This window comes from Anarhichas minor, unplaced genomic scaffold, assembly GCF_050575085.1.
Source record: "Anarhichas minor isolate MPS153535 unplaced genomic scaffold, ASM5057508v1 ptg000023l, whole genome shotgun sequence".
Classification (NCBI taxonomy): Eukaryota; Metazoa; Chordata; class Actinopteri; order Perciformes; family Anarhichadidae; genus Anarhichas; species Anarhichas minor.
In genome coordinates, this window is record NW_027466469.1 from 2519311 (window position 1) to 2663489 (window position 144179).

The window sequence follows — 144179 nt, forward strand, 5'->3', positions numbered from 1 at the left end:
ACTACCACAATGGGGTATTTTGAATGGTATAATTTTTCTTTTTTTTACTGCATTCGTGTACATAGGTCTACCTGTATTTATCAGGCAGCTGCCGAAGGTTACTTTGTAGTCTGTATCCAAAATGTTACATCCCGTCTATGTGCATTCATCGATTATAATGTGTAGGTGCATGTAAATGAATGGATATAGACTAGCTGTGTATGGGTATGTGTGTGGGAGTGGTTTGGCCTTGGAGAGCTTTTGTCTGTGTATGTGTGAGTGTACTAGTGCTGTTTTATTTCATGTACTTTATTTTCTGTATATTTGTGTTGAGGACCCAGCTGAAAAGGACATGGTTCATCCATCTCAACAGCTTTATCCTGTTAATAAATGTCGATAAACCGTTAATGCAGACTTTAACTTTCATCCTTCATCAGGTTTATGGGTAAAAGGCAGAACTCCACCATGTAAAAAGCTTTCGGGCAGAAAGGAAGACAAATCAAATACTCTGACAGAACATAGGAGGAGATGGGTCTTAAAAAATCAATCCTGTTGGATCTTAAAATGATGAGACTACTGTGGGTAAAATATTCCATGACAGGCTGCTACATGCTATGCTAAGGCCCATTTGTCTTGGTGCTTGGTTGAAGAATTCTATGCTAACTTGCCCGTTATGGAGTTATGTACAGTAAGAAGAGGAAATAAATCAATCAAATAAAGGAAGATTGTAGATGTTTAACCACATTTTAGGATTGCTTCTCATATAAGCCTGTTCAGCTGCCACAGTGACCTCCACAGGAAACCACAAGAAACCACAGGAAACAGCAAGGAGCCTATAATGAACAGAATAATCAGCCTGACCATAATTTGAAGCCATATGACTGTTTAATAGGATTTAATGAATAAAAATTATTATAATTTTTACCAGCAATTATATTAGGTCTACTAAAACAAACGACCATTGTTTATATATTTGGAGGCAATCAATCAGTTTTGTTTTAGTTCCTTAGTTTGTTAGAAGTGGTGCAAAGTAACTGTACATTTACTATTAACTACTACCACCAATACAAGCACTGAGTAAGTGTATTGAACATATATATTATATACATACATGTAGCCGAGGGTTTATGTAGCGCCTATACTTTAGGATAATAATAAAATAATAAACAGGGGGCTCCGTATTCTGCGCCTAGATGGCAGCATTATTCACTTCTCACACACTTCGCCAGAAGCTCTCTCCTCTTCCACTCTTTCGGTCTCATCCTCCACAATAAAAGCACCAGAAACATACACAGGAACACTGCTTCCTAGAGAGCTCTTACCGTACGCAACATAATAGCTTACATATATACATTAATAATAAACTCCACCAACAAAAGCTGTAGATAGGCTACACCTTCGTACTTTAACTTCAGTTTTGAATGCAGTACTTTGACTTATGATGGAGTATTTTTATATTGTGGTATTTCCACTGTTGTGGTTATAGTAGTATAATGACGGTGATCTCTCCTGGAAGCACTGCATCGGTCGTCAGACAGGCGGAGCTCTCGGTCCATCTACTCCCACATCAGCAGCAGCAGCAGCAGCTCCCTCGTGGGATACAGACCGCTATTCTCAGACCCCCAGAGCCAGAGTCGAACAACTGTGGCCTTATAAAAAGGACTGAAAGCAGCGACGAGGACACACACTTCAAGGGGAAAGACCGAATGAACTGCACGCACATTTGGATGTAGCTTTCTGTCCCGGAGAAACGCCACTTGCAGTAAGTAAAACAACAATACAACTTTATTTTATTTTCTTTGCGTTGGTTTTACACAGATAACGTGTTGCTTTGGGAGAAACGCGCTGTCGGAGCGTCAGCTGACATTTTAATAACAGGTTGTTACATTATGTTTATGCATCTTTCCTCTCAGCATCTGCTCTGCATAATGCTGCCAGCCTATCCTTGTTCCGATGCAATGTTCAGTAATCCAGTCTAGGTTTGGAAAGGTTTTTTTTGGTTCTGTTTCACCGAGACCAGCTCTGTTTTTATACCCAGTTTTTCACCAGGATGAAGTGGTCGTCCTCAATGGGCTTTAGAAACACCGTTTTAATTCATGTTTTTATTTATTCATTCAAGTCATAGCCTAGAGCAGGGGTCTTCAACGTTTTTCAGGCCAAGGACCCCCAAACTAATAGAGAGATGGAGCAGGGACCCCCGACTATATATATTGTATAAAATTGTGTTTTATATTAAATGGGCCTAGTACCGTGTATACCTCTTTATTGTGCATTCAATACTAAGCTATTCAAATAATACACAGGTTCATATATTCATGTTTTTATTTTAAACATGTGCAAGGTACAGTGAGTAGGGTGGCGGTGCCACTGCCATTTATAAACATACCTTGTCAGTTGATACCAATGGCAATATCAACATTGTCTGTCAATTACATGATAATCATACAAGCTATTCAAATTGATGTTTTCATTTTAAACATCAATGTGGAAACGAAAAATGAGTGATGGCCTATTAGTGCCACTGCCATGCATAAAGATACCTGTTATCTTGCATACAATACTGAACTATTAAAATAATGGACAGATTCATGTTTAGAGAAAAGAAATTTTTTTAATTGTCTAATCAACCAAACATTTCGCGGACCCCCTGCAGTACCCCCTGTTGAAGACCTCTGGCCTAGAGGATGTCATGATTGATGATTTGAAAGCAACATGAAAGTGCTTTAGACATTGGGAGATTATAGAAGTGCTTGCAGTGGAGTCATGGGTTTCCCTGCACACACTAATTCCTCGCCCCTTTGATGTGTAGGAGGCTGCAGTAAAATACCATCATGTCCCTATTTATCTGATTTTGTTCTTTTTTTAATGACAGAATGTAGCGTGGACTTTTTACAGATAGGTTACATTTTGGGAAGCACGGACAACTTTGTGAGGCACTATACTTTAAACTGACACAACCCAGTATGTTTCTGACAAAGTGATACAAAAAAGAAAAATGTTTTTATTTGTTTAGTTGCAGTCAAACAGAGAGAATACGAGTAAGATGCCCCCCTCTCCCCAGTGTGAAATTCAGTTAGTTATTCTGTGTGCATACAAGAGGCGGGATGAGGCAGCCTGGTGTGAGAAGCAAACCAAGTTGCCTTTAAAAAAAACCAAAAAAAAAACAAAACAAAAAAAACTGGCAACTAACAGACAAAGAAAATTACACCATCTTGCCTGCCTGAGGAGCAGGCGCAGACTGATAAATGTGGAGTTTTGACAATATTTTTGGAGGCCATGCAGCCTCTCATCAATCAGCCCTCCACTCCTGAGCGTAACTAGCAGCCTAATCCTCACTTCAGCTGGAGCTGCTGCCTGCTGAAGTGACACATCCAAGTTGCCCAGGGGCTTCAACGCCAGCTCAGGAAGGAGCTCGGAATTTATTTGGCGCCGGGGTAAATTTCACCTCATTTGACACCAGCTGGATACGCCGGAGCAGCCAAGTGCCTGGTGACACCATGAATGAGGTGGGACTTCATGTGATCCTGACCACCGTCCTGTCTGGTGGCCTGCTGATGGCCGTGTTGGCACTGGTTTGCTTCTTTTGCTGCAGGTTGGCTGGTTCGCCACCCCTGGGCGGACCTGGCGGCTTTTAACTAGCCATCATGGAGAAAGGTAAAAGCAACTGGCTCCAGGCATGGCCTTTTTGGATTAATACTGTATCTCGAGATTATCTCCATTAATGCAATGGTTTTCTTTTGGTTCAGACCAACAGGAAGTTGCTCAAACCAGTAACTATGCCAGCTAGCAGTGAGAGTTAACTTTTGGATGTGTTGACGAGGGGATCGCTCAGAGTTTGGAATTTTAATATTTTTCAGATGGTATAGTTTATTATAGCATATAGAGTGTAGTAGGCTAGGCTACAAGAATAGAAGCTTGGTGGGACACACAATTAGTAAAATAGCGGGCGATTTAGATGTTTGCACCCATCTTTGTCAATACTAAATAAAATAACACTCAGAAGCCTTCTGTCGGAATCGCACCGTTGAAAGATTTGTTGTGATAAAAGTATCTTGAGTTTTTTTTCTCCTTACTGCCGGACGTGTCCAGTCAATCATCCGCTGTTAATCGGCTTTGTTATGGCCCTTAGACCTCTCGGTGCGATGGAGCTCAATCCCATTAAAGTGACCTTGACTATGAGCACAAGGAAGAAAGGAGGAGGGTGTGAATAATCACAAATGAAAGGCTGACTGGCCAGGACCCATAAGGGCCTCCTGTTGAGACTACTTACATTCGCAGCAAGGCCTCCAGCTTAACTTTACCAAGCTCTCCTTGTGCTTCTGCTGCAAAGCCTGATGGACCCGACACTTTTACAACACACACACACAAACATCTTCCCCCAACACGATGACACAAAAACAGACCGACCGCTGGCATTCTCCAGCCTTAATTTGCTGTTTCTTTATTTAGAAAGCCTATGAGAGAGAAGGTGAATAAGGCAATACTACTACTAATGTCTGTTAAGTTCCCACTAATACTGCAGTGGAGTTGCCAGTTCAATATCTACTGTATATTGGTCACATACAGAGAATTTGAAGCCATACAGCGTAACTGAGAGGTGTGTTTTTTGCTGAAAATGTACTCATCATCTGAGTAAGTAGCTACACATTAAACTGGTTTGTCAGAGTCAATGTGTCACAAGATGACACAGACTTAATAACCAGTGTGTGTTCTTCTTCTCTCTCCAGCTGTGAGGCGACGGCAGACAGGCATCCTCCGAGTCTCAAAGTGGCACATTTAACGCTGTCTGGAGCAACGCGTCAGCCGCACTGGGACGACAACATGAAGGTGACAGCGCTGCTCATCGTTTGCTCCTGTCTGATTTCGGGGAGTTTCGGGAAGCCGCAATTCCCTGGTAAGTTACTGCGTCGTTAGTCAGCAACAACAAGATAGCGGTCTGTCAGCTGTCTGTAATGCATCAGGAGATGTTCGGCACACATGGGAGGGTTTCAAGGTTGTGAGGAGGAATGTTTGGATCCGTTGAAGGAAGTTTATGTATCAAAATAGATTTCCTGTTTGTGTTGTTTTTTTTAAACACTGGATATTTTTACTGCTGAGGCGACGGCAAGAAAATAACAGGAATTTATTGTTTAAGAACATTTTTCTCAAAAAGGATCCCCCCTGCTGCTCTTTAGGAGATAGTTGTGTATGTGTCGTCACATTTTATAAGAAGAGGTGAACAAAGTCAAATGTGTAGAACACATTGTATGTCACTCTTAGATGATTTGACTGATCTTGTCACGATCAGGCTTTGCCCTGTGTGTTCTGTGTCTGTTTCTTTCTGTAGCTCCTCACTCACCTAATCAGTTCATTCAGTGCACCTGCCAGTCACACTCACCTCATCAGCTCATTACTCTCACCTGTTCACTCTGCCTAGTCACTATTTAAACCCCTGTCTTTCACTCACTCACTGCCAGATCATTGTGTTTGTTTCCTACCTACCCGCCCGTTTTGCTCATCCTGTTCCCGGTTTCCCAGTCTGTCTGCCCTGCCTTGTCCTGCCGGATTTTTCCCCCTCATCTTTTGTCTTGTCCTTGGATTACCTGTTTTTGTTTGTGAGCTATTAAAGACCTTTTTTTCCCCTACTCTGACTGTCTGCGCTTGAGTCCTCATCATGCCCCGTGACAGATCTGGTGAGAATTAGAGCTGCGATGATTACACAATAAGTCGATTGACAGAAAAGTAAGTTGATAGTCAAAATATCATTTGTCCTTTTTATGAAAAGATGCCTAAAAGTTTGCTGGTTTAAGCTTTCAATTGTGAGGATCTGATCATTTTCCTTGTCATACATGATAGTAAGCAGAATATTTGGGGTTTCTGGACTGTTAGTCCCATAAAACAAGATATATACGAAGACACAATAGAACAAAGGAAAGCCTTTGGGCTTATTTCAGGCACAAACGCCCCGAGCCCACAATGTAGTATAAATGCCTTTATTAGTTTACTGAGGACATATCAGTTAAAAAGTCACAAGAGGAGAACCCCGACTGGCTTCGACCCACACTGGGTGCTCCTCAGGGCGAGCCTGGAAGAGTCAGCATGAGTGTCATGATTCCTTTTAAAGCCAACAAATGACCAGGAGGCTAAATTACACCAGCAACAAAAATATGCCTTATGTAGGCTTGGAAAAGAAGTTTAAAGTCACAGTGATGATTACAGTCACAACAATGAAATAACTACAATAACATCAACAACAAGGGAGGGACTAAGCTTGTTTAAAATAAAAGATGATTAAGACCTGGATACACAATAGCATCAAGTTTAAAAATCCAGTATGTCCCTCTCTGAAGTAACTTATTAAGGCGGTCGCCACCTCTGATGGACTGCACTACAAACTTTCCACTTTAAAGATGAACAATTATGTAAATGGCGTGCCATTTGGTAATCTGCTTTGTTGGTTCTCACCTTGGGCTGGAGGAAATTATAACGTTTTTTCATCCTCTGACTTTCTATCCGAAGCCAACCAGACTTGTGTCTTTCTAATACACAGAACAAGAGAAGGATCCCAAGTTTTGGAATACGTGGGCCCAGCGGACTCTGAAGAGCGCTCTGACGCTGCAAAATCTCAACATAAACAAAGCGAAGAATCTCATCCTCTTCCTCGGAGATGGTAAGCCACAAAATCTGTATGTTTACGTCCTAATTAATGGAAAATTTCTCCAAATGTGTAAATCCACTTCTTTACGCAGAAAGATTTGAATTGCAGTAAGATCATTAGGAAAGACACAATTTTCCCGTTTGTTGTTTATAATGGATAATATAAATTATGGAGTTTTATTGAAGCTGAAATGGTGATACAGAGGATCTCGTAATCCATCAGCAAATGAAAGAGATTTTTCAAATTTCTTCTAACACGCAGGGTGAATGAATGGCAGCAAACAAACCAGATCACTGGGCTTCTGTTTGTGCTGGGCCGCTCATTGGTCACACAAAAACTTTTTATCCTCCATCTGCTCTCTGCTCTCTCTCTCTCTCTCTCTCTCTCTCTCTCTCTCTCTGTTCAGACTATAGGCACAACATGACATTCTTGCACACTGCTGCACGTCCGGTCGTGTCACATCCGAGTGGAGTGGTGGGGTTATGACAGAGTAGTTACAAAGTAACAGGCACCATCTTACAACGTAAAAAAAGAAAAAAGCAGGGAGTGATTGTATAACTGGAAAATGTTTCCCAGACATTGTCTGCCTTTAATCAGGAAAACCACAGGATTCACAGGAATCGTGACTCAAATGCACAAACTGTATCCTTTGTGTACCTCTGAGCCTCAGGCTTTTGTGGAACGGACCCGACTTCAACTTTATTTTCAGTGATCACACTAGACACGGGGCCAATGGCAACACAATTTGCTGTTTTTGTTGTTTTTTTCAGCTTATATACAATACAAGAAAGGAGTGGCTTATCACAAGATGAGATCAGGACTTACCAATGAGCATTTTAAACTGTTTCTTATATTTTCCTGTGATTATCTTTAATTTCAGGAAACAAAAGAAATCCTGGAACGTTAACATCCTGCATGTTACAGATTAACTACAGATGTTCCTTTCTATCTGTTTTGTTGATCTCTGTTTTTGTTTTTGAAGTAATTTGTATCCAATGAACTGTTTTTGCCTAACAGTAGAATGTCTTGTTCTAGAATGTCAAAGAAAGCAACAATCTTTCATGTGTTGCGTACTGAGCACATTGGTGGATGAAAAGTGTTTCTCATGTGCAGGTGCTCTGTTTCCCGCCCTGAGGGAAAACTAATGCAATCCTAATGGTGGACCTGCTTTTGGTGTTTTAGGGATGGGCGTTCCCACGGTGACAGCTGCTCGAATACTGAAGGGTCAGCTGAACGGACAGAGTGGAGAAGAGACGCAGCTGGAGATGGACAAGTTCCCCTTTGTGTCTTTGGCCAAGGTCTGCCTTGGTTAATATTATACAGTTGTGTGAAAAAGTGTTTGCCCCCTTCCTGATTTCTTATTTTTTTGCATGTTTGTCACACTTAAATGTTTCAGATCATCAAACTAATTTAAATATTAGACAAAGATAACACAAGTAAACACAAAATGCAGTTTTTAAATGAAGGTTTTTATTATTAAGGAGGAAAGAAATCCAAACCTACATGGCCCTGTGTGAAAAAGTGATTGCCCCCTAAACCTAATAACTGGTTGGGCCACCCTTAGCAGCAACAACTGTTATCAAGCGTTTGCGATAACTGGCAATGAGTCTTTTACAGCGCTGTAGAGGAATTTTGGCCCACTCATCTTTGCAGAATTGTTGTAATTCAGCCACATTGGAGGGTTTTCGAGCATGAACCGCCTTTTTAAGGTCATGCCACAGCATCTCAATCGGATTCAGGTCGGGACTTTGACTAGGCCACTCCAAAGTCTTCATTTTGTTTTTCTTAAGCCATTCAGAGGTGGACTTGCTGGTGTGTTTTGGATCATTGTCCTGCTGCAGAACCCAAGTGCGCTTCAGCTTGAGGTCACGAACAGATGGCCGGACATTCTCCTTCAGGATTTGTTGGTAGACAGCAGAATTCATGGTTCCATTTACCACAGCAAGTCTTCCAGGTCCTGAAGCAGCAAAACAGCCCCAGACCATCACACTACCACCACCATATTTTACTGTTGGTATGACGCCAGATGTAATGGGACATACACCTTCCAAAAAGTTCAACTTTTGTCTCGTCAGTCCACAGTATTTTCCCAAAAGTCGTGGGGATCATCAAGATGTTTTCTGGCAAAACTGAGACGAGCCTTTGTGTTCTTTTTGCTCAGCAGTGGTTTTCGTCTTGGAACTCTGCCATGCAGGCCATTTTTGCCCAGTCTCTTTCTTATGGTGGAGTCATGAACACTGACCTTAATTGAGGCAAGTGAGGCCTGCAGTTCTTTGGATGTTGTTCTGGGGTCTTTTGTGACCTCTTGGATGAGTCGTCGCTGCGCTCTTGGGGTAATTTTGGTCGGCCGGCCACTCCTGGGAAGGTTCACCACTGTTCCATGTTTTAGCCATTTGTGGATAATGGCTCTCACTGTGGTTCGCTGGAGTCCCAAAGCTTTAGAAATGGCTTTGTAACCTTTTCCAGACTGATAGATCTCAATTACTTTGTTTCTCATTTTATTTTTATTTTTTAAATTTCTTTGGATGATGTCTAGCTTTTGAGGATCTTTTGGTCTACCTCACTTTGTCAGGCAGGTCCTATTTAAGTGATTTCTTGATTGAGAACAGGTGTGGCAGTAATCAGGCCTGGGTGTGGCTAGAGAAATTGAACTCAGCTTTCCAAAGATGTGATAAACCACAGTTAATTTATGTTTTAACAGGGGGGGGGGGGGGGGCAATCACTTTTTCACACAGGGCCATGTAGGTTTGGATTTTTTTTTCCCCTTAATAATAAAAACCTTCATTTAAAAACTTAATTTTGTGTTTACTTGTGTTATCTTTGTCTAATATTTAAATTAGTTTGATGATCTGAAACATTTAAGTGTGACAAACATGCAAAAAAATAAGAAATCAGGAAGGGGGCAAACACTTTTTCACACAACTGTATATGTACAACATGGCCCAATGTATTGATCGTGCTGTGGCCATTAATGGCCTGTGACCGTAAACAAGGTCATCCAGTGTGTCACGTCACACTGGTCTGTGTATTATGTTATAGATTTGATAAAAGGACGATTAGACTAAATTGATTATTTACACCTCAGGAATCACTAGCAAATGCTGGCTTTAAATGACTGGTGAAGGTCTTTATTTCTCTTCTTTATTCGCATGAAAAGACAAAAAGCAACAATTAACTGGTCCGACTAACAAGTGTTGTCTGTGCAGCCAAAGCCAGAAATAATTTATAGACCTCCATTGTTGTCCAAAAACTATTCAAAACACACACATGCACCTAATGCCAGCTCTAGCATGAAGTGGAAATATAAAAATATGTGTCCTTAATACTATTTACTACTTCTATTTTAATTAGTTGATTAAAAAGGCAGCATCCAGTTAGTCCCATCGGGTTACAAATACAAGTGAAGAAAAAGGCCTCCTCTGTTAATAATCTGGGACAGCCAACCAGGCCTCTGACATGAACTGAGAGAACCTCCAGGAATAATAAGGGTGACAAACCAAATCTATTTGGATAATCCACAGGAAAACAGGGTTTGGAGATTTGCTTAAATTGGACACAATACAAATGATCTCAATGTATGAACAATGTGTGGGAGAATCATAGAAGAAAGATTTGAATAGGCCTAATTAATGAGGGTACCTGCTGTGCGTAACATGATGCGCTGTGCATCTAACGCTGTTCCTGCTGATATTCAACCGAAAGAGAACTTAACACATTCTACGAACAGCTGCAACATTGAGTTGTAATAAAAACTAATTAAAAAAAGTAAACAAAAGCTCTGCTCAAAAGCCCATACTGGCACACTATTTATACTAAATGTGACATAAAACATGCTTCTTTTATATGCACAGAAGGACACACTGTTGGTTTTGATCGTTTATTGGGATTTGTGGGAATGAGAATAATGAGATTTATCCTTTGACTCAGCATTTAAACATTCTGCCATTCTAGGAATTGCACTTAATGTCATGTCCCAACACATGACAACATACACACACACCCCATCACAAGCACTTCAGAAAGACTGTTAACGATCCTGTTTGATATTTGAATTCTGACAATTGTCAATGGCGTTTAACTCTGCAGACATACAACACTAACGCTCAGGTGCCAGACAGCGCCGGCACCGCCACAGCTTACCTCTGCGGGGTCAAGGCCAACGAGGGCACGGTGGGCGTGAGTGCAGCTGCTGTCCGATCCCAATGTAACACCACACAGGGCAACGAGGTCACCTCCATCCTCAGATGGGCTAAGGAAGCAGGTAGAGTGAGATTAAATAACACCTAACACAGACCGTTTCTCTATCTACAGGAACTGGGATGCTGAATTGTAATTTTTGTAATCAATTATCATACGTTTCATGTCCGAGGAAAACCTAAATGTTGTTGTAGTTGAATGCGGCGTTAATGGAAAGTGTGAATACTCCCCGGGGCGACTTGATTGCTCAAAGTAAAGACTTTGAAGTGCTCTTGAAAGTGATGCTCTTAATACATGTTTTCCACTCTGCTCAATCCCCTTTTCAGCCTTTGAACCAAACTTATCCTCAGAGTTGCATTCAACTTAACCCAAAAAGTTATCTATGGATGTATCCTCATTTAAAATTGCAAGAGATACTTTTTGAACCAAACATTTTTTTTGAAAATCTCTATCTGGCCACCCCTTGCTATGAAGTTTCGTCAGTTTCTTTTTTACTTCCCTGATGTGTCTGCATCCTTGATTAAAACCATTTGCACATGAGTCTACAAGTGGCTTCAATATCATGAATCAGTTCAGTGCTGAGTCCACAAAGTCAGAACACAACATAGAGCCAAATCTCATGAAAAAAGTTTTGATCAAAACACTGACAGATAACTCATCTTTGCAAAGTGTCCCAAAGAATGACATCTGGTTTTTACCCTTCAAGGATACATCACGGTGTTATGCAATCTGCTTCTTGTGTAACACAACACCAGACGAAATGCACCACAAAGAAGGAAAGGACTGAGTTCCGTGGGTTTTCTGAGGGAGGTGGTGGGGATAAGTTAGAAGTGGGAGAGGGTCAGGGTATGTGTGGGTTCACGGGTCACAGATAATAAAAAAATCCAATTATTCCTCGGACAAACAGGGCAGGCAGCAGCTGACCTCCTGCACAGAGCAAATGAAAAATGTGAAAAGTAATTTCCAAGACTTTCCTCTGCTGGTTCTGCCTTTAAAGTTGTACTTTTTACATCCAGAAGATTGATTAACTGAAAAAAAGTTTTGTTATGCCTTAAGTAAAGGTTCATTGATCATTGGTGGAAATGGTATGTGCAAAACCAACATTTTCTTGTGGGACTATGCAATAAAGTTACAATGTAAAATGCATATTTTTTGTTGGTATTTGGCGATATAATTTCTCTGAGTATGAAAATTTCTGAGATGTTTTTCATGCGATTTATAATTGCTTTTACGTGGACAAAGGATAGGTTTGAACTATTTTAATACAGTGTTCACATGCCCATAAGTCCATTTAAATAGTTATGGTTGCTACACCATGCTGGCTGTGGAGCGATCCTTTTGCTCAAGGAAGCACAAAAAGGGAATTCATGTAGATCTGAACATGTTCTTTGATAAATAAAACTCCTCAGCCCTCATTCAGACAGATGCCTGTGTGTGCATGTGTGTGTATCCACTTCAGGCAAGTCAGTGGGAATAGTGACGACGACCCGAGTCAACCATGCGACTCCCAGTGCTGCGTACGCCCACTCCGTGGACAGAGACTGGTACTCCGACAGTGACTTGCCAGCTGAAGCACTGAAGAACGGCTGCAAAGATATCGCCAGACAACTCTTTGAAAACATTCCCAACATTGATGTGAGTCAAAAGTATTATTCAATTTCTAATACACAACTTATTATCAAGTGTCACTAGACAAAAAACCCTCAGAGTTTCAAGTGATGACTTTTATTTATTTAAATGGCACTTTCTTATGTTTAGTCCCCTGAAAGAGTGCCAACATTGGAATAATCAAATAGTGTAACCAGTTTACGAGTTAAACATTATATAAAAATAAAAAAAGTTTATGCTCCAGCAACCTCAGACAAACTTAGATTTAATTATATGTTAATCCTAAAAGCCTTATCTCTAATTGAAATGTACTGTTTGACAATATGATAAATAAAGCATTAATCTAACCACATGTATCCTAGTAAACAAGCATTTCTACTTATCATACTTCAAATACTAGGACTGACTTTAGCTTCAGTCTTTAGCATGATATCATGTATTTATTTAGCCATAAAGTGCATATTTAAGACCCCTTTACAGGGTTCTTGTTTGAAAAGAATCTGCTTGAAACATTCATTCCGAAAAACCTTGTTTTCAAACTTGCATAATCAATTAGAATAATTAGCTAGCTACAGCTAATAAGAAAAGATTGCAACTTCTTATTCTGTTCTTGCGACTTTCCAGGTGATTCTGGGTGGTGGGAGGAAGTATATGTTCCCCAAAAACCAATCGGATGTAGAGTACCCCGGCGTTGCGAAGCACAGTGGCACACGAAAAGACGGAAGAAACCTGGTGCAGGAGTGGATTGACAAAATGAAGGATAAAGTACATTTCTCCTCTTTTCCTCTCTTTGCTCCTCCTTGTTTCTCGGCTAAATTTCCATATTTAGGAGTTCAACGTGTCTGCAGTGCTGCCACTCACATTGTTGCTGTGCTGTACATTTGTGTCTTTGTGCAGAAAGGTCATTATGTATGGAACAAGAAGCAGCTCTTATCACTGAACCCTAATAGCGTGGATTACTTATTGGGTGAGTTTCCAGTCTCAGTAATTATGAAACTCTCATTGAAGTGTAAATGAAGAGCCATATGTGTATGCATTTGCTGTAGGCTTATTTTCTGCGTTTCATATCCTATTTCTCCCTGAACCGTGCCTTCTGTTATTCCAGGTCTCTTTGAACCTGCCGATTTGCCGTACGACTTGGAGAGGAACAGTGATACTGATCCCTCGCTGACAGAGATGGTGGATGTGGCCATCAAGGTCCTGAGGAAGAACCCCAATGGATTTTACCTGCTTGTCGAAGGTAAGTTTGTGGTGAAATTGGAAGACGTATCTCCTGACTAAGTCAAATCTTAGTTTCTGTTGGTGACATTGCAGATTTCTATAGTAAATATCCCTCAAGGCCTTCTAATACAGTTGCAACCCAACATTATTTTTAGGATTATTAAAGAAATAGTCAAACACTTTGGGAAAAATACACTTGTTTGCTTTCTTTCTGAAACTGTGATGAAAAGAAGGAGATCAAGCTCATGTTTGTTGGTGATGAGAGTATTAGGAATCTTTACAGGCGTTAGAGGGTGTTTTTTTTCACTTTCACTGTTGTTCCACAAAAATAAAATAATTGAATCAATGACATCTGCTGACTTACATCAAAGAGGAAAACATGACTTAATTTGCGGTTTGCCAGCAAGGAAAAGCTGTTTTAAGAGACATCACAAAGCCCTAGGAAATGGTGGTTGTCTCCCATTTGTTCACTGATCTCAGATGAGATTCGCCCTGAGATGTTTAAGGCTCTGGACATTGTAGGGCTGTCTTGGCTGACAATCCTCTTCTGTGTCTGGTGGAGGTCGGGGACAGTGCCTGTGGAGTGGCAGACCTGGGTGGTGGTTCCCATTTTTAAATTGGAGGAGCGGATCCAGGGGGAGCAATGCATTAGGTGTGGGAGTTTGCCCATCCAGTCTACATGTATTTTGTTGACTTGGAGAACCTTGCAACCATGTCCCCCAGTGAGTCTTTTCGGGGCTACTGGGAGAATATGGGGTACCAAAATCTTTGCTACAAGCCATTCTGTGTGTGTATGACCAGTCAAACATGTCTCCAGTGGACGTTGGCCTCCGCCAGGGTTGTCCCTTGTCATCGATTCTGTTAGGGATTTTCATGAACAGGATCAAAATGTGTGTGGAAGGTGAGTGTCCAGTTTGGGGACTTCTCTTCTGCTCTTTGCAGATGACGTGGTTCTGTTGGCTCCATCAGGCGGTGACCTTCAGCACGCATTGGGGCAGTTTGCAGCAAAATGTGAAGCGGTCAGGATGTGAATAAGAAAACGGTGGATTGCGCCCAACGTTGAGCAGTGAGTCAACTAAGGGAGTTGAAGTGTCTTGTGTTGTTCACCAGTGAAGGTAAAATGGACCAAGAAGTAGACAGGCGGCACAGTGCGAAATAAGCTACCTTGGGGTGGTTGGGCTTAAGGATAGGGTGAGTAGCTCTTGCTACTTTGCGTCAGCTGAGGTGGCATCTGATCAGGATGCACTCATGGACGCCTCTCTTTAGAGGTTTTCTGGGCACATCCAACTGGTAAGAGGCCCAGGGGTAGACCCAGAACACTGCTGGAGAGATTGATATCTTGCCTGGGAACACTTTGGAGTCCCCCAGGAAGAGCTGGAAAACGTTTACAAGGAGCATGTTTACAACAGCTTGAATCCATTTTTTTCCGTTTTAAATAGTCTTAATTTACGCATAATATTGTACGTGAAAAGTTAAAAACAGTCAAGAAGTAAGCAGCTTTGTAAATATACTAGCAGAGTGGCCCCTCGTCCTTCAGCCAGAGAGTTATTGTTTGTTTAAAAGCAGCTATTTCCGAAGTCTTTTACTTTGCTGTCAACTTCCCTTCACTTAATTATCCCTTGACGGAAACACATTTTGCCGCAGATAACATAAAATGAATACATAAAAGCCACAACATATCAAAGGCAAAGCAGACAAGGACTCAGAGGAAGGGACAACACTGATATGTAAGACAGCAATTATCAACCATGAAAACTGAGAAACGTTATAGTTTGTTGTTTAAAGTATTTCTGTTGCTGGTTATTCTAGGCAGTTTGTGTAGGAGAAGAGAAAACATGAGCCATTCGCACAAAAGGTCTGTATTGGTCTTATCATTATCATTGACATTGGAACAAGTACTGAGAAATCTGTGAATGTTCAATGTCAGACCAATATGAGATACAGAAGGCACAGGAAGGTTGTGGTGTTGATAACTATGTGCATGAAGCTTGATTACAGTCAAACACTTGCAAGTGTGACAGTGACTGTTCAGCCAGACTGAGCGAGACAAAAAGGGGTCAGTATGTATCAAACAGAGCGCTTGTCCGATCGATGAATACCATCTGAAAGAAGGTGAAAGAAGGCCCTCAAACCTTTTAGACGACAAATTAGTGGGGCCATTAAACGACAATCTGACAAGCATGCCCCATTCACGCAGCGGCCCGTCAGGTTTACGGAGGGAAGACAGTAAGCACAGTTTGAACTTCCCTCTCAAGTTGTCTTGTTTTTAATTCTTCACACAAATACTTTGGCACCAGCTCCAGTATTGCCTTTTTAGAAAGACTTTCTGAGTGATCGAACAGCTTCAGCCGTGGTCGCGCGACATGTCATACAAACTACTTTATTTAAAGAATAGCCCAACATTAAAGACCCAGTGAAACAGGAGTTTGGGCATCTTTAGCGGCTGTAATGTGACATTTTAACAATACTATTCAAACCGAATATGTAGCCAGTAGTATAGTTATAAAACGGATTTAAATCAAATCCTCAATGTTGTTACGCGATATGGAGTTGTAGGACTGTTAACCTCCACCCAGCCCTCTTTACCTGTGTTGTTAAATCAAAAATAAGAGAATAAAGGTAAAATAATGAATTAGATTGCAGCCACATTCTTTGGACATGGGGCGACTGTGGCTAAGTGGGGAGCTGAAACCACTTACTATGATTTTTTCGTGCTCGCTAGACACCAGTTAACAGTCAAATGCGGTTTTATATGATAGGTGGGGTTAGCTAGTTGCCCCACATCAAATTTGACTGGATACATCAAAGTTACCTCAAGAGATAATTGAACAATTAACACAGAAACACTGGATTAGAAATTTCACTGTGTCTTTAACAGCTAACTGGAAATATTTGCCCCTCTGTCAGGAGGACGCATTGATCACGGACACCACGAGGGCAAGGCCAAGCAGGCTCTTCATGAAACTGTGGAAATGGACAGGGCCATCGGTCTGGCAGGCCTCCTGACCAACGTCCATGACACACTGACAATAGTTACTGCTGATCATTCTCATGTGTTCAACTTCGGGGGCTACACAGTCAGAGGAAACACAATATTTGGTACGTAAATGATGTGCATTCAGTACTGTGTGTATCGTTGTCGTACCACATGTTTAGTGCTGTAAGTTACATTTTCATGTCTGGTTCTGTTGTGATGATGGGGCTCAATGCGTCCACAGGTCTGGCCCCAATGCTGAGTGACGTTGACCAGAAGCCCTTCACCTCCATCATATACGGGAACGGACCAGGTTACAAACATGTTAACGGCGCCAGGGAGAATGTCTCCACTGTTGACTACCGTGAGTAATATCAATGAGGACAGATTACCATAATGATTCCCCAAAAATAACTTTATAATGGTAGATATTGCAATATCACAAGTTATTTTAGTCAGACAAGGATGAATCTATTGCAGAGGAGGAGACATTTCTAGTTTTAGTAAACATGACTTAGTGAGGGGATTGCTCTGTCTTGACACAAAATGACTTGTGACACAAATTACTCACAGATTAATGCTGCATAACTAAAATGAAAAGGTGCCCTGTGGAGTTTTCTTATGAATCAACAAAAGTTATATTTACGTTCAGTGTTACTCACCAAAATGTATTTTCGCCTGTGTTTTCTGGACTTCTAACAAATGTGTTGAATGCATTTCCTTCCCCATAAGACATTTGAAAAGCCAACTTTTTTTTTTACATCCATGTTTACTATTGGTCTTCTTCTTCCATGATTTGTTGCACAGCCATGTGCATTACTTGGCCAGTTACCGCCACCTGTAGATCAGTAAAATCGTGTGAAACCATTGGCAGGACTGTGTATCTCATCACCTCCACAGGGAACTGTTAATTAACTTTGTGGTGGACTTTTTCCCCTCCATGCTTCAGGAATTAAAAACAACAACCTTTTCTCTTTGCCCCCTGCCTCTCAGAGGAAAACAACTACCAGGCCCAGGCAGCTGTACCTCTGAACATGGAGACTCATGGAGGAGAAGACGTGGCTGTGTTTGCTAAAGGTCCCCTGGCTCACCTGCTGCATGGGGTCCACGAGCAGAACTACATCCCCCACGTGATGGCGTACGCAGCCTGTATCGGCCAGAACAGGGATCACTGTTTCTCACGCAGCGGGTCTGCCGGTTTACGCCCCGTCCTCTCCAGCATGGCAGCCCTTCTCACAGTCACCCGAATTCTGTGCTGACCTCCCCCTGATAGTCTATTAATAACACAACATACATTTTAAGATTTCAATTTGTTGTTGTTTTTTTGTATTTTCTAATTGTACTCTAAGCTATCTTGATCATAGGACCACTGTTTCTGTTTTTGTTATGAAAATGAATTGAGAAAAGCATAGGGATGTCGGTTTTAGGCAGTTCAGGCAAATATGTAAAAAGACACAAAATAATTGATCCCCCTTGATGCACTGAAATGAAAAGTGGTGTTGCAGATATCACCACAAAATCAGAGATCTCAGTTGTGATTTGTCTATTGAATAGTTTGTTTTTGTTCAGGGTTTTAGGACCCATTAAGTCTCCTTGTAAAATGTAAACTCTTTAGGTTAGATGGAATTTGCAAATATTGAATATGTTTAATATTTTAAATGTGCAGATAACATAATCTACCTCATAAACCTGCAAAAGATCTCTCATGTAATGATGGTGCGTTCAAAAAGGGCACATTTCGATGGACAAAATGTATGCCGGAACCAGAGGCAAGAGTAAAAAGGAATATATTTCTTGTCATACATCGTGTGCATACAGAGAAAGCCCACCTACCATTGTTGTGTCCAATAACAGAAATTGTAAAACCTCTTAACCAATAAAATAAATGTGTTCTGATCATCTTTTGTTGCAACATTATTGGTTTTAAACTTCTCCTAAACATTGTTAAACTCCTAAAGTCCAGTTTGTTTAAGATTAGTGTGAACACTCTACCTGGGTACGGTTCATCAATCTGTGCCCAGCTCTACTTAAGATAATCCTTTATTAGTCCCACAGCGGGGACATTTCAGACATCAGTAAAAAACAAAAACAAGAAAATATAAACAAATCTTGAAATGTTAAGTCCCTTTTTAAGTCGAGTATGGTAGAGTTGCAAAGTCATTTCTTAATGCCAGTCCCCGAAGGGTAGTTTTTAATCTCTTTCGACTATTTTTACAGACCAAAATGTAACAATAAGAATTGCGTTTAAGAAGGAATGATGCTTTCTGACACTAGACCAAAAATAGGCTGATCGCTGAAAAGAAGTGGTTTTGTACAGATATTACTTCAATGACACAGTTTTGTGGTTTTTCCCACATGTAAAACTTCACAGGGATTTACGATTCGTCACACGACAGAAATACCTCAGTGAACGTCCTTCTTTCAGAGTGTCACATATGTTGTATGCTGTACTTTTCCATCTGCTCTATTGTGTGGAATGTGAATGTACTGAAGCCACTCATTCCTTGGCTTCATGTGGTCACTGCGAAAACAGAGAAGGACTCATGTTGGTTGAAGCATGAAAAGGGGAGGTTCAGTGTAAACCGGGTATGAAATGAGGTCCTTATGCTGTCGGTTGTACACTCTCAATATCTCCATGGAATCTACTCAGCCCCTCGGCTGGCCACTTCATGCTTTTATTTTGCCTTGCTTTGCCGATTTGGATTTTTCTTCTATTCCTCTTGGCAGCTTAAAATTTTTGTCCCGTAATCCTGATTTATCTCTTGTATTCTAAATTTAGAGATAGACGACGATGGGTATCAGATTGTAGGGCATGCATATTCAATTGGGCTTTCAACCCCCAACTTCCTCTAGCTTTCAGATATATTTGTGCATGGCTCACAGTGCTTCTTATGTTTCCTGAATAATGAAACCTTTCATTTTCTAAAACGAAACCAGGCCAAAGACTGTATGTATGGTACTGTACTGTATGTATGGTACTTTAAAGTGGTCGCCTTGCCAAAAGCTTTGCCATTCAATCTATCCATCAACGACAAGACAAGGGGCTACGATGAACAATAGCTGAAGTCTCCCTCCTCTGTTCACGTCTACATAAATGCTCGAGGGGGCCTCACCAGACGTGCAATTTTCTGAGGCAAGCCATAGTGTCATATCACAAAGCCATGTGTAAGGCTGCATACTAGAAACACTGTAATCTTCTACGTCTCAACCGTCTCCCCATATGGGATCTTGTCCTTTTATCCTGCCAGCATGTACGATGTTTTGTGTTTTAACAGTTAGAGTGGACTTTTTCTACCATTCCACGCAATCATTAACCTGGTTACAGACGTCTGAATCACTGCCCATGTCTGATTCAAAAGGCCTGCTGTTGTGCCAAATGATGTCTGTTTATCTTAATTAGAGAGACAACTGCACCAATCAGCTACAGCCAACAAAAACTAGTCACAGCGTGGACGAGATTGAGGCAGCTGGACAAGCTTTTGTAAGTCGATTTGCAGGAATGACATCGCTTAAAGTCCCTGCACACACACAGTTGTTTTCATCCGTGTTGGCTGATTAGAAGCCTGCTGAGGTTGAAGGTGGGACGTCATCGACTCCATTTACCAATAAGGACAATAAAGGTGTAATTAGTCTCGCCTAGCAGGGCGAGGACAGAGAGAAAATAGAGGGAAAGTCCTGAGAAGATGTCGACTGATAATACGTTTTCAGGACGGAAACATCACCCTCTATGGTAGGGCAAAGCAAATAAAACAACGTCCACTCCCAACAAGTAATCAGTATTAATATTAAAGAGTAGGATTTTCCGAAAAAACTATGAATAGACTCATACAAAAATAATCCCTCTGAATCATCACTTGTGACCCACTAAGTGTGTTGTGCTCTCTGTATCTGCAGAGACCCCGCCCTCTGCCTATATTTTCCTATTTTGCAGTGTTCAGGATGTTTTCTGAGCGTCAACCTCTATAAAAACGTATAGCTGCCAGGTGCCAGATTGAAAGCAGGCATCCAAGAGGAAGCGACAAAAATGGCGGACACAGCAGTGAAAGAAATGCAAATTTGGTGCCATGATACACTGAATGTGAGGTTGACGTTCACCCAAGTCGCGAGCAGGGGGGGCGTGCGCTTCTGCTGTCGTTGAGCCCCGGAGGAGAGGACAACTTTGAAAGTTGTGTTCACAAACAACCAACAAATCCTACTCTTTCTGCCTTGATGTTGGGCCGAATGAATAAAGTGATAAGAAAATGACAATTTAGGCTGGGCAGTCAATGACAATGAATTGGTTGCAAAACCTGCCTGAGTTGTGTAATTCATCACAGTTAGCATGAAGTCTACATTAAACGTTCTACATTAAATATTGTAGCGAGATGATGAAACTGTATTATAAAGCAGGCGGAAGTTGTAATATGATACTGTAATGTAACACTGGAGAAAAGTAAGTTTCATACCGTACACACATACGATTTTTTAAGATGACTTTTTAGACAATTTGTGCTTTTCATTGATAGTGTAGAGAGACAGGAAGTGTGGGGACAAGGGGAATGAATGACCTGCAGCAAACGGTTGGAGTTTTCTAACCTTAAAGTTTAAGGGGAAAAATGGGGAAAGCTAATGTAATCTAAGTTATATTTTATCCAACAGATTATTTTTATGAACATGAAACTAATAAATAACCTTTTCAGAACTTGCTAGAGATGATAGTATATGTAAAAGTAGAAGTTCTTGTAGCGATAAGAGCTTTCACAGTCAGCCTGATGGAATGGAAAAAAAAACTTCAGCTGTCCTGCTGTGGCTATAGATCTTGATCGACCCTGAAAAGTTGCCATGAAAGCGTCATCGCCCTGACACCACAGACATCAAGTTGCTCATCAAACACACCACCTCAACCTTTCCCAGCAGCGTGCTGTGACAGCTCGATGCTTTCCATTTCACGTCCTCTTCTTCGCCATCTCTCTCTCTCCCACTTTGATTTGGTCACTTTTAGTGTCATGATGTCTCATATCAATCAATCTCTCTATTTATATCAAGGACCCTCGCTTCAATCTGTGTCATGATCTCCAGCTCTTTGATTCGCTGTGGGCATGGTTGAATAACGAGGGGGAGAAGCGTGTTGGAATTCAGAGCCTCAGACAGATCAAACTAAGAAAGCAAGGCAAGGCTGACAGCTACGGGGGCTGCTGTATAAAAGGAGCAGTGAGGCTGCAAGAAGATGCTAATTCTCCCCCTTTCAATGCAGAGATCCTTCTCTGGGGCAAAATGGAGTCGATGACCCTCGTCCTTTGGGTAATCTAGTTCAGCTGAGTGCATTAAATAAAACACACAATAATCCACAACCTGATTTGCTCTGCAAAATAATTAGAAATGCAAAAAAGAACGATTATTATTCATTAAATGACTGGGAATAAACCTGATTTTGATACATTTGGATCAAATATTTGGAATTTTAAAGGATTTGTACTACTAGCTATTGCATCTTTGAATGCTATATGCTGAATACTTGCTGCACATTTCTGGACCTGTTTATGATCTCATAGTCTCTTATCGTTTCCTACTGTGAAGAGGTGAACGTGTCTGTAATCACCTTTTGTCTACACACCCTCTCCAGCTCACATCACCGCTCTGTAGGCAGCCAGCATGAGGGCTAATCCCTCTGCGGCTAATGAAGGAAAAGAAAAGAAAAGAAAATCAGGCCCGAGCCCTGGCTTCTGCACATTTTCTGTTTAGTTTCGCCAATTCTCCTCCGCACAGCCTCGCAGTCATGAATGCAAGAACCTTAAATGTCCCTCAAAATGTGCTGAGACTGAGAACTGCTGGGGATGAATGAACTTGAGAGTGAGACCAGCCGTAGTGGACAATTTTATGGGTGGAAAATTTAGCAATAAAATCAGGGAGGGATGTGCAAGGCAAATCTGCATATTAACTAGACTCACATGAAACCTTTTAACCTTACACAATAGATCCCACACTATCCACAAAGGTTTGAATTGTTTCAAAGTAACGACATAACCCATAAAGACCATCATTAACAATTAGAGACACCAGTGTTTTAGGGTGACGGCTGGTCGATCTGATATTGGGGGCACTTAGTGAATCTCAATTCTTTGGTTTGTTGGCATGCTGGGAAATAAATAATCTAGCAGGTCGATGTGACTGTGCAATAGATTTCCCCTCTGAAAAATGTTGTAAGTGACTTCTCCGTGTTGTCTCTGTGTCAGCCAAACTCCTTTCACTCGCTGCGCTCACCAACTGTTGATAAGGTAACACTGTTATCTCTTATCGCAAGGTCACATACGCATAGTAAGTCTCCCATTCACTGTCAACGGAGCAGCTTCAGAGAGAGTTGATCAATGGCATCGCAGATTGCTGAGATGGACTTCTGCATGTAGGTAAACATCTGGAGTAAAGAAAAGCATGTCCTCTGCTTTTACATCTTCCTTGACACGCGAGAGCAGCAGTAGATTTCAGGTTGTTTAGGTTTTGGCTCTGAGTGGTTGTGCATATGGAGTTAACCTTGGTGAATATGGAGTTTCTTCTTCACCAGCAAATGTTATAGTGCGATAAAAATTCAGGCCTGCCAAATAATGTATCCCCTCTCTGCCCTACCATCAAGTATTTTATTTTGTACTTCAGATCGCACCATTATGACGGTAGGGCAGGGCAGCATATGTGCATTATAGATAAGGGATACAACTTTTGGTAAATAAAAAATTCAGTTTGAAATCCCACTATATCTACGCTGGGAAAGTAGAACATTCTTCGTATCCACCACATTTATTGCAAAGATGATATGCCCCACTACTTGATAGAAGGGCTGACGCTGTGCATGACTGAGGGGACACATGTTTTGGCAGGTCTGAAAGAATGTGTGTATAACTTTTGCTTGGGAAGAAGAAACTTCTACATATTCGCCAAGGTTATTAGGCACGTTCTGAAGTGTACACAATCTATAATACTTGATGGGGGGGGGGAACTGTGCATTATGGATGTTTACGTGGCCTTCGTCAGCTCCTTTGGTTTATCTGCAAGTTCTCCAGAAAGAAGTTTCCTATGCAGTTAGCTGCAATAGTAAATCCCATTTCACATCTCTGTTCGCTTTTGCTCATTCTGTTCTGTGTTTACTTTTTAGAATGAATTTGGAAAGTTTAGGAGGCTTGCGCTGCTTGCCCCAACATAAGTTATTTTAATTACCTTCAGCCTGCAGCAGTACCTGCTTTATTAGTATCAAAAGGTTGGTCGGCAGAGGGTTTAACATAATGTGTACTGACAAGATAGCAGTACATCCGTATTGGTTTGGCTGGTGTGACAAGGTGCTTCTCTATTGATAAGCGCCAATCCAATATGACATGAATGAACATGTTGCATTCTGGTCTACTGAGGCTGCTGCTGGTGTATAAACTGATACCTCTGCTCCTGAATTCTCTCAACTTTAAAGCAAAATGGTGAGTGTAAAAATTGGGCTCTTCGCTGTGTTACAGGAACTGCCGATTAAGCCGTAAACAATGAAAGGAATTGAGGTGTAAACTAAAGTTACAGTGCAGTCAGGGACAGACTTGTCTTCTATTTCAAAAAAAGTGAACGCCCTCCGGTCCTCGATATCTCTTGAGGAATGTGTGTCTTGGCAAAAAAAAACATTCCCACGCATAAGAAAGTAAGAACACGGTTGAAGGTTGGGCTGGCGGTTGGTGCCGTCATCGCCACAAAAATAATAGTCTTGGTGTTGTTGTTCAATTTACCTGATATGTATGAGTTGCGGAAATATATTTCCGCAACTCATACGTATCAGGTAATTATTATAATTATATTATATATAATATAATATATATATATACATTATATTATATATACATATATTATATATTATATATATATATAACATAATATATATTATATATATTATGTTTATATATATTATATATAAGTATTAAGGTACTTATCATGAGTTGATCCACATGAGTCCTGTTCCCCTAACTGTGCCTTGAAAAAACACAGTGGGAGAGAGGACACCAAGTTAACCTTTTAATGAGCTTTTTAAAGTGGTAACTGCAATAGTTGAACCAGGACGGATAGAAACGGGATGAGTCTTGTCAGAGTCCTGTATCAGGTTCACGTGTGCAGGAAGAAGGATTTTCTTGTAGGAAAGGGTTCACATCCCCACGCAAACCTGGAGATATCGACTAACATTCTTCAAGATTATTACCATTCTGTTGCGAAGAAAATATAAAATACCATGAGTACAGACTGTACCACAAGGCACAGTGCAATGAAGCAGTCTAATCTAATTAAATTGTTGTCAGATTTTGACAACAACGCACATACGACGGTTTGCTTCATCACTTCGCTAATCGACAGTCACTGTCTCCACTGTTTAGATGGGCCCACATGTATTTTCCACTACGTCTATCCTACATGATAGAACAGTCGGTGGATACGCAAATACCTGCTGGCAATACAACACTCTCACGTTTCTTCTTCAGCTCTTCTGTGGCTGGAAAACAATCGAGTGAACATATCGTATTGTGGCTTGGTGGTTTAATCCGGTGTAGATGAAGTGACCTTTAGGTCTCATCCAGCTTTACCGTAACAATCCTTTGGGGGGGTTCTAGAGAGGATAAACTAAAACAGGGCAGCATCTTTGTTATTTTGCTTTTTTAAAATCTTGCACACAACATTTTCTGTCAGACGGGACACGCTGGATCCGGCTTTAACCAGACAGCCAAAAGCAGCAAGGTTGGTCATAGAACGAAGTGTTGTTCATCAAGACTCAACATCGATCTGTCCCATGCACGGATAAAAAGATTCCCAAGAGACAGGCAGGGCTAGAAAAGCAATCATACAAGCCCTTCCTCAACATCTCTGTTTTCCTCTTGAGTAATCACACATGTCAGAATCCGGATCGCTAGCCTTTTAGATTTGTTGCAGAGCGTCATACTTTGGACTGCCGAATTCATCCGATGATCGCAGGAGAGAAGTACTTGCCGAGTACAGTTAATATCCAATTACCCTGATCGCTGAACCCAAATCCCTTCTCCCACAGGCTGCTACTGTTGATAATGCCCCCAATCACAAGACAATATTTTGGGTCTTTGCCTCGTTACAAGGCAATTAACTGACGGTCGTGTGACTCTTCGTTAGAGCAGATAACTTGTTTTCATGCTTGTTCACGGCTCCTTGAAATTCTGCTGAAACAGAGGAGTCTTTGATGTGTAATGAGTGACTGTTGCGATCCACTCATTCCTAAACAAACTTGGAGGGTTAATTATTACGCATGCTTCCCTGCGACTGACTGAATCCATCGAGGACAGCTTGTAGTTTTCTGCAGAGTGAAATCTGGCAGACATCTGCTTGCATTTGACCACTTTTTTTGGACACAGCCAGATTAAGGTTTTATAGACTTCATCAAGTCTGCGTCTCTCATCAACTCCAGTTCCTACAAACTATTGCGTCTTTGTCTTCATCGCATTCGGCTCGTCTAAGCAAGAGTGCGTTGGAAAGTAAAAGGCCATAATTAAAAGGTGCTTAACGTGAAATTGAGAGCATATCTGTTGCCTCCCAAAGGCTCTCAACATGGCGCCGGCCGTGCAGCTAACTGTGCTAACAGTGATTACCTGAGCGTTCATGCGCGCCTACCCAGCTATGTAAACAAAGCACAGAGAAGCTCGGATTACAACACAACACAGAGGGAGAGCAACTTCATTCTCTGCCCAGAGAGACATTACTCCACTACATTTTTACAAAGGAATTAGTTGATATATAGCAGTATATAGTATCGTATAAAGCTGTTAATAGTTGCTGCTACATTAATGCCGTAAATGTCGAATACAGAACATGTAGTAACTTAAGGAATCAGTTACAAAACGTGTTTCTAATCAGAAGATAAGCCCATGCTGCTTAAACCAAGACCTCCTATCTGTCCATCCGGCTATAAATTGGAATGAACTCTTCACTGCAGCAAAACATATGTGGAGGGAAACAGAAACAAAAACAATGAGATATAACAACAGCAAATATATAAAGAAGAAAAAGACACTTGTTTCTATTTTCATTTTCTAAAAGATAAGTGACATGGTCAGATTCTGGTGCTAAATTTGTAGTTTATAGCTAATTCAGCATACTTGTAATGATGCTAATTTACCAAAATAAAACCAATGTACTCCATACAGCTCAAAAGAGAAAACCAGTATCTAATGGCATTAAAACAGCCCATTTGATGAGCTTTTATGGGGTCTTGCTCCCCTGATGGCTTGAACTTTTTTCTGTCATCACATTGGTTCCCGAATAGGCATTTGTGTTGGTGACGTTCAAATATTTCTGTCACTTTTTTTTACTTGCTCCATTTTCACATAAAAGTTAAATTGCTGCGGACGTGATTTAAATGACAGTAGGATCAGTGAGGTGATTGTTACCCCATCTAGGAAATGTGGCTCAAAAAGAAAGAAAGAAATGCAACATATAAAGAGAGAGATGGAAAGACAGTGAGATACTGCTGCTTATTTTTCTTACTGGTTGGTTCAACTAAAGTTAAACACAAAACAGCTCTCTCTGTCTCACTTTGTGTTCTTCTGTCGTCTCAGATGTCCTTCTAGCCACATCCTGTTCTGGGAAGAAAATCTTTGCTTATTGTGAACCCTGCATGAGAGGAGAGCAACTGTTTGCAGTGGCATGGCTTCCAGTGTGCACGGATTGCTTTTGTTTCCTTTTTCTTGTGTTAAGGCTGTGAAAGCCATGTGCCGTAGCAGGACGCCTCAGCCGGCCAAACGCAACAAAGGTTCAAAGGTTGCTCATACCAATAATTGACAGGGGGAAGTGTGTTCGTCCGTCGTGCCGGTTGACCTGACACTTTGTTTGGATGACATGGGTTCAATTTCTAACTTTAAGACAATGTGTGTCCAAAGCAAGGAGGACCTAGTATGTGTACATATTCTTATTCAAACAGGGAACAAAAGGGCAAAGTGCTATGAGCCAGTTAGATTTTGTGTCATTCATATTTATTAATTCACAGATACACTCTCTCTCTCTCTCTCTCTCACACACACACACACACACACACACACACACACACACACACACACACACACACACACACACAGAATTTGGTTTAAAAAAAAAACGAACCTTATTTCCTATGATTTAATCATTTCTTTTTTTCATCTTTAGCTGTAACTGTCACTTTCTCACCTTTTACTGATGTTATTCATTACATGTCCCCGTACATCAAGGAGAGGTGTCTGCATTGTGTTTTGTTATAGCTGGGGAACAGTTGGGAGCAAAAGTCTTTCTGAAGATTTGCTGATGCTCTCGCAAATAAACAGCCTTCACGCCAGTTAACATTTCCAACACAGCCAGTCAGATGGATCCGATAGCAGACTTTGTCAGATGGCTGTGATTATTATTCAGGACACAAACGTCCTCCTCCAGACTGGGTCGGTGGTTCCGCTGCAAAACTTTCCTTTGGATGAATCTTTAAAGAGGGAGGTACGCTCCCAGAGAACAAAGGTGGCACTGATTTACTTTGTATTTGAGGTTTGGAATTTCAATGTTCGATGTGGATTCGATGATGTCTAACTGGTCGCTTCTAGAAACTATAAAGAAAGGAATCTGTCTGTCTGTACTGTTCTTCCGATCTACTTCACACTCGGCAGGAGTGCCTTGCAATTTGGACACGTGACGTGTTCAGTAATTATAACCTTTGAATAAACAAGCAAACGGCACACTGTGCAGGGCTTCAGGGCGCTGAACACTGAGCTATGCATGTCACCATGCAGCGGGATGTTCACTTTTGCCGCTGGATTCTGGATTTAGCCTATGCTACAACGGGACTCTTCGTCTCTTCCCTGGAGCCAACACGAGCGGATAACCAGCTGGAGAACCAATCATTACTATTATTATCATTATTGCAATCTTCAGTTTTTGGCAAAAAATAACATCACCACCTTCTGGCCCATGAGACGTACAAACAGGACTTTCACCCAGGAGACAGCTGTTCGTGTCCCATATGACAAGTCAACATTGAGTTTTTTTTTACCTTACTTTAGTGTTAAGGACTTAGCTAACGCCAGTTACCTAACAAATTTAGTTATTTTACGTAGTTATTTTTTTCATAAGCTTAACCAAGTACTTTGTTGCATAAGTAAGCCTCAATTCGTCAAGTAACTTGATTACTAACAATCATCAATGTAAAAATCGTAGGAATAAAGCTTTGTTCAATCCTCCCCGCGACCGGTGCTGGTGTGGACGGGGGCGGTGGCTTGCAGTGGCGCTGTCAACGGAGTGCAGGTTGATAGCTGTTGATAGCTGTTGATAGCGATCCCAAAACAGTTATTTGTTTGGATAAATGTAATTTGTGGATTGGATTTTGAATTCAAACACATCATCAGTTCGATCAGTTAAAGCTACAGTACCTTTACAGGAGTAGCCCATAAGACGTGTACCTCTGTTAAAGTCATTTTTTTTCTTTATTTGTATGAATTTTAGAAAATGTTTTATTTAAAACCCAGAATGTAATTAAATGCACTGAATGGGTTTAGTTTTGACAGACAATATTAATGAATGCAATTTGAGACCTGACTTTTTTTTCTTCTTTGTATATTTACTTTTGCTCTTTAATAATAAAGCCAAAGTATTTACTGTCCGATTAATCAATGGAAGTATCGGTAGAATAGTCGATTACCGTAATAATCAAAAACTGCAGCCCGAGCGGAAACTGTACGTTTCCTGTGGACACGACAAACTGAAATGCCGTCCCTGACACGTCCAAGACCGACGCTAGGGGAGCCTAGAGCGTCATATAGTTTGAGGCACGCGACTTTACATGTTCTCCCACATTAAGTGAGAGGGGAACTCTAAATCTTCGACGTGAATGTGGTTTTCCGTCTAAACGCTTGTTGGCCCGAACATGGACTGTCATCAAACTTCTCTCGAAGTGCACACTGGGATACTCCAGCAGCTTGGCCCTGAACAGTATAAGTAGTAGAACCAAAAAAGGGATGGGGGGGGGGGGATGGTTACCATTCATATTTAAGACAAGCTGTGAAAATAAAACACTCCTTTTACAGAGAAGATAAGGGAGTCTCACTACTTCTCACGACTCCTTGGAAAAGGGAGAAGAGCAGGGGTCATCATGAACTTTGCAGGTGTGAAGATGTACGCTTGTCATGAAAAAGGTGCCAGGACATCGTCAGGACATGTACAACGAGAAGCAAAATGGACACAGATAACTACAGTAATATTTGTAACCTGATTTATTGTTTACTCTAATATTGCATAAGGATAATAGATGTATGCAGAGGTTATACCCAACATGCTATGAAGTCTGCTGAATGTAGAAAAGAAAGTTTAGTAAATTGTGCCCTCTGGTGGGAATTGAGAGGAAGGAGAACAATGGACAGAAGTACATGAGTATTACCAGCAAAATGTACCAAGACATCATTAGTACTCATTGTTAAAGAGGGACAAGTGTCATAGTGTTATACAAGTTATACTGCATTATTGATATTCAGGGTTTAAGGGAGATTTTAATGCTGTAGCTATTTTGACTACTTTATCTCGTGCTAATTCATGCAATGCATCATATTTCAAAGGCAGAGCTTGTGATTTGTATTAGAAAATTTGAATTTGAATTTGAATTGGAAGAATATAACTGTCAAACAAATGTATAAAAATTATAATATTTTCCTCTAAAAGTACGACAATATACAGTTTTACCTAAAAACTGTAAGTACTTTACATGTACTTATTTGTTTTCCACCAAGTCATTTTAGGGCAGCAACAAATAATTACTTTCATTATGAACAGATCTGTTGAATGTTTTTTCGATCTACTGCTTAATGATCTCTTAGATAAAATGTCAGAAATGTGGAAATCCTCTCATTTGAGAGGCTGGAAGCAGCGAATGTTTTGCATTTTTGCTTGATAAAAGACTTCATTTACTATCATAATTGTTGTTGATTAAACAAACTATTAGCATTTCATATCAGAACCCGTGTCATTTGTTTATTGTTTATTGTATCTTTTTGGATGTACAGTATTTTCAAGGTTTAACTGTTGTTTCAATCTTTTTCTTTCATTTACAGTCTAAAGTCGCCTAATTTCAGCTGTATTTTGTGTATGAAAGGTACAATATAAATTAAAATCATTGCTATTATGTTACGTCATCAGGCAGTTGTAAAAGATAAATCAGTGAGGTCAGTCTGCACAAACCAATGTTGTGTAGCTAAACACTGATCCAACCGCCAGACGTTTATTTTCCGATCAAGATGACAAAGTTTCAGTGTTCATCTGTCAGGTTCAATTTTGGGGAAATATGTCTAAAATAATAGCAGGACATCCTCAATATTTTTCATTTGATGGAATAATGCATGTCTTTGGTCTGGGGTTTGAATGTTTAATTCAGGGTAATCATAATAGCTTCAATGAAGAGCAGGAACAAACTGTTAGATGTGTGTGTGTGTGTGTGTGTGTGTGTGTGTGAGTGTGTTTGTATTCCATTTACCGTCTTTTATTCTTTACATGTGTATGTTTTAGCAGAGCATTTGTAGCCTACCATGTATCTTTTTGCCAACCATGAACCAATAGCTTTCCCTTAGAAGAAAAAAGTTCTTGGTTTACTCAAAACTGAGGGCTCGTCCGGGATTTGAACCCGGGACCTCTCGCACCCTAAGCGAGAATCATACCCCTAGACCAACGAGCCAGATGGTGCAACGGAGCACATGTTGCAAATTTGTAGATAAAAAGAGGGACGGTCTCTTCTGCATGTTTTGTTTCTATTGCAAGTAACACCAGTAGCCTACCCTGCAGGTAGATCATGACGATCCACGAGACGTCCAAACTGTCTGTGAAGTACAGACCACATTGAAACAGCGACATTCCAATAGTTTGTTAACGTTTCAAAGAAATAAAGGATCGCTTCAAACGTAACATTTACCAACATAACGCGACATGTTTCAGCAGACTTACGCTTCGTGTTTTGTGTTTTGTTTTTCTCTTAAAAAACAGAAAAAAATTGACCTGGTAAATGTGTATGTGTTCCTCCTCGTGAGAAGAGGTGGAAGAGTCCATTATTTCTGGAGCGTTGACGTTGTTGTGACGTCGCTTAACAACCGCCAGAGGTCGACATATGCTGTGAGGAAGAGGCTGAGGCAAGAGGTGTCACTCCCAGCTACTTCCGCTTTCGTTTAACTTTCGTTGGCAGACGTGTCTCTCTCTCTTACGTTTCTCAGTTTAGAAAGTCACTACCACAGTAAATAAAAAGGCCCAGCATTATTTGTAATTATTTAAATGCACATCATGGAGGGGAACCAGTCAGCCACTAAGGATTAAGCCTTTGTTGAGGCTGATCCCTTTAGTGTATTGATTGATCCATTCATCTTTGGATATTTTTCTCATGGTGCAAAAAAAATTGATATTGAGCAACCAGCCATGTCGACATTAATTTCACCGTAGTTCAGTTTTTGAACTGTAATGAATTGCATTTTTTTTTATTACACTACATGTGCTGGTATTTATATGTGGATGCTTGTGGATTGGTCTACGGTTTTGCATATAAATGAATGTATTTAGTGTCTGCCAATTGTTCTGTGTGTATGCCCAGGGACTGCAGATGGAAATTAGCATATAAATCAGGCATGAATCATATCTTCTCATTTTGAGATTAATGTTGTTTTTGTGGATGGTCTTACTACTACTACTAGTACTAATACTAATAATGATAATAATAATAAACCCACATTTTAGGGTTTATAGATCAGTGGGACCAGAATGCAGGCAGCAGGGCAGCTTTAAATGGTTACAAATAGGAGTTCCTGTAATGAGTGTTGACCACGTCTGCCACCTGATGGCTGAGAAGCAGGGTTAGGAACTGATGCCATAGACATTGATTCCTGGTGTCAGTAGGGCACATTCCCGATTGCTGTTCCATAAATGAGCTGCTCTAGTTGGCTCTCCTGCTGCCAGATGACATTTTATTGGAACATGTGGGAGAAGATTTCCTACACGGGAAACCAGAGCCGCGTGATGGTGGTTACTGAGACAATCCATCGGACATTGTCTCAAATGTTTATTTTGCAATAGTAGTACTTTTTGGTAGAAAAAATAAAGAAGGATGTCTGAAACCACAGCAAGAGAGACTGTACACAGACAGTTATCAGTTTTGCAACCCAGTGTGTGAATTGAGTGATTCATCAGCTGAATAGTAAATCTTAGATTTTAAAAGTGGAATCAACAGTTTCCATTCTCACTCACTTTAGTGACTCAATTTAATGGCCTTTATTTTTTTTCTCCATTCAGTTTGAAACAGCATTGTCCCTGTGTGTGTGTGTGTGTGTGTGTGTGTGTGTGTGTGTGTGTGTGTGTGTGTGTGTGTGTGTGTGTGTGTGTGTGTGTGTGTGTGTGTAAAGGTAAGACGCTGAGTTTGTGAGCATCACTGTCTTGTTGAAACTACAAGTAAAAACTGCTTTCAAGGATGCACATTTTTTATTGTCAAGAAGCGGCATCAGACTCAATAAATTAAAAGTTCAACATGAAAGCAAGTTGAAGACAACAGAGTAATATCCAAACACCACAGAACTTCTGCTTTGACACTTTACTGACAAGGTACTATGTAGCCCAAAGAATTTACCAAAACATATTAAAAAAAAAGACGAACAGCATAGTTTTATGTATAGAAAAATGTATTACTTTGACCACCGAGCCTTGAGACCCGTCGGGCTTGGTTGCTAGGTGACAGGACTTGTTTTGCCAATCTTCTACACATGTAAATTTGCATGAACTCCGGCGGACGACGACCCCAGAGGCTCTCAATCGATGTGCTTGTGCGTCTAGCAGATGGCAGGCCTCAGTCCAGACACCCAAAGCAGGAGGGGTTGGCACATATTTCACAAGGATCCAAAGACGTGATGATTGACACTGGAAAGAAAAATATATCAACATCGATATTCATCTGACCTAAAATGTGCTTTTTGTACCACCCAAGGGCCAGCTTTTTAAGTCCAATGAAATGCTGCTAATATTGATAATGAGATCAGTGTGCAGTCTGTGTCTGATGAGCTCTAATGGCCCTCCAAGACTATTTGAACAGCCTGTCGTCGGCCTCTTGTCGGGCGTTATCATTCCAGAGCCACTTTATGATGCACCAGTTGCAGGATGTGCATAATACCATGTGTAAGCAGTGAAACCGAGGAATCCATGCAAGCGAGCTAGTGGAAGCCTGCGCCTGCCGTCAGTGTCTGTAGTCTGAAGTCTGAGAGCGAGCGTGTGTCTGAGTAACACAGCTGCTGATTAAACAGGGCTTCTGAGCACAAGTTTGAGATTGTTTACTGGATGATTTTTACTAACTCTATTGCGAACCCAACAGCCACATCATGAGAAGGTCAGAGCGACTGTCGTATTACAAAGATCCACATAGTCCACACCAGACAGAAGGTGGGGGGGGGTCAAACAAACACTGGACTGTCGTCAAGGAGACCGCTGTTAGTGTCCCATGCGAAACGAAAAGTAAATGTTGTCATTCTGTCACGTCGGTCGTTAGTCGTGTGACACGCTAGTCAAGTTAACATCAGCTACGCTCTTTCGCTGAACCTAACTAGTTTTGGTGCCTCAACCTAACTTCCTGTGAAGCGGAGGGGGACGTAGAGCGTCACGGTTTGAAGTTGGGAGTGACAGTGTGTTGACTGAGCAGGTAGCCCAGTGGAGCAGTTTGGTTAGTAAAGGAATATTTTGGGAAGTATGCTTATTTGCTTTCTTGATGACTTTTATGCTGCTTTTCAGGCAACTTGGAGGTCGAGGATTTTCTCAGTTGAAATTTCCAAGTTCCGACCTCCAAGTGTTCCCGGTGAAACACACCCAATGTAAACAGAAACCACCATGACAAACACATGCTTATTTATTAACTCTCAGCAGTGCAACCTCCATCGGCCTTTTTACCGTTTTCCTAAATAACTTTTAGAGGCTGTTTACCGTAACCAGCTAGTTATTAATTACGTTTGCGACAGATTCTGACATCGATCTACATGCAGAACAGGTTCACCATATGATAGTATGCATTATGTAATTAAATAGAAGCAAATGCTGCCTTTAAGTTGATGGTGTACCATTTACAATGTGAGCTTCAATTGTTATGTGACTTCTAGTTTAGGAACTCCAACTTTGAGGCTAACAGGCTCACAGTTTCCAGTCTAAATGCTAAGCTAAGCTAACCAGCTCCTACAGTCGATGCAGCCTCTTAGTTAGAGGAAATGTTTGGTGATATTATATTATTATTATTATTGTCAGCAAATCCCATTAAAAAACAAAACTGAAAAATAATTGACAAGTATTGTAAGTCAGATATAGCTGATTCCTCTCTGCCATAGAGCTCCAATGGTTTCCAAAATCTATTAAGAAAAACAAATCAATGACCTTGGTGATTTGTTCCTTCAATATAATGGCTGCTATTATTTAAAATCGATCACACACGTTGTCTTTGTGTCGTAAAAAGTCCGTATTGCACCAAATGTGTATTATGTCAAAGTGAACCTGATGTCCTACACACATCTTTCATTATGTTGTTTGTTTGTTTGGCTCAGCCTTACCTAGTTTGGAGAACACCACGCCTGCTCCTTTCCCTTGACACACTGGCCGAAAGACCTGCGGCAGGACGGGGTTAGTGCAAACGGCTACAAGGCTCGTCTCGGCGAGGTGAGGGCTAACGCTGCCGTCTAAATCCATCAGCTCCTCCAGCTGCTTCACTGCCTTCAAGGGGAAGCTCCTGTCTCCAACCTGGTGGGTGAGAAAGAGTGTGTGGAGGCTTGTCATGGGAATGTAGAGAGGACTGGACAGTAAAAGAACACATGACTAGACAGAATATCTGGTGCTAAGATGGAGTTCTATGAGGTAAAACACATCCTCAGATCAGCCCGGCAACATTTTTCCAACATTCAAAAAAGGTCCCCTTGGGGTCAACTACTGCTATTCCTAAGATGCATTTAGAAAATACTAAAAACAACAGAGTGAAAAGACAGAGAAACAGAAAAAAAATTGTCAACAGCATTTCAAAGAACAAGTGACACTCACTTTAACCTGCACACCCAGAGCTCCTCTGCAGACACACAGCAGCACAACAAGGACGACGCTGAGCACTCTCATTTTCAGATGATGCAAGGCGCCTCTCAGTGTAGAGGAGAGTTTCTTCTGTGGTCGCTGTGCATCGGCTCTGCCTCTTATAAAGGCGTCAGGACAGGTTAGTGAGTGATTTATTAACACAAACAACTGGCAGGGTGAGGGGAGTAAAGGTGGGGGGGGAACTTACCAGACAAAGATAAACCAAAGGTTTGCGCACTGCAAGCGCTTTGGATCCTCTTTTTTAGTTTATAACCACTATCCCCTAAATTTGTTTATAACCTCTATTTCTGGTGTTTACTCCGTCAGCGCAATATGTTGCTATTGACTTTGGGTGTCACACTAACGCATACGATGCCTCAGGGCCACCTAATAAATCTCACCCCTTGTCTCTCTCCCACAGATATTTGTCACAGAGCTGTCTGATAAGGAAGCAGCCATATATGTACAAAGCTGTCCCATCGAGGTCACTTGTTTGCATGGCTGTGATAGTTGCAAATTAGGACGCTTTCAAGAAACAAATGGCATTTTTATGTGTCGGGAAAAACACACCTTAATGCAAACATTTAATAAACCCGTGAAATGCTCAAACAGTCAGTATCACCAATTCAAATGATATCACACACTGACTCCCTTCTTCCAAATGTTTTAAATGAACGAATTAAGGAGTTAGATGTTTCGGTTAACTTTGGTGAGAAGGAGCTGCCCTTTACCTCAGTCGGACAACAGATAAGAGCCAAACGTGTGACCTCATTGTGAGTCACAGTCTGTATCCTCACTCTGTGAACTCAGAGACTCTGTTTTACTCTGCTGAGATAAAAGAGGAAGTCAAGGCTTCCGATTCCTTGTGTATTTATTGTTTTTATAGCTTTGAGACAGACTTTGCTTGTTTCGTATTTTGGGCCAAACTGTCTGCAACTAGCTCAAGAGACAGGAGATGAAATGAACCGTTACGGCAATGGATGACATGAAAGAAAAAAAGCATGCAAAGATCCACTAGACCACCAAAATATGAATAAATAACCTATATAATATCTGACCTTTAACTTTCAAGTATATTTTGGGACTTGTTGGATCACAATACTCTCTATATGATAAAGAAATGTCCCCCACTGTCACGCACACACACACAAACAATGGCTGTTAATGAAAACCTATGAAGTAACTAGTAAGTATTATTTTGAAAACCCATAAAGACAAAAATATTTCTATTGATTACACATTATATAACTCTTATGAAGGTTCAAGAGGACATTTAAATACATAATGAGAAGCTTTTAGTTCATATATATTTGTGTTGCTTCTGGGAAAAATCATGATAAGTATGTTCAAGTTTGAGTGGTAACATGTTGACGATACTGAGCTGGTGAAATACTGGAAATTGTTAAAATAGAGAATGGAGGCACTATCTGGACCATTACAACTCCCAAACTAGACAAGTCAAGGATGTGCAGGACATAAATTAAATTCTTAAATCGTTAATAATGGAAAGATCCAGTGTAGTTTGTGACACAATTTAGTGAAATAAAAGTAGATTTTTTGCTTCTGAAGTAACGAGGTGAAAGAAAATCTGCACAGTATGTCTTCATAAAGAATAATAAAATGATATCTTTTTTTGATGGGATGTGTATGGAATATTAGTTGAAGCTCACTGATGCTTTAAGAGAAACATTACTTAAGTATGAATCTCAATCTGAGATTATTTTTAAACCGCATGTGAGTGCTTCCCTACTTGTTTGTTATCTTTTATTCTATTTATTTATTTAACTGAGCATTCTTTCACAGCAACTCCCTTTACACAGTTCAGTCAGAAAAAAACCAAACTGATATAAACACAGAGTTGGAGTACAGGCTCACTGGTTACTGTGTGCATTAGTGTTCGGATGACAGATATGGTCAACAAGGGCTTTGTAGATAAATAGTACCAGCGGTTATTATGTTGTGTTGCTCAGGAGAGGCAAACCAACTGCACCATATGCGGTAATGTCTGGTGGATATTATTATTATCACCTGCAATGAGCGAGAGACTCAGAGGCAGCGGAATGTCGATACTGTGACATCACCATCATCCAGAACTGAGAGAAAACCAATCGTCTTTCAACAGCTCAGGGAAGCTGCTTCTGTTGTTATACGACCCCACAAAAATACATTTTCAAAACGCCTCTGGAAGGTCTATATTTGCTCTGTATTTAAATCAATTAATTTACTTGTTCATATATATATGTATGTATGTATGTGTGTGTGTGTGTGTGTGTGTATATAAATACAATTTCTATCTCCTCACATGTCTACATTATATTTTAAATCCTTATTTTTACTTCCAATAGGATATACTGGAGGAAAGATACTCACTCACTTTATTAAATGTCAATTTAATTGAATGTCATTTTTTTTCTATTGCCTTAAACTGGTCAAATACATTCTAATTGTTCACAGTCAGAGAAAGTATCAACGTTTTTTTTTTCATCCGGTCAGAGAAAGTGAGTAGTATATTGAGCTGCTGTTATTTTATAGTACGTGTTATTATCACACTATTGAAAGTTGTAATAATAACATAAGAAGCAAGAAAGTCCACTCACTGCTTTCAACCAGCAGACAGCTGTTTGTGTGTGAAACCAAAACACAAGATTTACGGTTGCAACGTAACGCTGTTATGCTTGTTGCATGAGAAAGTTGTGCATTCACACTATAGTTGTGTTGTTACATTATGATTTGAACAAAAGCCATGATATTTCTTATCATCTTAACCAAGTAGTTTTGTTGCATAGAATTGTTTCACAATGGTAATCCCGTTGCATTGTGTGTTTTGCAAGTGTTATGAGGCTGATATGAAATATATTTATGAAACGTATTTTTGATTCAGATACGTCAACATTCAACGCGTCCCCTTGTTCACACAAAGGTATAATTCCAACATTTCTTTATATTTCATTTCCCATTTAAATCAACAAAAAGTACCAGAATTGACCTTGTAGGCATTGCTGCACATACATACTGCACTATACAGCAAGTTCTGTAGCATATATCATCACGTACATTCGTATCCCTCAGATATGCACACTCAGAATTACATTGAGTATACCCTCATAAGGCTGAGTATATTGTAGGTGTCAGAGAATCCACTAGTGCCTAGTACACCTGTATAGTGAGCTAGTTTGGCTGAGTCAGATTAGATGCACAGAATAAATTATTCACCATATAGAACATGGACATAATATGAGGCTGACGTGAAGGCAAGAAGGCTTGAATGCAAATGAACACAGCACATTTACACAGCCATTTCTGGCAAACAAACTCTGATGTAACTGTCGACTGTAGCAACAAACCAAAGAGAGAAAAAACTAGCGACCGTGGAGCTTATCAGGAAAGTTGAGCATCTTATACGTTTAGGAGACCAAAACAGAGCTAAAAGGCCAGTAAATATTGACTTTACATTTGCCAGGCGTCCACAGACTTGACTCCAAATGAAGGCTAGTGTTGCTCTGTGTCTGCTGGATGTGTTAAAATGAACATTATAAGCTATAAAGGTCAGATGGTTGTGACTTTGTGTCTGTCAGCTTTGGTTGATTTCAGCCCCCAATTGGCCAAAATAGCAGCTTTAAGTATATTTTTGAAAACAAAACTTTTTTATTTTTTATTTTACAAATGGCAATAAAATGCAAATAGTAATAATGATAGTAATAGTGTGTTTGAATATGCAGGAAACAGCACAATGTACAGATTGATATATCAATGAAAGCTTTTTATTCAAAACAATGGTAATAAAAAAGAAGAAACATGAGGAAAAAAGAAACTTCTATTTTAAATATGTGTACGGTACAAAGCTTGGTAAGATAGAAATGTAACAAACAGTGTCCATTCCAAAAATATAATGTATGGTAACAAAGTAACAGTTTACAAAACAACATACCTCAGTTTGTCTGATTTGTTTTTGGAGTAGTTTTATGTCTAACGGCAACTTTAAAATGTATAAAGTACCCAATGGGCCAGAGTCAGAGCCTCTGTGTTCAGGGAACATAAAGTCATCATCTCAACATTGCAGGCAAACATTTGAGAAAGTCCCTGATATAGTTTTGAGGGGGGAGGAGAAGAATCACAAGTCTTAAGCTGGGCAAGATGTTTCTGGCTGCGTTTGTTTAGCAGCCAGTGCAGGCAGCAAAGGCGCAGATCTCACAGACGTCCATGGGAACCAAAGCTGAAATAAAGACACAAAGAGAAAGACTCTGTTGAATCACCTGTACTTCGATGAGCATGGATCGAAAACTGCATCACAAAGCCTCGCTGCTCCATATATAACGGTCTCACCTAGTCTGCCGAGGGACGCGGATGCTGCCCTCTGCCTACAGAGGGGCAGGAGCTCCTGCGGCAGCATGGGGTCGGCACAGACGGACGCAGAGCTCGCCCTGAGTCGTGGGCTTTGTTGTCCTGTCACGTCGCTGCTCTCCGTCAGCTCCTGGAGCCTCTTGACGGCTGCCAGAGAGAAAGTCAATCCGTTCTCCTTGGGAAAAAAAAAAGGCAGATGTTGCCATTAAAGTGCTGCAATCAAACCCAAAGGCCCAGTTTGCTAAATATACAAATAATGAAGTCAACAGTGTGGTTTGTAATCATCCACGAGAGTACAGAATGCAGTCTGCATGAACAATGCCATTGTCAAGGCCAGCCAGTCACACAGCAATGTCAACACTCACTTCAACCTGCACAGCCTCAGAGGTGCAGCCGAGAGCCAGGACGAGAACAGCGATGGTGGCGAGAGCGGCCTTCATGGTGACAGTCGACAGCGGTTTTGTCTTGCAGCGTCTTTGTTTGTCTCGTGATGTTGCTCAGCAGGTGCTCAGCTCAGTGTCTGCTCTCTCTCCGTCCACATGCTGCCTTTTAAACGGTTCTGGCCCCGCAGCCCGGCGGTCATGTGACCAAATGGGAGCAAAGGTTTTCTCACGGGTTAATGAGTAGTGATGGGGATTTACAGGGCTGTAAAAGAGGAACTCATAAATCAGTCTTTGGCCTCATCAGAATATTGTTATGAATGTTTTACTCTGCAGAATTGGTCACAACTCTGGTTGGTTAAACAGTTACCATTTGCTCCATTGATGACGATGAAGCCACACCAGCCCATTGTTAGACAGTCCTGTTACTCACATCCATGCAAATGATTGAACTTTGTGTCATGTCTGACAGACCTGTGGATCATTTTGGATTTTGTTTATTTGCACATATACATAAAATACTTTTAAACATTTTATATATTTTAACATTATACACAGCATTAGAGGTTAGAAGCCAATGATGGCTTATGAAGACATTCCCCATTAGATATCATTAGTCATACTTGACCGGAGGGTAAAAGGATGAAAAGATACACAAAACTTTTGCTGATTCAAGTCCTTTTCAGATGTTTTTTTAATAACGATAATGCAGATTGGGATTGCAGTGATGGAAGCAGGTTGTTCCAAAGAGACAGTCCTCTGTATTTCAATGCATATAGAAATATCATGTCATATTCAAAAGAAAGAATGTACAGTATACTACAGAAAATATATGCTGTTACATTTTATACTGTTTTGCCTAACTTACATTCTGAGTAAGGAAACTAGGCTGAAACTATTAAATATAAATGCAAATATCATTTTATCCCGTGTGAGTGGCCTGCAGAGCTCTCATTAGCTCGTAGTCTGCCATATTCAGATGGTATTTACTGAAAACTGGTGGATGAGTTGACAGCTATTTCTGCCTCTGCTGCAGAATACATAAAGTTCATCTTATTTATTTATTAAGCCCTCGAGTCTGTCCAGATCTGAATTAATAATCGGGGACACTTGCAAGACATTGGTATGCTACCTTTGTGCTTTAAGGCCACTGGCTGTGTAGAAAAAGCTGTCAGGAAACAGGGCTAGGAAAGAAGTTTGTCGATCACAAACAACACAAATGCTAATAGATACATTCCCCTCAATGCTAAAGAGTTGTCCTTTTAGCAAAAAAAGCTTCAGTTATGAGGTCGATAATGCTGCAGAAATCAAAACGATGTCCCTCCAGTAATGAAAGGACTAGCTAAACGCTTTGCCTCTCAAGGTCAGAGGGAGGCTGCGAAAATAATCAATTGAATATGCTTATTAGTGGACCCATGCACGCTCCCACATACACAAGGATGTGACAGCCCAATGAGGTTTTTAATGAGCTCCTTGAACACATTTCTGCTTCCAGGGTGGCACATTACAGCTCAACAGCAGTCATCACGCTTTCATTTCTGTCAGATATAACCGTAAAAAAGAAGATCTAATGATTTAGTTGTTAATGTGTGAAGCTGCGATTTTTCCGAGGTGATTTTTGCCAATAGAGGATAAGGTGTTAATATATCTGTTTTGAACTATCAACAGTTCCTCTGAAGAAACCTAAACTAACAATGACTTGATTCTGCCAACAAGTATTTAATTCATTGCTCATTGGTTTTGTTAACACTGTATCATACCTCTGTTATTAACTTCTCTTCTATCCCCGTCTTGTTGATGAGCGTAACATTTTCTATTTCAAGCCCTTTCTTGTGTCATTACATATTTGTTTGCAAAGCAGATTTTACTAAATAAAAGTGTGCAAATTGACTTCATTACTGATAACAAAAGTAACCACAAACAAATGAATAATTACCAGCAAATACATACACACTACACAATTGGCTGTATATAAGAAGTGAACGTAGTCGCCGTGACATCACCCATTGGTTTGCGGACTGCAGTTTTGAGGCCATGAGTTTGGCGTTTTTGGCCTGTCAATCACAAGGTAGCCACGCCCCAAAGCATACTCTGCTTTATGGTCTATTTTACTCTAAATGGACCATAATGTACTAAATGAACATCATGCTGTATTGAAGAAGACCAGTGATTGAGACCATAAACTCATGTTTACTATGTTTACTGAGGTAATAAATCAAGAGAGAAGTAGAGTCATTTTCTCATAGACGTCTATACTACCACTTTTCTTGCAACCAGAGGAGTCGCCCCCGATGGCCATTAGAAAAAGAATGTGAGTTTAAGCCAATCCTGCAATGGCTTCACTTTTCAGACCAGAAGGGTGCCTGGTAGCACAGAAAGCTGCAGGACGTTAACTGGGACCCACAGCTCATTTTCCTTCCCTAGTGGTTTAATCCAAGCAGTTCCCGCTCACAGTCACACATGCTGGGTGTGTGAATGGTATTCTGTCTACATTTTGCCCCTGTGACAGAGGCCTCTCGCCCTATGATGGGAAAGGCTGCCCTGCCCAAAATGTGTGGGTGGTGTGGTGTGACGTAAAAGAAATTAGGGGGAGGCGATCCACTTAAATAATTAAAGTTTGTTGAAATATTCATAATTTTCGTGCTTTTTATGTGATGTGAAGAAGAGTTTGTGTAAAGGTTACGGATAATGGATTTTGACATTTCCCTGCACTCAGTAACCCCTGTTCACATCAACCTAAACCTCCTCATAGAAGCTGTTCATTTGTGCTAATTGACTTCATAATTCAAGTGCGGTATTGATTTCAAGTGACCGTTCGTCTGCGCTTGTCAAAAAGGTCTCCAAGTCGTGGGGAGAAAGGCAGTTAGTCAGACAGCTAAGACAGATGACGCCCATGGGCTGGAGGGCGGTAAATCATCAGCCTGAGTGTGAATAGAGTATTTTGGAGTATTTATCTAACCTCCTCTCACCATAGACATCTTATAGTCAAGTGGGTCAGCAAGCAGTGTCTTTAGCTGAGCGTGAACCTGTGACCCCTCTGAGAATAAAATGATCTACATTCTTTATTAAACCGGCTTTAATTGATGATTTCGGCCACTTGGCAACGAAACAAGCTCTACACACAACATTGACACACTGGCACCTTTTAAACTTGTTAAAGTGTTGGCAAAAAACTTACACGAGGCAACATTTTGGCTTCATTTGAAATCATGTTTCTGGCCACCTGGTTAATGTAACTCCAGTGTTCACTCTCTTTTAGGTCGGTTTTGCTTTTCACAAACTCCTGGAGGAAATAGCTAGCAGCTAAATGCTCCACGTGAGCATAGAGTCAGAGCTTTCTTAGTGAAAATGTCCTCGAGAAAGAGCAGCTGAAAGACAATAAAAACCCTCAGTAGAGCTGAGGTGACCTAATTCTTTCCTGTCACGTTGCACCTAATCATCGGACCCATTGTTAATGGAGAGTTTTAAGTCATACAAATGTGTGTGACCTGGCTAATTCTGTGCTGCCTTATTCTTTATTAAATGTTAAGAAATAGTTGGAGTCCCTTCCCAATCAAAGGGGAAATCACTTCATCACTTGAAACATTAAGGCATTTGTCAGTAGAGAAATGAAAGTGAAAGTGTGCTGATTTATGTTCTGACACTTCAGCTGTAGATAATCTAAATAGATGTTCACTGAGAAAAAATATATTTAACCGAGAAACACCTCCACATGTTAAACTAAGTTTTTATCACGTGTCAAAGTCATTTATTTGAATTTTCTTATATGTGAAAAGCCGTCACATGTGATTAATCTCAATAAACAGATTCTGCATTCACATGTAGAATATGTAGGCAACAGGACAAGATTTTGGTATCATTTTGGTTGAAACGCTTCGATTTAATGCAGGCAAACAGTCCGTGTGGAGAGCAAAAGAGACACATTGGCCATAATGCAATCTGGGAACCCACCGGCTATCGGCTGACCATGATATTTGGTTTAATATTAGCTTGTGAAACAATCCGGTCGTACACGTCGTCACTAAACTCCAACTCCCTTCTAACATTTGAAGTTGCTGATTGGACAATTTGTCTTGGCCCGGATATCTGCTGGCTACACCAGAACCCTAAAAATATGCCTTCGCCTTCCTTAGTCAGACCTCCCACTGATGATTGATGTGAAAAGACATATTTATTTGTAAAAATGAAACCAAACTTAATACTATAAAACAGTGTCCAAACTTGATATCAAATGCAGCTCCTGATTTTTAGATACTTTTGGACCTCGCCATCCAATCCCTGCTGCCACTCTACAGGAAGTCAAAACATAGTGTGACTAACACAGCCGTTATGACAAATGCAGATATGAGCTGCCTTATTCCCAGCAGGATACAAGGAGACACACTGGGAGTGGCTGAAGCAGAGACATTACTCATTTTACATATAATGAACCTCTGTTCGTGAGCTTGGTTGGCTCATTGTTTTAATTTGACTCGAAACATTTATTCCAGTTTTGTTTATTACAATCATGTTGTAATGGATGGGTTAGGGTTAGGCTTTAAGGGATCAGTTTGACATTTTTGGAACTTTCTTTCTGAGTATTAGGTGAGACGATCAATACCACTGTAATGTCTGCAGGGTAAATATGAAGCTGCAGACAGCAGCTGGTTAGCTTAGCTTAGCATAAAGACTGGAAACTGGGGAATGTAAAAACACTTCACATATAACATTAATGAGTGTTTGAGGGGCTGGTAGCCATATTTTGCTACCTTTGGGCAGAGAGACTAGCTGCTTCACCTAGCCTTTATGCTAAGCTAACCAGCCGCTGGCTGTAGTTTTGTGTAAATCATACAGACATGAGAGTGGTAATTATTTTCTCACATAACCTTCGGGAAGATAGCAAACAAAGCATATATTCTAAAATATGGAACTATTCCTTTATAAACATATTGCCTTATGAAAATTGACATTTAGGAGGTACAAAATTAAATCTGAGTTATTGCATGAGCCTTTGAATCCCTAAACGTCAAGCACATAAAAGTGAGTTATATGAAATTACTCAGGTGCCACAACCTATTGTGACCTCTTCTTATCTGAGGTTTGTAAAACAGACACTTGACTGTCACGTCTAGAGCTGTAAACTGAGCAAATCATCCGTGTCAAACACGTTATGTAACAGCACGGCAAATAAAGAGATAATGAGCTGTTCTCAAACAGCAAATATACACTCAAATGTCAAAACGCCAGAAATGAAAATGAAGTTAACTTTTGGCTGGATTCTAGAAACAGAAATGTCAGAATAGTTTTGTGACTAGTTCGGCAAGACAAAAACTCCTCCTCATCCTTTTATCCTAACGATCTTTAAGTGGTGTTGATTCCACAGAATTCAGCTGATCGGGAAAAAGCACGAGGACCAGCTCCCGCACATTTAACACAGAAATACTTACATTGAGAGACAAATCTCACACCAGCGCTTTCTCAATGAAAGAAATACCCCTTCAATCATAATTGAATTGCCTCATCAATGATAAACAAATGCCTCTTCGATAATAAGGAAATGTGTACAAATATAACCTGCAGGTGGATATCGTTAGGCAAGGACAAACTCTCGCAGAAATTGTACTAAGATCTGCCCTGATGCAGGTAATCTTGTGGAAGGGTGTTCGTTAATATTCACTGCAGCTATAGGTTTCAGAGTGCTCAAAATAACCCTCAATCAGAAAAGCAAACGACGACAAAGAAATCTGAAAAGGGGCTAAAGACCTGTGCTTCTATCTGTTGAGATGAGGTCTGCTTAAGAACCAGAAGGCAATAAGCCCTAAAGCCCTAAAGAAAGGGTGTCTTCACACCCTGATTGGTCAAGAGGGGAAAAGCACAAAGCTGCTGTCAATTCTTAATTAGGAGCCAGACTCTAGACACCCTGCACAATGGGTGATCTGAATAACCCTCCAGTCAGCAGCTAAAATCAATGGGCCCTTTTGAATTGAATAAATTATATATTGTCTCATTCAATGTTGTGTGTCACAGCCATTCTAGTGCGCCAGCATGCACACCACCAATGTTAATGTTGTTAATTACAACTGTGTTTTCCCTGCAATGACACGTACATGTGACTGCTGTGAAAAGGGACACGACAGCAAGTACCAAAGGCTGCTACATATATCTGATGTTAATCACTAATGCATGTCTTGTAATTTTCCGTGTTATTGTTTACTGCTTATCACCTGTTATTTCTAACCGTTATCATTTTATTGGAGTACATTTGCCGACAGTGCAAGGAACACGACTGGGTGGGCTGCACACGTAGGTCACACAACACAACACTTACAGTACGCATTTTGGGATTCAAGGAATTAAAGGAAGACACAAACTGATTTCTCATATGAAAAGTCCAAAAACATCTTTGTTATTACTGCATAATTTGGATCAAGAATTTATAGATTTCCCCGACCCGTCGTTCATATCCACATTGCTTTACAGTCTGGTCACGGCGTAAAGAAATGTATGGTGTTATGGAGGGTCTCTTTAGGGATGATTAGTCTCACGCTGTAGTTTACACCCTAACAGTGGCGGCTTCACTACGAAGCCATAAATTAAAACAGATGACTCATCCAGCACCTGCAGACTAAAGCTGTGGGGATTTATCAAGATCGTCAGATTTACACACCCGGCCGATATTTACCTCGACAATAAATCAGCGTTGTTTATTTTCCCCACAGGCAGGACGTCATGCTGGTTAGTGTTGTATCTGCGACCCATGTTCCCAGCACCTTAAACTCAAATATACATGTGAGTGAAAACAATATCAATAGAACAGAGACTGAGGCTTTGCACTTTCTTCTTATAAAGAAAATATATGGAACTTACTGCATAATTTCAATGCCTTTCCAGCCAACTACTTAATAATAACAAAAGTTATTGTGACATCTTTGAAATATAATGAAAGTTACAATAAGACTGTATGCCCCGCCCACATTTCAATAACAAATAGTTTAAATTTAATGTTTGACGGTAGACGTAGTCCTGTGGTTTCTTATCTCAGTTGAGCGTGATGAACCTGAGAGGTCACAAAATGATTAATGAAACTCTAATTGTTAATGAAAATGACTTGATACTTGATTTAAAGTATTCCAATAAAACAGGCAAAATATTTACTCTTTGGTTGAACTGGTTACAAGCAGTTTTGGATTGCTTCATTTTAAATTAAAGTTAAAGAAGTTTGGGAACTTTAGAAATCACAAACATACAGGAAATATCCACAGTCAGATCACTTTGTTTCAAATGATACGTTATACACAAAGCTAATGACACAAGACTAAAACAAAACTCCCACACAAACACGGAAGTGACGGAATTGGACACCTTGCAGATCTGTTTACATTTAAAGTGGGCGTTGGTGTTATCTTATCTGTTGTGGGAATTTAAATAAAGAGTTGTGTATATGCTTTGCACAAAGCAATCAGAGCCGTGAAGTAGCTTATTATCTCGATCGAGTGTCCTGCTCAGCTGCAGCTGCACTTGCATCAAAGTGGGGTTGATCCTCAGACCGCACTGTGTTTTTGTTTATTTATTTATTTGTTGATGTGAGGATGACCCACATAGGCAGGATTTGGGGCTGATATGAGATAATATGAAAAGTATTGCTTGGGTCCCTGAGCAAGATGTGCTTTGGATACCCCACAATATCTTAAGAAGGTCATTTCTACAGTTGTTGTTGTTTTTTTTACAGAAAAGATGAATACATTTTTACTCATAACCACTCATACATGCCAATACATGTATTCAGATATTCCTCTGTTGTGGTGTGAGGCATACAGAAGATGAAAAACATACACAGGATGGAGGAGCTGGAGGAAACAGGAGAAATGTGTAGTCCTGGCTCGCATGACATTTACAATTTGATTATTTAAAAGTTATTACCCGTATTTATCAAGCGGTATAAAAGTAAATCTATTCGGCCCACAGCTGATTGATTTGAGCGACCCAAACAAGACCCAAAACAGTGGTCGATAAACACGCGATAATATATTGTAGCAAGATATCCGTAGCGATCCTGCCGGGTGAGACTTTGCCTGATACGTTCGGTGTGTTGACATCTGGACAGACTGCGATGGATCTGAAAGAAGTGGTGGAGTCTGATTGAGAGATAAGAGAGAGAGATTTGAAAAATCTGTGTTTTAAGAGGAACTGCTGCAACAGTATCTGAGGTACAGATTATATTAGGGATCAAAGTGAAGAAGAAGAAGAAGAAGAAGAAGAAGAAGGAGAAGGAGAAGAAGAAGGAGAAGAAGAAATAAAGTCTCATTCCTTTGTAATTAGATAGTTTCACGAGTTTAAAAAAGCTCTTTCAAATGGAGATTAAGTGAATTGTATGGATTTCAGATTTTAGGTGGTCACTATGTCAACCCATAAAAAGCCCCATCAGTTAATGTCCTGCGTTTCTCTGGAAAATACCAGGAAAACCTGCATAAACTGCATGGCCAAACATATGTGGATACCCGATCACTGTAGCCATATGGCATTGTTAAATATTAAGTTCTCATACTTTGGGCATTACTTTGCTGCAATAACAGTCTTGTGAGTTTGGCCACATGTGTACAGCGATAAAGCCTGGCTTCATTTCCTCCTAGAGGTGTCGGATGAGTTCGAGGTCTGCGCTCTGTGCAGGCCAAACGACTTCCTCCACACCAAACAAGCCTTTTCTTTGTGGATTTGTCTCTTGGTGTTGTCAGGTTGAAACAGGAACCGGCCGCCTCTAAACTGCTGCTGAAGTTGTTGTTGTTGGTTAGTTGGAAACACACTTTCATCCAAACAATCATTAACAACAGATTTGGAGCACAATCAGGATTCATTCGGAGTCATGTTTCTGTCCATTTAATGAAGGTAGGTGACATACTCGCTCTCCTCAAGCTCTGAGGGAAATGTCTGATTCGAATGCTCCACTATGTTCACTAGCTCGTTGTGTCTGCCCACTGTTTGATGCTGAGCAGGTAGCTCATCGTGAGTTTATCTGAGCTTTTACTGCTGCTGAAAACAGCTGGTGCTGCAGCTGGAAACGAGGCAGTGAGAGGGAGCCAGTAAAGATGACAGTGATGCTCCATAGAAGCCGGGACAAACAGCCTCAGACCAAAAGTGCACAACAGTGTGTTAACACTATAGTGTCCATAGACCTTTTGGATATATAGCACTTTTTTCAAATGTAAATAAGTAGGGCTGCATTTCAATTTATATGCCAGACTATCCACTGATATGTTTTATCTACAGTGTTCGATATGGAACCCTGTATTATGATTCATTTGAATACATTAATAAATCTGGTCATGAATGACACTGTCATGCACACACAAACACTCACACACACACACGTTACTTTGTCTTCACTCTGGATGTGTGCGCGGTCTGTTACAACCTGAGCGTACTGTGCCCTCTGTTGGCACACTTAGGTGTCGAGGGCAATAACTGTGTTTGTAAAGCTGAAAGAGCACCTGCTTATTCAACCGCTGCCGTCACCTGAACATAGACTCTTGCTGACATGAGATATTGTAGGACAATGCCGTCTGTGACCATTTATTTTCCAACGTGTTTCATGACAGAAAAATATCGATCCATTTGGTAAATAGCTTTTTGTTTTTTCAGGTCAACCGATCAATAGCATTGATGCAGTATTGTTCTCAAAGGCTACAAATGATTTATTCCGTCTCTTGTCCCGACATGACTGTTTCATGACATGATTGTTTATACATGTCAATTTAGCAAGTTGTGCTAGAGACAAATACAAGTTATTATGAAGGTATATTTGTGTCTTTATTACGCAAACAAAAAAAAATGTTTTAAAAGAAAATTTCTCGCACTGCAATCAAAAATCAAGTTTGTAAGTGAAGATATATAAACTGAGAATAATTTATTTGTTAGTTTTGCTTTTGAAACTAGAATTTTTTACTTGTAATGCTATTAGTACTTTTGAAAGGAAAGGATTGGTTTAAGTTATATTAAAGAATGTTAATACTTCACCACCTACTATACTTTATTTGCAACCCACACGTCTTTTTAAAATGTTGGCAGGAAACACACAAACAGCTACAAGCCACATTAATAACTGCCTTCAAGGACTGCAGACTGGCAGCAAACTGAGAACTATATCCTCTTTAGTGAGGCAGCTTTTATTTTACCTGAGTTGACATCAAACGAGAGTTCAACAGTAACAACATAACAACACAATTCATTCACTGCTCTGGTTTTCTCTCATTCAGGGTAAGCTAACAGCCAGCTTCACTGACACCCCTTCACCTCTGACCCCAACCAGGGTAAGACCACGGCTGGTCTCTGTACGTTTGGTCTGTCTTCACCTCTCACATCCACGTTTCAAACAAATACTTCACCCACAAGATGACCGTTTGTATATCAGCTACTCACCTCGTGTTACCTTGAACAAAAAAACTGAGGCTTCTTGATGAATTGACCAACGTTATCATGGAGCCCACACTGTCACTAACTGCACTCCCTGGAAAAAATGTCAACATTTTGGAAAAACAATAAATTGATTTCAGAGAGAAGCAGACAGAAGGTTCTACAATATGTGTTTGAAGGATTTATTGTGATTGATGGTGAAATACTTAGTTAGGTTTGGGAAAAGATCGGAAAATACTTAGTTATTAAGTTAAAAAACTCTCGCGACTCGTGCAGAATAATCCAAGACTCATTACGTATACGTATGTTCACTACTTCAAAAACACGTGCATCTTTGGTAAAACCTGAACATTTAAAACACGTAGTGATAAAGTTCTGATATAGTTCTGCTTTTGTTAAACGTGGCCTCCACTTACTTCAAATCATCAAGACTTTTCTCAGTGTTTTGAGTCTTTGTTCACCGTTGTGTGAGAGAAACACAGGGTGAGTTACTGATACACAAATAATAATCGTGTGAGTGAAATATTCCTTTAATCCCATGAGTTTACAAGAAAAGTAAAAATGAATGAAAGAACATATCAAAGTTTTATAATTTAACAGGTCTGGGTGTTACCAAGAAGAGTCTTGTTCTTCTTTTTAATAATACGATTGTGTAATATAATAAGATATTAAATGTGATACCCAGCACTTATTTTTACCTAAAGAATAATCCACACTAGCAAGATTCAAAATCTGTCCCCGAAATTACTTCCTTTGAATCCTCCGACTGTGTCGGATTAATATCTGAATGTGTTTGTTTTCATTCATCTTCTCATCTTCTCATCTTCTCTCTGTTGACATCCTTCACTCCGGCCACGCTTTTATTTACAGGTTGTGAGCGACCAGCTAACTATTATATCTCACCATTCTTTCCTTCGCTGCTATCCAGGATCCATCATCTTGCTTTTAATTGTTGTATTACTACGTGTCTGTACAGTGGCGGCTGGAGGAAAAGTTTCTAGGTCGGGCCATCCTATCAATTTCAGCAAACATCCCAGAATGATTTAATGCAAAAAAATGAAAGTATCAAACACGCATTACTACTTTGCAGTTAAATATTTAACGTTTATTCCAACACGAAAAAAAGCAGTAAATAACACTTATATAATATAACATGTTTATTTATTGAGATGCCCCTATGGACCTTGTTATAGGAGGTAAAGATCAGGAGAAGTAAACATGAAGTGTAATTATGAATACTGATGTTAAATTAAGCTATGATGAGTTTTCACTGTTAATTTACCATCTCAATTACATGTTGATGCCTCCATGACCAAGTTAAGCAGATGAGACTGAGGACAACTATGTAGAATCTGGACCTTTTGGAATTTTAGTTGAAGACCCCTGATCTACTGTATTAATAGCCTTTTGTTCTATATACAATATGTATCTATATAAACTTTTGTGCAGCATACGCTGAAGAATGTATTTTGGATAAGACCTTTTCAAACATCTGAAAACCAAAAAACTTCAGGAGAACTGAATGAGTGTTTCTTTGGCTAAATTTAATGTTGCATTTCGTGGATAACCGTAACTCTGCTAGTCAGGTCACATAGTCGTTAGAATGAAAAATGATCCTTCTGCTGTTGATAGAAATCTGTGAGATCCTACTTTGATTGCCTCCTCCAGTGTGCTGGATCTGTTTAAAAAGCACCGTGGCAACATTGCTCATGACAACGTGACCAACATTTCTCATCATCGTGCAGGGAAGAAGTCTACAGCCATTTGTCCAGACGGATGGGTTTATTAAGAATTGAATTACAAACATAAGGAGTTCCAGTTTAATCGTTGTTTGTTTAGCTTTGATTGCAGCTACGTTACAGATATAATGACTTTAGAAAACTAGATGCCAAATGGCATATATTTGCAGCCTCCATTAAATGGCTTTAATAATAATCAAAGGCCTTCTTCTGATCAAGCCCAACAACATAAAAACCTTTTTTATCAGGATCATGTAAGAGTTCTCTTAGTATGCACAAGTTGTCCCACATCAGTCGGCACACGTTTGTTCTTTATCTATAATTTTGTCCAATATTTCGTTTAGTCTATTCATAATTATTTTAGCAAGAATCTTATGGTCTGTATTCATAATAGTTAGATGTCTGTAGTTATCCAAATCAGCATCGTCACCTTTTTTAAACAATAAACATAAAACACCTTGATAAAAGGAGTCTCCCATACAGCCGCTGTTTATACCTTCATTGTACACAGCAGTGAGGAGGTTTAAAACATCTTCATTATATAATTGATAAAACTCAGTGGTCAGACCGTCAGGATCAGGACTTTTACTGATGTTAAGTTGTTGGATGGCCTCCATCACTTCCTCTCTTCTTATGTCTCCACTAAGATGAGTGAAGTCTAATTCGTTGTATGAGGGCATTGTTTCCAACAGAGTGTTGACACAGCCTACATCTATGTCTATTCTCTTATATGCATTGACACATAGATTTCTGATTACTTCCCCTTTTTCCTTTTCACAGTAAAAAGTATCACCGTCATGGTTTTTTATACATTTAATAAATCTATCTTGAATTTGTTTTTGACTTGATTTCAGAGCATGAATTAGACTCCCTCTGCTATCCGAGTCTGACTGTTTATAGACATTATATAATAACTCATGATTGAAGTTATTTATTTGTTCCTTAATACTTGTCATGGTTTCCTCGTCTACTTTTGTTTCTTCTGTTTCAGACTAATGTATTGCTTCATTAATTCATCATAATATATATTTTTTGCGTTATTTAATTCTCTGCATTTGAATTTGAAGAAATCTTTCACTCTATATTTTAATATTTCCCATAATTTAATATTTGATTTGGTTAAAACTTTTAATTGTTATTTTTTGCATTTCCTGTTTTAGCTCCTTTAATAAATCTGTATTTTTTAGGCATTGAGTATTTAGTTTCCAGAAGCCTCTACTAGCTGAGGTCCCAGAAGACACCGTTGTTTTTACTAAGAGGTGATCCGAGAAGTCATTTAATAAGGTTCTATAGTTTATTGCTTTGAAGTGTGATGATACATAAATTCTATCTATACGGGTTTTGGTTTTTGAGTCAAATCTGGTGAATTCATGCCCTGACGGGTTTACAAATCTACATACATCTATTAATTTAGTTTCTTCACATACTTGTTTTAAAAATTTGCCCTCTGGACTCAGTTTGAAGGGCTTTGTATTCCATCTGTCTTTGACTTCAGTAACTGTGTTAAAATCGCCACATAATATAATTTTATAACCTACTGACAATAATTCTCTAAGTTTTTTAAAAAGACCAATTTTTTGGGATTTGTCTGGAGAAGTATAGAGATTTATTATTCTGTGTTTTTCTCCTCTAAAAAGGCAATCTATCATTAAAAGCCTGCCTGGAATAATGTCCCTTCTTCTAATAACAACAACATCATGAGTCTTAGAGAAGATTGCTCTCACCTATAGATATTACACTTTTACCCTTAGGCCACATGGCGCAGACATTATCAACGTCGTTATTTGTGTTCAGTCTGAGTTCCTGAGTACATAGAATATCAAAGTCAGTGTCCAATAAATACTCAATTTTTTGTTGACGATAAACACTCGATTGAACACCACGAATGTTCCAGGTGGCGATTTTAAGAAGGCTCATGATGGAGTGGAGGAGACTGGTTATCATTCAAGCGCTTCTCGTTTTTTTCTCGTGATCTCTCCTCCCTCTCTCTCTCCCCCCCTCTCTCTACCTCTTTTCTGTACATCTCACCCTCTGGCACGTCCTCCTTCAGTCTCCTCTCCTCTGTAGCGACCGGAAGCGCGTCCAACAACTTTTGCATTCGTTGTTTTTTTAATATATTTTCTGCAGCGTTCTTCGTCTCATTTGCGGCGTTTTGCTTCCTCTTTTACAAACACAATAAGAGCGCGTTTTAAGGAGCGGGTCGCACACCAGCAGCGTCAAGGTGAGGTTTATTTATATTGTAAATATTTTCAACAACTATAGGATTTGATGAAGTTCATATATATGCCGTAAGCTGTATTAACATCTTTTTTTGTGTGCTTTTTGACGGATGCTGTTAAGTATTTGACAAACTGACATTAAATATATTCCTAAACGATAGTCCTCATATAATAATAATTGACACCTTGGATTTGCAGGGTGAGGCATGAAATGTGGAGGGCATAATCAACCTTCTAGAAGAAGTCATTAGCATCTGCCGTGTGTAATGCCAATTACACGCCAGTGTAACAATCAGTCTTTTGATGATAATGAGTTCCACCATATTAGTGTGGCAGTAAAAGCAATGATCCTCAACAGGCAGGGGGAACTACTATTTGCATATGAGGTTAATTTGTTTTCTTCACTTAATTTATTCTTCCTAATTCATGACCAACAGAAAATGTATTTTGTCATAAGGGGTAGCAATTACATAATTTAGACAAAATTAGGTCTGATGTTGCTTCAGTTCCTGTCTGCAGTGTCCTTGTTCACTTAATTGCATACTTTAGCTCACAGGAAATAGTTTCTCAAAATAGAAAAGTGAATTTGTAATGATAATACAATAATAATAATAAAGTAGTTGCTTACCAAAATAATATTGAAATAGATGTGTACAACATTTATTGACTGCTAAGTGTGTTTTGATAAATGAGTAATGCATTTCTACATCAGGTGATCCCCTCAAGTCGCTTAATCAATTAGAAGAGGGAAAGAAACTTTATCTGGGAATATCTCCACAATTGATTAATTGTTCCATTGATTTCTCAAACTTAAACTCCACACATTCTCTTCATTTAACTTCCCAGACATGAAGAGTACCTGTTCTTTGACTCATATCTTATTGCAAACTTAATGTATTCGAGTTTTTGGATTGATGTTTGGTTAAAACAAGGAATATGAAGATGCCATGCGTTATATAGACAACAAAATAATCAGGAAAGTAATGGAAAGATGAATTAAAACAATCAATAGTCGCTGCCTATATGTGTATGTATTTCTGGTTTAATTTAAAATATCCTTGATTTTAAGCTTGATAGGGTTCAAGATTAAAAACTTTTCAAGCCCGTAAGATATAATTAGGTTCGTGAGTTTATGTGAATCACTAAGTTTAAAAGTGTGATTTGTGAAACGAGAAAAAGAAGAAAAGTTTGACCCCAATAATGATCACACAGCTGTAACTCAAATGCAATCCTCTTCTGGTGGCACTTTTTGTTTAATCTTTCTATTATCTCCTTTTACAGCAGCCTTTTACCCGGTGGTGAACAAACCCTGAAATTGGCGCAGGATGTATTGACATCTCCTCTTTCCTCTCTGAAATGGAGCTTTCGCTGCAGGGCTCCTCTTGGAACGCATCCACACTGTTCCACAACACCAGTATGCCGCTAAACGCCACTGGGAATTACACCAACGACGAGTTCATGGAAGACAACCTCCTCGAAATCCTGGGTCCAAAACGATCTCCCTTCTTCCTCCCCGTCACCAGTGTTTACCTTCTCATCTTCATCACCGGCTTGTCTGGGAATCTGCTCACATGTGCAGTGATAGCAAAGCACAAGAAGATGCGAAACCCCACCAACCTCTACCTGGTGAGCCTGGCCGTGTCGGACCTCCTTGTGCTGTTGTTCGGGATGCCTCTGGAGATCTACGACCTTTGGCAAAACTACCCGTTCCCCTTTGGCGAGTGCGGCTGCTACTTCAAGACCTTCCTCTTCGAGACGGTCTGCTTTGCCTCGATCCTCAACGTCACGGCTCTCAGCGTGGAGAGGTATATAGCCGTGGTGTACCCGCTCAAAACGCGATACCTGTCGACCAAACAGCACGCCAAGCGGGTCATCACCATCGTGTGGGCGGTTTCGATGATATGTGCCATCCCCAACACCTCCCTGCACGGGATCTTCTACCTCCCAGAGAGAATGGAGGAGTCGGCTATATGCGCTGTGCTGAAGCCCCTGTGGATCTATAACATGCTCATGCAGATCACCACTGTGTGCTTCTACTTTGTGCCCATGATGGTGATTAGCATGCTGTACCTGGTGATGGGCCTTCACTTATGCCGGGAAAGGCGGCAGCCCGGCGGGAACCTGGCGAGGAACTGTAGCAGTATCATTCGAAGGAAGATCAGTGGGAACGGGCGCAGGAGACAGATCAACAAGATGCTCTGTGAGTTATTTTGTCTCTTCAGAAAACATGGCTATTACTGTGAAATGTTGTCATGGTTGTCAACGGAAAAAGTGAATAAACTTCTCTCACAAACTCTCTTGTTGGTAAAAAAAGAGACTAAGCGTCAAATGTTTGCCACATTTATAAATAGCTCTCAATGTGTGATGAGCCAACAAGCTCCCGACAAAGCTAAGTCAGTTAGCTTGATGCCATATGCCCACCATCGTAAACAGCCAAACAGCCTGCTGCACCTCCTTCAGTGAGATCATGCGGAGAGCATTTTGCATGGACTATTAAGAGAGGAATGGAATGAGTGCTTTGTCGCCATTATCTGCCACACTTAAGGTGAAATGACCATGCCATATTTTTTTAAGACGTTATGCCCTTGTGTGCTGAGTTTTATTTTTTAGGCCATGTAAAAATAAACTATAATGGGACAATATTATTCCAGCTTTATCCTGTTAAGTAAATGTCATTAGATCTTCTCATATTTATCTAAAAAAAACTTTTAAAGATACAGTGTGTAGCATTTAGGGAGATACATTAAAGGGTATATAATATTAATAAGGATGTTTTCTTTTGTGCATAATTACCTGAAAAATAATAATTGTTGTGTTTACGTTTCACAGAGCCGGCCTCCATGATTTTACAGTAGCCCAGAAGGGACAAACCAAACACTGTTTCTATAGGGCCATTCGCCTTTTCACGTTGGAGAATGTAGTTTTCCTACATGCTGAGCATACAGGAGACGTTTTATTTAGTTGCAATCTGCAACCTCACAGTTAGATGGAAACAAATCCTACACACAGCACCTTTAAAGATGTGTGGGATTTTTCGGGGGATATATTGTGGCTGTTAAAGTGACACAACACTGCTTTTGCGAAACAGCAGCCACTGTGGAAAGGAGTGGCAACTAGTCAGTTGCTTCAAAGACATTAAGCAACCTGATTGAGAGTGAGTTTAAGTCAGTGAGCAAATGCTGCAAACAATTATTTTAATATTTGAATAATCTGTTATTTTCTCAATTAATTGGTATTCTCAGTGAAGTATCAAGTCGATCAAAATAGTTGCTGATAAATTTTCTGCCGATCGACAAATTGATTAATGGAAATTTTTGGGCTATTCCTCTGTGTTGGTGCATATGGCACCAACACAGAGGAATAGCCCATAAATTTCATTTTTAGATACAGGACTGAAAGTAAAAGGACTGAGTTTTTTCTACTGCATGAGCAAATACATGCAATGTAGCTACATGACATCAATGCTAGTAGCATGAGAACACTTTGCATCTTAAAGTGGTCTATCAAAACTCTTAAAACATAATTTAGACTACAACACTATACATTGAGATTGACATTCTTATTCTTCTTACAATATGATCAAAAATGCAGAAAAAATGCAGTGAGACAACTATTGTGTCTTCCCATGGCCCTCAGGAGGTGTTGTTTTTTTCCCCCCAAGAATGTTCCACCTCGTCCCGCCCTACTGTGCTGTGATTGGCTTGTACTGATTAATACTATTCTGTGATTGGCAGCTTATCTGGCTACAGCAATGTGCTTTCCTATGCTGTGACAAGAACGTGGAGAAGGGACTTTGGCATGGATGAAGTTTTTAGATTTGCTCATTTGTCATATCAAAAACAGGGTGTTGCAGTAAATCTGGATCCCCACTAGTGTCCATTGTAGGATGATGTTCTTATAGCATTTAGCTCCATTGTCTTTCCAGTATCTTCATCTAATTTGATCTTGCCCATAAGGGTACCAACGTCATCACTACTCTATAAATAATTGAGAGCAGCAACAAAGAAAAGTGTTTAACATGCAACAATAAAATAAATACATTTTAATCCGCCTCATTCTCTTTGGCCTGATCCTCTAGCGATCGTGGTGGCAGTGTTTGGAGTCTGCTGGGCGCCCTTCCACATCGAGAGGCTCCTGTGGAGTTCTATCAGCCAGTGGACCGATTTGATGTACAACATTTATCAGTACGTCCACATCGTGTCGGGCGTCTTCTTCTACCTCAGCTCCGCAGTCAACCCCATCATCTACAGCCTGCTCTCCACGCGGTTCAGGGAGTGTTTCCGAGAACTCGTTTGCTCCCAGACGGAGGATAACAATTCTGTCAGAGATTCGCCACCATTCCCGAAGATTTTAGTGGAACCCTCTGTCTCAAGTGGCAGAGCCCAGGCTGAAGGGAAGGACTCCAACACTTGCACCCCTTTGCTGTCTCCTAACATGACACTGAGCATGGACACTGCGATCCTCACATGTGCATGTAAAGAGACCTCTGTGTTCTAACATAGACTAGATTTGAATAAGCTGACAAGCAACAGAGAAACCATAGTTGGACATTTTGGACACAGTCAAATGAAAAATACATTTTAATGTCTCCTTATGTTAATTATTAATTTATCTCGTGTTACATGCTAAATGTGAAGTGTTATATCGTAAGTGAGTATTTTTCAGAACAATCCCTCTTTTCTCTCTTGCTAAATGACTCATTTTGAACTGGGGAACAGTTCCATCAATGTATCCAATAAAATGAGATTTTGGTTTACGATGCTAACCGACATCATATAAACAAGTGGTGAAGCTAGAGACTTGTGTTTCCTTAAAAAACGACAAGTCTGGGTTTTATGAGACCAAAGAGATGTTTATACACTTTGTACGCATTAAACAAAGAGATATAACGTGTTAATTAGTGAGATTTATAGGTGCTTATTAGCGGATTCATATCCCTTGTTTCCTGTCTTGATGCTAAGGTAACCGTCTGCTAGCTCCAGTGGTATTGATATTCTCGTTTAACACTGCGAGAAAGTGAAGCCGTTTCTCAAAGGTTTTGAATGGTTATGTTACATGTCATTAAATAGCTTGTACGTGAAGTTTTGATTAGTTTGTTTGCTATGAATCATATTATTCAACAGTGCCTGCATATTTCACCTGCTGTCTTATTCTGTGACTGCTGTATGCCTTAGAAGGTCAATCCAGAGGGAAACTGGGACAATCCAATCCAATCTAAATGATGCATGTTGTTCTTGTTTTTTTGTTTTTTTTGTATTTGGAAAATTGATATGTTGCCGGGCAGCAAAAACAGGTCAACTGCTTCTTCTTGTGAACAAAGACTGTAATGCTTCACTGTGAGATTTTCCTAATTTTTCTCATGCACAACATTTCATTGAATGGTCAGCCCTTGTTCAATGTGATTGCAAAAAAAAAAGATTTTGGCTATTGTGAAATGCCTGATTTAAAATAAATATATGTTGAAGCTGTCCACACGTAGCTATTATTATCTTTCATACCCATCGTAATGCTTGCTGTTCTGTTTCTTTCATGACTGACATATGAATGCAGAAATCATCATCATGATTGTATTGTGTTATTGTTGCTTTGTGGAAGGCTGCATAAGCCTGTCATTTATCTCAAATAGCAAGCCTCAACAAAAGCAGAGAAACAACAAAGGTTGTACTTTACACGTTGATTTTGTTGGATTACAATACTGCATGAGCCATGATTGCATTTTTCCTCCAAACCATCCATCAGAATAAGCTTAAATCTGTGGGCCTTGACAACATATCATTTCATAGTTGAACGGCAGTTTCAATATTTCCATCCACAGCCAGATGAAGTGGACACAGTAGATTTACTTCTTCACATTGCCTCAATTGTACTCGCTGCACCTGGTACATTTTTAATGTCTATCCCATTTCCATCATATATTCAGACACATAATCTAATATGAGCGGTAAAACATCGGCCTTGGCCATAGGGGTTACTTTTGTAAGCTTGAATCTGTCATTTTCAGTCAGAGCAGTTTATTATTCTTCTTGGTGTTCGAGGTTGAGACAAATTGGAGTCCATCTTTAGGGCTAAAACAGCAATGAGTCACACTGGCAACCAAAAGCTTCTATGTCCTTTATCGCCTCTTATTGGGGCGCCACAATATTTTGCATCTTTGTGTGTGCTTCTTGACATTAAATTAGCAGTTCCATTCCGTGGCAACATCTGCATTTAAATAGAAGTGATGCATATTCATGTGGAGCTTTAAAGTCCTGATTCTACCTGCCACTAGCTTAGTTAATTCATAGTAACACAAAGAAATTTAATATTATTTTCCCCCAAACCAATCATACATATATTCAACCAATGATGTATGAGTTTATTCATTCGTGGAATTGCAATCATCGTCGAAAGAATTGAAAATGAAATCTATGTAAATATTTATGTAGATAACCGCTGGAGGAGTTCGTTGTGAGCCCGTGTTCTCTCGTGAAACTCAAGGACAGAAGAGACAGAGACAATGTAACAGCGGTTTAATTGAAGGCAGGAAAAACACATGCACCGTATCACCATAGTGTGAATGTTCAGGCAGGAGGCCTAATGAAGGACAGTCATACACATCATTTAGCATAAAGTCATTACTTTTCTGTGCAAGACATTGTACATATTGCCGTCCCTCTCTGTGCTTTCTATAAATCAAGAGCACAATTCCATCTTTCATCGCCAAAATGACCCAGACTTTATCATTTGGTCTTTCAATATTCACAGCCCCATTTTTTATTTTTTTTTTACAGTCCTTCATGTATCTCAAGCAAACATCAGTTGACTTCAGGCTGCAGTTCAGCTTGAGAAGGATGGCCTGCGGGATATTCTGACCACATTGTATGTGTTCAGTCCCGGTGCATCAAAACCAGGGGACAAACCGTGCTTGTCAAACGTGTAGAAGTTAAACAATTGGCCATCTTGAGCTTCTAGGGACACTGAGGCCGTCCCGACTCGCAAAACACAAGGGTACTCTTTTTCAAAAACCACTCTAAACACCCGGTCAACCAGGTAGTTGAGCTTTATTGTCCTGTACTTCTCTGGAATCACCTCCTCAATCTGAGGCCCAAACTGTTGCATGATCAGAACTCCGTCGGACCCGACTTTTATCTCGTAGAAGGTGATGTTACTGTAGGTGAAAAAGCCAATGTAAGGTTCTGGGTTTGGTGGAGGATAAAGGACCGTCTTGCCCTCCCTGAAGGCTTTTTCTATGGCTGGTATGATGTGGTTGTAGGCCTTGGTGACCAAGTCCTGGTTCTGAGGTCGGCTGCCAGCCATAAGCACCACCAGACCGAGCTTCATTCTGGGTACAAGGGACAAGGTGGCAGAGTAGCCGTCCAGATCACCATCTTTTCGCACCATCTCGTAGCCCATGAGCTCATTCACCTCCCACGGCGTCCCAGTACGGTTGGCAAAGTAGTCCTTATCGCACCTGAAAAGCGGGGTTAGCATGATCTTCAATGAGTCTGGTTCCAGCATCTTGCGGTGGTAAGCGCCCAGCAGCATCATGGCGAGCTTGGCCAAGTCTGCGGCCGTGGAGAACATCTGACCCGAAGGCCGGTACCAGCCCAGGTCGTAGAGCGGGGCTGGCTTTCCGTTGGAGTACACGCCCACGGCCATCTGGCCCTGGAGCCCCGGGGTGATGTCAAAGCCGGTGTCCTCCATCCCCAGCCGGTCCAGGATGTTGTCTGTGATCCACCGCTGGTAGTCAACGGCGGCCACTCGCTCGGCCATCACGTGAGCCAGCAGCGAGAAGGCGAGGTTGCTATAGTGACATCTGGAAGGTAGCAAGTGAAAGAGATGGAGAGTGTTTCAAAAATCTGGTTGTTGATGCAAAAAATGAGATAAACCATTTTACAAGTGCAAACTCAACACCTATCTTGAAGAAATAGTTCAATATTTTGGGGATTATGCTCAATAGCTTTGTTGTTTACGGTTAGGGTTGAAACCACTCTACTGTTTGAAGGATAAATAGAAGCTTGACTTGAAACTGAAAACAGCTCGCCTGACTCCGTCCAACCTGCCGACCAGACCCTCTAAAACGTACTAACGCGGTATATGTTGTTTGTTTCATCTGTGCAAGAACTGAAAAGTAAAAGCGACAAGTTGTGGTTGTTTGAAGGGTTATGTGGCTGGCAGCACTGACAACTTGGGTTGGAACTGCAGATGAAAATACGATTGAAACTAACGGCACACATCCCCTTTAAACCACAACATTTTTAGCTGCTGTTTGTGCGGATTAAACAGACACAAATGTGTTAATTAGTAGGGCTGTGTATTGGCAAGAATCCGGTAATATGACACGTATCATGACACAGGGGTTACGATTCAAGATATTGCGATACTTTATATCAAATTTTAGGAAAACTGTCATAGTATAAAGAAAACACCACTATATGCTTAAAATCTGAGTAAATTACTTTTTTTATGCATTCAAAACAGTTGGATTGGCATTTGCATTTATCAAAACCCCTGTAAAATCCAACCTCATAGCACTACTTTGACAGGGCACATACACTTTGAGGGCACATATTTTTGCAAATGCAATCAAGTTTTGACTGAATTAATCTCTGCATGAAAACCAATCATTTTAAATCGAAAAAGGGGTTTTGAGATTCAACATGAACCACTGAGGTGCTGGTCGATGGATTTTCTCCCCTTTGGACAAAGCAAGGCTGGGTGTTTCCCTCGGTTTCCAGCCTTTATGATAAGGTAAGCAAACGGGCTGCTGGCTGTAGGTTTATGTTTTGCATGCATAAATAATATTCTCATCAAACCCTTGACAATAAAGCGGGTGGGCATATTTCCCAGAATGTCAAACTATTTATTTTATTAGACAGATCACACAAAATATGTTGTCGTCAGCAAATGACTAAGGCCCTCCCGTGCCAAATTTATGCATTTACACAATTTAATACCCCCAGTTTGCAAAATAAAAATGTACATATTGAAATACTGAAATCAACTCGGCATAACAAATCTTACTTGGTGCCTGGGTCTGCGACAAGGACATCATCTTGCAGCAGATTGATTGCAGTTTGTGTTTTTCCTTTCCAAAGCAGACTTGTGGCACGAAGTCTCCTGGGTAGGCCTGTATCAGCCCACCATACAACAGTGTTAAATAAAAAAAACTTCAGGCAGCAAATGTAACACATGAATTGTATTTGTATGCGCGAGACCATCTGTTCTTCTATCCTGCTCAATGAAACAAGTCTTCATGTTTTATTTCAGTCAGGTGGTTATTTGTAGAGTACTGGTACGAGACAAATTCGGTTCAGTTCTCTGAATGTGATTATCATGTTCAGGTTTGATACCTTGATAATAAACGGAGACAACGGGGTATTTAAAGATTCATAGCTTGTCTTGCTTCAGGCATTTCCCCCATCTTTTATTTGAGTTCATTACACAGAGTGTGGTTTTACAGATTGAAAAGTTTGTTTATGGGCGACGATTGTAAAATAGTTTGCTGAGACAATTTATGGATGTAACTGTTGACTCCAGCATGATAAGTATCTGAACAGCTCAAATGTGTCTGTAGCAGGTATCCATTGCAGTCTTTACATACGAACTAGAAGATTATTTTTCATCTTTTTTTGTAATAGCACATCTCAGTTTCGCCAAGGTAACGTGTTCAAATTACTGTTTTTGTCTGACCAAAAGTCAAAAACCCCTAGATGTTTAAATCAGATACAATATGAAATGTTTTGGCATTTTTGCTTAAAAATGACAATTATCCTGATAGTTGAATAAAAACATAATATATAATAACATTAATTATTTGACTGATTGTTTCAGCTTTGAAATCAATAAATAAAAAGTAAGAAGTTTAATCTTCAAACTTCAGAAATACAAAGGAACTGCAACCTGGATGTTTACGTTCAACACAGATTTTGATCAGAGAAAACGGTGCGTCAAATATACCAGCAGCGTCTTCTTCTTCTTCTTCTTCTTCTATTTAAGTGTTTGTTTCAATAAGTCAGCTCCCTTGGGTTTATAGCAGCACCGGCATTACAATAAATCCCATCTCTAAGATGCTTTTTCACATCAAGTTAACTGCCTGAACTGTAGATTTAACAGCCACATCACAGAAGTTGGCTCTCTTGAATTTGACGTTGATCTCTAGAACCTTCTGTTGTTACCTGAGAGCTGGCTGGCCATCCTGCGCAGAGTGACCGAGGAGGAGCGGATATGAACCTCCCCGCTGTCCAGAAATATCAGGCCGTCTGTCACGTATTTCAGCTCAGAGTCTCGCGTCTTCCCCAGAGGATTTTTGATGGTGAAGTTCTCCACATATTTTTCCAGAGGATCATCCAGGGAGCCGATCTTCCCATCTTCCCACAGTTTGTACAGCATCAAGGTCGGGAAGATTTTTGATAGGCTTGCAATTCTGAAGGACAGATAACACAGCAATGTGATTGTTTTTTTACAACTTCTTATATACGGTCAATGGTTGGTTAAAAAAATAGAAATACTCATATTTGTTTAAAGAGTCAGAGCACTCAATTCATGTACCTGAGATTATATGTTCTATCTTGTAAAAGTTAAACTCCAGAGACACTTATGCTGGGGGGGGGGGGGGGGCGTATGCTGCACATTGTATGTTGTCGAATCATATACATAACATATAACTGACTTTTAGCATTTTCGCAACATGTGTCACATTCGAATGAGGACTTTTAGATTATCCATTTATTTCTTGTAAAGGCCACCAATTTACCGCTCAGCATGTGCACATGGTTGTTAATCTCCTGTGGCTCAGAAGGAGCTTTCTAAAATCAGAGAAAATAACCCCCCCGATCATGTCATCTTGGTTTTCATGCATTGAGCTTGAATAATTTTTAATAGAAAACTGAAATTGTAGAATCTCAGTTTAGAGACCAAAAGTCAGGACATCTCGGCCTCGGCTGCATCAATTTGGGCCAGTCCGTTTTTAGCAAAGCCTTCAACTTTATGGGAGTGCAACATTAAAATCGCCAAATTAAGGACAGTGTTTGTTAGTTTGACACTTGCCCGGTGTTACAGCTGCAGCTGGTGCGTCTGTTAATCTGTGGATTGCTATGAAAGTTGATACTCTTTCATTTTGTGTGGACAGCTTATCCTCTTTTATGTCTATTGATTGCACCAGACTTGTGATAAACTATAGGAACTGTGATCCCGAGGAAATGTTTCTATTTTTATTTTGGAGAGGTAACTTTATCAAAACAATCTGTTCTTACAATAAATAACTTTAACTGCCAAATCCAACTGGCTTTATGTCGGCCCGTTCTTGACAAACTGCGGTTCTGCTACAGAGTTCCGATCTAAATCTGTCGAAACAAAACAGTATTGGTAGCACAGGGATTACCTCACACCATATATCTCTTTACCCTATTGGCTGGCCCTACATATAGAGACGATTAAAATGATTTCTGGAATCTGAGAGACAGACAGGTTCATTCTGACACTAGGTAACTACTAAACACTGTGTATTGGCTCTAATCATTGATCACCTATGGATTATTTCCACTGTGGTGTTCACACATCTACGTACTGATAAAAAGATGCTGAGTTGTCCCTGCTAATGCGTTCTGGTCGGTCTGTGTGATCCTGTCCCTTTCTTTTCCCTTGGAAGGGTGATTGTTATGTTGCTTCCCTTCCTGCACTATAGCACACTCTAAGGCCCTGTCCACATTACTCCGTATTTGCTACGTTTACACTGAGCGGCCACACTACGCCGGAGTTTTGGAGCACCCTAAACGGAGGAATCTGAAAACTCCGCCGAGGTTGGAGGTGTTTGAGAACTCCGGGGTTGCGTTTGCGTGTGGACGGTCGGATACGGATGTGCTTAGAAAAAATTACGCCCACACCCGTGTTCGCTACTGGATTGGTTCTTGGCAACCATGACGGCCGTCCCTGATTCGTCACACTCACTATCACGTGACCCGTACCCGGAAGAAAACAAACTGGGCTACCAGCGATTCATTTCAACATGGATAACTAATTGCAAGCGTTGCTGCTAGCACAACAGCTACATGATGTTGCTGCTAGCACAACAGCTAGCAGCAGTTAGCAGCTGTTGTGCAGTAAAAGTCTGCATTTCTGTGGAGGAATCAGCTGTTATTGGAGTGATTAGTGAGCAGCGTGACCAGCATCAGCCCTATGGAGCAGCTCGTTGTTTTTAGATTCTAATGAGAAGACACGCTGCACTAACGTTTTACTTCTTCCGTTTGGTAGCCTTGAGAGACCTTAGTCTGTAAGTATGTCTTTATGAAGCATGAAAAGATGTACGTAGATATATTCTATTCGCGTGTTTAGTATAACATTTGTGTTGTATTAAATGCTAATCGCGGTTAGCATTTCTCCATTGGCGGTAATGTTAAAATTAGCTTAGAAGCTAGCTAGTCGGACATGATGTTCAGAGCTACTAGTGAGAACAGACATCAACAACACGGAGGAAACGAGTGAGAGACGTGTGTTGACCACATTGATGGACCCATAATCTAGTAAATGTTTATGTGTAAGTGTTGATGTTAAAGTAAATTTGGAGAGAGAGAGAGACCCGCAGCGCTGTAACTACGTCTGAAAAATAAAACTTCTAAAACTTTCCACGAACTGTGTCTGTTTGAGTTTATAGAGGGAGATTTTAGAGGAAGATCTTAAGTATCAAATACAACCTTTCATTATTAAAGACTACTTTATTACTCTGTCGTATTTCTTTTTTTTTAAACTAAGCAAGCAATCCACTTCCTGTTTACACCGTCACGTGCATGCCCAGTGTACGTTAATGGTCACGTGCTGTCCGCCTTCGAAGGCTGCCGTGTGGACGCAGATCAACTCGAGAATGATGCTGAAACTCCCGTGTGGACGGAGATCGTTTCTATTTGACAAATCTGCATCCAAGGAGAAACGGAGTAATGTGGACAGGGCCTAAGTAGTTACTTTAGCCTTTTTAGAGCCAGGGGTAACATGATCTCCATCATGCTGCAACATCCGTTGCACATCAGTCAGGAACTTCAGTGCAGATGTATACTGGCTGAAAGATATTTATATCCCGAGCTTATGTGCCCATTATTAAAGTAATGTAATGATGCTCATCCCATAATGAAAACACACTGCCTCCTCTGCAGAGCAGACAAAAAAATGTGTTTTGTGTTTCAGACTCCAGCAACATTATTATGACAAAAAATGCACCAAAGAAGAGCCTCATCGAAGAGGTGTTTGAGGAGCGATAATCAGGGCTGTAGTACTACTGTTGAGGATACTGAGGTCAGGTGGAAATCTTGGGTTTTTAGTGACCTTGAGAGGAGTTTGAAAAAACAATTAAGTATTTCTACCCCAGAATTTTACTCCTGGCAACGTGCAGAAAGATGAAAGTGCTTTTCATGGGAAATAAAGCATGCATCACTTTACTTTACAGATCTGTAATTTCCCAGAAACAAAATATAAAGAACTTTGTAATGTGGTACTAAACAGGGAAATAGAGACATGTTATACGTGCTCCATTCAAAAAAAGAAAATAATAAATAAAAGCAGTATATATAATTGAGTGACAATCTTTTTTTAAAAGTCTTTTATTGGTTTAATTATTTAATTGTTTTATTATTATTATTATTGTCATCATTATTATTCTCTGCAATGAAACACCTTTTTGAGGGGCACAAGTTGTGTGAAAACATAACTTTGCCCACTCATTAGGACCGGCAAACAGTTTGATATTTTATGGGTCATATGCTCGGTGTTACAAAATGGCTTGCTTGCTTAATTTGAATGATTAACTTTCATGCTCTATGAAATTTAATAGGTGTAACATGTGGAGACGTACAAAAAAGCCTCTTCAAATTTGGTCAGTACAATCTAAATCAGAGGTAGCCAACACGATGCCCGCGCGCACCCTGTCGCCTGCAGGGACCACGTGAGTCGCCCGCAAGGCATGTTCTAATAATAGCACTAGTCCCCATGGAGCTCCGTCTAAAATTGTAGTTGCTGTATTAGTGTAGATTTTAAAATGACAATATTTCTTGTCATAAGAGAGTCGGGTACCCGGAGGCGCACGGCGGACAGCCAGGACAAGGCCACCGCACCGCACTAGGTTTTCAGGTTCCGAATGGTGGGCGCTTCCCGTTGGCGCCAGACGCACGCCGCGAGCGCACCCCGTCATCAGTTCCGTAAATCCTCGGAACAGGCCGCGGGGCAACAACTCAGGGGTGGCGGGGGTAGAGGCGAGGCAACGCAATCCGACCGAAAAGGCCCAGACTAGAGGTTTGAACGCGGGCGCCCGAAGACGCTCGCGCGCCTCGGAGGGTTGGATCCCCCGCTCGGCTATAGACGAGACTTTTTACTAGTTTCTTCGTGGAGAAAAAGGTACCATTGGAAAAGCTGGTGTCGGTGAAAACAGACGGGCCGGCATGCAGGCTTCATTGCGCAATGTAAAGGTGACCCAGAATTCCCAAAATTTCTACATTACCACTGGATCATTCACCAGCAGGCGCTATGTGCAAAAGTAACCGGCTTTGATCATGTGATGATACAAATATATCAGAGATGTGATACCTCTGACTTTCAAATGTTGAAACAGATTAACAGAAATAAAAGTTGCATGTTTAAATATGTATGTGTAGCTATACCATCATTGTTGTGGAAATCATTATTAATAATTATTGTGAGGAATAATTAACTGACGTGATCAAACAGTCTCTTCACATATATTATTATTATTAAGGTGATCTGTGCAACTTTGTTATTCAGGAAGTTTGTATCAAATAAGTAGCCCTTCGTCCTACTCGGTACCCTTGAAGTAGCTCTCAGTTTAAAAAAGGTTGGTGACCCCTGATCTAAATAGACCAGCGTCTCGCTCTGACGTACGGTAATGTGCATGGGCCCGGTTCATCGCTGCTTGCAACTTTATACATTATCATTACTATGATTATGATTCTTACTAGTAGTAGTAGTATTTTAAATTGTATTTATTTTTGTAATTACTATAATTATTAAAATCTTGGCTGCTGTCCTGGTGTTTCATCAAGCGCTCACCTGTAAATTGTGTACTCATTGGGGGGTCCCGAGAGAGGGTCACTGCCGTTCCTCTTTCCAAAGTTGCCGGTCCACAAAACTGTGTCATTTAAGATCACGATGGCTGACAGAGAGGGGAGGCTGATGGGATTGATGCTCTGCCGAAGCACAGCGTCCACCTGGAATGAGGCCGAGCAGGACGTGAGGAGTCAATTCAGAAAATGTCTCCACTTTAGATGGAAGTTTGTGAAGAATACGCTAACCGGCAGCTGGCTGTAGCTACGTGTTTAGCATACACACAAGAGCGGTCTTGATCTTCTCACACTGAAAACTTAAGTTAAGGGCCCTGGAGAAGGTTACACTCTACCTAAAATATTCAGGAGGTAAAAAAATCATGAACTATTACTGGATATCAATTCAAGTGAAATGCATTTGCAGTACTTGATTACTGCTACAAAGAGCATCATAACACCGACCGTAAGAAAAGAATCAGTAATAGACATTTTTCTCTCCTCTGGACGTAACAACAATTCTTGCAATAACTGTGGAGCTTTGGCCCCTCCTCACGTCTTAGATGAGTTGTTAGCAGTTCAATCAGAGAGTAAGTCTCCAGACTTCTCAGATGATTTTATTTAAAATAGCTTTTCCAATATTTCACAAAAAAAGGAAAGATTAGACAATAGATGATACAAAAATTGGCCTTTTCTTCTTTTCTTCTTTCCTGTCGCATTGATCAATCTTTCACATGAAAGAAGAAAAGGCCCCCAGACTTATCTTGTGGCCCTTTTTGTGAGGACAGGACCCCTGGGTTGGAAACCACTGGATGAAAATACCAAACCACACAACAGTTAAAATTAGCTTCACCTCGACCAACTACAACAGAGAAATGCTCCGTAAGTATTAACAATCCAATCAGTCACAGGAGCGACTTTTCTACAAAAGCACTTTCACTTTTGATGCTTTAGGTGCATTTTTGCTGACAATACTTCTGTAGTTTACTTCGGTAGGATTTAAAATACAGAATTGTTTCTTGGTATGGAGCATATTGACATTGTGATATTGCTACTTTTACTAAAAAAGTAAAGTATCTGAACACTTCCTCCACCACTGCAGGACAGATAGTTCTTTAATTATGTCAGACATAAAGCCACATGTTGGTGGTTTGATGCCTTGACGTGTTGATAACAACCACACCACGTGTACAAAGTGATAGAAATAACACTGACATGCTGCTTGTGTTGAACCTGCATGTATTGATTTATGAAATGAGCATCGTAGTTGAAATGTACTTCCTCCAATTATTTTTATATTTGGTTCTGTGTGCTTTTACTTTCACACGGGTGTCTTATTATTAACTGGAATATGAAGCCCCAGAGCAATTTCTTTGATGTCCCACTTTGCCAAAAAATATTAGTTTAACGAGCACAGAATGTAAATTGTATCGCTATCTTTACCAGGAGAAATCAATGCTTTTTTTCCACGGGAAGTTAAATCTGCAGGTAAAACTGAATTATTCTTCAAAACTACTGGAAAGAAAGAAGTTTTTTTCATTGTTCAGTACAGGCAACTAGAAACTGTAATTGAACTGGCAAACTGCTGCTCAACTTTAAATGAATGAGTCAAATGTTGATGCTGATGTTCATCTATTCCTTCACTACACACAGTTAAGCCCTCAATGTGCACCCTCAACTCATTGCTTTTCTTTTTGGAGCTGATGTGTCAATATATGTCATTCCATGTGGTTGATCAACTGGGAACACTGCTGCTCCCTGCTCAGTATTTCATCCACTACATCTTTAATCTCCTTCTGTCAACTGCAACAGCATTTGGTGTGAAGGATTAACGCGTTCGGCCTGTAAATGTCCTGCGACTTTAGTGGTCATAATAGAAATATGACATCTGTGCTTGATGGACGGCACATCTCACCTTCTCCAGGGCCTCTTTCAGACCGGGGATCGGATGCTCCAGCTGCAGAGGCTCGGGGAAGCGAGGACACATCATCTCTGATTTGGCATTGCGACCCATCCCTTCATCTGGGCGTTGAGTGGGAAATGAGAGAAAGGGAAAGAGAATGAAAGAGCAAAGGAAGCACCGTCCAGGGGGCAGGCTACTGAAATCCCCACTTCATATTTGATAGAATAATGTATCGGCGGCACAAAGGCCAGTGTAATGCGGGATAATTGGCTGGCTTGGGGCTTCATTAATTCTCTCCGCTTCCTGATGAACCCCGTTGATCTAACGGTATACAATTTGCTAGGCTATGTGACAGATGCTGCCTGTTCCCACTGTGAGCTCTGGACGAACAATATGATATTTCAACATGTTTCATTGTGGCTTCAGGGCATTATTTGCCTTTTCATTCGGAAGGACTGCTATACATGAAAAATGTCTTTTTTGGAATATAAAAGATGAATCAGTGCACATCGGAAAATTCAAATGGGAGCCTGTGGAGCTGTACTTTTCCCATTAACACTATCACCTGATGCTACTCCACTCATGTACATTCATATATAGTAGAGATTATAAACCTGGGTTTTGGAGAATAAAGACTTTTGACTCTAAAGAACCCAACCAAAAAATGTCATCGACAACAGTGATTCTTAAAGTAGGGCCCATGGCACTCTGTCAGGGGTCCGCAAAAAGAATTGGCTTTTAATTATACAGATTTTGCTGTATCGGGAAAAACTTGTATATCTACAGATGGGGAACATTAGCACCAATAAAATAAGCATATCGTGTCTGCTATTCCAACCGACGTTAGCTTTGGCCCAATAGAAAATCCTTGTTTTAAAGATGAAGCACTCACTCAAGTTTAAATGTCTGCTACTCTTCATTTTCCAAAAGCTTTTAAAATCAATGACCTGAAAAGTATAAATGCTGGCAAGTTGAGTCCAAATGCCATTTGAATAAAATGACCCTCTGTTTAAAAACGTGGTATTAACATGATTCAAATTGAAATGGCATGAATGGTAGTAAGCATTATGCATACTCTGGGTTATGATTATGAAAGTTTTCTCCCCCTGGCCCCAAAATGTTTGAGAACCCCTGATCTAAAGCACCACCGGTACAGAATATATTCTGGTGTTGGATTTGACGTTTACACTGATTTCCCTGGATTAAAGGGACAACAATTAAAAACACTTCAATGTGTAACCACAAACCCGTCTTTCATATCAAAATTCAACTTGTACCGTCTGAGAAATGAAAAATTATCAACTTGCTATATGTTTAAAGTGACACAGCCTACAATCAACGTTGGAACTGAGATTATCGGTCGTTGCTGTGGCCGTCAGATGAGATAAAAAAGGAGCATCCACAGGTTTAGCTGCAAGCTAACGGCTGTGATTCAGTGTTGAATATAATAAATAAGGAGAAGTCATATGTTCCAGGTTTTACAGACCAAAATAAGAATAATTGCATCCTGATGATGAAATCATTTGAAAGGATTTGTTGATTTCAAGTTTCAGAAAAGGTGGAGTCTTCACACAACTCATAGCTCAACACGATGCCGTCCAACCCGCGTTCGCTCTCACCTGGCAAAAGTTTCGGCAGCTGATATTGCCAGAAGAAGCATCCAGTCATAACCAGTGACAAAACGAGGAAGAACACCAAACCCAGCTGGGTCCATTTCACCTTCATCTTGTTGGTTTTGGTGAGTCCTTCGAATTTAACGGCAGCAGGAGCAGGAGTTGGCTTGAATACGAACAGACAGGCACATAAAACACAGCACACAAGGTTAGCACGAAGCCTTTCAAAGTGTTTCCTGTTTGTGGATTCTCTGACCAGATCTCTCCTCCATGTTTTCTGTTGATTCTAGTTGTAAAAAGAAGTCACAAATCCCTTTCCCCTTGTTCCCTGTTGCACTTAACGGTACTCACCACCTGATGCTTCACAGGCCAGAGCAGGAAGGACTGGATTACCAGTGACACAGAAATCTTCTTATTGCACTCTCAACATCCTAAAGATTTATTCTCAAAATGTAAATTATTCCTGCAGCCCAAAGGCAGTAAATGGTGTCCCATGGAGGTGTTCCTGAGCGGGAGAAAGGCACAGACACGGACTCCCATCTCCCATGATTTGTCGCTGACTGTGCTGTAATCCTGGGCCATTGCCGCTCTCGTCCTTTACAATTCAATTTCCTCTCCTGCAGCCACAGGCCGTTGACATCATAATCCCTAGATTTACTCCACCAAAGCGCCCGGGGAAGTCTTAATCCCTAATCCCTGTGAATCAATTCACTTCAGTCCTGCCCTCGCCTTCTGGAGCGCGCCACCGAGCAGCACGGCTGACCAAGATGGCACCCACTCGGGCCAGCGCGAGTCGAGATGGGGCGATACTTTGCGCCTTTTAGCCGGAGCATGAGCTGGAAAGTACAATCACTTGGGTGCAGCGAGTGTGGATCAACTGGGTGAGGGAATGAATGAATTTGGAATGTTGAGGGGAATTTGGATAATGACCCGAGGATGAGATGCACTGCTGTCAACAACTTCTTCACTCAAGCAGACTTCACAAACATACAAGAGTCCAAGAGTGTTTGAATATTGTTTTTGTTGAATCTCTAGGGCAGAGGTAGCCAACACGGTGCCCGCGGGCACCCTGTCGCCCGCAGGGACCACGTGAGTCGCCCGCAAGGCATGTTCTAAAAATAGCACTAGTCACCATGGAGCTCCGTCTAAAATTGTAGTTGCTGTTCTTTTTTAATCAAAAACGCTTGCATTAGTGTCCGTTGGCGCCAGACGCACGCCGCGAGCGCACCCCGTCGTCAGGTCCGTAAATCCTCGGAACAGGCCGCGGGGCAACAACTCAGGGGTGGCGGGGGTAGAGGCGAGGCAACGCAATCCGACCGAAAAGGCCCAGACGCTCGCGCGCCTCGGAGGGTTGGATCCCCCGCTCGGCAAAAGACGAGACTTTTTACTCATTTCTTCGTGGAGAAAAAGGTACCATTGGAAAAGCTGGTGTCGGTGATAACAGACGGGGCTCCCGCGATGACGGGCCGGCATGCAGGCTTCATTGCGCAATGCAAAGGTGACCCAGACTTCGCAAAATTTCTACATTACCACTGGGTCATTCACCAACAGGCGCTATGTGCAAAAGTAACCGGCTTTGATCATGTGATGATACAAAAATATCAGAGATGTGATACCTCTGACTTTCAGATTAACAGAAATAAAAGTTGCATGTTTGTAGCTATACCATCATTGTTGTGGAAATCATTATTAATAATTATTGTGAGGAATAATTAACTGACATGTGATCAAACAGTCTCTTCACATATATTATTATTATTATTAAAAGGTGATCTGTGCAACTTTGTTATTCAGGAAGTTTGTATCAAATAAGTAGCCCTTCGCACTACTCGGTACCCTTAAAGTAGCTCTCAGTTTAAAAAAGGTTGGTGACCCCTGCTCTAGGGGAAGGAATAATAGGCAAAACATATTTTTGAGTGTAGGGTGAACTTCAAAAATACATGAGCAGGAAAGCTTTATGTAAAAATGGGATTTACAGAGTTTTTGCATTCAATTCAATGAAGTATAATGTATTTCATTCAATTCCTGAGATAAACTGGAAAAGTCCCTGAAGGTCCTGAAAGATATGTTTTTTAAATCTTGTGCACTCAAGATAAAAAGCACTGCAAAAACAATAAAGCAGGTGTCAGGTTGTTTTTATCTATAAATGTTTTTTTCAATTGAATTTCCAGAAAATATCACACCATCTATAACGATTTTTAAATGATACTCAACCTGATATCAGATTTGATTAACTTCTACTATGTAGTTTATATAAGTAAAACACACCCTGAATATAATTCACATCCATCCACTGATAGTACATCCAGTGACTATCACTCCTTGGCTCAGCTTATTCACAAGATATTAATGGCCCGTCCAAAGCTCAGTAATACATTTTGATCATTATAGGTATCATGATGCGATGTGGGAAAATGAAGTGTGAAAGCAAGCTGCGGATGATCCTGGTTGCATAACCTGTGATAGATGGAGAGCACAGCAGCTGGCCCATTTCACCGGAGTCAGGACACACACACACACACACACACACACACACACACACACACACACACACACACACACACACACACACACAAGTGAAATGTGTTCTTAGTTAAAGATATTTTTTGCCCAGTGAGTATATGCACTTATTTGCTAGTTTAGTTCCTGCGTGTGGTTGTGTGTCGTGTGTGCAGGCATGAGTTGTTTGTGTGTGAGGTGATTGCTGTTTACCTGGACTGGAACCCCGTCCACCGAGGCTTCTCTCAGGACTTTACTCCCCGCCTTGCCCATGGTTTCGCTGCACCGCTACATAAAAAAATAAAAATCAAGCAGTTATATCTTCTGCACATAATTTGCTGATGTTTGCTTTTTGCTCCATTACTGTAAGACAACAGGTTGATGTCATAAAAAGATGTCCCCCCCCCCCCCCATGCATCTGACGCTGCTCTCTGTCCAGAAGGTCCACAGATGTGGAAGTAGAGCAGAAGGAGGTGAGAGCAACAGGAAGACAAGATTATTTTCGTGGCACATTTTCTCATTGCTGCAGCAGCGAGGACGGCTCTGATATAACGCGGTGCCATAAGAGACCGAGAGACATTGTCCACTTGTAAACAAAAGCTGTAAGTGCCCACCTTTGGAAGGATTGTACCGACAGTGAATAGTATTCGATGCTACCAAAGGCAGTCATTTCTCCCAGAGAGTGGGGATGAATTGTACAACCGATTCACAGTAACAGTGGGCTGTAATATATAATGTGTGGCTGTTCTCCCCTTTTACTCTTTAATTACACAAGAAGAAAAAGGTTCTTTCCTTAAACTTCACTTTTATATGGTTGTAATTTATTTCTTCTTCCCTCCAAAACGCCCGGTTGTTATTCCCTTGGTTCTCTATAGTCTGGCTGCTGCGTTTCATTTGAACATTGACATTTTCGAGTTCCAAGGAACCCGGACCTCAAAGTTATTTTAATGTTGACGGGGTACACTGTCAACATTAAACATGAAATGTAAAGGTTTTGCCCAACTCTGACACACATGTAAGGTGGGAGCTCAAACACATAGAAGAGCTTGTTGGGGAAACTAGCTTATGTTCAGCATATATGGTGAAAGCAGGTTAAACGTTTGGTGTTGCAATGCTTGGTATTGTTTCTTTACAGGGACATAATTAATAAAGTCGTCAGCCTTCAACGATTTATGAAATGATGTTTTCTATCAAGCCTCTCTCTTTGTCCGTCTACCTGCATTCATACGGAGCCTCGTCTTGTGCTGACTAATTGAAGCACCTTGAAGAAAGAGACCACAGTCATTCATTTTTTTTAAAGAAGTTTAAAGGAGTCCTTCTGGAGTTTTTTTTTTTTTTTTGCTAAAGCTTCCCAGAGACAGTCGACATGAGGTTGCTCACAAAGCCTTTAATTAAAGTTGTTTGTAACCTTCAGCATGGTTATTGTTTTCATAAATATCTGAACAACCATCACGATTTCTTCCCTGACAGTCAACAAATGTTCTGCCTTTTGTTCAACAAGCAGCAGATCCTGAAGGCACCTTCATATTTCCTTTATTCAGAGGCAACTTTACTTCGGAGATGAAATCCCAGCATTCGTTGATGAATGAGCCGTCGCGGAAGGTGCCCGCTGCATCTCAATTCTCACACAATGTTGATATTTTTTTGCTTAAAAAAAAATGAATGAATGAGATGGTAAAGTCAGCTAGAACTATAACAGAGGATTATGCATGTTTGCCTTTAATGATGTATCCAAAAAGAAGAAAAACTAACATGGGCTCTACATTTCAGGGCCTCCAAGCCAATAAAAAATCCATCAGACATTCAGCGCCAAGGTAAAACCTGACCTGCTATTTGGGTATTAATTCAGTGGGCGCACGGCTAACGAGCCCAAATTAAGCTTTTGAAGTGCTGACCAGACTGCATCTTTCCAGCAGTGTCATTAGCTTGTGGCTGGAACCGATGGTCCTGTTTCAGATATATTTTTACGTTATATCTCTGTAATACATGGAGTTGAGAGCGGGGTTTAGGGCATTAATCATTAATGTGAAGTTCACAGAATAAGGCAGGTGATCAGTTATACAGACTGCTTGTTTTCACCTTCTGCAAGGAGGCCAGAGCTTTTAAGAGTTAGCTAAAAGGGAAATTTGGTTGCAAATGAATGAATCGTGTTTGAAACAAGACCGAGAGTCTACCGCCATGCTAGCAGCTAATGTAAATGCTAACATCAGATGATAAGAGGCAGACAGTGACAATCATGATGATCAGAGGCGGGACCAAGTCATTGCTTTGCAAGTCACAAGAAAGCCTCATGTCTTGGCACTTAAGCCCCATGTCCTAAGCTTTGAGTTTCAAGTCCTAAACAAGTCATAATGCACTCTTCACCAATTGTAATGCCGTTTGCATCTCCGTCTGTCATTTTTGACCCGCACATTTTGCATACTGCAATTCATTTTTTGTTGACCACGTGATTGCTTTTGTACGTGGACGAATAATCTCTGGTGTAATCTTTTCCAGCTGCCGGTGAGTAACATTAGTTCTTCATGGTTCTCCCCTGCAACTTCATCTGATGCTGTCAGACTGGTTTAAACAAAGAGAATTCAGCTTGGAATGAAAAGGGTTAAAGTTAGTTGATGCAGGAAATACATTTATTCGTTGTACACTGATTTACAGTCTTCTTAATATTTTGGCTTTTAATGGACGGTATCAAGTCCAAGTGAAGTCCCGAGTCATGGGTGTTAAAGTTCAAGTCAAGTTGCAAGTCTTTTTTGATTTTTTTTTTTTCCTTCATGACAACATAGTTTTTATATACTGTACAATGTGGAATACAACTACAAAATACTAGTCGTTTCCCATTCAACCATTGCCACCACCCACAATGTGTCCACGCAGTGAGGTCATCTACGTGTTTGGCACTAGAAAGTGCCCTCGTGGCTCAGGGGGGGGACACGGCCATCTGCCGCACCTTCATAGCAGATGACCGCAGAGACTGCACTCATTAGCATTAGTAAACAGTGCTGCGGAGAAACGTTTATGCTGTCTGATTTTCCATTTATTGTATTTTGCCTCTGAACTATTTTTAATTTCTGATCCTTAAGACAACACAAGGGCTAATACATCAGTAACCTCAGTTAATGCACACATCGGACTGCCTGGTTTTAACGATTAATATATCATATTCATTATTCTAATAGATTATGCATCTCGAGCAGCGATTGTTTGCTTAATGTTGAAATTATGAAAGCTGTTAAATGCATAACGCTTTATCATTTTTCTGTCAGGATCCCTGTCTGACCCATTGTGTGTTAACCTCTGTTTCCCCCCAATCTCCTCTCCTCATGTGTCTGTCTTTCCCCTGTTTGTTTTGTTGTGCCATGTGCTTGGTGTTGTTTTCTCGGGCCTACCTCCAGACACCTCCCATTGCCACCGCCCTGATGGATGCACAGCTGCGGACAATCTGGCTCGTTACCCAGCAGCATATCAACCCTGGTCTTGCAGGCCTGGGTTGTCAGTCCGTATTGTCTTCTGCCTCGGTAGCCTCCACCGCCGTTCCGTAAATTGAACCCCGTTGTTCCTTCCTGAACTAATCTCTCTCCTCTCTGCTACGGGTGTAGAGTACTGGTCGATCTGCGTACTCTCCGGTGTCGAGCCACGGGACATCACACCGTCGATCTGCCTACCCTCCGGTGTCGAGCCACGGGACATCACACCGTCGAGCTACCAGCCCTCCGGTGTTGAGCCACGGGACTCACACCGTCAATCCGCCTGCCCTCCGGTGTCGGACCACGGGCTCCACACCTTCACACACCTTCAAAATAAAATCCGTTACATCGGACTCTGTCTCCTGTGGTCTTGCGTTTGGGTCCTATCCGTGAAATCCCGTGACAAAATGGACTGACCAGAAGATGGATTCAGCGGCCACAGGAGCAGCTATGCTGGCCGGACATAGCATGCTGCTGGAGGAACACCAGCGGATGCTCATGGAGATGCGTCAAGCACAGAGATCCATCGCAGCTGAGGTCTCTCAGATTGGCCTCATCGTGCAGGAACTGGCTAGGACAGTCCAGCCTCAGCCGGCTCCAGCACCGGACCCCGCACCTGCACTCCCCTCTCCAGTCCTTCGCCCCGCCGGTTCGGGAGTCCCCCGTGCCGTCTCCGGATCCCTATGATGGAACGCTGGGGAGGTGCCGGGGCTTCCTGTTTCAATGCAGGCAGGTGTTTGACCGCCAGCCCCAGACTTTCGCCTCGGACAGGTCCAAGGTATCTTACGTGGTCGGCTTACTGCGGGGAAGGGCTTTGGACTGGGCCACGAACACATTGAGTATCGACCAGCCTAATTTCGTGGACTATGTGAACTTTGTGGAGGATCTGAGGAGGGTTTTCGACCACCCGGTGGACTCCGAGGATGCAGCTCAGCGCCTCCTCCGCTTACGACAGGGCCAAGCGAGTGTAGTGGAACAGTCAGTGGACTTCCGCATTCTCGCCGCCGAGTCCGGGTGGGGTGAGACGGCGCTCGGGGGAGTTTTCCTTCACGGACTATCTGAAGCAGTGAAGGATGAACTGGCAACCTGTAATAAGGCCGGCTCATTGGAGGGGCTGATTAAACTCGCGATCGGGCTGGATAATCGGATGCGGCAGAGGCGACGTGAGAGGAACTACAGGTCCCAAGGGGCATCGCCCGTGACGTCATCCTCTTCCAGCTTCCGCCCTCGTGCTCCTGCGTCAGCCTATCAGGACGAGCGGATAAGTCCTCAGGCTTCTAGTTCATCCCCCTCTTTCACCTCAGAGGTGGGGCCTATGCAGCTCGGCCGTGCTCACCTTTCGCCACAGGAGAGAGATAGCCGGATCAGAGCAGGCGAGTGCCTGTACTGTGGCCGCCTGGGACATTCCATTTCCTCCTGTCCAGTTCGGTCAAACTGGGGCGCTCGCCAGTAATGGTTGGGATACTGGTGAGCGGACCCGAGCCTTCTCTCAACTCCCTACCAAGACTGTTGTTGCCTGCGTCTCTCTCTCTGCACTCTCGCTCTCTCTCTCTCTCTCGGCTCTGGTGGACTCTGGAGCAGAACAAAATTTCATGGACCCTGAATTTATAGCCAGAGCCCAGATTACCTTAGCGATGCTAGAGTGTCCGCTAGTGGTCAATGCCCTAGATGGCAGCTTCCTGGCCAGAGTCACTCACCGGACCCAGCCGCTGCAGCTCATCCTGTCCGGTAATCACAGAGAGAGACTTCAGTTTTACGTTTTTCCTTCTCCGCAAAACCCCCTAGTTCTGGGCCACCCTTGGCTCGCCACCCATAACCCTCAGATTGACTGGGCGGCGGGGAGGATTACCGCATGGAGCCCCTACTGTCATGCTAACTGCCTAAAGTCTGCGCTACCCCCTGGAGGGCCTCCCCAGGGCTACCACGAGCCCTCGCCAGATCTCGCCTCCGTGCCTACCATGACATCGGGGAGGTGTTTAGCAAGGCTCGGGCCCTCTCTTTACCACCTCACCGCCCCTATGACTGCGCTATTGACCTCCACCCGGGCGCTTCGTTCCCTTCCAGTCGGTTATATAACCTGTCTAGACCTGAGAAGGCGTCCATGGAGGAGTACATCTCACAATCGTTGAAAGCTGGAATCATTCGCCCGTCCTCATCACCACTCGGAGCCGGATTCTTCTTTGTTTCTAAGAAGGATAAGAGCCTCCGGCCCTGCATCGACTATCGGGGTCTGAACAGCATCACCATCCGGAACAAATACCCTCTGCCACTGATTAATTCTGCATTTGAACCCCTGTCTGGAGCCACAATCTTCACCAAGCTTGACCTTTGCAACGCATACCACCTGGTGCGGATCCGAGCAGGGGATGAGTGGAAGACAGGGTTCAACACCCCCCTCGGTCACTTCGAGTACTTGGTCATGCCGTTTGGACTAACCAATGCCCCAGCAGTTTTTCCAGGCGTTGGTAAATGACGTACTCCGGGACTTCCTGAACCGTTTTGTGTTCGTATACATAGACGATATCCTCATCTATTCTGCGGACCTTCTGGAGCATCAGCGTCACGTTTGGTTGGTCCTCCAGCGCCTAGTGGAGAATAAGCTGTTTGTGAAGGCAGAGAAATGCGAGTTCCATGTGACCTCAGTTCAGTTCCTGGGATTCATCATTGAGAAGGGTCAAGTGAGGATGGATCCAGAAAAGGTCAAGGCTGTAACTGAATGGCCGACTCCCTCCTCCCAGAAACAGCTCCAACAATTTCTGGGGTTTGCCAACTTCTACCGCCGATTCATCAGGAACTACAGTAAGCTGGCGGCCCCACTCACTGGGCTCACCTCTTCCAAGACCATATTTGTATGGACACCGGAGGCCGGTCAGGCATTCCAACTCCTCAAGGAACAGTTCTCCTCTGCCCCCATCCTTATTCAGCCCGACGACACCCGACAGTTCTTCGTTGAAGTGGATGCCTCTGACACATGCGTGGGGGCCATCCTGTCACAACGTTCGGACTCAGACTCTAAGCTTCGCCCTTACGCCTACTATTCCCACCGGTTGAACCCAGCAGAGAGGAATTACGATGTTGGGAACCGGGAACTGCTGGCAATTAAGCTGGCTCTCGAGGAGTGGAGACACTGGCTAGAGGGGGCTGTTCATCCGTTCGTGGTCTGGACGGACCATAATAACCTGGAGTACATTCGGACGGCCAAGCGGTTAAACTCTCGCCAGGCTCGGTGGTCACTATTCTTCGGGCGTTTTGACTTCTCCATCTCCTACCGCCCAGGCCACAAGAATACCAAGCCCGACGCTCTCTCTCGCCAGTTCTCTCCCGAGGGTCACGTCTCCAGTCCTGGTACCATCCTCCCTGCAACCTGTGTGGCAGCCTCTCTCACCTGGGAGATCGAATCAGTGGTGCAGGATGCTCTCCGGACCCAGCCAGACCCCGGAGGCGGGCCTCCCGGCCGCCTCTTTGTTCCCCTGTCCGCACGCTCCCAAGTGCTCCAGTGGGCTCACACCTCCCGGTTCTCCTGTCACCCTGGCGTCAGACGCACCATTGATCTGCTTCGGAGAACCTTTTGGTGGACATCGCTGGAGGCGGACACTAGAGCATTTGTCCTCGCCTGCTCAACCTGTGCCCGCAATAAAACGTCACACCGACCTCCCGCTGGCTTGCTGCAACCCCTCCCGGCGCCACATCGTCCCTGGTCCCATATCGCCCTGGACTTCGTCACAGGCCTGCCACCCTCTCAAGGAAACACGGTCATCGTTACGGTGGTTGACTGCTTCTCCAAGGCGGCTCACTTCCTCACTCTGCCCAAGCTTCCTTCAGCTCAGGAGATGGCTGACATCATGGTCAGCCAGGTGTTCCGTCTGCATGGGATCCCTGTGGACATTGTGTCAGACCGAGGTCCGCAGTTCATATCGCAGGTCTGGAGAGCCTTCGGCCGGGCCCTCGGCGCAACCATCAGTCTGTCCTCTGGGTTCCCCCCCAGTCCAACGGGCAGACAGAGAGACTTAATCAGGAGCTCGAGGCCTCCCTCCGCTGCGTGGCAGCATCGAATCCCTCCAGCTGGAGTACTCACCTGCCTTGGGTGGAATATGCCCACAACTCCCATACATCATCGGCTACTGGTCATACTCCATTCGAGGTCTCCCTAGGTTACCAACCACCTCTGTTCCCCGCCCAGGAGGTGGAGATAGCCGTTCCCTCAGTCCAGCTCCACCTTCGTCACTGTAGGAAGGTGTGGAGGGAGACCCAGGCCGCTCTTCTCCGTACGGCGGAACAAAATAAACGTTTGGCGGATCGTCGCCACATCCCTGCTCCACATTACCAAGTCGGTCAAATGGTGTGGCTCTCCGCCATGGACATCCCTTTAAGGACTGAATCCCGGAAGATGTCCCCCCGGTTCATCGGCCCTTTTCAGGTTCAGGCCATTATCAACCCGTCCGCAGTTCGTCTTAAACTCCCCTCATCCATGAGGATCCACCCGACGTTCCACATGTCACTGATCAAACCGGTGTCCACCAGTGCCCTGTGCCCTCCGGCCAGACCCCCACCACCCGCCCGACTCATCGACGGAGGCCCGGTGCATATGGTCAACACTTTTGGATGTTCGCCGCCGGGGTCGGGGTTTCCAATACCTCGTGGACTGGGAGGGATACGGTCCTGAGGAACGCACATGGGTGCCCCGCTCTAGGATCCTCGACCCCACTCTAATTCGGGATTTTCATCGACTGCATCCAGACAAGACTGGCAGACCGCCTGGAGGCTCCCGTTGAGGGGGGTACTGTCAGGATCCCTGTCTGACCCATTGTGTGTTAACCTCTGTTTCACCCCAATCTCCTCTCCTCATGTGTCTGTCTTTCCCCTGTTTGTTTTGTTGTGCCATGTGCTTGGTTTTGTTTTCTCGGGCCTGCCTCCAGACACCTCATTGCCACCGCCCTGATGGATGCACAGTTGCGGACAATCTGGCTCGTTACCCAGCAGCATATCAACCCTTGTCTTGCAGGCCTGGGTTGTCAGTCCGTATTGTCTTCTGCCTCGGTAGCCTCCACCGCCGTTCCGTAAGTTGAACCCCGTTATTCCTTCCTGAACTAATCTCTCTCCTCTCTGCTACGGGTGTAGAGTACTGGTCGATCTGCGTACTCTCCGGTATCGAGCCACGGGACATCACACCGTCGAGCTACCAGCCCTCCGGTGTCGGACCACGGGCTCCACACCTTCACACACCTTCAAAATAAAATCCGTTACATCGGACTCTGTCTCCTGTGGTCTTGCGTTTGGGTCCTATCTGTGAAATCCCGTGACATTTTCATTTGCCTTTCTGTGTTCTTGAGCTGCTTGCTCTTCTGTCTGCTGCAGTGACCCTAATGCAGTGACGTCATTACAATTTCAATCAATCTAGAAATCATAATCGCCGCTGGCATTCTCCCTCTTGCCATATTTATGCTATTCACGAGCCTACCTGTTATATTGAGGCAGCGCATACAGTTTACATAGTCTGTGCATGCTGCAGGGAGTGTGTGTGTGTGATTCTGTAATGAATACCTGTGACTGTTGTGGTCTTTATCTCAACGTGCATGGAGTTTAAAGAGTGTGCCTTCACACGTACATTTTCCTGGGTTTAATTATGCAGTTAAAACTCTCCACTGACTTATGTGATCATTATCCTTAGTGCTGCTATTCACAACAGCACAATACTCTCTAAAAGTGTGTTAATCAGAAGTAGACATGATGAGACTGTGATAAAGCTCGTGCCGACTGATCAGATGTACCATTTTAAACAAATGATGCAATTAGCCGGTCACACCAAATAAGCTCCAGTCAAAAGATATATCAAAATAAAAAGCAGCTACATCACTAAAACATGCCCTGTTAGCATAATTCGATTCTCCCTTGCACATGAGCAATGTGGTAATATGTAAGAGCAAACAATAATTCTTATTTCAGTACAATTAGTGACTTTCTGACCAGTTAGAATTGATTTCTAAATTCCAACACTGTATGTGTCCCTCTGTAAACATCAACTAGCTGCAGTCATGACAACACGCCACAACATTCTGCAGAAACAAATGCAATAAACTGATTTTTGAAGAGGCAAACAGCTCTCCTACATGACGATGTATTCATACACGTTTGTGTTTCATAGTTGATAAAGGCAGAACATTTGTGAATGAAGTGATGTGCCACATGCACAGAGCTGGGATCAAGGCTGTGGAAAAACATGTTACATAAGCTGTAATGAACCAAGTGCCTCTTTTCTAGGCCATGAAGCATCCTACAGTCAATTGATTCATTCCTTCAAACACTCACCTCAGGTTCTGACTCTACCGACGACTCTTTTTATCAGAACGATACGACACAAATATTCCGCTTTCGTTCCGTCTGAGTTCGAGAGCTCGAAGCAGGATGCTGACAGATGTTAGTATCATGGTTATGTTAAATCCTTCTTGTATCAAACCCAGCATTCTGGATTAACAATCGCAGCCAATGGACACATCTGCCATTGCTAAAAAATGAGTGCCCTCTTAGTGTGTGTGGCATGTGTGTGTGTGTGTGTGTGTGTCTGTGTTTTTTTTTATATTTTCATGGCGTGAGGTTTTAGGAGGATAAGTTCACTCAACAAAACAAAAAGCCAACTGCTGCTGAAATATCACACAGTCCATTAATGAGGTTATGGTGTCGGTTGTGGGTTTTATATTTTTATAGAACATCCTTGAACAGATTAGGATAGAATACGAAATAAGCAAAGAAACTGAAAAGAAAAACAACCCTTTGTGGCTCAATCATGATGGTAGCTTTTTGCAGACTGATCGCCTCACTAGTTCATGAAGCCCTCGGAGCAGTTAGTGTCTTTAAACTTCCTGGCATAAGGACTATAGACAATGCATTGGTGGGCACACAAATCAAACGCATCCATGTGCCTTTGCTACCGTCAGAGCTAGTGACGTAGTATTAGGTATAGATAAAGACTACTTTTGATGAGCGGGAGAGAAGGCGGTCGGGTCCAACAAACAAGACTATCAACCACAAGACTGGTGTTTGACACCGCGTGTCCCAAAGTGTCGTTGTGGTTTTGTTGCCTAACCCCAACGTTCCTTTTGTTGCCTAAACCTAACTGTATATATTATATTTATAAGCCCAACCAGGACATTTTTCCTCAACCTAACCAAGTCGTCCCGAAAAAACGTTGTTCAGAGCAACATAAAAATATCTAGATAGATTATATTTCGTGACTCTTTCACAAACTGCCGTTATACTGTGTTGACATAACCTCAGACTATATTAAAAAAAAGAAATTAAATTAACTTGATTATTTACTCATTTTTGGGTACTATGTATGGTATTGTCTCTTTGTGATCATGTGACGAGACGATATATCCTAAAAGCTTTCTCTTTGCTCACTCGACTGTCCTATTACTGAGATGCATATTTATTTGTGATGGAGCCGTTTTTCTTGGAACACACTGAACAAAAATGAACAAAAGCTAAATCTAAAGACACTCCGACTGGACCTCTCTCTCTCTCCCCTGCTAGCTCCGCTTCGGATGGCGCCTGACCTAATTATCTGCAATGTTCTCATTTGATATTGAATGGGAACATGGAAAACATCCACTGGTTACTCAAATGCATTTAGATAAAAACTGATAAGGGCCGAGACCGCTTTGTTGCCTGTGACGAGATGGATGGCAAACAAGTCTTTGAATGGCTGCAGCGCAGGAAGGACCAAGTGCTCTTGGGCAATTGCATCAGAGACGTATGTGATTGAATATGTAGGCAGCTCATTTTAGTGCACATGGCTTATTGCATATAGGGTTGCAAGCTGCTGCCCTCACCGGGGCTTTGATTGCACACAAGATCGCTGGTGATATGAGGAAGGCTGCTCCATCAACTCTTCACTAAAACATAATCCCTTCATCACACTAATATATTTGCTCGAGGATAGGTATGTTGTTGTGGAGGGATCGGTCCCATCAGAGGTTGGAGAATATTCTAATGAAATGTACTTTATTTATTTGTTTATGCACTGAACAACTCTTCCCTCTGATTAACATCCGTATTATTATCTATACATAGCAGTCAGACAAGTACACACCTTCCAGTATATGATTAAAAAGTGTGACACAACTTGTGAATTCAACCATTAAATATCGACATATGATACCTTTCCTTTGCCACCTTCTTTTTTTGTTTTTGTTTTTGTGAAAACATCACGTCCACCTCTAATCTCTACTCCATTTAATTCATTCTGTATTCATTAAATGCGATGTATAGTGCATGATGAGGGCCATTACTGTAACTGACATCAGTAATCCTCAGATTTGAGCATTAACAATGTAAAGCTACTGGAAATGGAAAAATCCAATCCTTTGTTTTGCATCAATAATCAAAGACAGTGGTCATGTGCATGACTAAAAACGCTCTGATTGACCTTTGCAGTGGTAAACAAGGAAAGCACAACATGTACTCGATGCATGTAGAAGAATCAGCTTTGTTATATTCACACAAACTCTTGACAAACGTTGCTTTAAAATGATAATAACAGTAATAAAGCTTGTTTTTATTGCTATTTTCTAACTAATGTTACTACAAACAATAGAAGCAAAGATACAGAAATAAAAAGATAGTCCCTATAAAGCATATTTTTTCCATAATTCAATTTATTTTTTGCTGAAACAGTATGTTTGTGGGGTTAGTCAGGGGGCATCATTCACAGAATCATTGGGACGTCAGAAAGAATGGGAGCGAGAGACCACCGGGAGAGAAAGAGAGATTTATTTCTTGATAAGAGGGACGTGACTAAAACAAATCTGTGATAGTTGTATTAGTTTTATAGCTTTGGTGCCATATTAAGCGCTGGTTTAAGTTAGTTAGTTGAGTTAGTTAAGTATCCTGTTGACAGTAGCAACACCTGCCGGCACAGTTCCACAGCAGTTTAACTGACATTGTTACATCTGCGACTGGATAAATATTGACAACCTTTTATTCACCCTGAAAATGACCCTGTTGGACCATTAGGACGACCTGCAGGTCATTTACATGAACATTTTTTGTTTATTGCTAATCAAGCTAGCCTTTACTCTATAGCTATCTCCAGCTAATGTGTTGCTAATGCAACTTTTTCGGTAATTATTCATTTGCTTTTTGGCCACCGTTGTGCATTTTTATCGTTTTATATTTACTCTTGTTAACTTGATTAATTGTTGTGTTGTACTTCCTGTTGAGGGACAATGCATTTGGCAGTTAACCGTAAGCCTTTATAGGCTTTATAGTAAATCTAGTTGCCTTGTTTGTGTACCAATTCATTTTTAACAACATTGGTCTAACTCTTGTTGATGGCATTTCATCTTTGTTTTGGTTCGTACATCACTATCACTGAATGTGTTGGGTTTTATAAACAATAGCACTGTTTTCACGATTTTACTGTTGCATCCAGTATAAACGTCAGAGGCCAACTGCCTTTGACCTTCATCGGAAGTGTTTGAGCTCACCGCCTCCACCTCCACTCAGAGGGAGGCTAGAAGGACATTAAGAGTCTGGGGTTGTAGCAGAGGTTATGTTGGTCTCTAGTGGACAATGTGCAAACTACATCTATGTCTGTGTGGTATTTTAAATGTTTAATCATATGTTTAATCCAGTGTGGTCGGATATCTCTGGATTCATTTGAATGTCCTGGCCTCAAAGGTTTAAAAGATGACTGAGGTGAGGAAGCTTTAATGATTCTGTCTCTGGTAACTTCAAAAGGAAGTTTATTTGAAATTGCTCACGCTTCCTGCAAAGCGACTGATTTGGGTTATTTTTGTGCTCGGAAATCAGTGTCTCGTCTCTGTGAGATCAGTAGACAGTTTATGCCATCAAGGTTCTTTTATGAAGTGAATACAGTCACATTTTCATTCTAACCTTCAACAGGTGAAAACTCATTAAAATGTCTAAGGCACAATTTAAAAGAAACATTTGTTTATTATTTATTACATGACTCATTTAATTCAAATAATATATTGTAATCTGTATATTTAAGTAAAGTAGAAACACATGAAATCAAAAGGAATTCAAGCAGAGATTATATTACGTAGATTTAATCATCAAACATGTCATTTTGTCTCTGAAGCTTAGCACAAAGACAGAAACAAAGTAAAGCCACAAGCATGACTCTGTCCAATGGTAACACATTCACAGGAGTCATTTGAAAGTTATTTGTGATACGTCAAAAGATATTCCACAATACAATATGTTCCCTTTGTGATGTTTTCGACATGGTAAAATGCATTTTTAGGAAACAGGGCTGTTTCTACAGCTCACAAATTAATGAAGTTATATCTTGTTCGAAGCTGGTTGGCAGATTTATGGTGTGTTTCCCAAAGTGTTGAGATATTTCTTTCAGTAATTTATCACGTACTTGTTATATTTTGTATTTTTAATATATATTCATCGATTTTTTTAGAAGCACTTTATGTGTTGAAATCATCAATATGAGTACATGTGAGCTATGAACTCCCATTATAATAGGGAAACAAATGCAAAGGTGTAAGGTTATTAGTTTGATGTTTCTGGGTTTTATATAATAATTTATATTGTAATAGTTAAAAATATATATATCAACTACTCAGTTATGCTTTTAGGTCGACTCTTTCAGAGCTTATTCGTCTTCAAGTCAGTCAGGCCAAGGTCATCATCAGATCATTGGGTCAAACAAGATGAACCACAGAGAGATGACGGACATGTTTTCACAGAGTACTGTTCAGTGAAACGAGAGCCGAGGCAGCAGCAGCAGCCTGAAGATACAGAAACTCTCTCCCTCTCTGAGTGTATCTCACTACATGTTGTTGGAAGACAGAACAATAAAGCCCTTTCACAGAAGATATTTGGACTGCTTCAGTTTCAGTGTCCTGGTGTTGGGCCAACACAATGTTGATGTGTCATTAGAATTCATGCATGGCTTCCTCCAAGACTACTTCATTAATAAAACATGTGTGTGGTTGCATGTGTTCTCCACTAGATGGCAATAGTGCTCCACTTTTCTTTTCATTTTAAACCATCCGGTCTGAGACTCAGTTGAGCTAACCAAGCAGCTCACCGGTGTGGAGTTTAGAGCTGCTAAATACTTGCGACTGACAAACACAAGAGAACATGACTGTCTGCTGTGTGACAGAAAGCTTGAGGGATGCATTATCATGAGACTGCATTATAAATATGCTGCATTGTGTGCTGTTGACTGCCACGTGTTTTCTGGCGGAGAGGAAAACATTATTAAAGTAAATAGCACTGGTGGCTTGTGTTGCGTCTAGGCCTCCCAGTCTTGTTTTTTTATTTCTATTTTTTTATTTGGTATTTGTGTGCCAAGTCTCTGCAGTCTTTCCAACAGTTGCCACCAACACAAAACCCGCAAGACTTTCCATCCCTGATACTAAATTGCAATCAAGTCAGGTCCGGGGGGGGGGGGTGTGTGCAGCGTCTCGGTCTGTGATGCTCTGCGGATGGCAACAAACTGTTGTGCTGCCTGCCAGCATGTCGAGCCAGGAGCATTAGAGAGGGGAAAGTGGGAAATTAACCGGTGCCGTTTGCCAGAACGCTCACGTGACCGCAGCGCATGGGAGCGACAGTTTAGCGCGAGGAACGTTCCAGCAAAACGCGTCGACATGTGACACTCAAATTATTGCATCACACAGAAATCCTCGTGTCTTTGGAACCCGACAAACTATGTAAACTCTGCACTGAGCGCACTAAGGGCCAGACGATGAACAATTACAGGGAGGTCCAGGCCTGTTATTAAGAGGGGGGGGGGGGGGGGGGGGAGATAAATCTACCCTGAAGCATTTGAAAAAAGAAAAAACTGAAAACACATTTTAAAGAGGAAGGTCTTTTTTAGTTTAATTTCTAAATAACATATTTTGGACCTATACTTTTATTATGTACTGTCACAAACATGCGAAAGAAAGGACACGACATCAGCCTCATGCGACTTGTAAATGTTCCTTCTTATTCTAACTAAAGAGACGACAACAAGCCGAGTGTAGCAAACCAGACCGGAAGGGCTGAAGCCGGGTTAACAGCAGGTGAGCTCAATCCTCCTGATGAGCCGCTTGTGACTCAGACTCCACAGCTGTATGTAATAAGGTTAATCAGAGGAGGGAAAGCCAAACAGCGCTACAATAAATCCAACACAGTAACTATCTATCATTGTGTATCATGGCTAACATCATAAATTGTAAAAGTAGTTTTTCCCCCCCTTTAAAGCTACATGCAGGGCAGGGGGTCTCCTCTGTTTCTGAAAGTCTGATGCTGATTTGACTTTCTTGCTTATATGAAATGTAAAGTCATGTTCTCTGCACTGAACGGTTGGGTTTTTAGAAATAGAGCTCCTGCAGATTGACCACGCGATCTCTCCTCATGAGAAACACATTACGCTCTGAAGTTATCTTTCGATCTGGAAAGAACAATACACTGCTTGTTGCCTGGCAGGGTCTCCGTTTGTCTTACAGTTCCCTACTACTGTACATACTAATACTGGATTCAGTTCTGGTTTTGCAGGACTATAAATCAATACACTTTTTTTCCATTTGGTTCTCACAGGGAAAGATGCACGAGGCAGCAGATTTCAGTGAAACTGTGACTTTGAGATAATGATGAAGATTTTATACCAATTTTTTAAAGATATTTTTGGTCTTACTACCAAATGCAATTGTTTTGATTTTTGTAGCTGTGCGTTTCGCCTCAATTTTCTTAGTGAATAGCTATGGTGGACGACAACTCAGTCTGACGTTTTTGAGTGCACTTAATTTTGTCAATAGTCTAGTTTGAGCCTATAGTGTGAAACTGGGACACAAAGATGAACTGTGTTCAAAATCACTCCCTCGTTCACTCGTTCATTACTCCCTATATAACATACACTCAGTACTTTACTCTGTAGTGAGCACTACATCCAGATCTCATGGACACTGTTTTTGTAGTATTGGATTTTTCAAGGGCACTATATGAAGCATAAGCTTTATGCTGCGTTCCAGACAACTTTCTCCAACCTCCTACTCAACAAAGTACAAAGGAACACTACTCAAAGTCGGACTCCCTACTTGTTAACTTGAGGCAAATCCATCTACTCCGACTTGACAAAGAAGCGGTCGTCACACAACAATGGGAGCGCATATTGTAAATACTAAACAATCAACTGAAAGGCAACATATTTGCTTATATCTAATTAAAACAATATATACCATCATACTGTATAGTAAAACACGTTCTGCATTTAAATTGAATTCAAAATATGACGCCGTAAAATAAAATGTTCAATGACGTCCGTTACCTCGTGTGTCATTTTTTATTATTATCTCTGCCTTGAGAACAATGTGATTGCTGTGAGTGCGTGAGCGCCTCTGTGTCCGTCCACGGCTAATCTCGCTTTCTACTGCAGCAAGCTTGCATAACATTTTTGGGTGGCCAGTTATGGCTGCATGCTCAAGGACCTCTCGAGGTTGCATTGACTCACACTTTCTCAAAATACCATTAATTGCCTGTTTCATACGAACCATTGACTGAGTGACGGAGTCCTCGCTCACTACTCTTAACTGGGTTGCATTTATCAATCAAACATTACAGCAGTGGTCATTGCAGACACACCCGGTGGAGATCTGCACTCTACTGACAGCAGCTTTCTAGTTTCTCCTCAGTTTTTGTTTTTGCAAGGAGGCTGCACTGCTGAGAGTTCACTTGTGTGTTTACTTGCCAAAGAAATCTGCGGGTCAGCCATGTTTTTTTGTTTACATTTGGTGATGTGTATCTGGAACGCTTGGAGGTCCGAAGTTGGAAATGTTGACTGGGAAATTCCAACCGCCGGCTTTGACTAGAACGCAGCACCACACTCCAACAGACGGGAGGATAAGTGTGCACCGTATTGTAAACAGTGAGGGATTTCAGAAGTAGCCTATGAAGTGTACTTGTCCTCTGAATTTACTTATACTTGACTGAGGTGGCCCTGACCTTCGCTGTGGTGTCATGTAATAAAGCTTTATCTCACCCCCGGTAGCAGAGCATAATGTGGAACACTGGGTCTATCATAAGACCTTTAGAAAACCGCTCAATGTCAGACCCTCAAACTAGGTACTAATGAACATTTCTAGAGCTTCCAGCGCATGAGACTGAGACTCGCTGTCCGCTTTGCTGCTCTCTCGTGTGTGGATCTGAAGTTTCACACATGGTGTCCAACGTGTGGCTCACAGACAAGAGAGAGCCCCACTGATGTGCAAACGCGGCATAAACATGCAGCCCTTCTTTGTTCTCCTCCACGGAGCCCGTTGATGATTGTGTGAATCCTCCTCTTTCATTGGTCTTCTCTCCTGACCTCTGACCTATTTTCACTCCGGAGCACAGAGAAGGGCATCTGGATGCAGCGTTCCCACTAAGAGCAACTCAAACACAGGCGTCTATGTAGGTCAGCAAATTGCCCTCAGAGCCACTTGTGCAAACCATAAACAGATCGAGAATGCGTGTGTGTGTGTGTGTGTGTGTGTGTGTGTGTGTGTGTGTGTGTGTGTGTGTGTGTGTGTGTGTGTGTGTGTGTGTGTGTGTGTGTGTGTGTGTGTGTGTGTGTGTGTGTGGTTTGGTATAAGAGTGCAAAGGACTAACTGGAGGGTTGATGTGCATTTCACGGGATGTCACTGCACTGGGGGAAAATTCCGTCTGTTGCCAATTCCACTTCGTGCTTCATGCATGTTTTCATATGGTTTGTATAATTATTTGCTCTTGAGATGCATTACGGGATGTTCATGCTAAGAAATGGCTTTGATATTACTGGACGCTCCTTCAGGGCGACATATTGTCATCATTTCCAGGTTCAAACATGTGTTTTGGGTTTCTATTAGAACACGTTTACATGCTTTAATGTTTATTTTTCTCATACTGTCTGAATATATCTGTGTTCACCTCCGTTTTAGCAAGTTTCAACGTAATTGAGTTGCTAGAAGACATCTTGGGTCCATGACAGCTCGTTTAAAGGCACTGCTTCTGAACACGGCTGTGTGTCTCCATGGATTAGGCAATTCAATACATTCACAATAACACTTAGACCTGCTTAATAATCTCACCTTGGGACCTTTTAATAAAGCGCTCCTGTTTATATTTCATACATCAAGATATTTTTGACCACTAGGAGGCAGAAAGAACCTAAAACAAACTCCATACAGCAGATCTTGACATAAGTACCAACATTATTCAGTTTTACATTTCAAGCAGAAACAGTGTATCATTGAAATCCTTTTTGAAAATATGTCCAATAGTTACTTGGTTTAATTCTGGTTTAGTCCATCAGCTGCTGAGCTCAAATATCTTCGTCTCCTTTCAGTCATTTCACACTGTTCAGCTAGTGCACCACATTTCTTGCTTCTTTCTCAAAAACTCAAACATAATCTGAGTCAGTATTTCCCAGACGGTTTGGCTTGGGATCCCTAAAAAGCTATATTTATTTTCCAACTCTCATATCGCATTTGTGGTTTTACCAAACATTAAAATATTAACCAGTATCCACCAGAAAACATTTAAATAAACATAATTCGGTGTGGCAAAGGTAAAAGAAAATGATATCTTAAAGGCCACGTGTGTAAGTTTTTGCATTCCAGATTACAACCATCTAAATATTTAATTTAAAATATACCTAAATATTGTTTATAGAGCAGCAACAGTTATGTTTACAACAACAACATCACAATATAGAGTCATTAATATCTCACTGGAAACAAATGTACAATGTTAATAAAATAAATAACACTTCTGATTGAAGTTTATAAAGAATGAAGAACACCGATATCAGTCAGTATATCAGTCCTGCCTCATGTCCTCTGAATACACCACGATTCTTAGTTTCAGGTGATTATACACTGATTGAAACATAGTTAAGAATGTTATATTCCATTAATCCCCCTAAATGTTACACACTCTTCCTTTAAACTTATCCTGTCAATCGTCTTGTGACCCCTCAGATTTGTGTTGCGACCCATGTGGGGGTCTTTGCTGTACTAGGTGCTAAGTATAAATATATACTAAACTACTCCTTTTCAGGAAACGGTGTGGGAAAAGTTTCAAGAAATTTGTGGGAAATGAAGTGCAAACAGTGGTGCTGAGTCTCAGTGAGTTTGGAAGCACAGGAAATCATTCAGACTTCATCATTAGTATCAGAAGATATTGTTTAATATCAAAATATGATCTTCACTTCAGAGTAATGGTGTACACACATGGGACTCATTGGAGCTTAAAGGTGCGTCAGTGTTTATCTTTGTGCCCGTCCCATCCCAATGTCAAACTGCGTTTTCACACTTCTGAGATTCTGTCGATTGTCATTCCCACAGCTTAGTGACTGTGGGCTGCCCATTGATCAGCCTCCACCAGCAGAGGCGAACAGCGTCCCTCATTATTTCCCCCTGCACAGAAGATGTATCGGGTTTATGCAGTTTGACACAGATTTAGCCGGCAGCGGGGCCTCAAGGGGTGGGAGCATCGATGCCTCCATGCTTCAGCTAACATCGGAGAGTTCAGGGGACCAACCTCTACATGACCCCCGCGTGACTCTCCTGATCCAACCAGCCGTGGCTTATGGTGAGCCTCGAAGCTGGGGAAGCACAAGCACTTTCACCGTCCAGTGTTGGCTATCATCACACACACACACACACACACTATTTTGCCATTTTGTGTGGCAAATAAGTCAAACAATGACGTGTATTTATTTTCTTCAAATAACTTACATTTATATGAAAAAAATTCAAATAATCTTTTGCACCGTTTGAAGGAGGAAATGCTTAAAGTTTGTCCTGTGAAATGGCTTTTTATGTCTCCCTTATTAACCAGCTTACTGAATTAAACTGCTATTAAATAAAATCTCAGATCATTCTCTTGTGCACCGTTTAATTCGATTGTAATTTGAAAACGCAGCTTTAAAGGCAACGAAAAAAGCATTATTGCATTTCTGCTACACAGAAATATACTGTAAAATATCATCTCACCACAGGCTTGAATATGAAACCATACACAACTGTGTCCGTGCACTCACATCAGGAAGCAGCTGAGACTGAGAAGTGACAGGTGAGTACATGAAGACCTGCAAATTCTCTCACACTCTCCTCACCTCCCGTCTCCTGCATCACACCAGAGGCCGGGTGTCCTCGTCGTCTGCCACGGTCGTCAATGTCCCTCCGAGGTGCAAAGAATGGCAGCGCGTTGACAGCGATAGATTTTTATGTCAGCAGCTTCGCAAGCATCTTCCTGTGGAAGAAAAAGACATCATTCGTTGGAGAGTCGCCGACTGAGGAGCCACTTAGTGAAGAGAGAGGAGCTCTAATCTGGGAAATCCTGTTGTAACACAGGGCGACACCTCTGTGTACACAAAAACTTCATTTTACTGCCATTATTGCAGCAGTATTTCGTAGCTAATATTGTAAAACAAATTATAATTTATTTCTCAGTCATGCCCCATTTTTCTTGACTATTTAGTTTTATCATATGGACAAAAAGACTGTTTCCATAAAGTCAACAGCAGGCTGTACTTATCTATATGTACAGCAGGTTGCCCTTCAGATAAATGTTAAAAATCTAGCTGGAAATGGCATCGACATTCTAGTTTTTCTGACTGACATCACAGCTTCATATTGTGTTACACGCAGCTGAATAACCCTCCTGTTTGGTTACAGACATCTCTGCTCTCAACCAGGCTGCATCCTGGGAGCTCCTTCCTCTCAATTATACATGAGTATGACTGTGTGTGTGTGTGTGGGGGGGGGGGGGGGGTGCGCCAGCAGCAGCTTTTTGTCCCACGTGACCTCGATCGGCTTGAACATCCTAAACATTTCGTCTGAAGCCATCAGTAAATACGTTGCCCTCCTATGTTCTGCTTCCAAAGGACACCCTCCCACACTAGATCCACCAGAGCTGGCTGTTGACCTCATGTCATGAGTTAGTTTTTTACCTCAGTCCCCTTGTTTGTTTAAAGAATCAGGAATTACAAATGCATCCTCCTCTATGCTCTAGACCTTTTCAGTGCTGACCATTATATTAGTCTTCTTAGCAGGAAAAGCACAGGTGTAATCAATAACACTGATAACGACGTACTGCATTGAGACTGGCAAATTCCAGAAATGAAACAGAGCTACTCTACTGTATGATCAATGTTATTTTTCAAAGTTTTTCCTTTGTCGCATTCTTTGGTTTTGCTCTGAAAGACATCTCTCAAAACCTTTGTTTTCAGAGAAACAGCGTCCACACAAAGCTCACAATAATCCCTAATCCCTAAATGCAATTTAGCTAGCTAGCAATGCTATATCACGCATGGTCAGGAAGCATGGCTATATGGTATCTGACGCCCATTCATTGCAATAGAGCGCTGCAGGAATGAATCCTAAAACCTTGAAGTGAGAAGAGCATTTTTTCACTTCCGGTTCTCTTGTCTCAAAGTCAATGGTCTGTGGTTGACACAAGCACAAGAGATTTGAACTTTTTATTCTAGGACATGAAATACACCAGTAAACATCACGAATGTTGAAGCTTTTTTGTGTCTTAAAGAAGGCGGTTGCTAACAAGTGGCTAAATGAGACTACTAAACATCAGCGCTCTGAATACTTCGTTGATGCTGTTGGAGTAATGCGACTGTAGCGTGTATCATTTATAAAGTTAACCTTTTACCACCGACGATTGCATTTTATGCTTCAAAAATCCCAAAAGTGTTCATTTGTGAAGATCATCTTGCTGATCAAAGCCTGTATGTGTAAGTATCATAAAGTTGCCACACAGCTCAATTTCTGCAATAATCCAAAATGATAGAATTTGTCTTTTTTTAACCAGTGCGATAATTTCCGGGTTGGCCGACAAAAAGACGTCATCCCTGCAGTAACTACTCTATGGAAGTTGAAGGAATGTGATCTTTTTAAAGTAATTTGGAAAACTTTATCATTATGTATTCAGGGTCTTTGGTGCTGTGACAGTAAGCAAAAAACTAGTGTTACGCAATGATTATTTTCATTTTTGTTTTCATTTTGAGACCAAGTTATGTAAAATATGTAACTGGCTTCACGTGTAAATAAATAGTAGCTGCTGATGTATCTTCCACTAGGGGGCTTGCAGAAGTGTACTCAGTGTAATGAGTTTTTAAAGGTGGTGGAATAGTGCTGTATGTATCCCTTAAGCACCCTCGGAGGAAAGTTGATGTGCAGCGCTACTTACTGGTCTGCCCTTTCGCCTCTCTCTCCCTCCTTTTTCCCAGATCACTGTCTATATCCGGGCCAGCATCCTGAATGGAGCGCGCTCTCATGTTCCAGATATTAAATTACTCATGAAATATTTGCTTGGCCTCCAGGGTCAGCTGCAGCTTGCCCCGAAAACCTCCACTTAGCCCCTGAAACGTCTCGGAGTGCAGGCTCGTGTCACCTCTACGAGGAAGGTCAATTTTTCCAATTTAGAAACGGGGCATTAGAGGCCATTTCAGATTGCATTAGCCTCACAGTCCTGCTCTTGTCACCTTTTTTCCTCCTCCTTTCCCGGCGTACCTCTCTTCCTTGCGTTCGGACGGGGAAGGCGGCTTTTCCTAAAATAAGCCGTCTGAGAGGTTGAACATTGCATGATTCAGTAACATGAAAAGGTCTGATCATTCACGCTGTGTGCACTTGACTGTAGCAAAAAGTTCCATCAAGCTCGGTGAACCTTGAAGACATTTTAAAGATACAGCCGCAGAGTTCAGAAGGACAACGTGACAGTCAGAAAATATCTTGACTGGCGTGTTATGACTGAACCTGATGGCCACTGTTTATAAGCTCAGCAAGGCCACATTGAGTTAATTAAACTTTCATTTTAGGCAGAATCCATATATATATATATATATATATGTATATATATATATGTATGTGTGTATATATATATATATATATATATATATATATATATATATATATATATATATATATATATATATATATATATGTGTATATATATATATATATATATATATATATATACATATATATATATATATATACTGTATATATATATATAAATAGAGGGATCATTTCCCAGAGTCTGGTCAGCACAGCCGTGACAATTAAAATTACATTTAAATATTACATTTATAAAAGCAAAAAATTATAGGTAATTGTAGATATTTATATAAAAGACAAAATATAAAGAATAACATTTAAAACAAATATCAAAAGTATGTTAATAATCACATAAATAAAAACACACGGTAGCTTAACGCTAACAAAAACATTCCACACAATTTTAATATTCATTACATATTTTTCATTGCAATAACTAACATAAATAATAAAATCGTTTTTTCTTTGAGACACATATTCACAAAATAGCTATAATATTTCTAACGAGCACACTTTGCTTGGACTCCTTGTGTTAATCATTTTGTACGACTGTCAACTTTACAAATGCTTCTTTTGTCTTTTTGTAAGAAATCATAAAGCCATTTGGGGAGTATAAATCAGATGATACTGAAAGAGTGATGTCCTCTATTATTAATAAAGTATATTCAAATTAGTGTTAGTACATCAGCCAAATGAAAACAACTGAAGCGTTAACGTTGGAGGACTTTGAGGGAAAAGAAGTGAGACAGGTCAGTTGCTTTCTGTGTGTGTGTGTGTGTGTGTGTGTGTGTGTGTGTGTGTGTGTGTGTGTGTGGTGTTCGGTATAAGTTATTCTTGTGTAAGCAGACGTCAAGATCTGGTGAGCAGAGTAGCTTCAGCTGAAAGAAAGAGCGGGGCTCAGTCCACGGAGGAGGAGACGCAGGTTACTGCAGTGTAGAGTTTTGGTCATGCGGTACTCTTTGGCTACAGACACTGACACTGCAAAAACAAATTCCCACTTGAGCTGCCCCAAAAAAAGTCACTCAATATGTTGAATGACTGTCAAAATACACTAAAGCTGTAGAAATACGTTTTGCAAATGTGCAAGTAAAGTAATAACTCAATCCAGACTGCAGACATCACATCATATGTGTACGATTATATTCGTGTCTCACCATTTAAATGTTTTTAAGAGCATCAAAACATGTGAAAACTGCATTTGTACTGCAGTAAGTTATATTTACATTTTCTTTTTACAAATAATTACAGCAATTTTGCCTCAAGTAATCTGACATTTCTTCAACTTGGAAGCAGATAAGAAGCAGATAAAGCAACGAGAATTCCTCTGACTTCCGACCTCGAGCATTCCCATATGGCCTCACAAGTGTTTGCGCGCCTTATAGATCTCAGCAAAAAGGTGAGAGTCCAGTCACCCGTGATTATTACCAGCTCACTCATGAAATTGCCGACCACGGGGCAGTGATGGAGCGGGGCGAGACAGTCAGAGACCAGGAGCTGTTCTCTCTCCGATTGAGGCTGATCCCGCTCACGGAGCGCTGCCTCATTCAGCTTCCCCAACCGACAAACACACATTTTAATGTAAACAATGTGAAAAAGAAAGAAGGCATGCAAACAACCAATGCCTTGTTACTTTAGATTCTAACACATGAAATATTTATATTCCACTGAGAAGCTTTTCTATCTCCTCCAGCATTGTGTTTATTACTTCCAGATTAGATTCAGTGTTGTTGTTTTTATCAGTGTGCAGCATGTCTATAGTGCTGAATCATGACTGAGATGAGAATTACAAGAACATAAACACAAACATTTCCTCGGTGCCATGCTTGCAGAAAATGTACGTTTTCCCATTTGCAGATCAAGGTTGTATTAATGAATAACTGAGTGAATTTAGATGATCCAGACCATGAAGCTGACTTGACCCGAAATAGGATTTTACAGCTTTCTGAACCTCTGAAAATGGCAGCTTGTATTAAGCTCCCACATTGCTGTATGCGCTTGGATCTGGAAACGCTTTACAGCAGGCACATAAAACTCTATGGCCCCTCAGAGTTCGGCTATCCGCACTTTCGCAATATACTCCAGAAACATGGAGGCGTATGAATCATTCAAATCCTATCTGTGTTTCTGTCTCACATCCAGAATAAAGTGCTTCCCCCGGAGGTCCTCGCACTGATAAGTCTGTGTGTGGTTGAAGTATGTTACATCTGTGTTCAGAGACGTTTTAACAGCTTCCGCACTGAAATAGACCTTTTTATTTGAGTAAAGGTGCATTCTGAAATACAATTTATTTTCACTAAATTGGGTCCTAGAAGTCTCTTTTTAACAGCTCAAAAAAACATGCTTGATATTGTTGTATAAACTTGATAGTTCATGAGAATTTTTGAATTGCTCATAAATATAATTTTGAACTAATGACATGTTGAGAAGTCTGCCACGGAGAACGACGCATTAATCTGTAATACAGATGTGAAACAGGATTAAATACAATGGATATCTGTGATTGGCATTGATATATCTTTTTATGCAGCATTACCCCTCTAAAAATCCCAAATAACTCTGATATATATTGTTTATGAGAGGCAGTCAGACCTTCTGGTGGTGTACTTTACCCCATAAATGACTAACATCACCAGAACAACATATACATGTATATCATGTACATCTCTTTGACTATGAATGACGTTTGGCAAACATGTATTTGTTCATGCATATATAACCCAAATAGCACATTACACATTAAATATTTCCTCATTTGGTGTAAAATGAGGGAAATTTAAAAATGTCTTTATTTTGTCGGCTTCACTTTTCTACATATTTAGTTTAAATAAGGTCATAAGGAAAGAGTTCAAATAATAAATTGTTATTATTTTTACGCATATAGTGTAACAGTTTGGAATCTGTAGAACCCCAAACATTATATTTAAATCCTTTTTAATCCTTTATATAAACCAGTCTTACTTAGATGGACATCTCTTTTTCTTAACAATGAGGAAGCCAAGCCAATGGCAACAAAAACACAGAGGTTGAATATAATTTGATAATAACAGAAACAAAGATTATGTCAATATGCAAAGTAATTAACATTTAGTTTGAATTTTGGCACATTCATTTCTCTAAATACTTGACAACTAGCATCTAGATATAGGGTGAAGCTAAATATTTCAGGGTACTTTTGTGTGAATATTTCTGTACATTTTCTTTAAATGAGGGTGACAACAAGAAGCTGCCATTCACACATTAAAAAATAACTAAAGTATATACATGTAATAAATATATACTGTTTAATAGATTTAACAATTAAAGGAGAAATACTTGAATATCTGGATTAAATATTTCGTATACATGTGGCAATGTTTGTATTTACTTTATTATGAAGCTTTCATGCTGAGCAGTGTATCATCGGCTCCTGAGCTATTGTTGCTCTTTGCCGATACACAAAACATGCATTGGTTGACATTTAATGGGTCAGTTCATCAACTTGCCGTAAACACGGCCATTATGGTACAGTTGAGTCTGCTGATGAGATAAGTCTGAGTGTAAACCAGCTTTCCACTATAATTTATGACCCACAAGTCGATCCAGATTAGGCCTGATTGGATCGCTGGTGCCATATGTGACCTACAATCTGCGCTCCTCGTGCACCGTAGGGCGGGAGGGTCAGCGATCTCCCTGGGCAAAGGTTGCCATGGGAACGACCTCTGGATGCACCGCTCGGCTCTTTGCAGCCCTCGCACATCTCAGGGCAGAATTATCCAGGATTTCTTTATGTCAGGCCCGAAATTCTTCTGCTCTATTTCCTCACTCTGCTCTGTAGTTGCAGCTCCCTCTGCTTCCTCTCTCCACACACACACACACACACACACACACACACACACACACACACACACACACACACACACACACACACACACACACGTTCACATGCTGTGGCATCAGGACACTTGCATCCATGCTGACACATACATGGATACGCAAACACACACACACACACGGGACAAACTCTCCCCCCACCCTTTCAAACACACATGGTTTACACACGTACTCGTTCAGCCAAAGGACATTTCTGCATATTGGCTTGTTGAATGCTTAATTTGAAATACTTTATAATCAGATTTACAGAATGACATTCTTTTCTTGTTTTGGCAAGTCAACTCGGCTGAACGTCAGCTAAGGATCCTTAAGCCTCCAGACAAATCCTGGTCGGTCGTGACAAATTTTTGCTCGCCTGTAAAGGAAGACTTTAGCCACAAGCTATTGGGATTGTAAAGTGACCGTGTCTGTTCATGCTGAAACTTCATTACTGAACTCAACATGATCTGCAGGATACATTTTAGCCTCTAGTTTTTAAGCTGTAGCATACGGACCAATTGTTTTTAGTTTGGAGAGTATAATGCCTTTTAGTTTAATTGGATGATTTACTGCAGGTATTGAGCTGCCACCACAGACTTCAGGAAAGTACTTCTTGCTCTGTAATATTGTTCATTAGGTTAAAATTGTGAAGTGGTTACCGGATAATACGAACATAGGTCAGATAAGAGGTCCCTATGAAAATTAAATTTATTTTCTCAAGTCTATTGAGATAAAATCTGAAACAACACTAAGAAAGCAGAGAGAGAGAGATTTTGTTGCAAAGTAAATTTATTGCAGAGAACAGGAGAGAACATATAATTGGATCCCCCTGGAGGTTCCCCGTTCCTCTCCCTCTCCTTCCTTTCAGGGTTGAGGTTAAATACAAAGGAAATACAATAAAGTGGTAATATCCCTCAGAGCAGCAAGCAAGTTAAATTAACCATTCTTTACGCTTTCCAACAGCGAAAGCATTTACATCTAGATCCCATGAAGTCATTAAACGGCTGCAGGATTTTTATTAGGTCTATATTGAACTGTGCACGTGTTAAATACCTGTGGAGTAGTTGAAGGCTAGTGCTTGTATAAACGCACTTACTCAACATGGCTCACGAAATACTACAATACTATAAATACAAGTTATATATTAATGCTACAGCATTCCAAACTAATTCTCTTACAATTCACAACAATAAATTACTGTAACTTGTAATAATCTGAATGAAACACTACTCCGAAACTAATTCCATTATTTGTAATAAAACACAGGGATTCAAAACAAGCAACGTCTGGTCCCTATAATCTCCTCATGAAATATACATGCCAGCAGAACACTGTGCTGTTTAACGGGGTTTTTATTAATAAAACAAGAAAAACATTAAAATACATTCCGTAGAACCATACCGCTTCATAGACTACCACCACAATGCAGTTAAAAACCGCATCGAAAGTTAAGAACGCAAAGGACGGCAACTTGAGCCGTTCAATAAAATGTATTATGCCGTGCCGCTAAAAAAAACAACGGAACCAAACTCACAACCATTATGTGTACTGTGACCAAGCAACCTCAGTCATATCAAGGGTTTCATCTGTGTGTGTTAGTGTGTGTTTGTGGGGAGAAAACCTCTTTCAGGCAGTTCATAGACATGCTAGAAGAGTCAGCATGCTTCGTGCGCCCTGAGGAGAGAGGCAGTTCTCTGCAACGCGTTGGCACAATAAAGTTTATAGAAGGAATCGAGTTGCCACCCTGAACCTTTTTTGCTTTCTGTGCAATATTGTATTTCCAAAGACAGAGGACGCATTCAGTGGTCTGATAAAAAAAAAAGCTAGTCCAACCTCATGAAATGTTTTAACCCATACAATCAAGGGCATAATACACATTCTGAGTTTTCAGAATGACGAGGTTTCATTTGCATTATCACTACAAAACTGATTCATCTCATCACTCGCTAAATTATGGGAAATGGCTGATTTGAACACACAGAAATAGAATTGGAGTAGAACAAATATTGAACTGTTTTTGGTGGTCATTTGATGAGTACGAAAGTAAATGGCGATTGCTGTTAGTTGGTATGGTGACCACACATCAGTGGGGCCGTAAAGTGTTGTCGCAGTTAGCCGTGAAGAGAGTGGACGCGGCTCTGAGGAGATGGACGACTGGCTAGTTAGCGACGTAGCTTGACCTTCTCCGGAGCAGCGGTGGGACCGTTAGACCCAGAGCTGCCGCTAGCTGTTTAGCTAATTTTCTGTAACCACTGTAGCATTAAAGCATGGTGGAATTAACAAGCTAGCTAGCTAACCAGCGGCCAGCTGACTAGCTAGCTAGCTAGCTTGTTAATTCCACCATGCTGTAATGCTACAGTGGTTACAGAAAATGAGCCGAACAAAGTTGTCACTCATCTGGTGATAGCAAAGTGCCTCCTACGCTGTGGCAGTGTGTGGATGGAGCATGAAGTTGTTCAATTTGCTGCTTGTTTGAGTCCGTACTGCATAACCTCACCTCGGTTTAGTTTATACGGAAGTTAGCCAGCTACAATGGTACACAAAAATGGCCGCCGCTCTGACCATCCTGCTGCATTGATTTCAACGGGAATGTCCGTCTACTCTTATTTAACATCTCTGTCATCTCAATATGAATAGTTGGGAGATGGTGTTCATAACTGTGAAGGGGAAACACCTCTCACCTCTGAATTAAAAAACAACAACATAATTTAGCTAACACTGCTCTGCTCACAGAATAAACTCATTGATCAGATTCTCACTTATTTCAGGGAAAAGCAAAATTTCTGTTTGGGAAAAAAACTAGTTTTATAACACAGATGTATCACCAATGAATCTGTGCAAATGAAATTCAAACAGGGAACACACAGCTCTGGTAAGGGTCTTACTGACGTACTAGACTTGACACTGGGCCATTCACGAACCGAGAGCTGGTACCTACCTCAGAGTTCCGGGTGAAATGTCAGAGTTCAGAGGCTCAAGACACTACCAGGACTTTCTAATCCCACCTGGTTGCTTATTTTAATGTCATTCACAGCGGACTTGATCAGGGATTTCTGTTTGCCAAGCAGGTCAACACGGGTTGTGGCGGGTTTCAGAGGGCTTAGCCAACAACTCTACACCAGTTCCAGTAAGCCAGTCGAGCTGGGTCACGATGAAAGAGTCTGTCCCTGCAAAAAAAAAAAAAAGTCCAGAGTGACGGGCAAAGAAATAGGAATCCTCTTAGCGGTAATATCCTGTTGTGCACCTCCATCTGTTGCTCGGTGATGGCCGACAGTCTAGAGGAGAGAAAAAAGATCAGAACCAGCACCACATACTGCATTCTGGCTTTGAGACATGATGGAGTCATTTATTTACAATATTCAGAAAATTCAATCCAGCATTCCCTATATTTAATGTCTATCTGGCTATTTGGTGCCCAAAGTGTATTTTTGTTCTGCTATGTGATATTATTATTATTAAATGATGTTATATGTTAAGTAAAACATTAAATAATAAAAAACATCTTTTAGAAAATGTTGCCTACGCTTAACACAAGCTCATACATCACCAGGTCTGAGCACCAAAAATGTAAGAAAAAAAGAATAGTATAAGAAATACAAATAAAATAAGGTGATTGTTGCTAACAAATGTAATACCCCACAATGTCTACGCTATTGTAATGTTAAGGGAAGATCATATCATATCAAACTAAAAATGTGGTCCTTTATCTCATATTTACATATTTTTATTTACGTTTTATTTTTAGAAGCCAAATATCTTGGCATTGTTGGTATTCTTCCTCCAACGATTGAGGTTAAAAAATATTCAGGATGAAAACTGATTTTGTACGGTACTATTTTCCATGAAATGGCTCGATACCACCCTGAAATATTTAAACATCTGAATTTTATTTCCCCTAAAAAGTCTGGAAAACAGGGTGAGATGGACTATTTGATTATCTATTTAATTTCTTAATTATTCAAAAATATATATATTTAGTAACTGTTTAGATTTTTCCAGTAATATAAATATTTTTTGCTATTGATTTATGAAATATTTGTAGACAGTGAGGGATCGATGGTTTGATTGTGAACAATGTTGGTTTTCTTTATTTTTTTTTTTATATATGAATTGTATGAATTTGTGGTGTCCTGTAAGTGCATGGTATGACGCAATAATAAAAACTTCAAACTATTGCGTTCAAGGGTCCACTTGATACATGATATACATTATGTAGGAGCTGCGTGGGGATTTCTAAGATACATATAATACCTTTAATCTGGACCATGAGCCTTTCTATTCGAAGAAATCTCCCCATGCCATTGTGTTACAGTAGTAGCATTTTCTCCGTAAGAGAAAGCAGTTTATCTAGCAGCTTAGATCTGCGTGAAAGCTCCTGCTACAGATAAAAAACGACTGTGGATCATCTCAAACACCGTTTAAACTCTGTACTTATCTACAACAGTAAATCAGCGATTTCTTGAGCGGCCCCCAAAAGCAGTTCAAGTTCCCCTCAGCGAAGACATATAAAGGAACCCACACACCAAAAGCTCTTTTAACATTTCATAACCGTATTCCAGTCTGTTTCTATTCAAACAACAAGACTATCCACATCACAGGAGAACGACTTGAACACATGTATCTATCTACAGTATATGTGTGGGTTCTGAAACGCAAACCACGGCGACAACAGTGCGCAGCATCAACACACAGCGGCTGATTTATGTAAACGGTTCATATAAATTAGTAGAAAGCTTAGAGGGGATGTTGGCGTTCGAAAGAAAAAACCAAAGCCGTGATTGATGACTGCCATTTTATCAAGGCATTCATTTCGTCATGACTGTCAGCTGAATCACTTTTTATGGGCCTGTGTTTTATGGCAATAATAGATTTATTATGATGATAAAAAGGTGTTGTCTGCCCTCAGACAGGCATTCATACACATTTCTTTTTAAGGAGCTGGTGGCCCACCACAAACCAAGGAAGACACTGTTTTCAGTCTTCACGTCGCCTCATTTGTCAGGAAAAAACACAAGTTAGTGCTGGAAAATTGTGTGTGATTTAATTATAAAGAAGTGAAGGGGACGGACGGACTTGAGTCCCCTTTCAGGTCCCGGCAGTGTAACTAGTGAAAGTTCTACTGTGTCTGTAAAGTTCACTTAACAGGAAAGTAAATTAAATCCTGCCAAGGCTTTTGGTCTATTTAATTAAAGCTGGAGCAACTTAGTGGGATTGAATTCAATTTTTGGCAGGGGTAAACCAATATGCTGGGAAGGTGGTGGTGGGAGGTTGCAGTGAGGTGGGGTGTAGCAGACTATTCCTGGAAGATAAGCAGCGAGACAATCTATTTTTTTAGCTTCATTGAATTAATATTTTCAAAAGCGACAAAGAATGATTTTGTGTCCTCTGTGACATGCCATTTAGCCAATAATGGCAAAGTTTCTAAGACAAACAAATAAATAAAGATGTTTAAAACCCTGGATTTTCCAAGTTAGGTTTGTTTCCTCTGAGTTCAATCTCCTCCGCCTGCTTATGAAAACGTGCTCTCAGCTGAGGTTAATCCACGTGCAAAAGGTCTAGATTAGAGGAGTCTGGGGCTCTTTCTGAGCACAGGGTCAGGGATCACACACCAACTTCTATGGAAAGCGGGCTATTTTATTTCCTCGCTCTTTATCCAGCTGCCGGTGCCAACTGGGTGCGATACTTCACCGTAAGCCCTTTGAGGCTAAAGGTGAAACCGATTCCAGCCCAGAGTGTTCGTTTTGAATGGCTTTAAGTTTAAGCAAAAGATTCCAATGGATACGAATAAGTTCATGAACTGCAGGAACTCATTCTCACCCTCGACGACAAATAAAAGCATGTGTTTAATTTAAGATCTGAATCAATGATGATTATTTGTTTTGACATAAAAAAAGTTATAAATCCATTTATAGGTGAATAATTGTCAGAAGATCTCCAACACAGCTAAACTATGAATGTGAGTTTAAATATGAGTTTAAAATAAACTTCACCATGAATATAACTGTATGTTGAAATGACTCAGCACCAATCAATTAGTTTTTAGTTTACATTAAGTTATATTCAAAGACCCTAAAACAAGTAGGCCATAAAAATGAAGATAAAATTTACTAAAATATCTTCTTTGTACAAGCGGATAGTCAGAGTTTATTCACTATTATTATTCATTTAAAAAGATGTTGTTTTTTAGAGCAAGTAATCATTTTCATTTAATTTCTGTGGATAGATAATCATTTTCAATTCACAGCAAACTAACATGGCCTGGCATTTATGAACAAAAACAGGTTACTCTGAATAATCTCTGTAGAAAGATTTCCAGTGTATTCAAGAATGAGAATACTGAATGTTCAGCTTTTAAACTCTGGGTGGCACTGTTGATGCAAAGGCACGTTACACGACTGCTCTTCATACTGACCAAAAGATTTCAATATTATAGTTATTTTTCTGTTACGCTCGTGGTTCTGTAGGTCATTGATTGTATACAAAACATTTACATTTAAATCTCCCATTTATGAGCTGTTTGAAGTATAATATTTAATCATTAAATTATGAATCCCTGTATGCTGTGTGTATAAGTCTGAACAGCTTCATATCCATCGCCATCCATTGATATATATATATATATAATATGAATATATATATAATATATATATATATTCATATTGATGCATTCAATGTGAATATATAGTTTGTATTAAATTATATGGGTTAATTTCTGACTTTTAAAAATAATTTCTGATAAATCAGATTATTTTCAAAATTGTACACAATATTTTTAACATTGACACATAACAGGAATTTTTCATTGCAGGTTTGAGACATTTATAAAAGTAACACATATGAAATAAACAAGTCACATTAATTATATATTTAGAACTTAGATACAAAACAATATAAATATCATAATAAACTTGCCGTGACTACCACTGGCCATTTTGCTAAATTGTTATTAAATCAAAGAACCGTTTTCATTATTATAATTATTAAACAAAAGGATTTGCTATAAATTGTGTAAACATCTTTTAGATGGTACGTACATAAAAATGAGTTTGTCTGAATGTATCAAAATCAAATGTACCAGTTGTTGTGATAAAATAATAGCAAATATATATTTTGTGCAAAATAACATAGATATTCATAAAAAGATAAAATAAGTAATTAATGCTTCACATGCAGCAGTCCATATGCAACATCTAAAAGAAAAACATCTTCTCATAATTGCGAAACTATTATTCCATATGACATATAAAATCAACATATCCTCTCATGTAATCATTATTCAAATTATTTTTAAAAATAATAATTATTTTTATTATTTGTAAAAAAAAAACATACACACAAAAAAAAAGAAATTAGGATATAGGATTTTTAAAGATGCTAACATGCTAAATAATGTCACACAAACAGGGCTCTGTACTGCTGCTTCATAGCATTTAGGTCAAATAATCATGTCTTCAGTGATAATAGTGGACTGCATGCTGAAATCCATCTCTCCTCGCTACACATGTATTGTAATTTAACAGGGAATTTGTTGCATGTCTTTTGAGTTATGTGGTGTGTTTACTGTAGACTGGTGGGGCCACTGTTACTGTAAAACGGCGCTGTTTTGACTCTGCTGTGTCAGGTAACATTATAGGTAAAGTACTGTATGTTGGATATCAGAGCCACTGAGGAGCATGAGAGGATTTATGCCCCATTCAGACACATCTCTGCTTTGCATTATATATATTTTATTACCATGCAGCCATTATAACCTAGCGTGGCAGAAGGATCTCTGTGGGCAGTATTAATATCAGTTCAGCAACATCTTTCACTTCTCTTCTGGCTCAAGTCAATATTGAGCCTGTATGGAACTCATTAGAGTGCGGGGAAAGCTGCTTTTCTCAGCGCCTTGCCCGTTTTGTTCCATCTGTGTTGTAGTCACCTGAACATGATCTGAACTCAGCCAGTCAAGTGACCTGGAATCAATATAGCCAAACTCAGTGGAGGCAAATAAATCAGCCTGGCTCATTTAACCCACGAGAGTCCCGCTGCTGCAGTGGTGCGGCGCGTATAACAAGAAAGGCATGTTTGATGACAGATAATTTACTAGATTCTTGTTTCCCATCCAGCTTCAGTGGCTCCATACTTCATATCCACTTGGCCTATCTCTCCAGGCAGGTTTACTCATTCCTTGTGTAATTCCTCATGAACACATCTGAAAGCCAGCTTCTTCTTCTTTTTTTTTTTGTCTGCCTCTCGGTGTCCATCACTTTCTTTGTACAAAAAAGCCATTTGCCATTTTTGTGTACATTAGACGTTTTTTTTTATCATGCTTTCTCTCCAGGTATCTTTGTATTTCAAACACAGCCTTTCTGCAGCTGCTTCAGTGTATCCCTATGGCATCTGTCTCCATGCCTGTCATATGAAAACCAGCCTGCGTTTTATTCTTTACCCAGCATAACTCTGTAAAGAAACCGGGATTTTATTACCAGCTTCTGGGGCAGGACATTTTTAAAATATGGCTTGCAGGATGCACAGTAAATTCAGAAGTAGTTTTACGCCAGCTGTCACTGATAACTTGGACCTTTTTGGGAAAAGAGTAATCCTATTAAATCAGCAGAAAACTCATAAAAGTTGAATGTGTTATGATTACTAATATGCATATTTATTTTACGCATTTTTATGGAGTGTTGGAAAAATGATTGCCAGTAATGTGGCTGCCAGACTCCAACTTGAATCAACTTAGAGCAAACACAGCTCAATTCAAATCATTTTTGGAGATTAATTGTGACGCGTCTCAAAATACTTTGGGCCAACATGACATCCACGGTATATGGTTTTATGATTCATGAACAGGAAGGAACGTTTTGCATTCTGGAGGAAGTGATATTTCACTTTGACTTTGATTCTTTGGCTCTGTTATTGGAAAATAACTGCTGTTCGGGTTGACAGGCCTGTTCAGTCACATGATGCCTTCCTTGTGATGCATAAACAATGGTTAGCTGGCCCGCGTTTTAGCTACAAGAAACAACTTGATATCTTTCTAAAGCACCTCCAGCTTGACTGTTTAAATTAATATGAAATTTACATTATGCAAATGTCAACATGGTTTACTGCGCAAAGACAAATCAATGCTGCCATTATGGATTATGCATTCATTGTTAGATTTCAATTCATTTTCATGTCATGACTAGACATCTCCCTCAGACACTAACCTCTAATGGACCACTTAAGTAAAAGCATGTAGACATTCTTTTGTATTATATCTTGCCAAGTCATTAAATTGACCTAACAATTCGTTTGAATCACTCAATGGCAGTTTTGAATTGAGTAGATGCAAACTCAGCTACTATCATATCTATATATACTTCACTTTAATCCCAGACTGCACTATTTTACAGCAGGACTAGAGTGCTATAACTGTGACGAGCCCCCATAGTTTGTAGTTATGGCCTTCAGATTGCAGCCTTCAGTATTTTCTTTATAAGCAGGACACTAAAGTACATTTTATAACTGCCTTGTGCTGAAAAAGGTGGTAAAGTAGTACATTATGTATGGAAGCTAAAAAAAAGCAATCAAATATTGAATTATATATATAAATCCATCATGTTTTGAAATCCATTGGGTCAGTTTAAATACACACTGACAAATAAAAATGTATTATTCTGATTTATCATACCAAATCATACCTTACATGTCAATCTCGAGGTATAGTTTAAATTGTGTAACAAACGGATAATACGGTATGTAATTACATGCATGGCTAGTGTGAGCGATGGAATTGATGTGTTTACATGCTAAACAACTAAACAAATAAAGGTTTAATTTATTTAATTAATGAAATAAAATGTAGACCATAATTATAAATTATTTTCGGATTTCCACAATCAATTTCTCAACAAAAAAAACAATTGATCAACATGCAGAAAACTAACAATACTCGTATTTTATCAAAGTATACAATTGTAATTCAAAACATAAATATTTCCACATTTTTTTCTTTTTCTTTAACTACATAAATTTCCACTCAAACAAATAGCGGCATGCGGCCTGAGTAGAAAGACTTAGTGCAAAACTGTAAAGTGGCAACCAATTAAACAATAAATATTAGAGGTCAAATGTAGGCTAAAAGAAATAGTTAAACTTACTTTAATTGTTCTGCCGTGTTCGTCACCTGTTGTTACAGCGCCAGAAGTCCCTTCTTAGCACATAGGAACCTCGCAGGGAACCGCGCAGACACGTTTCAGCTTTGTCTGACAAAAGAATGACCAGTATTTCCATTTCGAGTGGTGCGGCAGTGAGATTAAGCGGCTCCATCTTTTATAAATGCCCCACATGGTCCCAAATCACTTAATTATCACTAGGTACGGCGGTGTGGACTGTCCTCCTGCTGATGATTGACAGCGGGGAGAATTGAAGGGGCTTTGAAGGGGTAGAAGGATCCTCTTGTCGAGCGGCTGCATCGATAATTCAAATATATGAAACGCTCCGTCATTAATAATACAGCTATTATTATTGTTTCTATTCGGTAGAAGACTGACTGGATGAATTTAGCGCTAAAATGCGTAGCTGCTTTTAGCGTCGCTCGGTGCTCCCCTCCGTCTGTGCTTTTTTTGGTTTCGCCCAAACTTGGTTGAGATTTGAGTTGGTTTTCTCTGCTATCTGGGCTCGCTCTATTGGAGGTGAAGGACCGCCTGTCCCCTCTCTGCCTGTGCTGTCAATGGCTTTCGGGACGTATTTTATTTGAATGTCTGGGCGATATAAGTGACCAATAATGGATATTCTATGGATATTATGGACCATACCGGCCGTAATAGCTGTTGAAGGTAAGCTAATGTCTTCATCCCGACGGTTAACGCCGCATCTTTCCGTCTTTGACTTTAAGACAAAGCGCGTGAATTGGACGTTTGATAATGTTATTACAGAAGGCTAACAGAAAATGAACCACTTTTCCTCACCATTAATATGCATTAATGTGCTATAACAATTCCGTTAATGGTGCTGGGAGTCAGCCGACGAGGGATGATGGTGGGGCACAAAAACACGCTCCCGCATCAACCGCAGGTATGCGGATGCTGTTGGACGTCATTAGCGTTAATTGGGGTGCACAATTAGCAAAACGTTAAATATGTCACGTAGGTCGCACGTCCCGCGTGCCCGTGGAGGCGTGCCACCGGCTTTTGTTTCAGTCGGTGATGATAACGTGAAAGACAAAACCTCTCCTTACACCTTTACCCCCCCCGGTATGTCCGAGACTAAATGTGCGTTTTATGCCTTTTATAGTTTGACTTACAAAAGGCTCTGTCTGGTCCTCGCGCTCATCATTTGTAAGCAAAGCTTGGCTAAGCAGGAACAGGCAGCGTGGCTCAACGCACAATGAAACAGGTTGAATGTTGAAAATAATGTCTGTGTGTGTTTACAGCAGTCTGTGGTGCTCAAATGTAGTGGTCCTATCATACCTATTCAAATACATAGGACCTCTAGTACCCACAGGGACTATTATTGTGACATTTGCCATAACCTTAAAAACATTTGGAGATTATGAAAGCTAGCGTGTCTTTTAATTTAGTCAGTCTGCAGCTTGAATTATAATTTGCAGGTGATTTCTATGCGGCTGCACTCAGTTTTCCATGTGACAGGGACAGGATACATTGGATACACAGTGAAGAATGGAAAGTGACAGCCCAGCCATACATTTATTCAGGCTATTTTTATGATGCTGCCAGAAAACAAACATGTCTTCTTCCTCTGGTCAGTTGAACTAAACCTCATAATTACAGGTGGAGCTGAGAAACTATGTAGACACTCAACTCAAATGCAACCACAGGTTAAAACAACAACAAAAAGGAGAACGGGGGTGTGGGGGGGGACTACTTTGTTTACTGTAAACTAATTTGTTGAGCATCCTGAATGTGCACAGCGAAGGTCGACGGACCTGTCAGGCCCGATGAAGGACTGGCACCGGCTTTGACAAACGTCATGCGTATTTATGCAGACTTCTACTGACTGCTGCTGTTCATGGTTACATCCAAGACTTAACCGAGCAATCCTGAAGGCTTACATTACATTTGACATTGCCAGCTTTTGCAATGTGAGTCATAGCTTTGGAATTTGTGTCATAGCTTTTACATTTTATTCAAGCTTTTATCACCAGACATTGATCCAGCACACACTTGTTATTTTAGGTAATCATATGTACAGTCCAGTCTTAGCTTTAAAACCACACCATACAAATACAGGGACCATCGGGCAACATGTATTTCACAGCATCCATAAATTGTATTTTTTTTAAATATAATAAAATATATTGTTTCAATGTATATTTTTTTCTGTTGTATTATAGAACATTTCGCAAGCATAAAAAAGCTTTTTAATTTTATATAGAATAATTATTTAATCAATGGGTATATACTAAATTTACATAAAATGTCTTCAATAAAAAAGAAAATACGTTTCATAATAAGAACCTGTATATTCCACATGTTGTACATGCACATAATAATCAATATGATATATTTTCTTTTACTTACTGATATCATGCTTTTACGATTACTATTACAACGGTCCGGCCTATTTATTTTTGTATTTTATTCTTGCTGTTTTGTCCAAAACCACAGGATGTGAAAAATGCCAAAAATAACATCAGATCGACGCTACACCGTGTTCCACTTCCCCATGTTTGTTGGTTCCCTCTAAAACGCAGACATGGTCACAGTCACTGTTTGTCCACATGTAACAATCCGCTGTGAAGCGTTTGAGTGGGCTGAGAGCACACAACGAGTGCCTCCAATACCAATCGGCACAGTTATTCAAATACTTATTTCCGTGTGTTGAAGTTCACGTCTCGCTCGATTAGGAAGCTGCTGCTGATATTTAGCGTTACGCTGGATGTACAGTACGCAGGTTGCATTGGCTAGTCCCGTCGCCAGCCCCCCCCCCCTCCATTTTAGCCTGTGAATCACCCAAGCCGACCGTCCAATGAAGTTGCGAGGATGGCTTACGTATGAGAAATAAAGGGTTGAAAAAGAGGTCACTGGAGCTATAATCCGGAAAAAAAACACGTCCCAGAATGCAACAGAAAAGAAGCCTCGAGTGGATCGTTTTGACACATTTAGTGCCGGGACGCTACATTTTCTCCATTGTTGTTTTTGTTTAATAGAGAGTGACATCTTTGCATGCTGTAGTTCTGTTTTGGACTGACGAACGTTACCTGCTAAAGTACACTGCGCCATTGTGTGGCAAAATGTGTCGATCGCCAACGCACTTAATATACTTTGGGTAAACATGAACTATACATTTACTATACATCGAGTGGAGCACTAATGAAGTTTCTTGAAGTGTGCCTGATTTCTATAGAACAAACACATGAAAGGACTATACGACTTGTTATACAAATAATCAATAAATCAGACGGGGGCCGTACCGGAGAGGATTAGAGGATTAAACCCGGGGGCCAAACTGAAGAAAATCCTATCTGTGTCCCGAGTGTCCGTTTTTGCGAATAGTGTCGACGCTGCACACCGTGTGAAGTCGGCATCTCTATTCAGACCGCTCTCTTTAGTGATGTCGCCATGTCGGACAACTATGAATGCCGTTCGTTGCATCAGCAGCCATTTTTCAAAAGGCATTTAATTTACCCAGCGGAATGTGAAACGAGTGTAAATCGTTGATTAGTGTTAATGTGATCTGCCACCGATGCCACTTCTTATTGCTTTAGTAAACAGGGACAGACAAGGCTCTTTTTCAAAAAATTTATGGCGGTAGTACTGCCAGGGAAATTAGCCTATAGCTATGTCAAACATGTCTATGAAAACACGCTGTGGATTTATCCCGTCGTTAGTTTACCCACTCATTGTCAGCAGTGCTCAGTCGACAGCCACGCTAACAAAGCCACTCATCTAATTCTGTTGAGTGGATGTTCTCGGATTCATCCCCCGCCATAAAATTCTAGTAGCCTGTATTGTTGGGAGGAGATGAAATTTACTAGACGGATCACTTGGCCCCCCCACCCTTCTGCTGTGGTATTACTGTTTGTACAGTGCAAACAGCAAATGCTTTCTGGGAGGATTGGTGTTGCCATGATGCAATAACAACCTCCTCCAGACTTGTATGCAAGTTGTTGTCGGGGGTCAGCAGGATGATAGATGACTTTGAGACACATTTTTTTTTCTTTGAAGAAAAAGCATAACGGGACAGAAACCACAGCGGAGGATGTTGAAGTGGGGTAGAATGAGATCACAGCGTGGAGCCTTTCAGAAACGTCCAGCAGGTTTGATTGCATTTCAATACGCGCCTGCATTCCTTCACCGGAGCCCGCTCAGTTTAAAGCTGCCAAACACTGGCCAAGTTGATGTTTTGAATTTTGACTTTTGTTTTTGTTAAATTAGTTTTCGTTCAGAAGATTACATATTACATTTGTATTTTGCATATCCCTTCCTCTGCCATTTTTCCCCCCTCACAAAACAAGGCACAGTACGATTGTTAATGTTTTGAAAATCCTGCCAAGTTTGTCTCGAAGATGCTTTCATATGTAAATCCAGGAGCTGTTTTTGAATCCGGAATTGTTCAGTGAGGAATAGACTTGTGAGTGTAACATGGAAGCATTGTGTTTTGTGGAGGAGTAACAAAAGACGGACGGAGGTGGGCTCCGAAATAGGATGAGATAAAAGGTAAAATGAGCGACCGTGTACAATCCAGTGTTTTCTCAGTCCACCCAATGAGCAGATGCAGGGAGCCGGCCTGCACGCCAACCGCCACAGTAGGCTTTCACAAAGAATCCGTCTCTATTCAAGCCTTAATCCATGCTGCCCAGGGCCCAGGCATTGTCACTTTGCATGCAAAATTTCAATTAGTGCTGGTACCAGTTGTTTCACTTGAAGGGGGGGGGGTCACATTTCAGAGACATCTATGGCTACCTTTGGGGTGAGATTAAGGCAGAAGTGTCACCGCTTCGCTGAAGAAATGTCTTCCATTGCATGAGGTTACCAGCACTGAGCTGCACTGCTTTATTACGGCCACTGCATGTATTAGACCTAGCCCTCGGTGAGATAATTGCACCTCTGAATATACAAGGTTCATTATCTAAAAGTTAAGCAGGGAAAAAAAGGAATGTTTTTTATTAAAACCTTCACATGTGGGATTTCATTGTTGTAGCTTTGTGTCCCAGCTGGCACCGCAAGCAAAGTAGTTGCGTATGTTGCTCCTGGCTCCAGCTCGTTCAACCAATTTAGCTCAGGATTCAGTTGAAGACACGATGGAGGGTTCCACACTGTTTCCATGCTTTCAGCTGTTTGAACTGCTGTGGTTCTCCACCTTGAGCCAACTCTTCATTTGTTCCAATCCACACATGCTTGCCCTCTGGAGGTGATGCTAAAGTAGTGGCATTTGAGCTTGTGAAACAGACACCAGTATCAGAAATATTATCATGTTATCATATCGCTTATCAGCTCATTCACGATAACACACGTCGCTCACTGCCCGATCCGTACTGCACACGTGCAAACCAGTGGTGCACACCTGTGGTTAGACACCCCTGATAATGCTACACTGCGAACAACAAATCCATGTTGAAATGGGCAGTAGAGCTAATGTTAGCTGGTGGCGCTAACGGAGCTAACACCTACCGCACATTATGTTGCGTTCAGGCTCTGTTTTGTAAAAGTGAGTATTGAGCAAAGATTACATTATCATGATGTGTTCGAATGTTATCTTGTAAAACTTGAATGAATACAGTTGTTTGAAGGATATGTTTTTAAAGCGATAGAAAATAGATATTAGAAAGGGAATTATGACCTATTTCACTGGCGTCGGATCGTGCTCGGTGTCGTCAGGAACCGGTGGGAAAAAAATGCAAATAATAGCCTAACATGTGGACCAAAAAGGTAATCATTGGCGTATGAGAAACTGTGTCTGCTACTGAAAGTGTGTGATCGACAAAACAACTCAGTTGTTTCCCACACATAAGTTGATTGAACAGGCTGATGAGGGCTGGTGTTGTTACTGTGTCCCCAAGCACATTCTGACTAGTCACTACTGGGAACAGGACTTGGGTTCTGGTTGTTGCTGCAGCACAACTCCCCCAGATCCACATGCTCGGTTTGCGTATCATATTTGTGTCAAGTTTGCTTACACTCACCTCCATGAGTGCACTACAGAGCACAGAGTGGAAGGATCAGTTCACCGAAGTCCTGGGAAGTACTATTCGACTTTTAAAAACACAGTAGAACCTCCTCAATGACAACCTCAGAAGCCAAGCCAGAAAGTGAGCTGTACCTAGTGGCTTAGCACTTAATAGTACTATACGTGTGTACAGTGTGCTCGTGGTACTGTATCAGCAATTCTCACATACTGCAGGTTTAGAGTGGCTTTTGTTATTAATAGCTTCTGAAAGAAGGAACAGGTGTTTAATCTTCTGTCTCTCTGGTCCGTAATCAGCCCTGTTTGGTTTGCAGAGACCAGCTGGTCAGATATGGCTGCTACTTGATGCTATCACAAAATGAAAATATTTTCATAATCAACAGGTGCTACGAGGCTTTCCTGCCGGCGCGTGATGTCAACAGAAAACAGTGTTCCTTTAAAAGTGAATATGAGGTTCTTTAGACTTCCTTGGTTCATTACGAATGATATTTGTGCAACGATTGGAAATATGTAATAGATAAAAGCACAGGACCTGGAAAGAAGATCAATCACACTGTGGCTGATTTATTTGTTTATCCCCAAGAAAAGTAGAACCTGAGAGCTGTGATTCATATCAGCACAGATATTTTTATGGGTTCACAGCCATGAGGAAATCTTTGCAAGTACATGTTTTTCTTGGCGATAGAAGTCGGACAGGATCTCTTCTTCTACAATCTCATAAATCTTAACCACACAAAGATAAAAAGCTGTAACCAACCCGCTTAGACTTGGTGAAAAAACAAACTTAGGTTAAATGATAGCCTTAGCATTTGATACATCCTTCTCAAAGTGCTTAATAGGTGGGATTTACATTTCTAAGTTAATTGCAAGTCCCAGAAAAATACACAAAATGACTTTAAAATACTTTCCTTGATTGTCTAAATTGTTTCTGGCGCTTATGTTTTCCACCCACGAGTTTCTCTTAATACTAGTCCAGACTGTTTGGAAACAAACCAAATCTACATTATTAATGCTTAGAATAAGTGATCCAAATGAAGCACACGTGCATGTTGAAGAACTCAATTTCAAATCACGCTGCCAACTTGTTACTGTGTGCTGTGAATGGTGAAAAGGTGCATTGTGTGGAAATGTATTGTTTAGTGAGGATCGGGTGATCGGGTGATTTGGGGATCTTGAGATTAGTTTGTCTTGCAGCGCTTTAAGGATAGGTGTGCCGTTCGATTGGAGGGCTATAATTGTTTCAGCGTGTCGTTGGGAAAACAGCGTTGTTAAAAAAGTGAAAGAATATGATGATGATGATGATGATGATGGTGTTATAGTGCTTAATATAGCACTCCTCATCCTAACAGTTTTAAAACTGGACAGCAGATCAAACTGTTGTGAAGGATCTGCTGTGTTTACCCACTCAAGTTTGCAGGCAGATGTTATAAATTCATTTCGGGAGTTTAACTCTGTTGGAGTTAGCGACCAATGGGCCGGCTTCAATCCACCCCGTGGAACAAAGTTTGCATTTGGTGTTTTCTTGCTGATATTATGGAAGAAACTTGCTCTACCTCCGTGTGACCTCTCTGATATTTCACACAGGAATCTAGATCAAGGGTGTTCTTATATCCTGCTATCTTAATTAGCACATGTTAATTGGCAACGTGCTGTCTCTTTGTAACTCATATTTATCAGCCGTTGGGAATAGAAATCATTAGGGGACAGTGAAATGTATTTTCAGATATTATTCATAACAGGAAACGTGTTAGCGCTCACAATCACAATGGCCCCGCGACATCGAGGCCTAATTTGCCGTCTGGATTCTTTTGTCCACGGCTCCTTAATTTGACAGATGTCTTTCCCCAGCCGTTGTGTGGAATCAATGTGTTTTATGTCTTTATGTTGCTTTAAATCTCCTCTTCTCATCCTGGCAGTAACATTGTTGTTCATCAAGTGTGAAAAACAATAACTGACTTTTATTTTTCGAAAAGCGGAGATGAAGTGATTAATGCCCCCCCCCCCCCCCCGTTCCTCTCACATCCTTCATGTGAACATTGAGCCACGCACATTAACAACATGGCGCTTTTTGATATTCAACCCAGCAATGCTACTAAGCTAGGGGGAGAAAAAAAGAGAGACAGAAGGAGGAGGAGGAGGAGGAGGGAGAGTGCAGCCTGAGAGAGGTCAGACCTCGTTTCAGAGACCCCCGTCCGCACACACCCCAGGTACTGTGACACTGGCTTTATGAGCACAAACCCAGCGGATTAGTGTCTGGCTCTCAATGTCCCCGGGAGCGGAGCCCATCGGCCGAGACAAAGCGGGGCTGATTGCGTCGTCATCTGCATCACAAAGGGAAGCCTTTTCTACCTGAGCCGCGCCGCACATCACATCTATCAGCGACTCTATACCCACGTGACATCTGCCTTTTGTTTTTTGTCCATCTCTGTCTCCCCCCCTCCCCCCCCCCCCTCCATTCTCTCTCCCTGACCCACGCCGTCTGTCCACCATGGCCCATATCAACAGCAGGACCCCCTCCCCCCCTCCTCCCTCGTCAGTGGAAACTAGCTTCTCAGTCTGCACCAGCACTGACCGTTCTTTTTTTTTTTTGCCGGTAGTTATGTTCTGAGCGCTGTGCGCATCATCATCATCATCTTTCGCTGCAAAGAGCCACCAACACATCTCTCGTCTTTTTTCTCTCTGCCCCTCTGGCTGTGGCTGGCCAGCTGTATCGCAGCTCCGACAACACGCAGTGTCCCGCTGTCAGAGCCTAACACGTCTATCGGCCTCACTCGGACACAGAGAACACACCCGGACGAGGTGATGCCAGTAAGCAGACATGTTGTGTCTGACTAGTGTGGTGGCCAGGCAGCCTCTGCTCCGCTGTGACTGATGACCGTTGTCTTGTGTTGGCGATACAGGCAGGTCCTGCAGCCACAACATACATCAAGCTCCCCTATTCGGATTATCTTCTTATGCTTTTGTACCGACGAGTTTACCATAAGCCTTATGTTGGCTGTATATGCTTTGTGCTACATCAACATCAAGCCCCATCTTCCTTCGATATTTTTTGACCCGAACGCCCACTCCTCTATATCCTGTGAAATAAAATGTTGGTTTTGGTGGTGAAACAAAGGCGCTAGAACTCTTTCTATCTACCGTTCACTGTAAGACGCTTTATGAATACATTCAATAGATTAAACAGGGTATGACTTTTAAAAAGCAGAGGGGGGGGAAGGGAGAGAATTACTTTTTGTGTCCTAAAGTGTGAAAGTTGGTTTCTATTCACACATAATTGCATTAGCTTGGAGAATAGGGAATTAACATGAAGCAATTAGCTGATTTGGCCTTTGGCTGTGACTTGTCTGGTTTTAGCGAGCGGCAGCTCATCCTGTGTTTTCATACATTCATTTAAAAAATGGCATTCAATCAGAGGCAGCAACCTTGTAAACCCGACAATGGGAGACCCAAAAATATGGATATATGAAATGAGTGATTTAACATTGGTTGGTGCATGAGTGGTGTGTTCTTCTATCCATGTGTGTCATAGACTTCAAATGTTGCTGACATAAACATCACACCCTGACCTGAGAAAGGGGCATGTTGGCTGTTCTAAGCAGCTACTTATTGATGCAGTCAATACCACAAACTGATGATTCATTTAAGTGGTGGGCGTGAATAAGTGAGCAGACTCAACAGATAAAATGTTGAATTAAGCATCCGCAAATTCAGATTCTAGATCAATTCATGACTGAAACCGTATTTTTAAAGGCATATTTATTTATTATTGCCTGAAGACATTATGACATTTGAAGGACTAAAAGATAAGATGGAAAGATAAGATGAGCCTTTAATGATCCCCAGAAGGGATGTTTATGTGTTGAAGCAGCATCAGGACAGAAACAAGTACAGCGAAGCAGAACAATCTAGAAGATAATTAGAAAAGTATGGAACATAAAAATGAACTTATAAACCATGCAAGATCAATTAAACTGTAAATTACAAGGCAAGCTGTATACATACAGTACACTTCAAGGTTAAAGGCAACATAAGAACTGTTTTGTAGGCCAAGCCCTGGAAGTTAGCATCACACTGGTTCCCTCACAACAAACCAGTGAGACCTTTTTATTTGCTAAATGCTTCAAAAGTCCAGAGAGGTGGTATTTACTGATGTATTTCATATGATGTAAAAAAAGGTTGAAATCTGTTAAACTTGTGTTAACCACATCGAACCAAAATCCTGTTAAAACTAAACATTGACTGTGACATGAGACAGACAATGAAATGGCTCTTTGTGTTCATGTTTTGACAAATCATTTAAAGTAAATTACTAGAGGGGATACGTCTCTGCCTCCAGAGGCCGTCAGCGATCAATATATCTCAGATCATCAGGAGGAGGCGCACAGTGAACGCTACAGTGCTTATACTGTGAGGGTTTATTTTATTTCAAACAGAGGGATCATCTGGATGCATGAAAGACAGCGTTTGTATTTTGTCCCCCTACCGCTGTAATCAGTGCACCTCGGCTTCCAGGTCCAAAATCAATAACCTCGACTCAGCAAAGATTATACCCTCATGATGGTGTTTACGGAGCCCCATCAATTGACACTTCATTGCAGCCGCTTCACATTCAGCAAAGCCGGTGATAAACGGGGGGGGGGGGGGGGGGCAATCAGCAGCATCTGCCGCACTCGCACTTGTACAAGCTCCTGTTAATGCCACGACACATTGTCCCCCTCTTGTTCCAATAATTCATCGTTATTTTATTCTAATTCCGAACCTGTTCAGAGATTTCCGGCAGGAAAGACTCGACTCTAGAGCTGCCAGAGAAAGACCGATACACGTCCTCCAGGGTCAATAAAACCATGTCTGGAATCACAATACGGGGCCGCGAGGTAGCGTGGCTTACAAAACAGGAGCCAGGTAGCCTATATAAGGAGACGGGGAAATGATGAGTGTTTTCCATGCCCTCCTCTGGCGGGGAGGAATAACAATGGATCAATCGGGAGGGCAGCTGGGAAATCCATAGAGGATCTCAGGAGGCCTGCTGGGCCTGTGAAATCAATACAGAGATCCAGCTGAGACCATTAAACCAAACCAATGTCATACGATAGGTTTAAACATGTTGAATGTTATTATTCATACGGTCCAAATAGGTATTTCATCTGCGGATAACACAAGCAGGCATGGACGTCAATAAAGGCACCACAGATTGTCTTGCATTGAAAGCACCGCTACACGCGAGCAATCCATCACGTCTCTGACCCGTTGTTATGGTGAGGAAAGACAGAGCGACTAGGAGAGTCAGATAAATTGATGCGCTACTCTGTTTGGTCAGTGTTTCGTCCTGCTTTATTAAGAAATAAGAAGCACTGGAGCAGCACGCTCAGATAAAAGCGGGCCAACAGCCGTGGCTTTGGTATACGTGGACGTTTTCCTTCCAGCTCACATCAAATCCTCACTAATTTGGAAAGAGGGCTCGTTTAAGAACTGTAAAAAGAAAACTATCAGAAACTAATCCAGCTGTTCGTTTAAATGGACTTATTTTCATTACTGATTAATCTGCCATTATTTTCTCAGTTAATTAATTGTTGTGTCGATAACGTGCCAAAAACAAAAAGGTTACAATTTTAATTTTGAACAGTCCAAAACAGAAATATATTCAGCTTTTTGTTACGTAAGACAGACAAAAGCAGTAAATCCTCACTTAGAATATTTGGAACCAGGTAATGTTTTAACATTTTTGCTTGTAAAATGCTATAAACGATCAATCAAAAATAATGAATCATTCATCTCATTTGTTGCTTGAATACTCCATTAATTGGCTAAGCTTCAACGTTTTGCAACTGCTGACATTTTTCTTTTGATCTTTATGGAAACATATTTCTGTTTTGCCGCTCTGTTGTCAGTTTGCACAGCGTAATTGATGTGTAAAACCTTTCAGCCGTTTAACACAACATTCGTAAATCAAAGGATATTGCAAACATATGCCATTTTGTGCCTTACAGTAGCATAAGGGAACAAATATACATGTGTGGCATGGGTGGCCTCAGCAGGGAAGGAACCCCTAAAAACCGGTCCACAGTCCCTCACATGCTGCCTGATTCCACCTCTTCAATCTGCTTCCCTTTAGAAATGGTTTGACGCTCTGTGGCGGTCGGGCAGGAGCACTACACGCATGCAGCGCCCTGTGCGAGTTGTCGGGGGGGGGGGGTGGGGGCGCTGCTGTCAGGACGCCTGCCAGTTGGAGTGATTGAAAGAGCATGTTCGGGATTAGCTGTCTGTCCTCATCTGTGTGACGCCCTGGCAGGGGGGGGGGGGGGGGGGGGGGGGTGCATCCGGGGGGTCTCGCTGCTCTCTGGGTGTTGAGAGATGCGATAGGTAGAGCTGGGCCTCAGGTCTCGCGCCATGCTGACACAGCCTCTCACAATGCCAAAGACACACACACACACATACATGCTGTACACAGATTTTGTCTCATGACCTGCACATGCTAGCCAGCACACATGCCCCCGCTCTGTGGCTCAACCTATTCACGTCGCCAGCTAAGAGGAATGCATGATGGGAGATCGTTTCCCGTGGGCACGTTGACTTCAAGAGCTTTAACACAAAGAAAGATGCAATTGTTGTTTTGACTTTGCTTCATTTTGCCTCACTGAGCAAAATGAAAAGGCTTTGGGTCATTTTAAATATGTGACTTAACTTTACTTCCCACCAGGAGAACCAGCAAAAACAGCACATGGCGCAAAAAGAATCCTTTGATCTCAGTGCCGACAGTAATGTGTCCTATTTTCTTTCCGGAATGGAAATTGAGACCCATAATAGTGTTTAGTGGTGTTCCTTCTTACAGACATGAACACGTATTAATCTGTGTTTCACAGATACTAGCATGCTCATTTTGTGTCTCTCCAGTCCTGTCTGTGTGTCCCTCTAACACACACACACGCACGCACGCACACACACACACACACACACACACACACACAGATGTATGAACACTGTTTCACACCCAACACCTGCGGGTGGGGCCGTCGGTTTACGGCATTAACATGGAAACCAGAGGCCTGAAGCTAGATTAGTGGAGAGGTGTGAACACGAGGGCAGGGCAAAGATGGCCATTAAGCTAACATTTTGTCCTCCTTTGTACTTTTACTCCTGTACGTCTTATCGCACATACTGAAAGACAGGCGTGCTGTCACAAAAGGAAAGAAATGTATGTTCCTTCTCCTTCTGGTACATGTTGCAGCCTGAGGCAGGTGTTTTGAGCCGCCTTAAGTATCACTTTGTTGAGTAAAGATTATGGCAACTGGCAGCTTCTTAAAGGACGGGTTTGTATTTTAGATTTCCCTTTGTCCCATTTGTTAAAATTCTCTTTACATCCACAGAAATAAATAAATCATACGCTCTGACAAAAAGAAAAGTAAAAATCTGGTATGTGGGCCTGTTGCAAGGCTGCTACAAACAGTTCAGTCTGGCTGAATGAAATGATTGGACGGCCCACCTGTCTGTCTACCTACCAACGACTCTGAGTCTCCCACAAGCCACAAACAATAGCCATGTTTGTTGTTTATCTTCTTCATGATATGTTTATGTTTGTGATATATAATTTTGCTGGGAGAAGGCCTGAAGGGACGGCCTGTCAGTGTAGCAGACTAGTGCTGGGTTCTTTTTGGATAATTTCTTGAATCTATCTCTAATGTTATCGACCCACGCTTTGAGTGTCTTGCTGTAATTACGGTTAAAACTGTTTACATCATTTCTGAATGCTCAGAAGAACACCAGCACCGGTTAGCTCTGCTTTGTCTCATAAAGACAAGAACTGGAAGTTGTCAGTTAAACAAAACATTTCACATTCATCGTGAGGAAGCATCTAGTGGCACATTTCTGATGTGGAAAATGTCAGTGACGGACCGCGCCACACAAAGGCACAAACGGTGTTTACTGAAGTGATGGCATTAGATGGAGTCAGAATTTTTGGACAAGACAGGTGCAACCTGACAAACCCCAGTGAACAATTTTCAAAAGGGTCTGAAGAGCCTCTCCATCCCCAGTAAGTGTGCTGCTTTTAATGTTTCACTGCACTCCAACCACCACACAGACGGATATAATGACGTCCGGCTTACAGTGACACCCAGAGTAACAGTGAGGAAGCAGCCAGGACAGCTGGGTACTGATGGACAGCTTACTGTACGGGATCAAGCATGTAAAGCCCTCTGCAGGACACCATGTCCACTGATGCATTTACTGCCCCACCACTTCAGAGGAAGCATTTCATTATTCTTTGACAAATGGTCATTTAAGTATGAAAGGAATCCGATCATACATTTCAGAAAGTGATTACTTCAGCACTAACTGAGGAAACAGTGGCTCTCGAGGTTTTTCTGCGTTTCAACGGTTGTAAAACGGTCGGCCCACCAAGTCACAGCAGCACCTAATCCTCCGTCCGACAGAAGAAGTGTGCAGAACTCTCACTCGTAGCTGGAGGGCACTTCTCAACAGCTAACTGATACAGCCTCACCGGCCCAATTTCAAAAACGCCATCTTCACCTCCTTTGTCGTGCTCCAGGCCCCGTCCCGTGAAAACAGCCTCACTCGCTTCTCTTCCTCCGACCGCCCGCCACCTGTCATCCCCATGCTAACATGAACCATTAACAGCCCAGAGAGCCTGAATGGAAACGCACCGCTTTCTAGAAACACATTACCTGTCGCTCTGTCTCTGGGATTAGGACTTCACCGGCGCCACATGATTTAAGGGCCTTTTGCTAGGTTGTCAGGAGAGACATGATTGTGCCTGTGGCCATAAAGAAACATATGTGCTGGATGTGTTTTTTTTTTTTTGGAGGCGTCAGGCAGGCAGTACCAGATGTGTGCGGTGAATGGTGTTGTGTTTCTTTTCTTTTTTTTTCTCACTTCAGCGTGTGTCAGACGGAGGAAGAGTTAAGTCCGTTTCACAGGGAGTGAGGAGGAGGTGAGAACCAGCAGGTCTAATGTGCTGTCTGTAGCGCTTCGTCACTCAATTGGATCTGATAAAACAGCTCTTATTCAAAAACAGAGGACTTTGCTTGATTACTAATATGCTCGAGTATTTTACAGCAGATGTGGAGTATTGGAGCTCTCGGTAGCGGTGCCTTTTTGTTTTGTTTTCCTCCTCGAAAACCCCACGTCTTTGTTGCTTTTCATCTCTATTCAATCAACTTTCTTTCCAGGCAAAAAATGTCCAATTTAACTCCTCATTTTATCTTGAAACTGAAATGTTCCTCTGAAAAAACATCAGCCATGACATAATGTAATTAGCTTCCAGTGAAGCCTTGTTTAGAGATTCTGAAAGCTGGCGGTATTATCTTGGCAAAAGAAACAGACCGATCGCTTTTCTTTTTGCGTCCAAAAGGGGTGAAACTGCATCGGAAACTACATTGAGAGGGCAACTATCTCTGTCACATTCAGACATGTCTTCATGTGTTTTCACGAAAAACTGCAAAGTACATGGATAAATAACTTAAGATTTTTTTTGTTTCTTGCTGTTTTCCAAGCCTCAGTTGGCCTCAGTCAGCGCTGTCTCAACCACATCCCTCCCGAAAGAGTCCAAGCCCCATTCCTCTCTGCCTGGCTCCAGTCCCGGCTTAGTCCCGACCTTCCTCCCTTAGCTCTTCCTCTTCCTCCCACTGCAGCCACAGCCCAGATCCCAGATCTCAACTCCCAGGCGCAACCAAAAACATGCTCGGTGGGAAGGTTTTATGCACCGTGCACACACTTAAAAACATTTCAGCACAAGCTGTTTACTGGGAACTTGTACCGACGGCTTCTGAGCAGCACCTACCAAACCAGCTGGGAGTCGCATTCAATTGCATCCCAACGGAAACAGGAGAGGAAGTACCCCTTGTGCATTTTAGCTAAGCGCTTTATCTGGCAACGTGACTGCTACCCTCACACTCCTACGCTCAGAACCAGTCAGAGGCAGAGGCTGGGGGAGCTGCAGAAAGAGGGAAGGGGGAAGGGGGGGTTCTTTATCATTGACACAGTGAATTGCTCCTCTGGGATGCCCTCTGGAGAAGGTGCAAGGTTGTGTCAGAAGCAAAGTGTGGTTGGGTTTAGCGAACAGGCATTCATTATATCCAAGCTTTGCAGCTGGATCACATATTTCCCAGCAACCGTGGCTGGCGCCGTCACGGAGGTCCGTCGGGGAAACGGCTAGCCTGCAAATCATCAAGTATATAACGAGTGGAGGTGCCTGATGTGCTGAGCCTCAGCACTACGACAACACAGCATAATGCAGTACAAATTAATAATCGATCCATCCATCCAACACAAGACGGACCAGCTGTATGCTAAAAACACAATCAGGAGCATGTCGACGTATATGCCAAGAAAACAATTTATGCTCAAATTCATAGTTGTAATTGCCCTTGCGGCACTTATCTGAAATGTCAGGAGAATTTTGTTCCAGACACCACGCACAGTAGGTGGGAAAAGCAAATGATGATTAACCACTTAAATATGGCATTCATTAAGTTTTGCATTGAACCCTAATCATCCATTTGTAATTAAAACTCTGGCTCGGCGACGTTTTTTTATCCTCAGTGTCCGGCTCTCCGACGGTGCCACAGAGGACTCCAGCTCTCAGTCAGAGATAACGGGCCCTTTCCCTTCGTCGCTTCGCTCTACAATCAGTTTCAAAGTGGAGCCAGGCCTTTGGCACACTTCAAATGGCGACGGTTTGATTCAGCCAAATATCCTCGCTGTCTATTCATCCACTACGGCAAGAGCTCATTCATACATTCATACCATCTCAAACGGCAAGAGCGACGCAGCAGCAGATGATCCCCGTTTGAATTACCGGCTTTCCTTTTTGTGCTTCAGTTTCAATAATTATCTCAAATACTGTGAGCAGTTGAGAGGATATATATTTATCTCACTGCAGCCAAGATTATTCTGCGTTTTCTTTGATACGCCCTCCTGCTGTCCAGCTGAGCTGCTGTCACGCAGGAGGAGCTGCAGAAAAACGGAAAGGGACTTTTTTTTTTTTGGGCCATTCATGTATTCGGCATACAGCAAGGCGTCCATGTTGTGATCACCAAATAGAAAACAGCCCCCCCACCACCACCATGTGGCTGCTGTCCATCTCCAGCTCAGATCGACTGATTGAGTGGAAGCTCCTGTTCCAGTGTTTGTCCCTCCACACTATTCTGTATTTTACATCACTTCACCAAACTACAGGCCGATCACAATCGAGGTTGATTAATCATCCCGCCGTGGGCAAGATGTTGCTTTTTAAAGGTGGTCAATAATTCAGTGAGGTGAAAACTTTCAAATAAACATGATAAATAGATTAATATTATTGGAGAAATTGTCTCATTTTGACATTGTGAGCCTTTTTTTTTTCCTCCCGATGATCTCTGAAGTCAGTCAATGTAAGAACCAGCCGTTGCTCATTTCTGTCCCCCTACTTACGGCTTTACAGCGCCTCAGCCAACGCCAACAGGAGTTTACACGGCTGAGTGGGAGTCGGATGCGATTCTCACCGACGACCATCTGCACAACGAGGATCTCTCGCTCGTGCGAGCAGCATATGCTCTGGCGTGTAGATAACGGGGCCGGTAAACACGCTCGCTCCCTGAGTGAATTAACCTGCCGTGACACGCTCACTGTTGTCCTCCATCTTGGTCGGGGGACTGTGTGGCAGTGAGGGGTTAATCCCTAAACCCCCACCCGTGCCCGTTAAAACACACAGCGTCACATCCACAGAGAGCAGATCCATCAGCAGAGCATGACTCATTAGTTCCTCTGAGCTCAAACAGCCTGCACACTGCGCTCAGGTCTGGGATTGCCGAGGGACTCACTGCAAACAATAATCCCATATTTTTGTCGGAGAGCAAAATCCTGAATTAACTGCAACCGACTGCCTTTTTCCTTGTCAGCAGCAAGTATTTAATGTGCTGATTATTAAGGCCACGCTTGGCAGGATGGAGTCCGAGCAATAAATTACAAAGACACATGATGATGTTTGCTACCCGAACCGGGGGGGGGGGGGGGCAAAATCCTACCTAATCTACTCATTAAAAATGCAGAAGTCAGCACGTCATTTTCTGTCCTTATTTGTGTGCTGCCTTTATTACCTAACGGCAGCCAGCCTCAGGAGATGGGCTCAGCTGCCGTAGGCTGGAGTTCATTTACTGACACCAGAGGAAGGTGTGTGTGTGTGTGTGTGTGTGTGTGTGTGTGTGTGTGTGTGTGTGTGTGTGTGTGTGTGTGTGTGTGTGTGTGTGTGTGTGTGTGTACATATGTTGGAGGTATTTTAGATGTAGGGTCATCATGGACACATCATCTCCTCTCTACAATTAGTCTGGAAGTGAAGGGGGTGGATGTTTGCAGGTTTTTTTTTGTTCACTTGCCAGATATCGATTATTCAAAGTCAGTTTTTACTTGCTAGATTTATTCACTAGCTGTTATCATATAACGACAAAGAGCAAAGTTATATGTCATCGTTTAATGTGTCACGTTTAATCTCCAGTAAATGGAACTGGAGTTTCGCCCACACCCCCGAGCGACGGCCAACTGATCTCCTGCCTCCGGGATGATTGAAACGTTTGCGTGCGCTTCAGCTCATAAACTTTGTCTTCACCTGTCGCCATGTTCTGTGGTACTGTGCATGTGCAACACCTCAACAGAGATGAGCTGTACATTTAAAAACAGAAAACAGATCTTTTACAGATGAAATAAATAAAAGTGGAAGGAAGATTTGTTGAGTTGCTCGACCTACTGGCCCGGCGTGGCCTCTCTCTTGCCCTGGGACAGCGTGCGGTCCCTGTTGAGCCCACTGGCCAGAGGGGGAACAACTGACTGTAAGGATAGCTTACTCATTTCTGAACCCCTGAGGACCCTCTGGCCTCTTACTGCACATGAGTAAGAGTTGTGTTTTAGTTGCTCCACCTTCCGCCGCTCTTTGTATCGAATGATAGAGCGGCGGAGAGACAGAAGGGTGGATAAGCATTTAAAGGAGTGTAATGTCCCTCTGCAATAACACTGAAACCACAGGGGGAAATATGGCCCTATAAGTTCTCCTCAGCGTGTTCTAGCGTTTCCCTTTGTTCCCTCCTCTTAATACAGTAAGTGACATGTCTGCTCAGGTGGAACTCTGCCCTTGTTTTCCAGTGCTTAGCTGCTTTCACATCAACCCGAAGCAGATCGGCGGGGGGATTTGGCCAGGTCCGCCTAATCATTGCCCCACATCGTGCACTCCTTGGAACAGATACGCACACTTAGACCGACATGTTTATGGTTCTCTGAAAGAAAATCTACAGATTACTGCAGAGATTTGATCGGTGAGCCGCGGTATCCATCGACGGGCTCAATACATCTCTCAGTGAGAGCGGAGAGGCTTCGCTGTGCTGATTTCCATACCGTTCAGAGAGGGGAGGGATCATCTGTAGTGGCTTCACTCCAGACCATTGTTGTCCCAGACGGCTAATCAACAAGCCATTCAGCTAAACAGTAATTCAGCTATCTCACCAAGAAAACAGCCTCAGCTAATGTCTTACTCCTCAGTAAGAAGGGACATATCAGGGACAACTTGTTCATTTGGTCATTAGACAAAAAGTATATTAAATGACCGTAAATGGAAAGATCTCACTGTTTAATAAATACAAACAAGCAATTAAAGTAATTTTCTTTATTCTATCTTCAATGCTTGTTATGCAGAGATTATTACTAGTGTCGATTATATCCGTTGCTATCATCACTCTTTAGCTTTCGCCGACCCATTGATGTGGATTGGCGTGTTGTTCGGTTAACGAGTGAAGGCAATCAGGCTTTTATAGAATAATTGCTCATTCAACCTACACAATACATTCAAGGTCCTTGATTTGATTTTGTGTCGTTATTGCAATAATAAACACAGGCAGTAACAAGAGATCGGCAGACAGCTTGACCCCTGACCCGACTCGAGTCTGATTGTTGGATAAATGCACAGGAGAACCAGGAAATGCATAATTATTCAGAGCGTTACGAGGAGAACACGGGTCAGAAGTGTGAGGAAAGGCTTCGGCTACCGACACACTGGAGAATTTAAATGTCACAAAGAACAAAGAAATGCATTAGGACGAGTTTGTCTCTTTGTGTCTGTGCATTTGACATATTTGCTGTTATCCGGTGCTTGCTCTTTCGGATTGAAGTGACTCTAATTAGAAGTCTGACGCTGTGTAGTGGCACTCATTATCTTCTCTCAGACCTGGTGGGTAAACCGTGTATCACCATTAGCTTCATGATTGTCTGTGCAGTTCTTTTTCTGTCAGTAATACCCTTTCAATTAAAGCTTTCACGGGTCCTTTGGTGTCACGGTTTCCCCCAAAAAAAGCCATCTTCCAGGTCAAAGCTGTGTCGGAGCTCTGCTGCAATAAGCAGATGCTAAAAATAGCCTCAGTGGTCCATAGACAAGAAATGCTGTTTCCCTCCAGTGAGAGAGCCGTGGACGCAACATGCTCCGTGTCTTTCTTTGTTCTTTCTGGGACACACTGAGGCGGCTGGTGCTGATGTTGCCGCATGCTGACATGAACCAGCATTTGTTGAATTCTCCTTTCTCTCTCTGCAAAGTGTACTATGCAAGGTAAGGATACAGATGTGTCCTATATGGGGGTATAACCAGAGAGAGCAAAGGTGAAGACACTTGCTGCGTGTTGGAAATATGCACAGTCATGTTTCCAGAGGTTTCAGAAGCCTCTGATCTGCTGTACTGCTCTACACATTTAGCCTAATATTGACTTCATCTAAAATGAACATTAGTTGAGTACCTCGCTGTTACCGAATGATCTCTCCCCCCTTTTACACGCCGCTCGGTGTAATAGCCGGTATCCACAGAATGAAAGCATTTAACTCCAATCAATGGGATTTATGGCTCCTTTAAAAGGCAAAGGTGTCTTTTCTCTCTTGAAAGTGCTGTTTTGGCGGCCGTCCAGCTCGGAGCGGACCAATAGCTGTGTATGATGAATTGTTATTATCCTGGCTGCCTGCTTAGGATTCACACTTCTCTCCCAAGTTTGAAAGGGCTGCAACATCTCCCCGCATTAAGCGGATTTAAGCAAGAGTTTCTACCTGTCAACTATACGTCATGTCTTACTCTACAGGGATGAAACCAGACAAATATAAACCAAACAAATGCAGCCAGAGCTCTGGATTTATTGGACGGCTTACACATCCTCTGCTCCACGTCTCCTTCATGCACGCCTCTTGAATTCCACCAAAGTACTGTTCATGAAGCCATTAGACAGTGAGTTAGCCTCCCCCTTTTTCCTCCACATTAGCTCACACGAGCAAAATAAATTGGGAGCAAGTGTCAAGCAGTGAGCTCTGTCTGGGTTAACAACTATTTTCTCTCTGCTCCTTCTCATGTGTACATCAAGGTTAATGCCGTGAGCTGGAGAGAGTTGTTTCATCATCCTCAGGACTCTTTTATTTTTGTCCAGTTAGTTGCGTCGGGTTAGCGTATAGATGCTGGAGAGTATTTCCTACATTGGAAGAAGAGCAAAGAACGGCACTGAAGGCTTTTCTCCACGGCAAAGATGTTTTCACTCTTCTCCCGAGAGTTTGATTGACATGTAGGGTTCATCCAATCACCTGCCAAGTATTTTTTGATAGTGCCCGCCCTTCTCCAATCGGTTTCTCAGACGGTTTCCGGGTAACAAACCATCAGGTTAGCTAACTTTTACATTTTCAGCTCATGTCTGTCAACGAGTGATGAAAAGTATTCAGTCTTTAGGATCTATACGTCACAGGCAGCACATGATCACATGGTCAATGTGTATTCTGTGAGACTGAATGCTTTGAACCCTCGTTCACTGAGCACTCCATTCAGAAGCAATGTGTTTGTTACATCCATAGAAACCGACATAACAGAGGCTTTTCCTCCCAATCCTCAAAAGTTCAATCTTGCAGATCAATAATATAGTTTCTCTGCTAAACTACATGGAAAAAGATGGAGGATGTGCCACAAATACAATACCCAGACACTGCACTTCTTCAGCAAAGGCAATGCATTTGAGTTTGACTTGGCTCATAGCATATACCGCTTTCAAGGACGTTGTGCTCGGACTCCCATTGCATGCGAACACACTAATGATTTGTGAAGGAAGTACAGAGTTCTTTAATGCAATTGTACTCACTGCTGCGGCAACGTGAACGATACAAGCCTGACACAAGCGGAAACATTTGTCCCATGAAAGATAAACACTCTTGCATAAATACAAGGGCAGCATTTTATTGAATTGATTTTAAATTGATGACTGCCGAAGGTTCCCGCTCCCTATAGTGACGTGCATTGGTGTGGGTCCTGACCTTTAACCCTCTCTCAGCTGACTATGTCATGGCTGGTGGGAATGAAAAGGTGGAAGGCGGTTGATGCTGCATCGACATGGAATCAGGCACACGGCAGACGGGATATGATTTAAAGGAACACATCTTCATGCATGGTGTTTCTGATTCCATGTGAATGCAGCACGAGGCTGTTGGAGGACCCACAGAGCTGTAATCAGCTCCACATCCGTCTGAGGCTCAGTACCATTCTGTGTGCTATTGTAACATGTGCTGCGGAGCTGTTTGATGGACAATCCTGGTTGCTGGGATGCAGTCCTAGCTGGGATATGGGACTTCCGAATATGAGATTTCATTATCTGATAAGGAAAGATTGGACTTTTCCCAGTAAATGTATTTATTGTGCTCAGGAAGTAAAATTGGAAATGGAATGTGTGCAACTGAAGCCAGTCTAAATGAACTTGCTATTTGTGCAATGTGGCCAATCATATCATATAGATTTTTTTTTTTGCTTTTGACTCATTCAAAGCCCTCTCATCTGGTCTGCATTTGTTGACAGTGTATTGTTTACAGTAAATCTTTCATTAGAAAATACACGACGGCAGTACAAGAAAACTGCATTTGTGTCCATGATGGTAAACACACACGTGGTGAATACTGTCCCTGAAGAATTGAAACAAAAACTGGATCCAAGTGCCCACTTTATTATGGCTCATCGTGTCTTTTGCTATACGTCTATGCTTCAGACATTTGAGTGCATGCACTTTATTACAGCCTATACTTCTAAGCATGGAATTGCCGCTCTAGGTCAACGGTGTCTGTGATCTTCCCACAAACTGCTGCATTTCTCCTCCATCAGCCGCCGGGAATGCACCGGAGAATAAGTGAGCAGTACTGAATTACTGCACGCTGCTTTTGAAACGACATGAAGCGATTCCATTGATGCTCGATGATGTTTGCGATGCGTTCGGTTTGGAGAGCCTTCATTTTGATTTTGTGTTCGGGGCTTTTCCCCCTCTGCTCCAGAATGTCCTATTGTCACTGATGGGAATGCTCATTCTCGATCTATCACCGAGGATTTAAGAAAGGAAGAAAAAAAAAAGGAGGATATTTTAGGAGGCACTTGCCGTGATTGTGGCTCACATCAAATCAGACTACAATGTGAGATTATACGAGGAAGTAAAATAGTACTTATTAAGTGCTTCTTACTTTTTGGTGAATGTCAGGATTGATTTTGAAAAGGGAGTGGGGTCTATAGACCTCATTTGCCTAATCTTGGGAACTAGAGTGGAAGCTGCGTATAATGAGGACTAAGGCCTGTCTGGGATGGCGATGTGGGGTTGGTGCTGGGGGGGGGGGGGGGGGGGTGAAAGACATGAAGGTATTAATCGGACAAAAGGGGCAACCGAGAAGTTTATGCAGAGCGGAGAGCGTCTGTTCAATGGTCAAGCATTTTTTTTTTTTTTTGCATTTTGACTGCCTTTGTGAGTGCAAATCAAAAGACAGGAAAAGAGTGAGAGGAAGGACAGAGGGCCGCGATGCTTTTAGGGTTTCCGAAAAGGCTCCTCTTGAAAACTTTTTGTCCGGGTCGGAGCAGCGGCGACGGGCTGTGATGTGCAAACGTTGGTGATGGATGAATCCTTCACGTTTCTGCTTCGTTGAACCTAGAATAAAGAAGGAGGAACAGTTGCCGGAATAATAGAGACTCTGGTCACTTCTTTCCCACTCAGCAACTTTCAGCAGTTAGAAGCAGAATCTATGAAAGATACAGGTGAACGATTTATTGCTGTTTTATATTCATGTAGGACTTTCTGAGGTGGTGTACTCAGTAGGGACGCAGCGATCCGACCTTTCCAGTCCTGATACAGAGAGCCTGATACAGAGAGTCCTGATACAGAGAGCCGTACCTGGGTATGCCGAGTAGATCTGATTCCAGTGTTTGATTCATAAGCTGTCCGCCTCACTGGGTGGAAGTGACTGGAATCATTCTTCTATAAGGCAACATCAGTCTTCAGAGCGTTTTCCTGAGCTCCAGTCTCCTTAAAAGGACGGCAACGTTCCAGGTTTACAAGAAGTGAACGAGTGACACAAAACAATAGAATATTTAGGTAAGGTACTGTAATCCTGTGTCCCCTTAATGAGCTTTATTTTGATGATCCTTATTATAAAGCTAAGACTCACATGACCTCGAGGCACACACTGAGCCTCCATCATTATGCTCCAGCTGTTTGGTTTCTCTGAGTTATGCAGGCGGTGTGCCCGCGTGTACATCTGCTGGTGTATAATCAAACACCAGCTCTCACTCACGGACGTCTCGAGGGCCATGCGGCCTCCACAGACACACTAATGCACGTCTGCCTGCGTGTATTGACACGCGCCCCACGCGGTCTACACCGGGACCACTGTCAGCCTAATTTTGCAATGATACGGGCATTATCCAGTGTAATCTAGCAGTAAATTAATTACAACCCACAATCCCTCTGCGCTCCCCCAGGAGATGACCGCAGTCGCATTTCCATTCGTCAGGCTGGATGTCGGCGACAACCGACAACATGGGAAAACATCCCATTTGTTCTTACTTTTTAAAGGTTTTGAATGGTTTGTGATACTTTTTCTCTGTACAGTAGCAGAGTGGGAAGTCATGAGATAGGAGCATCTACAAAGCAAACAGAATCCAAGAGTCACAGAAAGGAAAAAAAAGAAACCCTCCAACTATGTAACCTTGCCGAGCGAAAAAACCTGCTCAAATATTCAGTTTAGTTTGCATAAAATCTGCCAAAGGTGTGAATGCATTACTGTGTGGCGTCCTATCGCCAAGGTCAGCGCACATTTCAAAGAAGCCCTCAACTTCCACAAAATGAACTCAGCCTCATAAATAACAATTAACGGCAGGCGAGTTTGACTTTGCTGTAATTAGTTCCGAACGATGCCCTCAGAAAATATGGAGACTGTTGTTTAAACATGACATTGGAAATCTTATTAAACCTTAAGGGTGAAAGTGATTTTTAATTGATGTGAATGCAATCATTGTCAGTTTGTGTACTCATCAAAAAAAATGTTTGGAAGGTGCCAGCATTGTCCTTCATTCAAAGGAGGCAACTTTCAATTGGATTGCTACTTCCCGTCTCCTTCTGTGCAGAGAAGAGGGAAGAATGAATCCGTTACATTCCCCGGATGGGTCTCGGTTCTGTCTGGATGGTTTTGTGCTTTTGCAGACGCCTCGAGTTAGCGGCACTAAAATGGGAGGAAGGCGCACGGTAATGATTTTTCCCACTCGGGCTTCTGGGTATTGAAACGGCTGTCTGCATGCACCCTCCTCTGAGTCAGCCGAGTAATCCAAGATTAAAATGTACATACAACTATTATCAAGAAGGAGCGGGGGAAGAGGCCGGGCACCCCCGAGCGCTGAGCACACACACACACGTCACATACGCACAGGGACACGAGGTCAGCGGCAGAACGTGCTCAATGTATGCAGGCTCACACCCCAGCACAGAGAAGACACGGGCACATTAATGCACACGCACACCCAGAGATAAGCCGGACCGCACGTCGTCGGGGGGGAATCAGGCCGTCCATATCGTCGACTAAAACAATATAACGGAGGCTCCATTCAATTTTAAGCCCCTCGACAGTCTTATAGACTCTGACATTATATTTGTAATTTCTGGTATTTATTTGCAGCTATCTCAAGGAAAGCAACCCCCCCCACCCCCCCAACATAAAATGTCTTTTCAAAATCTGCCGCTGTTGCAAAACAAAGATAACACAAGCAGCGCTTTAGCTACCTGCAGGGCACTCTCACTTCAGAGAGAGGCTGGCTTTGCATACAGGGAACAGAGCCAGACGGGCTGTGGCTGACGGGGGGGAGAACACTTGATAAGTTTAGCCTGGATATCGGATTGTTAGTCATTATAAGAGAGTACACTGTAATCCCTTTGGCTTGTCTCTTGATGTTAAGTTTTGTGTGTGCAGTTTCAGGTGGAGACTTTCACGATGGGGGGGGGGGGGGGGGGGGGGGCTTTGAGCGACAAGGCGTTCATTCTCTGAAGTCTTCTCCCCAATGAGCAATCCTGCTTTCCTGATGGTGGAGGAGAGCGCTTGTCCTCAAAAATTCTAAGTAAAAAAAGCGTGGAAGAATTCAACACGCAGAGGCAGAGTGGGCTTTTACAGAGAAAGCTTGTCAGCACACGGAGTGCTTTGAGTCGGGCTGACAGTGTAACGAGAGAGCTGATGTTCTGAGATGGATGCATCATGACTAAGTGGGACATAGTTGTCCAGACACAGCCCCCCGTGTTCTGTACAGTTCCAGACACATTTGTGCGGATGTGGTTAATTACTTACTGCTTTTGGACAATTAGTGAACGAGTCTGACAGTAACCTCCATGCATTAACCACAGTGAATTACACAGAGGGAAGGCGCAGCGCAGAGCTTCAATTAACCTTTTAGCCCTCGCCTGAATGTGGCGGATGGGGCTGGTTGTTCAGAGAAGGCCCTGACACTCTCTCAGGTCACCGGGGAGAGAGAGAGAGAGAGAGAGAGAGAGAGAGAGAGAGAGAGAGAGGACTTCTCAGAGTCGCCCCCCCCCCCAACACTGTCCTCTCCAGGCCCAGTCCCCACCCTTGGGAATCATTGAGCTGTCTGGAAATCAAGGCGACCTTTGTGTCTTGCGGTTTTCTCACAGCTGCGGTGGCCTTTATTTCCCAAGGAGTCCTGCCAGAATCCCCCCCCCCCCCCCCCCCCCCCCCCTATTTATTTTGTTTAATTTAGCCGATGGTAGAAAGCTGACCTTGCGATAACCGCTAGCACAACCCCGAGAACTCGTCGGAGCGATCAGGAGCCGAGGGGGGGCTACCTCGACCGATCTGTGATATCTTTAGCTCGCGGTGGATTGGGAAAAGCGAAAAGACTTCGCCGCCAGCCGGTTTGGCGGGCCGAGTGGGTCCCAGCAGGTTTGGCGGGCCGAGTGGGTCTCACAGCAAGACTTTCAAATTATTCTGTGGCTTCTGAAACGTAGTCAAAAGCCACAGAATACATGCGTCGGTTCTGGAAGCCAATTTGGTCAGAGACGTGACCTTTTGCCGTCCCTGGTGTGGATCCCTGATGGCCGCGTAGCTTCAAGATAGATGAGTGACATTAATCTCTACCAGCTATCACCTCATCGCCCGATAGAGCAAGACACTAATCCACTGAGCAAGCTCTGAGGCTTAAGTATATGCGGGTGTTTCCCTTCTCCAACTGCGATCCTGGACGGGGCCTTTTAAATCTGAGTGCTTTCCCAGTCAGTCTGCTAAGTTAACATTTACCTTTGGTAACACAATCACACGGGTTTTTATGCGACCCTGGGTAATACTGTAATGCCGTCTTGATGTACCGCTCTCTTGCCATCTTGCACTTCGTCAGAGAAGGAATGCGCCTGCTGGGCGTCGGACCAGAGACGTAATCCGAGGATATCAAATTAGCACTTTGTGTTCCTGCAGCTCGTATGTTGGGAATTTTTTACATGGAGTACCTTTCTAGTCGTCGTCGGATTTACAACCTCTCCCCCGAGCACATTGGAGAACTCTTGAGCGAGAGAAGCACGGAGACATGCTGTCCTTTGTCACGAGAAACAGATAACAGGAACCGACAAAAACCAAGAGCCGGAGACAGAGGAGGTACACAGACAGATAAATGAGGACGGAGCGCTCTCCCAGAGACACTCCGGCACAGTGCCGCCTCTGTCCCGCCTCGGCCGGTCCGGGGTTTGTGCCGGTGGGTTGATGCTGATGTTTCAGGATTGATTTGTCTGCATTCAGCAGTGAGGCACCCCGCACAAACAATGAAACAGGCATGCGGCCCTAACACGCTGCCCTCTTGTTTCCAACTGCCCAGTGGCCCTGTGAGAACCAGTGGTCACATGACCTGGCGAGTCACTGCACTCTGGGGTTGTAACCCCCCCCCACTCCCCCCTTTGTGGTCCCCCTGAAATCCCTGCTCTCCTGGGCCCACAGTTCCCTCTCACACACTACGCGCTAATGTCGTTCTGTTGTGCCAACACACATACAGACACACGCATCATGTCAGCACATGGACGCACGCACTAAAACCCCACATACACACTCACTCATGCACACACACGTATCCACACGCCACCCATAACTCCTCGCACGGCCACCCACATGCACAACAGGCACGACCGGCAATAAAACACAACCTCCGGGCTCGTAGATGCCTAAAAGAACACGACCCTTTGTCATCCATACTGGGACCTTTCCCTCCGGAGGGGGGGGGGGGGCACTATTCAAGGGCGAAACATGATTTTAGCCTTTAAACCTCCGTCCCAACACATTTAAAAGGCCCCACACAGACACACGCACATCAAGCCGTACTTCCCCTTCTTTTATCCGCGTCATGTCTTTGTATCTTCCACGCGGCAAGAAAACCTTAATGAGTCACGTAATCCAATGCTGGCTCCTAAAGCCTTGTTCTTCCTGTAGAACATGTGTTCTGATGGTAGTAGTGTTTGATTTGATAAAAATACTGAGAAACATTATAAACAAGTACCATTTTTTTCATTCCTTAACACTTCAGCGGCCCGCCCGCACGATTGCTCCATGTTGACAGCTGCTGTTTTGAAGTGGTTCCTCATGCGATGTCTCTTTGGAAAGAGTCTTTGCCAGACCACCAACAAGCAAACATCCGATTACCAAATTGAGGCAACTCCCCTCTGAAGCCTCATTAGTAATCCACTGGTCTTGTTACATTGAAAAAGGTCCAGACGATCCAACCCAGTCAAATATTTAATATAAAAGACATAATCATATCAATAAATACCCACAGACGGCTGTTGCATTATTTCAAATTAGCTGGCAGATTTGCTGATCTTCCCCCAACTTCTCCAGTTCACATGTAAACATTGTCGATATCTTTTTAATCAAAATGGCGGCTGCACTCAGACGCCTCATTTGAGCCAATAAGAGCTTCTATGTCCTGTCCAGAGCCGACAATATACTCACAGATAAAACACACGTTAATAAATATTACGGCATACTGGAGGGTTGAAAAGAAAACGTTACAAATATATTGCACATGCATGATTATGAATGTCCGTGGAAGAAATAGTATATTTGAAGTAGAAAGTATAGAAGATAAAATGTTTCATTCGAAGGTAGTGCCTGCCCCTCTTCTTTCATGTAAAGACCGAGCCATGTGTAAAATATTCATTTTCTATGGTATAGTTATGAAAGTTGAACTTGGACTGGGTAAAGCCTCATGCTGTGGTGCTTTAGTTATCTACAGGCATTTGCTTTTAATAAAGTTCAGGCTAGGGGAGATACGATATCGCGATACGATATCATCACGATATTTATGTCACGATACGATCTTTTTGCAATTTTAAAAATAAAGAGTATTGCCATTACATATATTGCGGTTTTACAGTTTTTTTTATCTGCAAGTTATGCAGTTCGTCAACATCTGTTTTATTTAAGCAAAGTCATTTTTTTAGTCAAGCGGACAGACAGACCAACACTCCATGTTTGTTTTGACCAACTTCCTTCCGATTTTTCACTGGACTTCACCAATGATCTTGACTTGACCAATGATTTCTTCACCATAAAGAAAAGAAACACCATCAAGTGGACTGAAAAAGCAATAAAAAAAACATTTATATTATGAAAAAGTTTGTACAATGAAATATCTTTACTTGGGGCCTGTGTATCGATAAAATATTGCAGTACTATGCTGTATTGATCCCCTCCCCCCCACCCCTGGTTACAACTTGCACTTACCTTGGATAGGAGTTTAAAGCTAATTTTACTGGGAATGGTAAGAGGTTGAAACTTTTGTTTTAAGGATTGTGGCCCATAAAGATCTTTTTCCTTGACATGATGTTCCCTCATCTGGGCCGATAAGATGCGTGTTAAAAAAAAAGAAAACAGAACCAAGTTTTTTTAAACAGGCATTTTTTGCAGTGCGTGACTAGCAGCCCCCCCCCCCCCCCCCACCACTCTTGTTGCCGCTCGGCTGGAATTCCTCGCGGATCACTGCCCGCGCCCTCTTTATTCCCATTCTGCGCCTCCTCCTCCGACACCTGGCCGTTGCCCCCCCCCCCGTCCTCTCTGCCCTCTCCCCTCTGCTCCTCATTAATCGGTCCTGATATTGATGGGAGCTGAATGCTGGCAAATGACTGCCTGTGAAGCCGCCTCATACACCAGCTTCTCACCCTGCCTGCGACCACATACAGGCTTGATTAGCATGCCAACCGCGCAGTGCGCCTGTGAATCAATCCCTCTGTGCCTCGGCCGGCTCACTCCTTCTCTCTCTCTCTATCTGTTTATTTATCTATCATTTTGTTCCCGTCGGTTCCTGTCGTCTGCACTCGTTCTTTTGGTTTCCGAGACAAGGACGTTTCACTTTTGTCCCCGCCTTCAGTGTTCCTCTCTGCCACCTGTTGATGCCTTTCAGTCCAGAGGCTTTGTGAGCTCCCTTTTATAAAAAAAAGTTTTCAGACTGAAAAGACACGGACGCATACACATCCTGTCCCTCGGTCTTTCACACACAAACGGCAATTAAGACGCGATTCAAGATCCACAAATTGTCCGTAATTGTCTCCGTACACCCAAAAGCATCAACCATAATTCTTTGAAGTCGAGTTTGAGCGTCCTCGACCAAAGAAATCCCCAAGTCGACTAACACTGATACCATTCTGTTGACTAATGGAGGAGTTGATCGATTGGACAGATCTGAGTTTCTCCACAAACACCGCTGTCAATCTCGTGTTTTGTGTGAGTATAGGTTTCTTTGAAGTAAGTCATTCAGCATGAACAACATAAGGAATCTTAAACTATTCAGACCCTAACGACACACAAGCCCCCCTC

At 41.7% G+C, this 144179-nt stretch overlaps 5 protein-coding genes, 1 long non-coding RNA gene and 1 other non-coding gene across 16 annotated transcripts; 2 read left to right on the forward strand and 5 right to left on the reverse strand.

Moving 5' to 3' along the window:
• Positions 1 to 1582: 1582 nt before the first annotated feature.
• alpl (alkaline phosphatase, biomineralization associated) lies at positions 1583 to 18517 on the forward strand. Of its 4 annotated transcripts, none has more exons than XM_076096788.1 (12): positions 1583 to 1741; positions 4707 to 4873; positions 6509 to 6628; positions 7799 to 7914; positions 10703 to 10877; positions 12273 to 12448; positions 13046 to 13186; positions 13319 to 13388; positions 13527 to 13661; positions 16550 to 16741; positions 16861 to 16980; positions 17610 to 18517. In XM_076096788.1, the coding sequence occupies exons 2-12, from the start codon at positions 4801 to 4803 to the stop codon at positions 17873 to 17875; spliced, it is 1584 nt and encodes a 527-aa protein (XP_075952903.1). In that variant the 5' UTR covers positions 1583 to 1741; positions 4707 to 4800; the 3' UTR covers positions 17876 to 18517. The 4 variants fall into 4 exon arrangements, with proteins under 4 accessions (XP_075952903.1, XP_075952906.1, XP_075952905.1 ...); XM_076096791.1 differs by lacking the exon at positions 1583 to 1741 and adding an exon at positions 3594 to 3633; XM_076096790.1 differs by lacking the exon at positions 1583 to 1741 and having other exon boundaries at positions 4734 to 5700.
• LOC142955316 (uncharacterized) lies at positions 13526 to 23787 on the reverse strand. The gene is made up of 2 exons (XR_012955838.1): positions 22195 to 23787; positions 13526 to 19137 (listed from the first exon to the last, which is right to left on the reverse strand). It is a non-coding gene; the product is annotated as an uncharacterized LOC142955316 (long non-coding RNA).
• nmur3 (neuromedin U receptor 3) lies at positions 22101 to 60219 on the forward strand. Of its 7 annotated transcripts, none has more exons than XR_012955835.1 (4): positions 22114 to 24052; positions 35171 to 35366; positions 56031 to 57903; positions 58828 to 58959. XR_012955835.1 is itself a non-coding variant. In XM_076096792.1 (4 exons), the coding sequence occupies exons 3-4, from the start codon at positions 56106 to 56108 to the stop codon at positions 59244 to 59246; spliced, it is 1263 nt and encodes a 420-aa protein (XP_075952907.1). In that variant the 5' UTR covers positions 22120 to 24052; positions 35171 to 35366; positions 56031 to 56105; the 3' UTR covers positions 59247 to 60219. The 7 variants fall into 7 exon arrangements, 4 of the variants coding, with proteins under 4 accessions (XP_075952908.1, XP_075952907.1, XP_075952910.1 ...); XM_076096792.1 differs by having other exon boundaries at positions 22120 to 24052; positions 56031 to 56949; positions 58828 to 60219; XM_076096795.1 differs by having other exon boundaries at positions 22120 to 22999; positions 56031 to 56949; positions 58828 to 60219.
• Positions 31228 to 31299, reverse strand: trnap-agg (transfer RNA proline (anticodon AGG)). Its single transcript has one exon. It is a non-coding gene; the product is annotated as a tRNA-Pro (tRNA).
• On the reverse strand, positions 33442 to 35729 carry LOC142955315 (guanylin-like). The gene is made up of 3 exons (XM_076096798.1): positions 35658 to 35729; positions 35177 to 35363; positions 33442 to 33512 (listed from the first exon to the last, which is right to left on the reverse strand). Exons 1-3 carry the CDS (start codon positions 35727 to 35729, stop codon positions 33442 to 33444), a joined length of 330 nt encoding a protein of 109 aa, XP_075952913.1.
• On the reverse strand, positions 39839 to 40465 carry LOC142955314 (guanylin). The gene is made up of 3 exons (XM_076096797.1): positions 40385 to 40465; positions 40008 to 40200; positions 39839 to 39897 (listed from the first exon to the last, which is right to left on the reverse strand). The coding sequence occupies exons 1-3, from the start codon at positions 40463 to 40465 to the stop codon at positions 39839 to 39841; spliced, it is 333 nt and encodes a 110-aa protein (XP_075952912.1).
• A 922-nt stretch (positions 60220 to 61141) lies between the features above and the next one.
• lactbl1b (lactamase, beta-like 1b) lies at positions 61142 to 96356 on the reverse strand. The gene is given in 9 exon segments (XM_076096916.1): positions 61142 to 62544; positions 63753 to 63858; positions 64907 to 65154; positions 69777 to 69934; positions 71682 to 71788; positions 73289 to 73448; positions 75995 to 76061; positions 96266 to 96336; positions 96339 to 96356. Coding segments are annotated over 9 exon segments (1914 nt in total). The 3' UTR covers positions 61142 to 61565.
• Positions 96357 to 144179: the final 47823 nt, after the last annotated feature.

Excerpts from the sequence above, each read along its gene's own strand:
- alpl (XM_076096788.1), top strand. The coding sequence starts at position 4,801 with ATGAAGGTGACAGCGCTGCTCATCGTTTGCTCCTGTCTGATTTCGGGG. Across the intron at positions 16,742-16,860 it reads CAGAGGAAACACAATATTTG|GTCTGGCCCCAATGCTGAGT; the intron begins GTACGTAAATGA and ends ATGCGTCCACAG. Across the intron at positions 16,981-17,609 it reads TGTCTCCACTGTTGACTACC|AGGAAAACAACTACCAGGCC; the intron begins GTGAGTAATATC and ends CCTGCCTCTCAG.
- LOC142955315 (XM_076096798.1), bottom strand. The coding sequence starts at position 35,729 with ATGAGAGTGCTCAGCGTCGTCCTTGTTGTGCTGCTGTGTGTCTGCAGA. Across the intron at positions 35,364-35,657 it reads CTCTGGGTGTGCAGGTTAAA|GTTGGAGACAGGAGCTTCCC; the intron begins GTGAGTGTCACT and ends CTCACCCACCAG. Across the intron at positions 33,513-35,176 it reads CGTGGTGTTCTCCAAACTAG|TGTCAATCATCACGTCTTTG; the intron begins GTAAGGCTGAGC and ends TTTTCTTTCCAG.
- LOC142955314 (XM_076096797.1), bottom strand. The coding sequence starts at position 40,465 with ATGAAGGCCGCTCTCGCCACCATCGCTGTTCTCGTCCTGGCTCTCGGC. Across the intron at positions 40,201-40,384 it reads CTGTGCAGGTTGAAGTGAGT|GAGAACGGATTGACTTTCTC; the intron begins GTTGACATTGCT and ends TTTTTTCCCAAG. Across the intron at positions 39,898-40,007 it reads CGCGTCCCTCGGCAGACTAG|CTTTGGTTCCCATGGACGTC; the intron begins GTGAGACCGTTA and ends TCTTTATTTCAG.
- nmur3 (XM_076096793.1), top strand. The coding sequence starts at position 56,106 with ATGGAGCTTTCGCTGCAGGGCTCCTCTTGGAACGCATCCACACTGTTC. Across the intron at positions 56,950-58,827 it reads ACAGATCAACAAGATGCTCT|CGATCGTGGTGGCAGTGTTT; the intron begins GTGAGTTATTTT and ends CTGATCCTCTAG.